We start from the raw sequence: 142,647 nt of genomic DNA, 5'->3' as shown, positions 1-142,647 counted from the left end.
CCAGCCTTATTTTGTATTTTATTTAGAGACAGAATCTAATTGAGTTGCTTAGCGCCTCACTTTTTCTGAGGTTGGCTTTGAACTCCTGATTTTCCTGACTCAGCCTCCTGAGCTGTTGGGATTACAGGCATGTACCACTGCGCCCTGCTAACATCTTTTTTTTTTTTTTAAACAGGAACTCCTTTATTCCTGGGTAATTGCAAATTTAGTTCACTCTTTTTTATTCATTCTTTCTTTATATACTGAAAAAAGAATCTTTAAAAAATAAACATGACATGTAATTTATTAACTGAGAAAACATGGAGATAGCAGAGTTAGAGAACTAAAGTGATTTCTGCCCTGAAAAGACTGCATCTCTTCTCTTCCCACAATGACAGATCAGAACAAAATTGTCCAAGTAAAGGCAAAGTTCGTTGAGTGGTGCGTGTAAGATGAAATTTTTTTTTCTACATCCTAGTAGAAGGGCTAGTTATAAACACATTCATTACAAGGAAATAAGGTAATGTCTTAGTTATACAACAATCCAAATTTCAGCTATCCAGTTACCTAGAGCAGAGCCACAAACCCTCAAAGAAGTGATTCTGGCCTCAGAGGTTCAAGAACAACTTTGATGAAGCTCAACTCTAATTTTTCAGGTGAGAAAATAGGAGCCCAGAAATGTCAGTATGATTGAGCCACACCTTGATTAGCTCCAAGTGGGCATTGCAAAGGCTTCTGGGGGCACCAGAAACCATCCCTGTAGTGATGAAAGCCTTGTGTGAGAGGAGAAGAGAACACAGCTATGGGATTCAGAGAACATCCTGGACAGAGCTCCAAGGTGACTCCTTGATTCCCTCCTCCTTTGTGCTTACACGGTTCAGGCCTTGCCTTTGGGTGCAATGTGGTGATCACAATGGGGTGCCACTTCTGCTGAATGATCATGTGCCACATCTGATGGACTTGGTGTATGATAATGATCTCAAAATTATATTTCCTACTGATGTTGCAAATACCTTAGTTTGGGTAAGCACAGTTTATTATGTTCACCTAACAATAAAATCACCTTACAGCGATCTCTCAGAACATGCCCTACTGCTAAGGGATGACTGACTTGTATTAGGGAACAGCCCTGGGTCTGGGGTAAGGTAGCCTGGGAGCCATTGTTGATGTGGCCACTTGTGAAGTACATTGTCTGGACTGGGTTTCTGATTTCTTTTTATAAAAAAAAGGGGATGATAAGACCTATTTCTTAGGGTTTCTTTGATAGTAAATAAAGTGATGCATATAAAAATCTGTTGTGTACCCTGAGGTATTGTGAGATTTACACAGTTAGGCCATTCAACATCTCCTTGACTATAAAGTTCTTTGTGCACAGTGAACATTCAGTGAAAATCTTAAAAGTCTTTTGATTGAAAATCCTTTCTATTAAAGGACATAAACAAGCCACTAATTTTGATGTATATAGACAACATGAACATGAAGCCAGCATAGTCACAAGGCACATTGAAGGTCACCCCAGAAGCTTTCAGGCAGCACTAGACTTGTTTGTTTAGTTCTGCAAGATTTAGGTTCTTTCAGGTCTTTTCACATTTCTTACTTCGTGAAGCCCTGGGATCACTCCCAAATGCATGTGGTTCTTTTCTCATGTCGATTTGTATTTTTGCCTCTAGAAATTTGTCTGAAGGATTTCAGTGTCAAAGCAAGAAGGAGACCTGCTTACACAGCCTCAGACATGGGAACAAGGACCCAAACAAGCTCACATTGTGGATTCAAAGCTGCCAGGGCCTCAGACTCATGGGGATCTGCTTCTCTTCCTCTGGTGGCTCAGCTCCCCCCTTATGTCTCCCACCCATCTCCAACCATGATCAGTGGCTCAGCTCCCCAAGTCTCTTCTTCTACCTGTAGACTGTCTCTCTGAGCTCTATCTGGAATGCTCCTCAGTGAAGCTCTTGCCCCCATCTGTCATGTTAAATGAATAGGAGTCCTTTTCAGAGACTGTGGTCATGCTTTGAATTCCTGTATAACAAATAGCCACCAAATGTAGTTCAAAAACAAACTGGAAACTAAACTCAGTAGTATAAGGAAGCAGCCAAGTGTCAGCCAATCACACATAGCTGAGCTTCAGCCAATCACAAGCTGCCTATCACCATACCATGCATGACCAGGCAAGGCAAACTCCTGGGTCTCAACAGGGGAGCCCTGTCTGTACTCAACTTCCCAGCCTAATCTGGAAATGCCCACCATCTACAGAGTAGAGCTCTCCAGCCTTCTCCTGGTTCTGAGAACTGCCTGCTTCAGGAATATTCAGGAATATTATTTGTTCAAATAAACTGTTCAATTTAACTTCCACAACTTTCCTGTTAACCTCTTAACACACCTTCCTTTCAATGTGCCCTCTGAAGTCAATGATGACCTCCACATTGCTGTGAAATCCATGGGAAATTTTTGGCCTCATGTGATCAAAACCATGAATGGCATTTATTGGATAGTGTTAAGACCACAAAGGAGGGGTCAAGCCCCTGACCCCCTCTTAGTGAGAAACTAATGTAACTGCATTTTTAAAAATAAATAAATAACAGCAGCTTCTACTTCAAGGCCTGTTCTAAGGAAGAGGGCATGACCCTTGTCTTTGGAAAAACCCACAGAATACTCCTAAGCACATACCCACCCTGCTGAGTTGTTTGTCTGTAAATAACAGGAGAGGTCGGTGGCACCAGGTGTTACTGACTCAGGCTAGGTGAGGACCCATAGCAACCCCCTTAGCAACCTTCAATCAGCATGAGACAGGGAAAATACTTGAAATGCCAGATGACCCCCAAGTAGTTTATGGTGGTTGATAACATGTTGGGAAACCATATAGTATAGCACGTATATCCCTTGTGGCCTAAATTAATAAGTTCAAACAAATCCCCCTTTTGTATTAACCAATCACCCCTACCAACTTGTTCCCACCATTGAATGTGCTAATCAATGTTGAGTTTTTGTTTGACTTTCCCGTGGTATGAATTTTTTTGCTGTGTGATGTTGGGATGCATACAGTATCCCCCCAAAACCTATAAAATCTCACTGAACAAAGGGCCGGGACTCACTCCTGCATTGGGAATGGTTGTGAGTCCAGGCTTGAGCTTGCAATAAAGACTCTTGTGTGATTTTATTGGATTCAGCTCCTGGAGGTCTATTGGGGTTCCATGAATCTGGCATAACATTAGCAGTTTTAAGATCTCTTAGCTCATTCAAGAACTCAGAATGACACTCTTATCCTGCTTCTTTCCAACCCAAATGGCTGTGCAATCTTAGGTAAAAGGCAACTTCTTTGCTGTTTTTCTAACTTCCTAAGTCAGTTTGCCTTGGGGCTCAATTCTTGAGCTCCCTGTGTAGATCTTTCCCTGAGGCATTGTTCAGTCTCCTGACCTTGGATGCCAAGTCTAAAACAATAACTCCACCCCCAGATTCTTTTTCTAGCCCTGTTTTTCCTCTCAGTCTTTCTTTTATGGAGTATTTTACATCCTCCTATCATGACAGAAAATATTCAATAGGAAATATCACAATTGCCTTATTTTGTGGATGAGGAAACTGAGGTACAGAGAGTAAGAAAGCTGGGTGTGAAGTCAAGTGAGAGCCCCAGGTCTGTATTCTTAACTAATGTATCAATCCACCCAATATGGCCAGTGAATGTCTTAGGAGAGGTAGTGATTAATTCGTTTTAGTTGCTGGGAAGTGATTTTTCTCTCCGCTGCACCACCACCCATTTGTTGGCTTTGTCCATTCAGGAAATAATTAATCAATGTTTATGTGTGTTTTGTGGAGCTTGCATTTGGACTGCACTTTTTAGTCTCCAGAATGATCTTTCTTTTTCAGAGAAATTATTATAATTATTTTATTTTATTTTATTATTATTAATCTCTTTTTTTAGCTTCTCATTTTTAAAATTTATTTTTATTGACTTTCAAAAAAAAATAAATGACAGCAAAATGCATTACAATTCTTATTATACAAATACAGCATAATTTTTCATATCTCTGGTTGTATATAAAGCATGTTGACACCAATTCATGTCTTCATACATGTACTTTGGATAATGATGTCCATCACATTTCACCATCCTTGCTAACCCTTGCCCCTTCCCTTTCCCTCCCACCCCTCTGCCCTATCTAGAATTCATCTATTTCTAGGATGCATTTTTCCAACAGATTCTAGGGTAGGTAGGTCAGGAATTGTGAGTTTTTCTGTCATTTCCATTCTAGGAGGTGTCTGAACCAGCTTGGTATTCCTCGACCCTCTCAGGAGCTGCAGGTATCTAAGGAGAGGCCTGGGCACTCTACTTCTCTAGGAAGGCCTAACACTTCTCCGTTTCTCATCATGGTCCACCCCTCTGTCCTGTAAACCTTCACCAAAGACCCTCAGATCACCTCTTGTTTTGCATTCTCCATGCCCATCCCTGGACAACCAGAACTTTGAAAGGTCCTATTCCAGCTCATGGGCAGATCTCTTCCTGAGAAGCTGCCTCCATTAACCTCTCTCACTCTGATATGTGTCCTTTCTGCCTCAAAGAAACAAAATCTAATTTCAAATAATGCGCACACTCCCCCCTGAGAGCCAGAGTTGGGGCTAGAAGCTGGGTCTATTGAGAGTCCTTGGGGGCGTTTCCAGAAAGGTCTCCTGGAGCAGGGTCCCTGATCTGTGACAATGTCAGATGTTGCTTTACCATGCAAGACATGGCTTGCAGCCTTCTCACTTAGGTAGCTGGATTATTATTCCACTTTTATTTTTAGAGCCAGAGTAGACATGATCAATGTAATTTCAATGCTCTGATCATAAACCTCCATGTTAATATTTCCCTTTTAAATTGAGTATTTATGAGTCCTTTAAGAACCACCTGGATATTCTATCTTAAGGTCCCAAAGTCATTTAGCTATAAATTATTGAATATTCTCTTAGACTTTTTTCCTTGGTCTGGACTTGATTATTTCTAATAATCATAAATGCCCCTCTAACATTTCAGACATGCAGTGTTATAGTAATGCCATCAGCCAGAATTGAAGCAGGGTACGGAGTCACCCATGTGTCCCCAGCCCAGTGCTGAGAGGTGCAATGACCTTCACACCTTATATTGTACAGGAGAGAGGGTGAGGAGGATGCTGTGTGAGGGGTCCGAACTTATTGGATATTTCTGTCTTACCTTCTGGAAACGTGTGCTGGCCTCTCACCGAACTCTGTGAGCAGTGCCTGGTGATATCTCTGAAGCCAGTTCCTTATAAACATATTTAAAAGTGGTATGTAGCATGGTCCCCAAAACAATGTGGGCTCATCCTTACCTTCAGAGGTCAGGACAGTTGAACTTTGCCAGGCTGCAATGCAGCCGTCACTACAACCTGGTGTGGCTCAGACTCGCTCCTGTGCTGGAGCCAGGCCCAGGCTCTCATCTCTACTTCTCCTGACACCTCCTGACATGCCTGTCTTCACACAGCTCTTCTGGTAGACTGAGCAGCTGCAGATACTGGTGCTGAGTTTATCAGAAGGTGCAGGCTGTCAAGGCACAGTTACAGGGAGGCGAGAGGCAGGGCAACCTCTGACTGGGCTGTGATCTTTTCTGTTCTGAGCTCTATTCCAGAGCCAGTGACCTGACAGAGCAGTGGCCCAGGGAACCATCTTCTCCTCATGTGATCTCACAAACCAGAGATGCTTTTCCTCTACTCCTAACTCCCTTAAAAAACCCTGACGTATTTCTGAGCTTAATTTTGCAAATATTTGTGCCTGGTGCTTCGGCCGGCCTGGACCCAGCACTTGCAGCCCTTCACCGGGTACCTGTCCATGTGCTGTCTAGTCAAGCTGCAGCTTTTGAAGGTTGTTTCCCATCCCCTGGATTATTCCTGCTCCATCCAAAGAAACTCAAATAAATCATCAGCCAGGAGGAGATGGGAAGTCCATAATAAGAAAGCAGAAAAGAGTGAAAGAAAGTCTTGAAGCCTCACCCTGCCTCCAGAAAGAGGAGAAATTGGAAGATTTGAACTGCAAGTTAGATTTAGAAACTTTTGCCCTTCAGTTTCTTTTCAAACAAAATGTGATAATCTCCAAAAGACCTTTTATTGAAGTCATAATAACTAGGCTTTCTATAACTATGTCATGAATTAACAAAAGATTAAATTATTAATTTGCTTTTAAATCATCATTAGGTTTATTAATACTAAAATTACTCTGCTCATGAATACCTTTTAGATGGTTTGCTGTGACACTGTGAACTAAAGGGAAAAATGTTATTTGCTAATGACTTTAGGTGACAATTCAATAGATACTCACTTTTTGTTTAAAAACAGATAAAATAAAATGAAGAAGATGTTCATGGGACTACACCAGCATTTTGGAAACCTGAAGACAGAGGTGAGTGCAACTGGCCCCATTCAACAACTCATGAGAAGTCTGTGGATTTCATATTAACCATCAATCCTGCTCTCTAGAAAATCTGTGCCACCAACAGACATGGCACAAGGAACCAAAGAATGAGAAGCAAAGTTTCCTGAACAGCCCTCTGGGACAAAATGCACAAATCACTCATTGCTTTTATTAAAAAAAATTATAGTAACTATACCAGGGATTGAACTCTGTGGTCACTCAACTACTGAGCCACATCCCAGCCCTTTTTTGTATTTTATTTAGAGACAGGGTCTCACTCAGTTGCTTAGCATCTCACTTTTGCTGAGGCTGGCTTTGAACTCAGGATCCTTCTGCCTCAACCTCCTGATCTGATGGGATTACAGGAATATGTCACCATGCCCATAATCACTCATTGCTTTTAACCTTCTCTCAAGCCATCCAATGATTAACAAATATTTTTCTGCAGCAATGAGTTCCCAGGCACTGCAAAGCTGGCACATCAAAGGGCCAGGGGTTGCAATCTGCTCACCATCACTACTTATCACAAACTACCTAATCACCAACTTGAAATCCTGAGTCCCACCAGACACCCCTCAGCATCTTTCCCTCTTGGCATCCACACCCCACAGTCAGCACATTTGTTTTCAAAGGCCTCACCTTTCTCCAAAGCCACCAACATGGGCATCCAACTGCCTTGTGACTGCCAGCCTGTCCTCTTGCTCATCTGTCCTCTACCCTCTGCCCTGTACTCTTTGTACAAAGCATATCTGGTTGTGCTCTTCACTTGCTTGAAACTAACTTTAAATCAGGGCTCAGACATCTGCATCCTGAGAGCATCCTGTCTCGCAGGGAGTCCCAGACCTGCAATGAGAACCTCTTGGTGAGCCTTCAGATATGTCCTTTCATAAACTCATTCTAAGGCCAATAAATGTGGATGTCAGGGGGTGAGCTCCAGGCACTAAGAACTTCCCAGGTGACTCCAGGGACAGCCAAGATTCCACAGTTCTGTTCTCTGCTCAGATGACTGAAAAATGAGCATAGGTGTGGGAAAGTGCCTCTCCTCAGCATGGGGCCTTTGTTTTCCTCTTCCACCTCCATCCACTGCCACCAGAAATCCATGCACATCATTGAAACATTGATTACTACTTTTCCTATGTTTCAAAAGATATCTGATGCCAAAGATTCAATTGTCCATAACTCACATTGATAACACACTTACATTGTCCATACTGGCCTGCTTTTATTAAATTTTTAGTTATGTCTCATAAACCTACCTTGAAAATTCAAGTGTAACAACTTTCATGGAAGTATACACTTTCCCCTGCCTCTTTACACCTTTAGGAGTCCTTATTCTCTCAATTTTTTTTGAAGCTGTATTGCAGCTGTTAGTATTTCTAACATTATATGTGTATGTATATGTGTTCATGTGTGTGTACAAATGCATATAAATGTATAACATTTTAGTGATCCTTTAATTTAACAAAAATATTCCATTGAATGTATCTGCATTCTGTGTAGTCTGGGAAGAGATAAGAAGAGAGAGAATTGGAGAGAGATTAGTTTTGATGTGTTGTTTCATATTATGGGAGCAGACAATCTGAAATCCATGGCACTTGTCAGCAGGCTGGAAATTTAGGAAAAAGTAGATGCTGCAGTCTCAAGTCAATTCCATAAGTTAGCAGCTTGGAAACTCAGATGAGTCTTCTATTTTGCAGCCTTGAGAAGAATCCTTTCTGCTTTAGGAACCTCAGTTCTTACTCTTAAGGCTGTCAACTGATTAGATGAAGCCAACCTACACTATAAAGGGTGGCCTATGTTACTCAAAGTCAATGTTAATCACAGCTAAGAAGTATTTTTCCACATCTAGACTGATGCTTAACCAAACAACTGGGGACCATAACCTTGCCAGCTGGACACATAAAAATAGCCATCAAAGAGTGGTGGTCCTTAAACTTACCCACTGTGCTCACTGGTTTTGACTGGAGCCAGCCTGTGGATGTATCTGGTTGCCTTGCTCACTCTCTTGCTTTTGCACTTTTGAGAGGTCTCCAGGTTTTTGCTGCTCTGAACCTCATTTCTATGAGCTTTAGGCACAGGCCTCCCTTGTGTGAGACTGTCCCTGGTATATGTTCTGGGAATGTGGCTGCTGGTCACAGGGCATATGAGAGGTCAGTCCAGGGGTCACACCCAGCTCTCTTCCTAGAAGCAGCATCAGTTGCCACAGTGTCGATCACATGTGAGATGTCCTTGGTCTAGTCTCCTCGAAGGTGTCCAGGCACTTTATCATGGTCTCTTAGTTGTTGGCAATAAAACTTTCAGAAGCTATTTCATTATGAGGTCCGTGTTTATTGCCATTGATAATGTTACATTCCTTTTCTGTGTTTGATAGTCATTTGTATTCCTTTGTAAAATTTCTGGTCATATATTTTGGTCATTTTAAACTAGATTAATTATATTTTCTTACCAATTTGTAGGTTATATTTACATATTTTTAATTTTCAAGTGTGTTAGTTTTACTGAAACTCTATCAGTTATATTGAAAATATATTCTTAAATTTCTAAACATTTTTAGCTTAAGACATCTTTCTTCCCCCAGATAATCAAGCATTGATTACATTATTCTTATATGCATTATTTATACATGTAAATGACAATGTGTCTCTTAGTTGCTTTGGGTATATGGAAAAGTTAATCCTTGTGAAAATATTATTAACAATCACACAAAATTGAGTACTACTTAAGTCAATGAACCATAAGTCAAACTTCAGCAATATGGTAAAAACCACTTATCTTTACATTCAAAGAAAAATGCATGAACTTCATATAACAATATGGGCATATAATTTAAAAAACTCATACTCACTTAATCTTCACCATGTGGGATTAGACCCCAACTTCCTTAATTAGACTCTTACTGTACAAGAATTAAAACTAAGAATCAATAAATGGGATGGAATTAAACTAAAAAGTTTCTTTTCAGAAAAAAAAAAAAACAATCTGTGAAGTGAACAGAGTGCCTACATCCTGGGAGCAAATCTTTACATCTCACATATCAGATAGTGCACTAATCTCTAGGGTACATAAAGAACTCAAAAAGCTAAACACAGAAAAAACAAATAACCCAATCAACAAATGGGCTAAAAACCTGAACAGACACTTCTCAGAAGAGGATATACAGTCAATCAATAAATATAAGAAAAAATGCTCATCATCTCTAGCAATCAGAGAAATGCAAATCAAAACCACTCTAAGATATCATCTCACTCCAGTCAGAATGCCAACTATTATGAAGACAAACAATAATAAGTGTTGGTGAGGATGTGGGGAAAAAGGTACACTCATACATTGCTGGTGGGACTGCAAATTGGTGCAACCAATATAGAAAACAGTATGGAGGTATGGAACCACCATTTGACCCAGCTATTCCCCTCCTCGGACTATATCCAAAGGACTTAAAAACAGCATACCACAGGGACACAGCCACATCAATGTTTATAGCACCACAATTCACAATAGCTAAAGGAGGGGAAGTCAGGGATGTGGGGATAGGAAAGATAGTAGAATGAAATAGAAGTGAGCGAACCTGAAGTCCTTCAGTGGATGAATGGATAAAAAAATGTGGCATATATACACAATGGAATTATACTCAGCATTAAAAAAGAACAATTCTATGGCATTTGCATGTCAATGGATGGCGCTGGAGAAGATAATGCTAAGTGAAGTTAGTCAATACCCCAAAAACAAATACTGAATGTTTTCTCTGATATAAGAAAGTTGACTCATGGTGGGGTTGGGAAAAAGAGAATGGAAGAAATAGGGTAGAGGGGTGGGAGAGAAATGGAGGGGGCAGGGGATTAGCAACGATGGTGAAATGTAATTTATTAAGACTTGAATTGGGTGTCAACATACTTTATATACAAACACAAATACAAAAATTGTGGTATATATGTGTATTAAAAAAATAGCATTACCTTAGGTAGAGGGAAGTGAAAGGAGGGGAAGGCAGTGGATATGAGGATAAGAAAGATAGTAGAATGAAGCAGACATTATTACTTTATATATATGTGACTGTATGACCAATGTGATTCTAAAATATGTACACTCAGAAAAAGAGAAATTATATCCCATCTACGTATGATATATCAAAGTATATAGGTGCATTCTACTGTCATGTATAAGTAATTAAAACAAATTAAAAATTAAGAAAACGAGAGAATTGTGGCTTTGACCAATAGCGTTGCCCGCTGCATCTCCCAAAAGAGCAAGAGTGCATGGCTCTCGGAAAACTCCCTCTGCTTAGAAGCCTTGCTTACATTCAGTCTGGTCCTCACAACTAACCTATTACACTGTTACTAAGAAAGCCTAATGTTTGCATAGGAGTGGGTATGTCATGAGGAATAGAACATTCAGACATTTAGATTGTATATTGCTTCCATTCTGCATTCTTCTTGCACACTACCCTAGTGTGTAATTTTGCAATGAATTTCCTCTTGTATTTTACTGAACATTTTTTGTTGAGGGCCACAGCCCAGTCGGGATGACACATGGCATTTTGCTGGAAGGCAGTCGTTCAGAGGTGAATCCAGCGAGCCATTGAGATGATGATGGTTATGATAAGCTGTGTATTCAATTGTATACAGACCTTAACTGTCCGGCAAGAGGGCTGCTCTTGCTGCCTATGGCACCCTCTACTTTGGAGTTCCCATGGAGTTCTCACCATCTGAAAGAGTGGGGGCAGAGCCAGGTGGAGACCTGAGAGAGTTCCTGGGGAGTGTGCCTGGAGTGCTGGTGGAATTGGGGCAATAAAGTTTCTTGTTTGAAGATACAAGTGCGTTGTGGTGGCTTGGTGATTTGTGCCCAGCCAGACTGTGGCAATTTTTAAATTCTTCAAAAACTCTGTGATTCTAGAATGCTGAGTTGTTTTGTGAGCCTCTGTGTTGTCATGCAAAATGAAATGTCTAATTGATAGAAGGTTGCTGTTACATCAAAGTAATTAGGTACTTAATGTAATTTCTACGTCTGCATCTGCATTATACCATTTTAATCAGAACAACTTTATAATGACATTTGCTTAATTTATAATAATAGTAATAGCTTAATAGTTAATTGATAGGCAAGACCCACTCCAGGTTACTCTTTAGATTTCGTGGTGTTTTAGTCTTCAAAATACTTGGGTGGGGAAAGGATGTACTGGGGATTAAATTTAGGGGCACTCTACCATGGAGCCACATCCCCAGCCCTATTTTGTATTTTATTTCAGAGACACTTGAAATAAAATACAAAATAAAATACAAAATTCAGCTTGCACTGAATTGTTTAGTGCCAGCTTTTGCTGTGGCTAGCTTTCAACTAATGATCCTCCTGTCTCTGCCTCCTGAGCTGCAGGCATTATGTGTGTGCACCACCTCACCTGGCTACCTTAAAAATTCTTTTAAAAATCACCTAGACTAAGAATGAAAGAATTCCCCACACAAAGACACTTCGCCAGGAGAATTCCAATTTTATTGCAAAAAGCTGTGTTCTTATAGAGAACTAAAGGGGCGATGGTAGGGCTTAGATAAATGGCAGGCCACCGGTTTATTGGCAAGTTCTTCCAGATATCAGCTCCAGAGCCCGGGAATTAGTTCTCATTGGGGCTAAGGTTCCCTGCCAGCGAGATTTGAAATTGGCGCCGGCGGGAGAATTCACAAGGGCGGGAACTTTTTGTGGCGCCACTGCAGAGAAGAAGAAGGTAGGAAGAAGAAGTCCTTAGGCGCCATGTTGGGGTTTTTTTCTCTGGGGTACGACTGCCATTTATACTTTTCCCAACATTCCTCCCTTTTTGTTTTCTTAGGAATTGGGGCATTGTTGGTCAGATCCGGCTGCTTCCTGCTGTGTGGGGGCTCCGTGGGGCCTAGAAAGGGAAGTGGAGGAATGTTCGGGGGGCAGGTCTGGGGATATCATGGAAGCCAGAAATAAAACCCAATGGCTATAGACAGTTACTTCTGTAGGGGTGAAGTCTATGAAAGTTCCCTGAAGCCACAAGTCGTCCATGGCATCAAACCAGTCCTGGATGGAGGAGATTGTTGGTATCAGCCATGAGACGGATGGTCTTAAACCTTCAACTTTAGCTCTCATTCTTTTCTGAGTTTGGATTGGGTTTGGGTCAACTATGGTTCAGAAAGATATTAGGTTAGTCTTTTCTGATTGTGTTCCAATCCATATATCAAGAACATACTAAAATTGAGATGGCTCTCCCTGGCTGCCCTCCTAACCCGGTTGACATTTTAAGATTTTTGTTTTTCCAGTTGCAGTTTCCTCTTTGCACTCTGTCTGCACAGTTGATGTTGAAAGTGCTACAAGATCATTTCTCAAAACCTCAAAGCCCTTTACATGCTTCAGATTTCTTTGTTCATTTTTAAACACGTTTATTTCTTTATTTTTTGTAATCCTGGGGATCAATTGCGGGGGTCTCACACATGGTAGGTAAGTGCTCTACCACTGAACTAGGTTCCCAGTCACTCTTCATTTTCCAGCCCAGATAACTAAGTACTCAAAACTTTTGAGGTGGTATGGTAGTTTTGTGCTAGGGAGAACACCATCCTGAGAGTCACCCACTCTTCAGGGCCCTGGATTCCTTGCTTGGAGCTGTGTAACTCTGGGTGGGTTGTTGAACCTCTCTGGTGAAGATAGCATGGCCTACCCCACAGAATATGAGAAGCAAATGATATACAATTTGGAAGGCTAATTTGTAAGTTGTCAGTTAATATGAAAAGGTATTAAATGTATCTTAATTTTGTACTTAGATGGCACCTGAATTTTCATCCCATATTTTCCACTTCCCATTTTCACAGTAAATTTAAAAGATATCTCTTACATACTCAGTATTGGATGGCGAATATGTATATAATCTGAAAACTTTATGTATATTTGGTTTAGTTATTCTCCAGTGTCTTGTTGTATGAAAACACATAAGACGTGATTTCATTAAATTAGTGATTTAAAGTCACCTGGGAGTTTTATACCAGGGCTTCTCATGGTCACTCTATACTTATAGGACGTCACCATCCTAGTGAAACTGGTTTGACCCTGTCATCGGGGAGCATTTCAGGTGTTACTGTGGTCCCCTACAGAAGGGCTTTAAGTCTTCACAGAATAGATCAGTTATATAAGGGTTTGAAGGATAAGACTATGGAGGAAGTCGGTGAGACTTAAATGATTTAACTTTGAAGCACTAAGCATAGGAGGGGATTTAATAACAAAGTTATTAAAAGCAAGAATAACTTTGTGGAAGGAGTGATGGAAATCTGAAATCTGGTTTCTAACCCCTTTTCTGCCATGCCATAGCAGGAGAATTTGGGGTACATTTTTTATTTTTGTCACAGGTTCAGAGTTTTCATCCATTAAAAAAAAAAGATATTTATACTAGAAGATCCATAAGGACCTTCCTAACCCTAACCTCTCAGTTTCTGCCCTTCAGTATATGCTCTCTATTTGTTGGAGATAGAAATAGTAACCTGAAAGGAAAGAAACAGTCTTGATTTCCTATATTCCAACTTCCAGTTAAGGTGATAAGGGAACAGAAAGAAGTGCCCCCTGCAGCATGTTAGAATCGTTCAGAACAAAACCTACAGTGACTAATGCACAAAGCTCACTGTCTTGTCACTCTTTAAAGGTGACTGAAGTTATTGTAAGGGTGTGTGCAGGGCTGGGGCTGCAACCCAGTTGCAGAGTGCTTGCCTAGCATATGTGAGGCACTGGGTTTGATCCTTAGCACTACATTAAAAAAATAAATAAAATAAAATAACAGCATTTTGCTCATCTACAACTACAATTTTTTTTTTTAAAAAAAGGAAAACAAAACAAACAAAAAAAACGAAAGAAAGGGTATGTACGTGTGCATGTTCACATATGTTATACACACAGTTCTGACCCCCCCCTTTCAATTTCCTTTATTGAATGCCACCATAGGGCCAATCTCTTATATTTAAGAAAAAATAATAAATGTCATAAATGACACATTGGACATAATAAAGAGCACTTTTCTCATATCTAATAAGTGTAAGTGGCTGCTGTATTTAAGAAAAAAACCCAAACAAACCAGACAATGAATTTCTACAATTCATTTCAAATTTATTTGTGTCTTTGTCTATAATCTTTTTAATACATATCTAAAATGTACTTTAGGAAATTATAGAATAATGACACTTTGCTTTATATGCTAGAAAAATTTTGGAGCAGGGATCTCCAGACAGAAGAGGTGTTCATGCCTGCAGCTATAACAAAGGGTCTTCAGATTGGTGAGGTTTAGGAGGAGGCCCTCTTGATAGTCAAGACAATGCCACATGATGGTCAAGAACTCAGATACCTCCAGCTCAAATCCTAGTTGTATCCAATACTTGGTAGATGTATGTATGAGAATTCTTAGATGTATCATGAGCTTTAGATTCCTGTTGTCAGTAACAGGTAATAAGACCTAATTTACTTCCTGCTTCGGACTATCCGTTATCACAAAGAGCTTCTAGATACTTTCCCTATGACTTTCTTGAGAGGTAATGAAGTCATTTGGGCTTTTTGCCCAGTACTGTCTATGCTAGGAAAAGCTTGAATCTGACCACAGATTCTAACAGCACTGTTTCTAAGTTATTGGGGGATACTTCTCCCTGGCTCAAGCGTGTTGGTGTAAGTAGTGAAACCACTTCGAGGCAACTGGTATTTTGCAGCTTAAGCATTTCTAAAACAGATCTGTTAGCTCTTTCTAGCTAAATCTTAGGACCTTAAACCTCCAGATAAAAATTTCAAAGGAAGGTAGCTTTTCTCCCCCTACTTGAAAAATAACTGAATCTCAGCTTTCTTTTATTGCAAGTGCTATTTCTGCATTATTCATAGCTACCAAAGGAGAAAAGGAGAGAAATGGGAAGCAGCTGGCAGGTGCTGATCCCATAGTCAGAGTGCTGGGCCTCCTCCTCCCACGCTACACAGCAATCTGCTGGCACCATTCACGTACTATGAATCATGGTTCCCTGTGTGCATGCTTACTTGGGAGCAGGTTTCTTTCCCCTGAAAGAATGGAAGTTCCTTTGAGGCTGGGAGTACATCTGACCATGATACATGACTCTCCTTAGTGTCCTCCCAGAATCCCATATTTGTCTTAAGTTTAAAGGATACATAGCAATCTGGTCTTCATCATTCTCTTCTATTTTTTAGGTCTTTTCTCCTCCTGTGCAGATCCTGAGCAGGCCATTTGCCTGGTTCTCTACAGCACCTCTTTACCTACTCAGCAAAACTTTGATCCTGGATCAATGATGCAACCACTTTTATCCCCAAATGAAGGTTCTAGGCAATAACCTTCATTTTCAGAGAAAATGCCCAAATTGTACAAACTGTACAAACTCTGCCTCAGCAACCCCAATTCTCAAACCTTATGATCTTAGAATTTCTTATAACTAAAAAATTACTGAGGATCAGTTTCATTTTACCCCCCCCCCCGGCTTTTTTAAAAAAGATATCATCTTGCTATGTTGCCCAGTCTGGCTTTAAGCTCTCAGTCGTCCTGCTTCAGCCTCCTGATTAGCTGGGAATTCAGGGGTGCACCACTGCACCTGTCCTCAGAATCAATTTTAAAAGCACTTAACTTAGCTCACAGCTCAAGTAACTATACCAGCACTTTTCCTTGTGAAACCATTCCATATGCAGCACAGAGCTCAGAGAGACGTATTGAGGATGGTGTCTAAAAGAGTGAGCACTCTTTACTGTTTCACATCCTCTGTGCAACTGGTGTTGACTTTAGCTGTGAGATAATTATATGTGTGGAGCCTGAGGCCTACCCTGGTGCCATGGTCTTGCCCTGGGCTGAGTTGCTATAGTCCTGCTCACTGCTGCTTTGGTACCATGAATGTAGATAGCATGGCAGAGCAGCAGTGTAAAGATGGCTTGGTGCAACTGTGAAAACAGTTTTAACTTCATGAACACCCGGAAAGGATCCTGGAGACTTCAGGTCTAAGTGGCAAATATCAAGAACAATTATGTTGTGGGTCTGGGCTGTGGCTCAGGGGTAGAGCACTTGCCTAGCATGTACAAGGCACTGGGTTTGATCCTTAGTACCACATATAAATAAATAAAATAAAGGTATTGTAACCATCTACAATTAAACAAACAAACAAACAATTATGTTATAAAAATTCAAGATTTTCCATTTCACTGAGGCGTTAAGAACTCCAAGAAAGTCCTGATCAACTCCTTCCTCTATTCTAACAGTGGGTTCATCTTGTATGGCTTAAATCATGGCCTTCCTTCCTATCAAGTGATCCTCACTACTCTCAACAGATGTTTCTGAGGAAAAACTGAGAACCCCAGAGGTAATATTCCTGGACTTCTCCTATCCTCACTGACAATGCCAGGAGGAGAATTTTTTCCTATTCCAAACCAATTCTCTCCTATGTGCGGCCTGCCCCAGTCGAACCAAACTCACACAGGGTGAGTGTCTCCCTGATCATCCTCTCCCAGCTATAAGGGTTAAGGAAAACCAGATTAATTTAGGGAAAGTGGTGAAGAGGGACTAGACCTTGCCTAAATAAACCTGTACTCCCCTCCCACTCACACTCCCATTTGGAACAGTAACCTGAACCAGGGCTTTCTGGGAAGCCACTTTATGCAGCAGCAATAAGAAAAGTAGTGGCAGCAAATCTGGCATCATCACCAGGAAGCCTGTGGCTGGCCTTTGGCTGTGGGAGCCTGAGGAGCCTAGAATAGCAAGCCCTTCCGGTCTAACTCCCCTTATCCCAGCTGAGGCCAGGCCAGCTCAGGTATATAGAAAGTCTTGGGGCACAGCCTGTTCCCAAAGAACCAAGGCCCCTCCTCACCTGAACTGGAGGCCTGGGTTCTGGTCTCAGCTCTGCCTCTCCTAAGCTCAGCACGCTGGAGGCTCTGTCCCTCTCTCTAAAATGCATAGATGCCAACTCACAGAGATATTGGCAGGATTTAAGTGGGGTGACATGGAAAGGAAGCTTCTAACATAAACAAAAAAAAAAGAAAAAGAAAAGAAAATCCCAGTTTTCTTCTCTTAGTCTTGCCTCACCCCAGAAGAAGGCAATTCTAGTTCTCCAGGGCTATGGCCCTGTGGAGGAGTGGAGGGCAGCTGAAGATGGGGTGGCCTGTGCAAACCAAAGAAGGGATGAAGAGTTGTGGGCACCCCACTCCCTGGGGGGATGCAGCAAAGCAAGGCAGCTGGGATTGGGTCCAAGAAGTAAGTCAAGTGTGTGCAATCTCCTGATGGAGCGTGCAGGAGAGAGGGTGGGAGTGTGTAATTCCCCAGAGGGCCCTGGAGGGAGTTGGGAGGGAGGTGAGAACAGACTGGGTGGTAAGCTAGTCCTGTTGGGCTCTGCTCAGCCCCTACCCACCACCACCACCACGCGCCCCTTGCAGACACGAGAAGGGGAGACCGGGACTCCTGACACTTACCCTGGCCGCCCGGGAGGAGTAGGGATCCTCAAAGAGTGCCCACATGCGTGGTTGCCAGCTGCGGCAGCCCCCGGAACCGGCGCCAGGACCTCCGCCTCCCTCGTGCGGCCCCAGGCGCTGCAGGGCTAGCTCCCGCTCATCATCGCCGACCTCGTCGCTGGGCCCCGCACCACCGCCACCCCAGTCTGGGCTTTCGAAGATGTCGAGCGCCTCCTCAGCGTCGCGATGCTGGCGGTAGGTCATCCAGCAGCAGGGCTCCACGTCGGTCTCGTCGATGCCCCAAAAGGTGAGCTCCTCCTCAAAGAGCGGCCCGCACACGTCGGCTGGGCAGTGCAGCTTGCCAGTGCGGTAGTAGTTGAGCACGTAGGCGAAAACGCCCGGGTGCAGATCGAAGAAGAATTCACATCCTCCTCCGCCGCCGCTGCTGCCGCTGCTGCCCGCACCGCCGCCATCGGACTCCGGCCGGCCCCCGCCGTCGGGATCAGCCAGCCAGGCGAGGCGGGTGCCCGGCAGAGTGCGCAGGGTGCTGCGGTAGGTCTCATGTCGCGTGCCGCCCACGTTGATGATGATCTTCTCCGACGCCTCGCCCTAGGCCATCTCCTCCTTCAGACATGTTTTGGACGGAGGCTTGTTCCCCGACTTGCGCCCGCGGTAGGAGGAGACACACACCGAGCTGATCATAGGAAGCGCTGCGGGGCTCCGGCTTGGGGCGGCCGCTGCCCTCCAAACACCCTTCCAGAGGAGGCAGCGTCAGACGGGGGAGGGGGAGGAGACGAGGAGGAGGCAGGAGGCGGCGGCGGCCCCCTCTGCGGCTTGGCCCTGCCCCTGTCTTCCCCCCGGGGCGCGTAGCGGGAGGAGTTGGGTTTCTCGGGCGCACAGGTGGTTGGGGTTTGGGTAGGCAACGCTGGGGCGGGAGGCAGGAGGTGCAGAGAGGACTCGGCAAGGGGCCCGGGGAGGTAGCGGCAAGCTGGCGAGGACGGGACACACAGACTCCCGCTCCGGGCCGGGGACACGCCCCCCCTCACCCGACAAAAGACCGAGAAGTGCTCAGTCCCGGCACACTGCGAGGGTCCGGGGCACGCGCGCGCTCACACTCACAAGGGCCACCCTCCGGCTCCCAGGCCGCGCGGAGCCCGGGAGCGGCCGGTTTCTCCGCGGCGCCGGCGGCGGCGGCAGCGCAGCAGCAACAAGTCCTCCGAGCGGCTGCCGGGGCCGGGCCGACGATTTCAGGGCAGCCGGAGCTCGGCGGGCCCGGGCTGCGCGAGGTCAACACGAGGCGGCGGCGGCGGCATGTGGCCTCTTCCCCCCATTCATAAATCCAGCGCTGGGCAAGGATGGCGGGAGGGGCTGAGCGCAGCGGAGCGGACCAGCGGGTGGGGGCTGCGCAGGGCGAGGCGACTGTAAGAAAACAAGCGCGCCCGCAGGAGCGAGCCTCGGGTCCTGCATCCACGGCTGGGAGCTGCGCTGGGCTGGGCGCCGCGCTGCGGGGGCCGCGCCGCGGCGGGGGGGGGGCCTCAGACGGGGCGTCCTGCGCGGCGCCAAGCCTGGAGGGCGGGGCCGCTCCGGGTAGCGGGGTTCTAGGTGCCGGCGAAGGAGTCTCCCCGGCGGCGGCCGAGAGGCCAAGGACACCTGCAGGCTTCTGGGGCCGCGCCGAGCGGGAGCCTCAGCGCAGCGCCCCGGCGCCGGGCTCCTGCGATCTGGCGGCGCCGGGAGCCGCGCCATCTACACGTCTGCCCATCTCCGGGCGGGGCGCTGGCCTTGGCTCGCGGCAGGGGGCGGGCGCTAGGTGGCCTCGGGAAGGGGGCGCCTGAGCACCGGTAGACCAGGACTCAGGGGGCTCTGCGTCTCCCTCCGGCGATGACAGCGGACTCCGCGCTTCAGTGGCGCCTTTTCCTCCGGGTCCCGCCTGGCCTGGGCGCGCCCTCCGCCGGGAGGGGTGGGCGGGGCGGGGAGCAGGGCGGACCCGGCTAGCTGCAGGGCCCCGGCGGCCGAGCTCAGCCTTCCTCCGCGCGGCGGAGCCCAGCCAAGGCGCGTAACCCCCTCGCCGCCTTGCGCGCCGCCCCTGCGCGCCTCCAGTGCCCAGCCTTGCGCGCCGCCCCTGCGCGCCTCCGCCACCATCCCCTCCCTCCGCAGCCCGGGCCCGCTCCCGGCCTCCCCCGAGCTAGCAGCTCCTCCCACTGCAGCCCAGGTGACACCCAAGCGCCCTCCACCCCCTAACCTCTAACCTCTGCCCACCTCTTATTGCAGAGCCTGTCGCCCGCCTCCGCCGCAATGCTGGTGGCAATGATGCCGTTTCACTGCGGCTAACTGAAGACTGGGATGAGAGTGAAGATACGGTGTCTTGAGGAGGAGACTGCTCCAAACACCGTATTTGGGGCCTCCTGACCACCGTGCCCCTATCCTGTGCTTTGTAGGCCTGTAGTCTTGATGCTTGTGGCCACTGTCCCAGTCACCACAGCCTCTGCCATGGAATGGGGAACAGAGCGGCTTGGGTAAAGAAGCAGCGTCTGGTCTGAGAGGAAGGAAATTGTAACCCTGGTATTGCCCATGAAGAAATATGTTGTATGAGTGTGAGGTGGTGGCCCTGACCCATCTTTAGGTTAAATGGTTTACAGTTCCCTAGAGAGCACATAGAAAGTGGCTTGTGACTGTGTCCTGGTCCTATGATTGTTTCACTTCTTGTAGTTTGGCTTGTCCTGTGGTTCTGTCTCCTTGCCCCTCCCTGACCTGAGCTCCTCCAGGCCACACTGTGCTTTTTCATCTTGATAGCACCAACAGTGCCTGCCTTTCAGAACCTGTTTGTTAAGTGATTGAGAAGCTGTCATACCCCAAATATTAGGCACCAACTGGACTTTGCTGGCCCTGTCCCAAAAGCAATTTCCAGATTCATTTGTTTTTATTTGTTTTTAAGCCCAGAACCTCTTCTACATCTTTAAGCTCTCCTTCACAGCTTCAGCCAGCCTCCATGTCTATCTGGGTGATATGCAGAGGATTTTAGAGCAGAAATGGAAACGGATGGATACACCTGCCCTGAACAACTGTGCACCATCCAATTTCCAGATGAGGCAGGACCTAGAATACCAGGAAGAACAAGACAAGGGCTTGTGTGTGTGTTCTCAGGAAAGGTTAGAAGCCCAGAACAAATGTATGGGATTTTCATAAGCAAAAGTCACATCATTAATGAGATTAAAAACCAAAAGGATGGGGATTTTGATGATCTGTTCTAATACGCAGGGGAGGTGGTTACAATCCTTCTGTAGTCAGAAAAAGACATTTGCTGACATCCTTTGGTACCTAGTCCCTCCCCTCCTCAGACCTAATGTCTGCATTTTAGAGTTTAGGTGGCCTTGAGTTTGCTGCAGAGAAAAGAACTATTCCAAGCCTGACTGGGAAGAGAAGACCCAGGACTAGCTGGAGCTAGAGTGCAAAAGGAAAAACTGCTGGGTGGATATCAAAGAGTTAACTGCAATGATGACTGTAAAGTCCCCTCTGGACTATGTCCTGGCAACCCCCTTGTAGTCTCTTCATCGCTTTCCATTCTTCTGTTTGGCTGATGGTCATTCTGAGAAAAGGGACAAGATGACGGGGGTAGAGTGGGGAATGGGGAAGAAAGTCCATCACAGTACCCCACACCTGATTTACTTATTCATCAACAAATATTTATTGAACATCTACTGCCTGCCAAAAGCTGTTCCAGGCACTGGACATATATCCTTGAATTAAACAGCCTCCCCAGGAAACCTCTGCCCAGTCAGCTTCCATTTCCCAGTGCTGTTGGCTGGTGATGAGCACCTGGGGAGAGGGTGGAAGGAGAACACTGCCAGGGAGAAAGGAGGCCAGGAGGGAAGGGAAGGAGATGGGAAAGCTGGTACGGGGGTAGGATAACCAGAGGCAGCCAAGGAAAATAGGCAGTCAGGTACAGGTGCACTAAGAGGAAGACTCCTGGTCAGCTCCTGGAGAAGCTAGCTCAGACGAGAGGCTTCCAGAGAAGGCCTTACCACTTGCTGAAGGTTTTATTCTAGAGCTCTGGACTAATCTGTTCTCTGGGCCCTTGTGGGCTTTTCTAGGAGAGTCTGTATGTTACAGTAGGCATCACGGGGCTTGTCCCCATCTGCTCTGTGTGTGTGTGAGGTCATACTATTCTTTGAAAACACAAACCCCAGGATGGAAAGAGCCCCCCTGCCTGCCTGCTGGATGCCAGCCTATTGTGGGTGGGAGGGTGCTGCCCCCTGGTGGTGCTCTGGTGGCCTGGTCCTAGACCTTACCCTCTGCTGGGACTGTGATGGTTGGGTAGAAAAGGGGACTATTGTGGTATGGAGTGCAGCTAATCCTGGGCATCCTATTGATCCTAGAACCCAACACAAGGCTATCATCCAGGACTCTGTTCTGTCCGTTCCTCCAAGATCTTGATAACTGAGAGGCTTAGGCAAGACACAAGCAGTCACAGTTGGAAAATTGAATTGCTCACCTTTCACCACATTCCTATCCTGGGCACCCTGTTTCTCCTGGCTATAGGGAACAGCATCTGCCTGGAAGTCAGTTCACATTAATGTATCAGCTGCAGTGGGTTTCCCTCCCCAGGATTAGGAATACTGCCAAAGAGAAGGAGAGAGGATAATGTTTGATTCTAGAATGACACTGATGGAAGATGTCAAACCTTTCCAGAACCCTGCAGAGAAGGTCCTTGCTCTCTGAATACTAAAGCTGGACCCTCCCTGCAGGAAACTGAGAATGAAATCAAAGCCATTTACACTTCCTCTTTCTCTACGGTGGGGGGGGGTGTATGTGGGCTCAGCCTCTTTTCGGGGTGACAGGAGCCATCTAAGCTCCTCTCTGTCCTCCTTCTTTGGCCGCATTTGCTTTCAGGGATTCCAGGCCAAGGAGCAGCCCCCACGTCCTCCTGAGTAAGGTAGTAGCCATTGGCACTCACACCTCCCCCTTTTGGCATTGCAGCTCCTGCCAGGGACCAACCCCTCCTCCTTCAGGTCCAGGCCAAGGAGCCAGCACCCTTTCCCAGCATACCCTGCTCCCGCTTCTTCTGGTTAATTGGATTTCTTTATCAAACATCATCACCAGGCCATGACGTTGTCCTCTCATGGAGGGAGAAAGGAAAGGTAGGCAGGAGAAGGCTGGGAGCCTGTGGTCCTCCCACCCCACCTCCAGGCATCCTGCAGAGATCCCCAGGTTCCAAATCAAATGAAAGCTTTCCCATAAGGGCTCCGAGGAGAACCTGACCTTAAAGGGCTGCCCAGAGTCATCCAGGCCTTGTGAAGGTCAGCTAAGATGGCTGTGGCCGAGGACTGAAGGTACAGTTGGGTTACTGTGAAAATCGGATTGAAGTTGTATTAGGGGCTCTGGGTAACTCCAAACACATCCTCTGATGGCCCAGCTCCTAAAGGGAAGAGGCCAGAAGGATACAGACCACAGTTTCAGGCTGGACCAGGACTTAAGGCCTCATAAACCGTGGCCTTAGAGTTATAGGGTTAGAAAGAACCTGGGAGCCAGCTCACAGGCACATGCCCAAGCAGCTGCAGTGAACCTGAAAGGCAAAGCCATGGCTGCAGCTGGGCCAAGGCCAGAGAAAAATGTGGGGACCCATGTGGCCTCTGCATGTAGAACAGAGTTTGTGGAAGTCACAGGACCAGGGCCAGCAGAGTGGACCCAGGTGCCAAGGGGCCTCTTTGCTCAAGGCTGCTGGGCTGGAGACCAGCCTAGGCCCAGAAATCACCTCCACCACCCAACACACATACAGACACACACATAGACATACACACACACACACACACACACATTAACTTAGGTCCCAGCTGGCAAGACTTCTTGGCACTCAGCATTTCTCCATCTAGAAAAGTACAGAGTCCTCCCACCCAGACTAAATTCCAGTAAAACTGGTTCATTCCATTAGAGTAGTTCATTAGTCCTAGTGGGCCCGGTCCCCTCCAACAGTGTCCTGGGGAAATGGGAAGCAGCTGCCTGGAGATGCAAACCAAACTCAGGATCCTCTTGGCTGCTCATGAAACCCAGGAATCCTTCCTTTATGGGTCAGCCCTGGGCAGGAAGGGAGAGACTGGAATCCAGCCAGCTCTGACCCTGGAAGCCTGGGGACAGACCCTCACTCCGTCTTTCTGCTGCACTGCTGACACTCTGCCTGGCACAGAGTAATCCTCATGATGGTTTGCTGGTTTGTTGAATGACAGACATTCTCCCCTTCTCCCAGGTTTCCCTCCAGTGTGTCTGGCACTAAGCCAGTGTGTCTGGCACTGGTGGCTATGCCACGGGAGGGGTACTTCAAGTCAGATGTGACTGCCTCCATGAGACTAAGACCCCTGCCCGGCCTGATCCTTCTTTGTGTATTTCCCATGTGTTTAACACAATCCTAGGCACTCAGACTACTAGATTCATACCTGCACATGGAATTAACAGAGGGAGGACAGGGTGAGAGAGGACTGGCACCCTTCCTGTCAGTACCTGGCAGTGTGGTACACTGGACTGGGAGCCAAGAAACCCAGGCCTTGGGGCTGGGGTTGTGGCTCAGCTGTAGAGAGCTTTCCTCACATGTGTGAGACCCTGGGTTCGATCCTCAGCACCGCATAAAAATAAATAAATAAGTAAAAAGAAACCCAGACCTTGTCCCTAGTTTTCATTTGCTTACTCGTAGGAATAAGTTGTTATATGAGAAGGTTGACCAAATGATCACTCAATTTCACATTCTGGTTACTACTGCTATAAAACAAATTACCCCCAGAATTTAGTGGTGTAAATTTGAGAGCCATTTTCTTTGGCTCATAATTTTATAGGTTGGGAAGTTAGAAAGGGCTCCATAAGACGGTTCTTGTTTAGAATATTCCATGCAGCTGCAGTCACATGTAAACTAGGACCCCAAACTTTTAAAGCCCAGCTGGTCTAAACATTCACCAGGCATGTTCATGTGCCTGGCAGTTGACGCTGGCTGTCGTCTACTGAGTGTTCGGCTGAAGAGGCCAACTTAAGCACCTGTAAACACACAGCCTCTATGTGCAGTCTCGGGGTCTGACGTGGCAGCTGGTCTCCCTCAGAACCAGTATCCCTAGAACACTGCATACAAGTGGCGTGGCTTTTGCTAATCTACCCTTGGAAGTCATAGAGCTTCACTTCCACCATATTCTGTTGGTTAGAAGAGGCATTTGCTTATTCAAATTCAAGAGAGATAGACTCCACTTTTAAATTTTTTTAAAAAAAATTCTAAAACAAAAAATAGAATTTGTTCAAGTAAAAACAAACAAAGAGCTCTCACAGGGCAAAAGGAGATTAATTAGGGATTTTTGACTCTACTCTTGGGGACTTTTCTTCAAAAAACAAACCATTGCATTACTGAAATCTGTGAAATACTTCAACCTTGGCCCAAGTCCCTTATACTTGGAGCTGGATGAGCCTGTGGGTGTGTGGTTATGGCTCTTGGGGGGAATAGGATAGTGTTCAGGATCAGGAAGACTGCCCCCCCACACTCTGAGTACCCCTTTCTTTGGAAAGGGGATCCTCTCACTCCTCCTTCCTTGGTTTCTCGGGTTCAGACTGAAATGTCTTCAAACTGTTCTAGGAGCCTGGCTCATTGCACGGCTGATGGAGCTCCCAGGGTGAAGCAGGCCCCATGAACCTACCCAGGGGTTGCAAGAGAGGAGGGTAATGTTTAACGAGCAGCTCTTGTATTACCATTTGGAAGATTTCTATACGGTGTTCCAGCAGGTACTACAAGAAGGAGTGTGTTTATTCCTCACAGCATCCCCTCCAAGAAGAGATTTTATTGTCAACCTCCTTTTACAGATTAGAAAATTGCAGGTTCGGAGGGTTAGTGGCTTGTCCACAGTTGGCGAGAGACTCATGGTTCAAACTACCTGTGTCATCTAACCCCAGGGCAAAAATGAGGCAGAAGAAGTCTCTCATGTTCTCCTGCATGTCCTTATCACCTGCTTCCTCCACCCAGGACCCACATTTACCCACTGACTTCCACATCAGAACAGACCTCTTGTATGTTCCAGTTCTGTGGGTCCAAGGAGAAGGCTTCCACGCAGATGCCAATGACCAAAGAGGAAGATCCCTAACACCCTAGAACAGCTTCATTACATGGGCAGCCAACGCCCCCCCCCCTTAATTCTGTGTGCCCTCCCCTTAATTCCGGGCAGATGTTATGATCCATAGAATACGGTGGAGGTGACAGTGTGCCATTTTCCAGACCAGACCTTAAGAAATTGGCAGTTTTCATTTTCTGCCTCTTGGAGATTTTGTTTTTTAGAAATGATCTCCCTATATTGCCCAGGCTGGATTTGAACTACTGGACTCCAGTAATCCTCCTGCCTCAGCCTCCTAAGCAGCTGGAATGATAGGAATGCAGTTCCTGCCTCTCGAAATGTTCTCTCTGGGCACTTGGAGTTGAGATAAGAAGTCTGATCACCAGAGTTTAACTCCGCTGGAGGAACCAGTTCACTCTGTTCATTCTGATTGATGTTCCCTGCTGAACCCAGGCTCCCAGTCTTTTCCTCTGAGGGGGCTAGACATTTGAATGAATGTAAGGGAGGCTGCCTTGGACTCTCCAGACCAGCTCTTCTGCAAGCTGAATACCACTGAATGACCTCAGTTGCTACTAGAAGAGTTGCTCAGACAAGCTCTGCCAGAATTGCTTACCCATAAAATTGTGAGATGTAATAAAATCATTGTTTTAATTGTTTGGCTAACTTGGAACACAATATGCAATAATGTGTTGGATTATCTCATTCAATATATTCATTATTTCAACGTTACATACTAGGAAATTTAAGATCAGACGAATTAAATAACTTCCTCAAGGTCTCCCAGGAAATGTGAGATCAAACCAGCCTTTGAACTTGAACTTGAGGAGTCTGACCCTAGAACCCCAGAGCAAAGCGTTACTTTCAGCCAAAAGTATGTATGACTATACAAGTAATAACTTTTCTAGCACTGGGACATTCTCCTGTTTGAGAGACAAGTGGGGAGATTTGGAGTCACAGGGTGGATTCTTCCCTTGGCAAGACTCAGGACAGTGGGGGTTGATTTACGTATCTTTATGTATCCATGGCTGACAGGGAGGCTGCCCATGGTGAGTGCTTAATAAGTGTTTGTTCAATAAATAAACTAACCCACAAAGGAGTAAGTGGTGAGGAGGAGCCAGACACAGGCTGGGATCTGGAAAGAAGGTTCTTCCGCCACCTAGTGGTTATTCCTGGTACAGCTTTCCTGTCTATGGCAGGGGAAGAAAATGGAAGTCTCCTTTAGGGACCTTGGCTGAGTGTGTCTAAAGTCACACAGCAGCATCCTTCTGGACCAGTGGGGCAGGGCAGGGGTGAGGCCCTATCCGAAGCCAGACATCTTGGCTCTTCAAATATCTGTGCATCTTGAAGGAGGCAGGGAGAAGAGTTTCCCCTGCCACCTGCTCATTCTGTTCCTGGTGCTGAGCATTTCAGCGGATGCTTAATAAATAAGTACTTGGGATAGAAATTTGAGACAATAGGTGACGTCACATCCTGTAGTTCATCTTCACCTTCCACAGGAGTTTCCAAAAGAGATAGTCAGCCTGAATCAAGGATGGTTTGGAACTCAGAACTCAGCTCATTCACGGCCAATCCGCCTCTCCAGTACCCCGAGTCCCCTGCCTTTCCAGCCCTTGCTCTGGGACCTCTGGACACTGACGGCTTCCTAGTCCCTAACCCCCACCCCCCAGAAGGCCTTCATGTACCCCACCCTTGATGAGCTGACAGGTATGGCTTTCCCTGGCAGTCAGGACAGGAATGTGCAAGGCCCTGGAAAAGGCCACCAAACACTATCCTCACATCAGATGGAGTCTCATTTTCCTCACCTGGAAACATCTAGATCAAAAGCATCTCCCTCAAAGAAAGGCTGCAAAGCTCACAGGAGTTAGGTGTCTGGAGTAGCCACAGGTGTGTGCACTGATAATACCTTAGAGGAATTCCTAGGAAAATAAATCCATGTGGCTTCCCAAGCTCCTTTGCCAGCCAGCACGCACCCTCAGGAATCCTGTCCACATATTGCACTCTAAGCTTTCACCCCAAAACTTCCCTCAGGATCCTTGGCTTCTCCCATTCCCTTTCCCTGATCCCAAGAGCAGGTAAGAAAAGCAAGAGGGCTTTGGTAAGAACAGACACTTTATTGTACACCAGGGTTGGGGAGAAGAGGAAAGAGGGGCCCTGGGGTGATAATGCCTCATTCCCCACCCTGGCTGAACGGTCCTGGCCCAGGGCTCTGACCAGCCGTGGGACACATGGACTTGAACTGATCCGAACTTGCACCAGGACCCAAAGTGACTGCCTGGTGTGTGTGCTTGGGTCTGTACAAAGCAGGGCTTTCCATGAGAAGGGAGCCTGGACCTTTTTCCCCTAGCCCAGGTCATTGGGCCCCAATGAAGGGACAGTAGCCCCCCATGTTTCAGGGCTAGTGGAAGGACCTGGAGGTACTCAGGGAAGTCAGGTGCTTTATGAACAGTTAAATCTCACTTCTCTTTTTCACAGTGGGGAGTGCTCTGGTGGGGGGGGGCGTGCAACCATGAGGAAGGGCAAAAGGGCATCCACCTGCCTGACAATACTGCAGGCCTGCGTGGGGCCCAGGCCCAGGCCAGCCTCTTGGCTGACACAGGCTGACTTGGGTGGGCTTCTCCTGGCACTAAGAAAGCAGCAGTCCCTGCAGAGTTATTGCTGGAAGGCAGACGCCTACCTCACCTGCATTACCTTGTGTGCCCCACCTGTCCACCTCAATTGGGGCCTTGGGCTCACATCACCTCCGTGGAGAGGGCGAAGGCTCCCTGAGCAAGAAGCAGGTGACTGGGGCTGGGTGCAGTCCTCTCACAGGCATGGCCCTGCTTACCCAGCTCAGCCACTCACAGCCTGGAGCCCCTCTGCCTCCTGGTGGGCACTGTATGGACAGCACCAAAGCCAGCAGGTGGGGATCCTGGGCAGGGACTTGGGGGTCTGCCCCTCTCTAGCCACCTTTTGCTCCTCCAGGGAAGCTGAATCCAGCTCCTCTGGTGACTCCACCTGCCCTGACTCCCCTGCCGAGTGAGCAGAGGTGTCAGAAGCATAGCCAGGCATTGTCCCTTTTTGGGCAGTCAGGATCCTCTCAGAGACAAAGGCAGGGCAGAGGTGCAGTGAGACCCAAGAAACCCAGGACCTTCCCTGCCAAGGAGCTGAGACTCCTGTGAGAACAGCAAGAGGTTTACTGGAAAATAAAGTGGGGGACTTTTTTCCCCCTGCCTCCCACCAGAGATGTGAAGGCAACCATCAAAGCCCAAGCCGAAGCTTTCTGGGGCACTTGTCCTGAGGCCTTGCTGAGAGCTGAGAAGAGGAAGAAGAGGGGGGCAGCGTGGTCTTCAGGAGCGTGGCGAACACTAAGGAGGGGGCGGGGCCGCGAGAGGAGGAGGTGAGAGTGGGGCCGAGGGGTGGGGAGCCCGGGAATTCCCTCCTCCACAAGTAACAAGTCCCGGGCCGGCTCCGCCATCGTCGCTACCGCCTCGCGCCCAGCGCTGAGGAGGTGGAGGAGGGAGAGGGCCCCGCGGACGTTGCCTCCGCTCCGCGGTGGGGGCGGGCACGGGGCGGGGGCTGCGGCTACCTGCGCGCTACCGCCCGCTTACCGGAACTCGCGCCGCGCGGGCCCGACTCTCGCGCCTTCCGGCGCCGGCGCCCCCAGCCCCTCCGCGGGCCCAGAGCCGCTCAGCCGAGGTCCGGGTCGGCGGCGGGGCCGGGTCACTCCTCCTGACCCAACATGGCGGCGGGGTCGTGGGCGGATTCCCGGGGCGGCGCAGGCTGAGGGGGCGTGAGGAGGAGGCGCTTCTCCACCCGCGGAGCAGGCCCGCAGCGCCGCTGCCCACCCTCGGCCCGCGGCTGGCGTGTTTGGCTGCGGCGGCGACGATTGAATGGGGCGCGCCGATTCCGTCCCCCTGCCTTTTCTCCTGCCCCTCTGCTCTGGGGCCGTCGTGCCGAGGGCTTTGGGGCTTTGTTATCGTGGGGGAGAGCAGGGTTGAGTTTTTCTTGGTTGGCTGTTGGCTTCTCGGTACTATGCTTCCGCACTCTTTGTCGTGGATAGTAAAATCTCAGCCCAGCCGTGCGAGCCAGGAAGGCGTTGCTCACACTCTCCTCACCGCCCTGGTCGCCGTCCAAAAACGTTCGTGTCTGGCCTCTTTCCGAGGCCGGGATCCTGTCCCTGCCCCGGGAGCTTCCTGTTGACTGTAGGTCGAACCAGCTTTGCCGGGAGGGGAACCAGGCTGAGTCCTGTTGGCAACCATCCCAAGTTGGTGGCTTTCGCTTATCTTGGGACAGCGTATTCTTATGTGATCCTGGCAATGTCCCAGTGAGGGACAGGTATTATGACCTTACTCGACAGCTGTGGAAACTGAGGCTGGGTCCTCAAAAGCAGAGCAGCCACAACTAGAATTGTGTTTATCTGAACCCATGCACCTTTCCTATTTGCCTTACAGAATGGGAAGGGTCCGGAAGGAACCAGGGTAAAGAACCAGGGTTAAGTCAAGGTGGAGATGGGTTAAACTTTGAGGCTGTTTTGCTGAAGTCACTTCTGTCTTGTCAAGCTCTTAATTTCCGCTTTTTGTTTCCTGTTTGGTGGTACTATTAATGTGGGACTTTTGGTTTCCTTTGTGGTTTTAGTGAAATTCAGAATCATCTTCGATAAACATGAAATAGCACAATCATCTGGGTCAGTATTCCGGTATTCTAGGAACTTAAGGAGGTAAAAAAATAAAATAAAATTCTTCAGCTCACTAAATGAACCAAAAGTAAGCATAGGCATCCACATTAACAAAAAGGCACATGTAATATGACAAGGTGCTTCATTTAATTACTAAAACTATATTTGCCGTTGATGTTTTAGACATTAAAATTTTTGAGTAGACATATTTTTAAAACAAGAAAATAAAGTCCTTGAGTTGTTGTCTTTCTGAACTTATAGCCAGAGTAGAAATATTTTTGTTTTCCTAAACTCTCAGACTCAAAAAATCAAGTTTACAATACTAGTTTATCCAGCTTTGAATTTGTTCTGTATGGAGATTTAAAGGTGGTGTCAAAATCTCACCTACAAGTTATAGTTTAAATTGACTTGAATTTGCTTCACCTCACCCTCATCTTTTTGGTTTTGTTTTGTTTTTGTTTATTACTTCAATTCCTGTTTTCCTTTTTCAAATAATCATTGTCCAGTGCCAAGTTTTAGTCTGTAAAAAACCTGGAAAGTTTAGTATCTTACATTCAATGGCTCACTTATTTCCAGGAATATATAAAACATTTATTTTTTAATGGGACAGAATCGGTAAAGTCTTATTTGAATTTTATATGCTAGATGTTACTTTTAATGAAAAACTTTTTATTTTACTTATGAAATGGACAAGTGAAGATGCTTGACCCTATGTGTTGCTCTCCTGCATGACATAGAGGTCTGGTATTGTATGTGTGTGAAGGAGTGAGAAGGGACCTGTCTAGAAATGCCTGGGGAAAAGTTTGACTGGTAAGAAAACCAGGGGAAAGCTTTAAACAAATAGCTCCCTAGAAAAGTAAAATGTTTTATTTAAGTTTATTAATGTTTAAAATAATTTGGCTGGAAGTTTAAAAGATTAGAAGTTGAACTGATGCCCATATTCACCCTGGAACCTGTGATTCTGCCAGGAAAAAAAAATGTTTTTTAAGATAAACTTCTTTCTATCAGTGAGTGATCTGCTGCTGCTTCCATTACTGAGGCCATGATAATGATTTTCTTTTCCTAGTAACAGTGGAAAGAAAGCCTGTGGCCCTGCACAAGGTGCATGCAATATGCATGCCTCTGCCCTCAAACACCCATCCCCACTACCACCCCTTCTACCATTCAAAGACTAGATCTCCTCAAGTCTACTTGGTGCCTGAAGTTATCTGTAGCACCATGGCCTTGCCAAGATTGTTCATAAGCCCAATTAGGAGGAATATGAGGACCCCTCTATAAGCAAAGATTTGGAGGATCAGGCAAAAGTAAGGTATTTTTCCTTGAGTGTTAGACTCATGGTGCCAAGCTTAGTGAAACAATACGGTAACCCACCCATTTCTCAACACTTGGTATCTTTTTTCCCTCAAGGACTGTGGCTCATGGATCATAGTTTTAACTTTCCCTCAACTGGGCAAAAGCTATCTAAGAGAATCATCAATGGAAATATATATATATATATTCACACACACACACATATACATGTCTGACAATGAACGGATGTTGATAAACATTTTTACAATTAATAAATGTCACAGCCAGCAATCTTAAATGAATATCATCAAATGTACCCCATCATCTTGCTTCTTTTGTTGTTTTTCTAGCTTTTAACTTTGTGGCTGCTACCTGGGTCACAGTCAAAGAATTTCATCCTGTGCCTGCCATGCCTCTCAGCTCCATGACTGTTTTCTAGTAGTCTAGACTTTGCTCTTGGCATTTACTTTGAGATCATATCTTGGTTTATTCTCTGCTTCAGTTCTTTCTGGTTCTCTTGCTCTTTGGCCTCAGTCATGTTAAATCCCCTAATTTTAACTGTGCTTCCGGGTATCCACTGACTATTTCTAGGCTTACCTACAGCTTCAAACTTTCATACTCTGAATTGGTTCCTCACTCTACTTTCTGACTGCAGTTTCTAAGCTAGATGGTCCTGTTACATGATCTCTGTCAAGCAAAATACAGCAAGGAGTAGAAGTCTTTTGAGATTATCTGATTAACTTTCTTTTCTGAGAATTTGTCCTCTATAAATAGGGAGAGTATAGACCTGGGGTCTTAGTACCTTACTACTAATCCCAGGCTTCAATCTGGAGTTTGAATTTTGAGGGAGTGACACAGAGGTGACTCAGATTATTCATGGTGGCCATGGTAGAGTTGAGAGTTCCATGGCAGAAAGTGAGGGTTGAGGGATAGAGAGTTCAGTTGCAGGAGGCAAGAAGTGTCCAGAGCTGATGATCCCAAACAACTTCCTTTAAATAAATGTCTTTTCTGTTTAAATTAAGGGGCTCTTTCTGTTCTTTGCAAATAAGAACCATAACTTAGTCTCTCCTACTGATTGTACCGCTGACAGTCAACTCAGGAGCTGAAAGGGCAACATTTCCTGCCACATTAACAGAGTAGGGTTGGGTGCACGTGATGGGGGAACTAGTTTTCACAGAGAGAGAAGGATGAATCAGATGTATAGCCAGAGTGAAGATAAGAGATTGCAGGCCCCTGATGCCGAGACTCATGTGCCTTGTACCACATGTAATATACCAAACTTAGACAGTTGACAAGTCAGTCCCTCTTTCTGTCTACCCATGTCAGCCATGGCTTTAAAATCAATACATAGCAACACTTTTCTCATAGAACACTAACTTCGTCTTCAGAATCCTCAACAAAATTTAGACAGGAGCCACCCTAAAATTGGAATTAAAATGTGTTGAAAATCATTTGATTTGATCTGTCCTATAGACTGGTAATTTCGTGCTCTGATCTATATTCCCAGTCCTTATAGCCATTACCAAGGGTTTGGCCTGTACTTTTCTGCTCCATTAAGTTGATGTATAGTCAAAATGCGTCAGAGTCTCTGACACTAAGTTAAACACCACTAAAATTGCTACCAGATTGCTACATTCTGGAAATCTTTACAAATGGGTTATGAAAAGTAGAACACAATTTTGCTTGAAGGCAAAAAGTTAAAGTTAGAATGTTTGCCTGCATTGATGATTTAGAAAATAAATTATGTATCAGGGTCTTTAAAGTTAACTTGTATTGCTGGGTGGGTAGCATTGGCCTGCAATTCCAGCTATTGAGGCAAGGGGATTACAAATTTGAGGCTAGGCCAGGCCACTTAGTGAGATTCTGTTTATAAACAAACAAATAGTCTGGGAATGTAGCCCAGGGGGAGAACTCCCCTGGGTTAGACCTGGGCACTGCAAAAAGAAATTTTAAAAACGTTACTTCATATTATGAACCATAAACGGGTACTTGCTATTAAGTAACTTTTTATAATAGGCTTCTTAAAGTGACACTATGGGTTTTTAAAAATGTGTTTAGAATAAATCCATGCTTTTAAAACGTTTTAATCTCTTAAAGCTAAACCTGCTTTTTGTACTTTTTGACCTTATACATTATTTTTCATCTATGTGTCTGACCAAATTTTAAAATCTGATTCACCAGATCTTAATATTTGATGTAAATCACACTGCATTAAATACTTTACCTAATGTATTCACTCTCCTTTGATTTGTATATAAATGGGGCTTTGTGTTTTTCTTTCTTTCTTTCTTTCTTTTTTTTTTTTTTGTGGTACTGGGGATTGAACCCAGGGGTGCTCTAACACTGAGCTAAATCCCCAGCTTCCCTTTCTGTCTTTTAAATTTTGAGACAGGGTCTTACTAAGTTGCCCACATGGCCTTGAATTTAGAATCCTCCTGCTTCAGCCTCCCAAGTAACTGAGTTTCCAAGTATGTACCACGATGCCTTCAGCTGAATAGGGCTTTTGATTACTTGAAATTACCACTTAATTTTCCTCCTTTTTGAAGTAATCACATATGCAAGAAATATTTAATATGAGACCCATATTGTGATGATATGTGTTTTTGGTCATGTGAGTGAGTTAACCATATAAGCATTGCAAATAATAGAATTGATAAAATACCAGCAGCAACTACAAGAAAAGCAATGGCTACTAATGGCCCTTACTGTCTGCTGTGCCTTTATGTGTATAATTTCCTAAATCCTCATAATAACCCTGGTTGCTAGTTCTGTTCTCATTCACAGATTAATGAGCCTTTAGACTTAGAGGAGTTTAACCCAATAAAAGGAGATGCTCCAAAACCTGTTCTACTGAAAGTTATTATGATTACAGAAAATAATTTTTTTTTTATTACAATGCTAGGGATCAATCCCAGGACCCGGTACATGCTGAGCTTCATCCCCAGCCCCCAGAATTATTCTTAAGTGTTATACCAATGACCACATAAAGCAGCACTTACTTCTCCAAATTCTGGAATAATAAAATGGGTAAATTTGGGGCTGGGTTTGTGACTCAGCGGTAAAGTGCTCACCTCCCATGTGCAAGACCTTGGGTTTGATCCTCAGCACCACATACAAAAATAAACAAGTGAAATAAAGGTGTTGTGTCCAACTACAACTAAAAAATAAATATTAAAAAAATAAAATGGGTAAATTGTATTTTTAATTAGAAATACATACCTAAGAAATGTGAGATTCTATAAACTCATAGAAAAGTCTCTTAATATTTATTTTTTAGTTGTAGTTGGATGCAATACCTTTATTTTATTTATGTTTATGTGGTGCTGAGTATCGAACCCAGGGCCTCACACGTGCTAGGCGAGTGCTCTACCACAGAGCCACAACCCCAGCCTGAAAAATTATTTTTTTATATTATTATATTCCTAAGAAAGGATTAGGGTAAACTTTATAAGACTAGCTTAAAAGGGTAAACTTTATAAGACTAGCTTAAAAAGAATAAATTTAATTCAGAAGAAAAGTATTAAATCTAGTTTTTTTGTGGCCAAATTTTACTTTTATATTGTGTGTGTGTAGAAATATGTAAAAAGTCCCATCATTATGTGCAACTGTAATGCACCAATAAAAAAATGGGGAAAAAGTCAAGCTTTCCGGAGATGATTATTTTGCAGCTATCCACTCAACCTTTCATTGACACCCCCTAAAACCATGGTCTTGAAACAAAGAACCAAATATCTAGGAAATGACTATGTATACAGCATAAATGATTACCTTACCAAATGCAAAATATCTGTGCTATCTAAGATTTGCATTTTAATCTACCAAGTCTAGGTAAGTATAGTGAAGCCTTGCATGATAACCATAACTCTGTGGTAAGAGCTACTATAATAGTTAATAATAGCCCAACAGAAGGTAATATTTTAAAATATTTTTAAAAATCAGCTTATTCATTCATTTATTTAAAAAAAAATGTATGGGCTGGGATGAGTTCAGCGGTAGAGCGCTTGCCTAGCATGGGCAAGACCTATATTCCATCCCCAGCACCACATAAAAATAAAGCCATTGTGTTGTGTCCATCTACACCTAAAAAATAAAAATAAATAAAAAATAAAAAAATATAGTGTCTTACAATAAATTTTGTACATTTTGGTCTATATTAAAAGCAATCCTATGATTATTAACTTGGAGAAACTGGGGGTGAATAGAACATATTAAAATCCAGGGAGTACAAAGAGTCATAGATTTTCAAAGACTTTATTAGGGCCTTTTCCTAGGGAAAATATAATTATACCAAATTTTATGTTAAAATAGTTTTATTTTGGAGATTTTCATTAGAGATTAATAAAATTAAGTTTTTACAGCAAATACCTAGTTCGGTTAAAATTTTTTTGGTTTTAACTAAAAGAAGTAGTCACTTAAAAAAAGGCTATCTTCTAGTTTTATCACTATTTTTAATTTCTTTGTAGTGAACAAACCTATAACCATTTCAAATTATTTGAACTGTGTATTCTGAAGATCAATTTACATGAGTACTTTTGCTTATGAATACTCAAACCTATTTTTACTAAAGAATAAGTAATCGTGAACAGAAGATTCAAAGTATATATAATGACTCTTAAGTTTAGAAGATGCAGGCTCAGTGGTAGAGCGCTCACCTGGTGAGGTGAGGCAGTGGGTTTGATCCTCAGCACCACATAAGTATAAATAAATAAAGTCAATATTAGAGGATGCTATTTAAAAAATCCAAACATGACTAAAATAGAGTTTTCCTCTTGGAGACCAGATAATGTTGGCATAAAATAGAAAATAGGCATTTTTGCTCGTTTTAGGTAAAATTAGTTCCAACAAATTAAAATAGAAGCAAAGCAAGAGACTAAGGAATAGATGTTTTAAAAACCACAGACTGGAAAATTTGTTTCCTGCTTTGGTGAGTGACTTTAAAAATTCTATATGAACTGTTTATATGAAAATATTTAGGTTCTTTTTAAACCTGTTAGGAACCTGTTGTATAGTTGTAGATTTTATTTAACCTTGAAGTAGAAAAAAAATCCCCCCTTTTATAAAAGGTTCCAAAATAAACAACTTTTTAAAGCTTTTAGCTGAAGGTTTTACATATGCTCTGTAAAAATTACCAGTCTCATTTCCTTTGAGATGATGTGACATACATCAAAAGAACAAAGCATTTCCTGAGTCTGTTTAGAGTACCTAGGACCCATTCTTAAGTGTTTACCATTTGCCCTGAAGAATCTGGAAGATATTTGAAGGAAGGAAAGAAAAAAAAATAAATACAGAATACAGAATATCAAATCTTGAGATGGTTAATAGCACAGAACTATGCAAAGTCCAAGTGAGTATTTGATAAATTTGAATATTTAAAAGGCTATGATAATGCAATGATCTTTGGACTCTGAGTAAAACAAATTATTTTGGGGGTGATGGATGTATTCTGGAATTTATGGTGATGGTTGCAAAGCTTTGTGCAACTCAGTTATACACTTTGAAAGGTTGCCACAGTCTGGCTGGGCACAAATCACGAGCCACTCAAGCAGGAACAAACTTTATTTCCGAACTCACACACATGCCACCCACTTGGCCCTTCCAGCGACACCACACACCCACCAGAACTCCCTCTACAGGAACTTCACCAACCAACTGGAACTCTCCAGGAATTCCCCCAAGAGCTCAACCAGAGGGGCAACCGAGGCAGCAGGAGCCGCTCTATTGCGGGACAGCAGGGGTCTATTTACAACTGAATACACAGCCTGTTTCAATCCAGCATCATCCAGACACAGCAATTATACACAGCTTAACTTAATTAGCACCTCACTTTTGCTGAGGATGGCATTAAACTTGTGATCCTCCTCCCAAGTCACTGGGATTACAGGTGTGCACCACTAAGCCACTCTTAGGGATTCATTCTAAAGTCAGTACTTACCACCTGACATTGTCATTCAGAGATAGAAATATTTATCAGCCATTAGATAGAAATTTCTTTTAGGCGGGAGCAGATACCCAGTACCAAAAATAAATAAATAAATAAAATTCTAATTTATTGCTGGCAAGTATGTGGGGAAAAAGGTACACTTATATATTGTGTATATATAAAAGGTACACTTATATTTTGTTGGTATGACCACTTTGGAAAGCAATAGAGAGATTTCTTGAAAAGTTAGGAATGAAACCAACACAACAAATGACCCAGCTATCACATTTCTTGGTATTTGTCCAAAAGAATTAAAATTAGAATTACTATACTGATACATGCATACCAATATTTATAGCAGCATAATCCATAATAGCCAAGTTATGGAACCAATCTAGGTGCCCATAAATGATGAATGGATAAAGAGAATGTGATACACACACACACACACACACACACACACACACACACACACACAATGCAGTTCTACTGGATCAGAAAGAATGAAAAAATGTCACTTGCTGATAAATGAATGAAACTGGAGAACATCATGCTAAACGAAATAAGCCAGACTTAGAAAGTGAAGGGTCAAATGTCTTCTCTCATATGCAGAAGCTGAAGAGGAAACAATAAAAAAATGGGATCTCATGGGGCTAGAGTTGTAACTCATTGGTAGAGCTGCTTGCCTAGCATGTGTGAGGCACTGGGTTTGATTCTCAGCTCCACATAAAAATAAAGTAAAGCCATTTTGTCCATGTACAACAACAACAACAAAAAAATTAAAAATGGGATCTCATGAAAATATAAGGGAGATCAGTAGAGTAGAAGCAGAGGACCAAGAGAGAGGGAGGAGAGGAGAGAAAGGAAGAAGAACTGGGGAATGGAATTGGCCAAATTATTCCAGGTGCATGTATGAATATAACTCAATGTATTGCAATTTTATGTATAACTATAATTCATCAATTAAAAAATAAATAACAAATAGAAGAAAGATTAGAGAAAGAGGATCAGGGGAAAGAAAGGGGCAGGACTGGGCACTGAAATGGGCAAAACTATGTTATTGTCATTTATGAATATGTCAAAATGAATATGTCAGCACACTGTGTATGACTATAATGCACTAATAATAGATTCTTCTATGTGAAAAAAATTTCTAATTTATGTATTTTCAAGAAAAGGAAACTGAGCCTTAGGAATGCTAACCAAGTTTGTGGTTATAAGGAGCCTGATTCATAATCACATTTCTCCATTGCCTCTACAAATTAGAAAGTTGTTTTTAATTTGCATTTTTTCCTAGTGCGCATTTCTTTAACCACATATCATCAATATATTTCAACTGCAAGTAGTAAATGGTTTAAGCATTTTTCAAAGATTTATTTAGTTCTTGACTATAGATTAGAATTGTTACATAAAGGAGTACTTTTAGATATTTGTCAGAAATAGGAGATTTTTATTCTCATTAATATATGTTGATTCATTTCCTTATTATAATTATGTTTTTAAAATTTTCTACTTAGAAACCAAAAATATTATACATAACCTTTCCATTATAAAGTATTTTCTTCATCGTGCAGCTTGTGAAAAATCAGAAATGAAATGAAGCGATTTTCCAGTTTCTCATGCTTGAGTCAACAACAGAAAATCATTACTGTTACTCAAGAAATGGGCAAGAATATGCAGAACCTAGTGGCACACACCTGTAATCCCAGCTATGCGATAGGCTGAGGCAGGAGGATTGCAAATTCAAGGCCAGCATTGGCAATTTAGTGAAACCCTGCCTTAAAACAAACAGGTTTGGGCATGTAGCACAGTGATAGAGCACTTGCCTAGCATGCATGAGGTCTTGGGTTCAATTCCTAGTTCCATACAAGTACATGGGGGGGGGGAGGGGGAAAGGTGGTTATTGTATTGCATAAAACAAAGAAATAAAAGAACATACCCTGCCTTTTGAAGCTTAGCAGAATATTATATACACAGATGAGTAATAGTTCATTTCTAAAAAATGCTAATGAAGAACATTAAAAATAAAATCTTCAGTAATTTAGAGTAGGAGTAGATTGAGAGGCTGAGGTAGCTAACAAGAGCTTTGAAAAGGCACTGGGACATAATGCAGGGAGACAGTTACAGAAAGCCATTCCCAAGAGGGAAGATGAGGGCATAGTACACTTTGGATATAATCTGTGCATGAAATAGTCTTCTAAGCATGCCAGAAGTACATGATTTGTGTAGGGTAGAGTAGGAGGTGCAGATGCTTAATGAATCACATTTACAACTCCTCCACTTTGAATGTGGATTTTTCTATCAATTGCCCTCAACTCTCACTACATCAAACTTTTAAAGGCTGAGGACTTTATCTTATCTACTCTGATACTTTCAGTACCTCGCCCAGTATTTCCAGTGACTAAACCAGTCTTTTCAGTGCCTGGCACAGAAAAGGCATTCTGCCTGTATTTGTTGAATTAAAGGAGCAAATGAATGAATGAGTCTCTGATAGATTAAGTGAATTACTCAAGTTCAAATGACTAGTAGGTGATAAGAGTCATGATTGGAACAAACCATATGTTTTTACACGATTCAGACAGGAACTGGGAAATGTTAAGAGTCATTATTTTTCTATTCTCCCTGGCTGTTAGGAAAATTTCTTGGGTGAACCTTAAGAATTCTGTGTTAGGGTTCCCCAGAGAAACAGAGCCAACATGATGTGCATATATACATAGCCATATAGGGAACTGGCTTATACGATTATAGTAGCTGAGAAATCCCCTCTGCTGGGTTAGTAACCAAGCTGTAGACTTGGGAGAGCAGATGGTGTAGTTCCAGTTGGAAGCCGAAAGCCTTCCTACTGGTGAAGTAGGAAGACCCGATGTTTCAGTGCAAAACTCAAAGTTGGAAAAAGCCATGTTCAAACTGTAAAGTAGTCATGCATGGTTAATTCTTTCTTATTCAGGGCTCTATTCAGGCCTTCAAAGAATTGGATAAGTAGGGTGCGGTTGGAGCATGCTGGTAATCCCAGTGACTTGGAGGCTCAGGTAGGAGAATGGCAAATATGAAGACTTGGCAACTCGGTGAGACCCTGTCTCAAATGAATGAATGAATGAATGAATGAATGGAATGAATAAATAAATAGAAAAAATGAAAATCAGGGGCATGTGTGCATGTGGCTCCGTGGTAGTGCACTCCTGGATTCAGTCCCTAGTACCTGGGGTGGGGAGGAAGAATGGGATGATGTCCACTCACACTGATGGAAGGCAGTCTGCTCTATTCAATTTACTGCTTCATATATTATCTCACCCAGAACACCCTCATACACATATCCAGAATAACATTAGACCAAATGCTGAGCATGAAATTAACTACCATAAAGTTTTATCCTTGACATATATAATGTAGTAAGTTAATTATCCCTAATTGGTTCCACCAAAACCTCATAGTGGAACATATTGAATTAATTAATTAAATAAATTTTTATAGTGCTAGAGATCAAACCCAGAGCCTAGCCCAAGGGCTCTACCACTGAGCTACAGCCCCAGTCCCATGGTCAATGTATTTTGTTCTGAACATGTATGTACACACATTTAATTTTCTGAGATTGTATAGCATGATGCTGAAGAGCGCCTTGCTGTGTTTGAATTTCAGCTATAATGGGTGACTTTGAGCAGGTTACTTCTCACTGTTTCTTTTTCCATAAATTGGAAATAATTATTGTTTCTTGATCATCAGTTTGCTGTTTGAGAATGAAATTATAAAAAAGCATAAAGCATTTTATGTAGTACGTGGTACAGAGTAAGTACTTAATAAGTGATGGTTACTGTTTAATGAGAAATATTAAAGCAAACTTAATGAATGTGGCATATCACGACTATTTCTTTGATTCTATCAAATAAACATTCTTTAAAAATGTTGACTTATATATTTTTTAAAATTTTAAGCATGTAAATATTTTATGCCTAGCATTCATGAACCCAGGGGAGAAAAAGTGACTTCCTTTCAAGACATGTGATTTTTTGTGTAGGATTAACCCTGTGTTAAAATTTCAAAATTTTATATCAATGCAAAGTGGATCTTCTATATAACACATTGTTATCAGGAGATTATGACCAAGATATCCTTTTTGGGGGGCGGTGACTGGAGATTGAATTTACGGACACTCAACCAGTGAACCCGGCCCTATTTTTTTTTTAAAGAGAGAGTGAGAGAGGAGAGAGAGAGAGAGAGAGAATTTTTAATATTTATTTTCTAGTTCTCGGCGGACACAACATCTTTGTTTGTATGTGGTCCTGAGGATCGAACCCGGGCCGCACTCATGCCAGGCGAGCGCGCTACTGCTTGAGCCACATCCCCAGCCCCAAACCCAGCCCTATTTTGCATTTTATTTAGAGACAGGGTCTCATTGAGTCGCTTAGCACCTCACTTTTGCTGAGGCTGGTTTTGAACTCGTGATCCTTCTGCCTGAGTCCCCAGAACTGCTGGGATTACAAGCGTGCACCACCCCATCTGGCTCATAACCACAGTATCTAATTTTATAATCCTTTCTAGTATCTGGGTAGTTTGCTTCATTGAATGATATTGTTTACTTCAGATTGTAGCTTACCTCATATTAAAGTCTTGGGTTTGACCCAAATCCCTTTTTCTATTATTATATTTTCTTCTGTTGATATGACACTATATACTGTATTATCTTAAGCTTGCTTAAAAATTGTTTTTCCTTTTTGAATAGGATCATGGCATGCAGTGGAAGGAGAAAATGTTGTGATTCAGTGTGGAATTTGTATCCTTAACACCTATTTAAGACTCGATTTTTTTTTTAACCAGATTCTTGCTAAATTGCCCAGGTTGGCCTTGAATTCACAATCCTTCTGCTTCAGCCTCCTGAGTAGCTGCAGGTCAAGAAATTTTTAATTGAAGTTATAATCTTGACAAAATAAAATAATTAGAATGACTGCAAATCTCCCGTGGGATAGTGTAGTTATTTTATATTATTACATAATTTCCCCTGCTGTTCATCCCCTTAGTTTTTAAAGGAGAATAAATTTTAGTTGTTTCCTAAAATTCCCAGCTTGAATGGTTTCTTGGTAATTTTGAGTTCAAGGATCACATATATTTTTTTTACTTCTTTCCCACCTCCTCTTTAGGTGCTAGAACAATGCTATATCTGTAGAAGATGCCAAATATATTCTTAAGCAATGAATACACAATTGAAATGAGTTTGGAATAGTCCTAGGAAAGTCTTGAACAGTGCAGTGAGAATACTGTCTCTGTTAGAAGTAAAGATGAACAGATCCTTCAGTAATAGCACATCAAAAAAAAAAAAAGACAATTCTGACTGGCTGTGGTGGTGCATACCTATAATCCCAGCGACTTTGGAGGCTGAAGCAGGAGAAACTCAAGTTCGAGGCTAGCCTCAGGATCTTAGCCAGATCTTAGCAACTTCGTGAGCTCTTGCCTCAAAATAAAAAATAAAAATGGCTGGGGATTTAGATAGGTGGTAAAGCACCCCTTTGTTCAACCCCAGTACTGTAAGGGGTATGTGGATATAGAGGATATAGGAGGACATAGTCCTTTGTAGTAATTGGTGAGAAACAAAAAATAAGGAAAAAGTGAGGCAGGGGCAGGCACAGAGGCAGTCCATATATGTGAAGACAAACTTTGACCAGGAGACCAAAGACAGGGGTCAGTTAGGTAAAGAGGGAATGATGTCATCAGAGCAACAATAGAGGAAGATGGTTTGGGCAGCAGCTTTTGAATAGACTTTGAAGAAAAAAATTAGAAAGAGGGGGAAAAGGAAACAGGAAAGGGAAGTCTGTTGGGAACTCAGCATGACATTTGGAGTGGGTGGGGAGCTTCCTGTCACAGCTTGATGTTTGGAACATCTGGTCACCTCTTATCCTAAGGAGACCTTAGAAACTTAAGCTTCTTCAGCTGATGGGGGTAGAAAGCCCAGGGATTCCATGACGACTCAGTCCCTGCCAGTAGACAGGAAGATCTAAGGAAGGCAAAAGTACTGATGTGAAACAAAGTCTTTCTTCCACTGAGAACTCTGCCACGAGTTTTCTCATGTAAGCATTCATATTTGTAAATATATTTAGGCTTTGTATTTTTGGAATATTAATTTTTATATTCAAATCAAAGTGTAAAATCTATTTTAAAATTATCCCAAAGGGAGAAAGGTAGCCAACCATTTTTTTTTATATATAGAAGAAACAATTGCTTTCAAAACTAATGATTTTCACTACCCAGCTTTCTGTTGCATTGTTCAATTTTCACAAGGTGCCATTTTCCAGCATTGACTGAAGTTTTCCACAACCCAATTGTGCCCTCTAGTGTTTTCAGTATTTAATGCAGGCCACAGCTAGAACTGGACTCTGAACAAATGGGGGAAACTAATCATGACCCGCACATCATCATTTACAGTTAATCTCGGCATTAGTCAGTATAGGTGTGAATATGCTATGGTAATAAATAAATCCACAAATATCAGTGGTTTAAAAAAAAACAAAAGTTTGTTTCTCACAGAAATAATGCAGAATGAGCCTTTCTACAAGAAGCACTGTCTTGAAGTTTCCTGCATCCTGTGGTGTCTACCAACTTCTTACCTGACAAAGGCACCAAAATATGAAAAAGAGAGGGAGGAGACACACTTTCTTTTACCTGCTTCAGCCTGGAAGTAACACATCACTCAGCTACTTTCTTTTTTTTTCTTTTTTAAATGAGTTCTTACTATCTTACCCAGGCTGGTCTCAAACTCCTGGGCTCTAAAGATCTTCCTGCCTCAGCCTTCTGAGGAACTTAGACTATAGGAGACTTCAGGACTTAGTCTATAGGCGTGTGCTGCCATGAATGGTCTTAGAATTTTTTTTTTTTGGTTGTAGTAAAATATACATGACATAAAATTTACCATTTTACATTTTTTTTGCAGTACTGCTGCTTGAACCTCTCTACTGAGTCACATTTAAATTTTTATATTTTATTTTTTTCTATTTTGAGACATAGTCTCTTTTAAAAGTTGCTGAGGCTGGCCTCAAGCTTGGGATTCTCCTGCCTCAGCCTTTCAAATTGTTGGGATTATAGGTGTGCGTACTGTAGTGCTTGGCTTCGATTTACTTATTTTAAAGTGCTTTTAAGTTTAATGACATTAAGAACTTTCACACTGTTATGCAGTCATCGCCGTCATCAGTCTCCACAACTATTCTCTTCACTTTTCTGCATCAATACATTTTGGGCTGGGTGTAGTTCAGTGTTGAATGCTTGTCTCACATGTGCAAAGCCCTGGGTTTGGTCCCCACCATACTCTCTGCCACTAAACAAGCCCATTTCTATTAATTAATAGTTCTCAATTCTTATCTCCTCCCAGCCCCTGACAACTATCCCTCTACTATCTGTATGAGTTTGATTACTCCAAGTACCTCAAATAAGTCGAATTGTACAATACTTATCATTTTGGGTCTTGCTTATTTCATCTAGCTCGGTGTCTTCAAGGTTTATTCATGTTGTAATATATGTCAGAATTTCCTTCTTTTTAAAGGCTGGATAATATTCCACTGTATGTGTATACCATATTTTATTTCTCCACTCATAGGGACTCATCTTTGATAATATCATACCCGTTTTGTTTAGTCAATCATTAATACATAGTTTGAATGCTTTGTATAAATCTATAATACCTCTTGATTAGAGGGATAGAAAGTTGTTCAACATGTGATCATCTGTGTCCTTGTAGTGCATATATAGATATGTATATATATATATCTCACATATCTTGTCATTTCTACCCTTCATGAGGCCTTTTTGCAAAGCTCCACTTTCAAAGGAAGCTGTCTTCTCTGTACCTAATAGTGCTCTGGAGAAAATAAACTACAATGCTTGGCTTCCAGTTCAAGCTAGTTCTATCATTAACAGTTTCCTTTACTATCTGGATATATGAAGAGTCTGGCTTTTAAGTTAATATAAATGTGGAGGTGCAGCTGCAGAATGGTGGCCTTTCACCACCAGCCTCACCACATTTCCTGAAAGTCACTATTACTCTATTATAATAATTCTATCGATAACAATATTACTAACCCTCATATGATAGTTAACGGCTACCAGTCATTATGAAGCATTGTTCTCATGACCTGACATACACAGTACATGATGATGCTAGGTTTTGAGATAGAAAACCCAGGAGAAAAAGCAGGGTGGGAAAGGCGAAAATGACAACTTGAGTTTTGGACACTTTGGGTTGGAGATGCCTGAGGGAAAGCAGGTGTCTAGTGGAAGAGAGCTGTGGGAAGTGTGAGTTGGAGCCAGAACTTGGGAGCACTGCCAGGGCTAGAGATGGACTTGGGAATTAATAACACAATTCCCAAGTCCATCTCTAGTGCATCCAATGATATTTTTAAGCAAGGGAGAGAGAGAGAGAAAGAGAGAGAAAACGCAGAATGGCCATTTCTCCCAGCCCCAAGCCTGAGCAGAGCCTCAGAACAGTAGGAATGAGCCAGACAAGAAAGCAGTGGAAGTCCATTCAGGCAGAGGGGGGGAATAATAATGGTGGCACAGAGGCTTGAAGAGGCCTTGGTAACACTTGTGTTACTTCCTGTCTCTATGAATTTGACTCTTCTAGGTACTTCACAAACGGAATCATCCAATGTTTATCTTTTGTGCTTGTATCATTAAGATGAGTTGCTCTTAACCCTGAGCTCTGCAGCAAAACTACCTACAGAGATTTGAAAACTACAAATACTTGGACTCTATAGTTAGAGATTTTGATTCCTGTGGTCTGAAATTGGTGTCTGTGTTAATCAGCTTTTATGTTCCTCTGACCAAAACACCCAACAAGAACAACTTAGAGGAGGGAGAGTTTATTTGGGGTTCATGGTTTCAGAGGTCTCAGTCCATGGACGACTGACTCCCTGGCTCTAGGCTGGAGATGAGGCAGCGCAATATGGGGGAAGGACCCAGTGGAGGAAAGCTACTGAGCTCATGGCAGTGTCAGGAAGCAGAGAGAGAGAGAGAGAGGAAGAGGAAGGGCCACAGGAAGAACAATGCTTTTAGGGCATGTCCCTAGTGACCCACCTCCTTTAGCCCGGCTCCTCCTGCCTACAGACACCATCCAGTTATCAAGTTCAAACAAGGCTGGACTGATTAGGTTTCTGCTCCCATAATCCAATCATTGCTCCTCGTAACACTCCTGCATTAACAGGAGCTTTTGGGAGGGAGGGACACTTTATATCCAAACCATAAAATCGTCAAAAATCTGCATTGGGGGCTGGGGATGTGGCTCAAGCGGTAGCGCGCTCGCCTGGCATGCGTGCGGCCCGGGTTCGATCCTCAGCACCACATACCAACAAAGATGTTGTGTCCGCCGAGAACTAAAAAATAATAAATATTAAAATAATTTAAAAAAAATCTGCATTGGAAAAAAAGCATGGGAGCTGTGGTTGTAGCTCAGCGGTAAGAGCTGTTGCCTCGCACGTGCGAGACCCTGGGTTCGATCCTCAGCACCACATAGGAACAGATAAATAAAATAAAGGTATTGTTTCCAACTACAACTAAAAAATAAATATCAAAAAAAGCATGTGGAGGGAAGGGGGAAATTGGTTAATGGGTATAAACTCACAGTTAGATAGGGGGAATAAATTTTGATTATAGTTAATGATATATATATATTTTTTTTAAATCAAACTGATCAATAGGGAGGATTTTGGAAATTCTCATCACAAAGAAAGGAATGATGAATGTTTGAGATGACGCATAACCTACATATCCTGAGTTGATCATTACACAATTTACAATGCTTTGAAATAACCTCACTGTATCCCATGAATTTGTACAATCATCTGTCAATTAAAAATTCATTTAAAAAACAAACAAAAGCAAACGAGAGCATCCATTGTAGAAGAGGGGAAGACAGAGGAGAATTGCATCCCATGTGTTGAAGGAGGGAAGACTGTGGGCAAGGGTCACCAGGGGAAAAAGGTGCCTCTGGGGTTTAGAAAAAGGGTGAGGATCCAGGGGCAGCCTCTGGGTCTGGCAAACCAGGGTTTTATCACAACGGTTGACAGAGCAGTTCCATAGGGGAACATGCGAAGAATCGTTAGTGGAGTAAGACCTCTGGGATGCTGGGGAAATTGGGATCAAAATTACTGGTGGACAAGCTGGTATGTAATTCGGTGGTAGAGCCCTTATCTAGGATGTGTAAGGTCCTGGGTTTGAAACCCTACAGGGCAAAGAAAAAAATCTTGGTGGAAAGGAAAGGCCTGAAGGATGGGTAGAGATATAGATACATCATTAGGCAGAGAGAGATGGAAGTAGAGGGAGTTGATGCCCATTAGCTTTTTGTGAGGGTTACCATCAGCACATAGCATGGTTTTAGAACAATACCTGGCACACAGTGGAAACTGTTTTGTGGTAGCAGTGAGGGAGACAAGGATCTGCCTGATGACTATGCCCCTCTGTGGGGCATGAGCATGAAGTTCACCAGCACTACAAAGGAGCAGGGCAAATGGCCCAGCTAAAACTGGAAACCATGAATTTTGTAGTAGAACTAAGCACTTATGTTTGGTTTTCTTGCTAGAATATAGCAGCAGGAGGAACCAAAGCTAACCCATTAGCTGAGGAGATGGGGCAAAGAGCAAGGGACAGAGTAGTCCAAGTGTTCCCAGGACTTTGGTTAAGAGGTTCAAGTTTACTCCAGGTAGGGGATGCAGGGAGGTCTCCCAATATCTAACCATTGGTGGAGCTCCAAGGGAGTAGGGTTAGTGGCTGTGAAGGAGGTGGACATGCAGCAGGGGCAAGAGTTATGGCTAGGGAGAGAATATCAATATGAAAAGCACATTTTAGAACTCTTAGTTAGGGCTGCCTGGTGGCACATGCCTGTAATTCCAGCAACTGGAGAGGTTGAGGCAGGAGGATTGCAAGTTAGAGGCCAGCTTGGGCTACTTAGCTAGATCCTATCTCAAAATGAAAACTAAAAAGGACTGGGGATGTACCTCAGCTGTAGAATGCAGAGAGGGAAAAAGAAAAAAGGACTCTTGTTCAGAGTTTATTTCACCCTATCAATCATTTTCAAATACATCTGAGGAAACTGGTGTCATTAATGCCTCCGTGACAATTTTTTTTTTTTCAATCAGAATGACTCCATTTTCATTTGTCTAGACATGGGAGTAGGAAGAGAGATAGTGGAAGAAGATTTCATTTGTGACATTTCCTTAGGGAAAAGGGTGTTTTGTTTGTTATTTCATTTTGTTTTGAAAACCACTGATGTTTGGTGGAATAAACTTGGGTTTGACAGTGAGAAGACTTAAACTTTGATCCTACCTTCTCCATACTAACAGTGGGGTTTGGGCTGGGTCATTTATCTTTTTGGGGGGTCTTGGTTTTCTCATTTGTAAAATGTTTGGGGTGGACTAGATGATATTTTGCCAACACCCCTTCCTCCCGGCTAGAGGGAGAGTTGGAGTTCAAAAGCACAGCTGTGCAGATCCCAGGAGGTTTGAGAGTGCCACCTTGTGGTCGAAAGGAATAGTGCTGTCAAGAGGTTCACCTAGATTTTGGAAGTACAGAGCCAGGCGGTAGCGGTGCTTTTATTCACACCAAAGAAAAATCTCTCCAAAGACATGAGGCCCTGTCCAGGTTCTCTTGATAGCATAGAGTTAGACTCTCATCATGACAACCAGAGTAACTCATCGATGTACGTGAATAACTTACGGTATGCTCAGTCGTTGGAGAGAGGAAGCTTAGATAGCAGTAGCCAAAACTTGCTTGGAATCAGCTTACTGCAATTGGACTTTTTCTTTATTGAAACAATGATCTTAAAAATGACTCCATCTTCATATCCAGACCTGGCTCATGCGTTTCCCAGTCTGGATATAAAACTGATCTGACTCTTGTGCTGTTTATGTGACAGTTCTTGTTGAGCCCAGATGAGGTCAGTGTCACTCTACAATGAGCCACGACAGCCTCATTTGTCACTAAAGGACTTTAAAAATGGCTTATTAGTAATACTGGAGAGCCAGATGTATGATTCAGAAGGGTTCTTGGAACAAAAGTTTCTGGAAAACTGCCTTGGGTTATAAATTTCCTTCTCAAGGGCATAGAGGGTGTCTTCAACCAAGGCTGTCACAAAACAAATGGAATAAATTGATAACAGTGGAAGCCAGAGGGAGTGTTTCTGTCATGATGTTAATCCTTGAGCCCTCAAAGAAAACTGTGCAAGGCCTCTGGCCTTGGATTGCACATATCCAATTCAACCCTCAATGTTTTGTTTTTTTTTTCTTCCAGAAAAATTTCAGACTAAAACTTTAGCTAGCTTCAAAAATCACTTGAGAAGTTGGGGGTGTAGTTCAGTGATAAAGCACTTGCTTAGAGCACTAGAGGCCCTAGGTTTGATTCCCAGCACTGAAAAAAACATAATAAAACACTGCTTGGAAGATCTCTGACTCCTTTGTATTTCATGCTATTTTCTTTCTTTTGCTTGCTGGGGATTGAATCCAGGGCCTAAGCAAGTACTCTGCCACTGAGCTACATCCCCAGGCCCTATTTTACTCTCTTTTTAAAGAAACTTGTGAATTAGAAGTTAGAGCATCCAAAACTTATTATGGACTGATGTCAAACCATCACCCTTGTTTAAAATTCTACATGTCAATCCAGTAATCCTACCCTTCAACTCCTTGCCCCTCTTAAAGCTAAATTCTCAGAGCAAATGTAATACACCATGACAAAATTAAACTCTCCGAGCAGTCTCAAAAGTTTATCACATTCATCCTTATTTCTATTGTTTTGTTATTTTGTAACAAAAAAGTTTGCTCCCCGATTGTGTCCTATTATCTCTTACCTCCTACCTTCTAAAGCAACTCTCATCTCTCTTTCATTTTTCGAGCTTCTCCTCTTGGGCATATAATTATGCTTAAGTGATTTGACCTTTAAACAAAGAAGGTGGCAGGATCCTATTCTCTAGTTACTATCTTTGGTCTCGCCTTCCTGTCTGAACTCAGCCTCCTAGCAGAGGAGGGTAAGTTCTTTTACTACTCCTGCATCTCATAAAAACTGCTCAAAAGAGACCAATAACACTTTCAACCCCAAAAGACTACGGAAACTACTTTTGCTGGGGTTACCATTGCCAAATCCACAGGAGGCTTTTCTTGGATCTTCTTACTTCAGCTCTCTGGGGCATATCACAGAGCAGCTTTATCTTTTGATTCTCTCTTCCATTGGTTTTCGGTCTATTGCTCTTCAGATTCTTATCCTTCTTTTTTGAGAAATTCTTTACAGCTTCCTTTCCAGGAAAATGGGAGCATGAGACAGATACTTTTCACTTTACTTGAGGAACCCGAGACTCAGAGATGTTAAGGAAAAAACTTGCCCAAGTTGCACAGCAAGTAACAGATTGCACCCTCAGAGATAGTGGTGTTTGGAGGTGCAGCTTTCACTCTCTGATGTCATCCTGCCCCTCTTTCTTTTATGGTGCATCTTAGAGCTGAGTCTGCCTGAAGGCACTGTGCATGTCCTCTTCTCCCTTTCCCTAGGGAGTCCTTTGCTCACTGGAGACTGGTTGACTATCTTTATGCTTTTACTTGTGAAGTCACTCTGTGAACTGTCAGTCCCTACAAATAACTGCCCAAAGGGCATCTCCAAATGCATGCCCCACGGACCCTGCAAACTCAGTCTGTTCAATTTTTACAGAGTTTATGGGGTCCTGCAGGAGAGGAATCATGTTTACTTCCAACTCCACCTCCCTTTCTTTTTCTTGCTCCTCCTTTCTGTTCTTCAGACAGGCCAAAGTTGCTCTTGCTCCAAGGCCACTGGATGTGCTATTCTTTTTTGCTGGAATATTCTTACCAAGGTCATGGCATGTTCTTATTATGGCTTATTTCACAGAAAGCTTGTTCTGTGCTTTTTTTTTCTCAGCTTCATTGCTGTCTCCTCAGAGGAACTTTCCTGACCATCTTATCCATAAATGTTTTCTTCTTCAGTTTTTCCTGATTCTTTTTTTTTAAAAAAAAATTTTATTAGTTGCTCAAAACATTACAATGATCTTGACATATCATACATTTGATTCAAATGTTGATATGTAATCTTATTTTTCCACATGTACAGATTGCAGGATCACATTGGTTATACAGCCACGTTTATACATAGGGCCATACTAGTGTCTATTGTATTGTGCGGACTTCCTATCCCCCCTCCCCTCCCCTCCCCTCCCATCACCTCTTTCTACCCAATCTATTGTGACTCTCCTGATTCTTCATGCAGTCTTCCTTCAGTGCCTAGAGGTTCCACATCTGTGATTCAAAATATTTGGAAAACAATTGCATCTGTACTAAACACGTGCAGGTTTTTTCTTGCATTATGCCCTAATCAATAGATCACAAGTGTTTATATGCCATCTACATAGTATTAGGGATTTTAAGTAACCTAGAGGTGATTTAAAGTATACGGGGTGTGTGTGTGTGTATGTGTGTGTGTGTGTGTGTGTGTGTGTGTGTGTATGTGTGTGTGTATGGCATATGAATACACCATCATTTTATCAAAGGAATTATTTGAGAATCTATGGATTTTGGTACCTGCATAGTTCCTATAACCAATGTTCCAAGTATACCAAGGTAAGATTTTAATTATCTTGTGTTTTGTTTGTTTATCATCTTTCTGCTGTCACTAAAACATAAGTCCCTAGAAGGCTACGATGGTTTTGCACTGAATATGGTTACACAACTGAGGTGGGTAAGCAAGTGGAAATCTAGTCTGTCTCTCCTTACCGACCAGAAGATATCATTTGACTGGCAGTAGACATTGACATTGACCTTATCTGTCCTGTCCAATAGTTTGTTTCCAAATCCCAGAACAGTGAATGATACATAGTAGACTCTCATAAAATATTTATTAAATGAATAAAAGGGAATAATGCAACTGCAGGATAGGTTTATACTAGAAATAATGAAGGGGTCCTTAATACTTAAAAATCCTCTGTGGATGGGGTGCAGCTAGGGTGGTAGAGTATTTGCTTAGCATGTGTGAGAACCTAGATTTAATCCCCAGCTCCCACGTGCACGTGCATGTTCACACACACTTACACAAATATTTCAATGGTTTCCATTGCACATATCATAAAATCAAATTTCTAGTATAGCCCATTGGGTTGGGCATGGCCACCCTCCAGTCCATATCTGCCACCTCATTTGGCACCATGCTCCCTCTTGGTTGTATAAATTGCTGTCCTTCTGACCCACTTCAACGACAAAACCCCCAGATATCGTTTGATAACCCAAACCCATTGCAAATCCAGAATCTACAAAACAGAGGGAATGTGGTTTCTTGCTGTTTTAACTTGTAGGAAGGGACTGTTTGAACCTTGAGACTCAATTGAAGATGGCTTGAATACCATCATCCCTTCATCAAAGAAAGGCTTCTGTTGGATTCTTTTCCAGAAAACTGCCTAGCAATATTAGTTCCCACAGGTCATGTGATCCTAACCAAATTCTCCACTGTATATTTTCTGGTCCATTTTTTATTTGAGTACCCCACTTTAGTGGGAATTCTGTGTGATTTCTGGAATTTATTCCACATGCTCTTAGACAGCTATCTCTAACCACTTGGTCCCTTTAAGGAATCCTCCCTAGATTTCCATTTGTGCATGATCCAGCCCTTTCCATAGATTCTAGTCCACACATTTTTCTGTTTCACTAGTCACACTACCACCTGCTTCTGGCTGACTGCCAGAAGACTGAGTGAGTCTCTTCTCTCCATTTTCTTTTTTTTTTAATATATATTACAGGTGAGACCAAGACCTCCAATCCTGTTGTAATGATACTGAAGCCTCTGTGAAGTCACTTCCCTTCAAGTTCCTTGGGTACGTGGCGAGATTTTCCTTTTTTTCCCCCTTGGTCCCGAGAGTGATGGAAAATTCATTTCCTAAGGATCAAACTCCCTCTTCTGGAATGTGATAGGAATGGAAGCAAATGCAAAAATCTCAACCTTCCAAACCTCCTTGTTGGGCCTCCACATCTGTTTACAAAGGAACAATTTTAGAAAACCAAGCCCAACCAAACCACATGGCAGGGCTGAAGTTCTAGATGCTTCTTTATTCACTCTTCTGGCAAGGTTAGTAGTGCTGGTAGGCTGACCTCACCTGACATCCAGAGGTGTTTTGTAGTCCATATTTTCTGGTCAGTCTGATTTATCCTGCTTTTACATAGGCATGCACATCTAGAACCCTGAGATCCCTGGAGCAAACTTAACAATCTTTTAAGCCCTCATTATCTTGCTTAATCATTTTGGGAAACTTGAGTACCAGGGATTGGCATTGGAGCTCTGAGCTGTAACCTTAGGGAGGCTGGTATAAAGACACTGATTTCCTGTGGCCTACATTTTTTGGAACTACTTGCCTGAACCAAATGAAAACCCTCTGGCAAGTGAACCTACTGTCAGAAGCTAATAACACTGTATATTAACATGTAGACTTAAAGAGCTTAGCTTTTTGAAAGAAACTGACAACTTAACAATGTCATTTCTTACTTATTTCATTTTGAGGTAGATATTTTAAACCAAATCAAAAGAATTTTTTTTCCTTTTAAATATATCCTGCCCTTCATTATAGTTGCTTTTCAATAGTGTATCTGACCATCCTTAACTCAAATAGGAACCCTACTAATGATAACAAAAATGTTATGATTCCATGAGTAACTTTACACTCAAAGAGAAACAGAATTTTATTAGCTTGAGAAATCTTTTTGACACTGTTCATGTTTTCTTCAGAGGCAAGAAAGCTGAACAGATTAACTGATACCGAGTAGCTACAATATGTCATCTACTTTATATGTGCCATATTACATAATTATCATACTGATTAGAAAGGTCTATTTTGTTATTACCATTTTACAGATGCAAAAATTGAATCTCCAAGAAATTTGTCAAGTTAAGTATCTGTTAAACATATGCAAACCCTGATTTGTCAGACTCTCAAGTCTCTTTCTGGGAACTCAATAGAAATGCAGGATTTCAGTTCTGACCCTACTGGATCTGAATCAGCATCTTAATAAGTTTCCTGGGTGATTAGTATTTAAGCTAATGTTTGAGGTGCTTGGAACCAGATTGCATAGAAATTTCTGAAACTATTGGACATTTAAAAAAATCCCACTTTAATGCTGTATTTTCCCCCCTCAAAGCTATTAAAACAACCTAGGAAAAAACAACTATTTAGATGCTATCATTTATTGATCCTTCACAAACACAGTCTCAGCTAAGCTTCATAACAACCCCACACTGCCAATACTGACAACCTATTTATTATTATTATTATTATTATTATTATTATTATTATTTTTGTGGTACTGGGGATTGAACACAGGGCCTTACACATGCTAGGAAAGCACTCTACTACTTGGTTCTATCTCCAAATCTTTCTTTTTATTTTATTTTTGAGACAGGTTCTCACTAACTTTCTGGAGCTGGACTTGAACTTGCAATACTCATGACTCAGGCTCCCAAGTAGCTGGGATTATACTATAGGCATGTGTCACTGCCCTAGCTCTAACATCTCACTTTATAGGTAAGGAAATTGTCTTGGAAGAACCAAGTGCTAATAAAGGAATTGGAAAAGATAAAAATAATCTCTTCCAAGTGAAATTTAAATTTGAAATGGTATATAATAGTGCTGCTTTTGGCTTTCCTTTTAAGTAATATTTAATAATGAAACATAGCTAACAATGGCACATATAAAGGAAGGAAGTTGTGGCTGTTTGTTGAGTGCTGAGCACTGAACTAAGTGTTTTACATGTTATCTTGTTAAATATACAAAAGTGTCACAGAAATGGATTTATTTCTCTGATAATAAGCAGAAAATAAATAACATGAAATAATTCAGTGTATTTATCACAAACCAGTGGCTAAAAAAAAGGATCTAAACCTATAGATAGTTAATCTATGATCAGCGAGGACATCTGCGCATCAGCCAGTGATCCTCAATAAGTTATGGCAGCCATCCTCCAAGGGATATCTGAACCATATGGAGACCTTTTGGGTTGTCATAATGAATGGGAAGCTATGGTTGGCCTTTAGTATCTTGGGGCCACAGATGCTAAATATTCTGATAAGTGTGAAAAGTCTGGAAGCAACCAAATCTTATCTCTCTCCAAATGCCATTGTCACTCTCCTTGAGGAACAGAGAACTTTGTCACAACATTTACGTTTTAGAATTCGTTTCAACTTTTAAAACAACAATCCTGATTATTCCCATCCCAAAGAATTAGCACTTTGGGTTACTAAATCATTCTGATAAACCCACTAGGACACAGATGTCTGACAATCCAGGGGTTTTGGGACAATCAGGAATCCTATAATCAAGAGACTTCCAGGGGAAAGACCTTTCACCTAAAATTTCCACTGCAGCTCTCAGATGAGCTCGCTCCTGCTTCCTTTCCTTCCCCTTCTGTGTTGGAAGAAACAGGTGAAGTCTCTTTCTGTTTTTCCCAGAGGAGTGACTAGTCTGTAAGCTCTGAATATTGATTGAGGCAGGTTTTCCTGGTGGTGGGACTACTGCACCTAAAGCTTCAATCTTTCCTCTTCACTTCCTACTTGGAGGCAGCTTGGCCAGTGTTCCTGCTCAATCCACTGGCTACATGGCCAAAGTCTCCTAGATGCTGGGATCTGGGCCAGCAGAAGGTGAGTGAATGTTGCATGATATTTTGAACCCTTACTCTAGTACTAGAGGTGTGCTTCGGGTTGGCTTATCCTTCATTAACACTGTAGCTTGGGATTCAAGATGGTAGATTAGAGGAAGCCACATTTCCAGTTGCTCTGTGGCTTGGGATTCAAGCAGTGGGTATACATCTGATCAGTGAGTGGGAGTGGAAATTCAATATGGGATGGTCAGAGTGTCTAGAGATTCAGAAATTTGGGTGTATTGATCAAAGAACAAGAAAGAGTTCATAGGAGCCAAGTTGGTTGGGACAGTGGCAGCGCTGCTGGTTAACTACAGAGGGGAGGGGTGACAGAGAGAGAGAAACTCAATAGACAGATTTGGCATAGAAAAAAACTATAGATCAGAAAAGCAGCCTGAACTTAGGTGATCCAGAGGCTGCACAGCAAAATGGCATTTAAAAAGTTCTTTGTATTTCTCAACTGGCAAATCAAAAGCTAAGATAGGAGCCACCTAGAGGAAGCCACACTGGGGTGTTGTTGCTGTGGGAGCCCGGGGTGGGGTGTTCAGAATAAACGTTGGCCATACTGTCCGGGCAAGTACCTAAAGTGTGACTGAGGGTGTAACTAGAAGAATGTGAGGGAAATAGTCACAAATAAGATTGTACTCAGAGGGATTCAAACCAGAAAAATTAAGGGGGGTTGAACTTGCTTTCCCTTTGTGTCTAGGCTCACATGATCAGCTGAAGAGGATCAGGAATTGGAACAGGCTGGTGTAAATACACTCAGGGACTAAGGCAGGGAAGCCCTGTTCATGGGCAGTGAAGTGTGTGGAGGATGGGTTCCTCTGCCCCAGGAGTAGAGTTCTTGGGGGTCTCCAGACTCCCAGCAGAGATCAGCACATGCCTGGCCCTGGACCCTAGGCATGTGCTGATCTAATCTCCCCAGAGCAGATACCACCCAACAAAGCCCCTAAGACCTGAGGAAACCCAAGCTGCAGCTGTGGAACTCCACCCTTAGAACTCTGCAGGAGCCCCATGCTGGGAGTGCATTGCTCTGGTCTGGGCAGACCAAACTCCAACGTTCAGTACTTTCCATTCCATCCTTCCTTATACTGGTAAGAAGGGAAGATCAGAGCTATTTCAACCAGCTTCAATCTTAGGCCATTCCAACTGGCAACCCAAAAAGAGGAAGGGGCCAACAACTCCCATTCCTTGTGCACTCTCTCTCTCTTGTGTACAGCCCAAGAAGAAACATAAAGGACAGTGGGCAGTGATCATCCATTTTTGTTGACTGTTTTGGCCACTTCAGTGGAGATGATTCTTCCATTTTTACATTTAGAATCTTCTTTCTTTCTCTTTTTGGGTGTGCATGTTCTTACTGGGCTGACTGGTTCATGGCATATATATACATATTTGTTTCTTTTTTTTTTCCTCATTTTTTCCCCACATAGTTCTTTTGCCTGACCTTGTCTTTTGAGGGTTAGGGTTTTTGGTTTATTTTGTTTTTGCTTGTTGTTTTTCTTATTTCTGTTTCCCTCCTTCCTTCTCTTGCCAACAGCCAAATTCCTTTGTTCTCTTTTTCTCCCTTTATTTTGTTTTTCTTATTCTAGTTTTTTTTTTTTTTTTTTTTTTTTTTTTGGTATCACTTGCTACATCCCTTCTGCTTTCACTCTGCTCACGTTTTGAACACTCTAAACTTTCTTCTGCCTTCCTATCACATTTTCTTTTCTCTTAATGAAATATATTTTTACCATCTTGTAGAATTGTTTGGTTTATATAATTCCTTCCCCCACCTTTCATGGTGCAATTATTACTGCTATGAATGATATCTTTGATCTGTGTTGTTTACTTTAATGCCAGGTCTAGTTCATGGTTGTTTATCATTTTGGCAGTTGGCAATTGCTTACCCCACCATTCCTGTTTTTGTGAAAATTAGTTAGTAGACACTGGGTGTTTATTTTAATGTTGTGTACTATTTGCATTTGATGTTATTATTTGTTTCTCCATTTTCTGTGAGGTGCTATGAATCTACAGGGACACTACAAGTTCACAGGGTAGAGACTCTTCTGCTGAAAAGCCAAAAGACAGAAAACACCTTGCTCCACACACAAATTAATAACACTCAAACTTCAGATATATATGCATATATATTTATATTATATAAATATAACATATTTATAATATATAGATATATATGCATGTATATAATATATGCCCAAGGGTAATTAACCACTGAGCCACATTCCCAGTCTCTGTTTTTGTATTTTGTTTTGAGACACTAAGTTGTGAAAGGCCTTGCTAAGTTGCTAAGGCTGGCTTTGAACTCATGGTCCTCCTGCCTCAACCTCTCAAGCTGTTGGGATTACAGGTGTGCACCACCACACCTGGCTCAGCTATATTTTACTGCAAAGAATAGACAAAAACACAAATCTTGAGAATGAGATGAACATCCAGATACAGGAGACATTCAGAACCCAAACAGACAAGATCATAAAAGAAACTCTCCACAATTAAAATGCCTAACCTGCAGAACAAGGATAGAATTTTAAAAGACTCAAGAGAAAAACATGAGGTCATATTTTGAAGTAAGCCAATCAGAATTACTTCCAATTTCTCAACAAAAATGAAAAAAGCCAGAAAGATTTGACATGATGTTCCAAGTACTAAAAGAAAATAACTGTCAACCAAGTTTGCTATATCCACCAAAGCTATCCTTCAAAATTTAAGAAGAAATCGTATCTCTAAGATAAACAAATGAATAAATAAATAAATAAAATAAAGGTACTGTGTCCATCTAAATAACTAAAAATATTTTAAAAAATCAATGCTGGAGGCATCATAATAGCTGACTTCAAAAGCTATAGTAACAAAAACTACATAGTGCTGGTATAAAAATACACATTTAGATCAATGGTACAGAAGAGAAGACACAGAGACAAACCTTCACAGATAGTCATGTGGTCCTTAACAAAGGTGCCAAAAACATGCCCTGGAGAAGATGGCATTTTTAACAAATGGTGTTGGAAAAACTGGATATCCATATGTAGAAGAATGAGACTAGATCCTCATCTGTCCTAGGGTATATTTGCATAAAACTATCTCTGCTCTGTCAATGGTTTAAGTTTGCTCCGTGGGACATTATTCCCAGGGCACTTCTGGCCTGCAACAGGGCAGAGTGGATGCTAGCCAGCGCTGGAAGTCAGACTAGCATGCACTGTAGTATCAAGAGACAGGAGGCTTGGTGCTGCAGACAGGGCATGGGTGTCATCTGACCATCTGGAGCCACTTATGCCCAATAATTAGCTTTGTGGCATCCTGTCATGAATTCTTCCAGGATGGCCAACTAAAAGTTCTAAAATATAGACTTACAACAGCATGGAGGGAAGCTCATGCAACAACTCTTTCTGCTGCAGTTGTTACTCAAATTGCAACTGATATTCACTTTTTCCTCTTCATCTACTCTGGATTGCTCTCAACCTTGGCTCACCATTCTGCGGGCTAAGGTTGCTTTCCTAATGGAAACTCTGACGTTTTCCTGTGAGGAGTCTGAATCCTTAATTACTGTGTACTTGCCATGTGTGGTTGCTATGTATGGACATGTGAATTCTTGAGTGCCAGACATATTCTTCTTGCCCTGATTATGTAGCAGCAATCTTATTCTCTCATGATCATGAGGGTCCATTACTTCTATTGTACAGCAACTTCACTCTGCCTTCTGATGCAGATGGGAAGTCTCAGATGGCAACGGAAGCTCTTGGTTCACTTACTCAGTTCCTTTGTAGAGTGGCCTCCCAAGGAATCAGGACCCGTGGTCCAGCAGAGTCTAAAATTTCAGGTAAAGGAACTATTTCCACTCTTTGCTTCCAAGATCCCTGTATGCTACTGAACAGTGACAAAGCACTACTTCATGACCATCAGTTCAAAGCAATTTTACCCTTTCAACACAGATGTAAAAGAAATTCTGCAAGGGCACATGCAGGTAGAAACAGGTTGCCTAAAAGGAACAAAACAGACTTAAACCTCTGTGAATGGCTGAAAAAATTGGATCAATGTCAACAATGCTTGTAGACAAGACTGTGAAACTAGAGAATTTTATGCTGGGTCAAATTGTCATTTGTTGGGAAGATTAAAGGAAGAGGTTATCCTAAGTGCAAAAGCTATGATAAAATACTTATACTGAGGAGATATTACCTAGATAATCCTTTTGATAATCCAGTTCAGCAAGAGATAAACAACACAAAGTTTAGAATTTAAGAACACATCCAGAGCACTTCGCCCTACAACAATCTGTTGTCAAGGTCACCTGTCTGGAGGGAATTGTTCCTCCCAGCAAGGAGTTGTTAATGAATGGCCCTTGTGTGGCTCCCCTCCTGCCTTTCTGGGCAGATATGGAAAATAGGGAGAAGTACCCCTGGATGGCTCCTTTCCTGCCTTTGGCCAGGTAAGTAAGATAAGTGGAGGAAGGGACATGAAAAGAAAGGAAACCTAAAATCTTTAAAAGAGGCAAAACACCTCCACACCAGCTCTGGACCCCCTCCTCTCCTTAGGAATCTCTCTTTCTGTCCTTTATACTAAAGTTTTTGCTCTTGAAAAAAAAAGAATTAAGAGATTATGGCATAAAACTAGTTAACTTAGGCTAATAATACCAAGGGCAAACTTTATTGTAAACCCTGAAGAAGCCTACATAAATGGAGAGATATATCATATTTGGAGATGGAGAAACAGTTTCCATGGGTGAGGAGTTCAAGTAAGATTTTGCTAGGTTCTAGCCTCAAGGTGTCCCAAGGCTGAAATCAAGGTTTCAGCCAAGAGCGTGGTCATACCTGGTCCTTGGAGTCTTTACCTAAAGGTCACTGGTTGTTGACAGAATTCAGTTCATTATGGTCACAGGTTGGAGGTCTCTGCTTTCTTGGTAAACTGGGATTCCTTCATATATTGGAGGCTGCCACATGACCCTTTCCCCAATATGGTGATTTGTCCTGTGAGGCCAGCAGGAGAATCTTCCACTCTGAATCTCTCTTTCAGGAAGGGCCCAGTGACTTTGAAGTGCTCATCCAATGAGGCCAGGCCCACCCAGAATAATTTTCCTTTTGATGAATCCAAAGTCAGCTGATGAGGATCCTTAATTACATCTGCAAAATCATATCAGCCACAGGCTATAATATAATCATGGGAACAACTTATCTGTCATAGTTGCCGGTTGAACACTCAAGGGGAGGCAGTCTACAAAGTCTGTACAATAACAGACAGGAATCTCGGGGGCCATCTTAGAATTCTAACTATAATAGATTCCATTATATTCAAGGGATATGTTCCCAAACCCACTGTTTGGATGCCTGAAACCGTGGATTGTACTGAACCTTATAATTTAATGCATTTTCCCAACACACACACACACACACACACACACACACAACTTTTGCACTATGAGACTACTAGTAAGTAAAATAAAAGCTAGGTAGAGCTACTGTGATAGCTTACAGTCAGCTCTGATAACAGATGCTAATCAAGTAACTACCAGGCAGGGAGTATATAACATGTATATATACATGTATATAACATGAATAGACTAGTTCAAGGGATGCTTCAAAACCTCTGGTGGGACAGAGTGGGATGGTATGAAGTTTCCTCATGATACTCAGAAGGCATGCAATTTAGAACTTATTAATTGTTTATTTCTGGAAATTTTCATTGGACTAGGCTTTGGACTAGGTTTTTGGGTAACCAACCACTAAAATGTGAAACCATAGGTAAGATGTCTACTTATGGTACCACTGCACAATCAACCTGTCTTTTCACTAGCTAACTACATTGTATTTTTTCAGTCAATTCCATCTATACATATATAGTCAAAACTTGAGGAAATTCATTCACAACTTTCTTGTCATTTTTCCCTCTAGGCCCTTTGGAGAAGTATAGCCCTTGAACAGAATAAAGGGCAAGACTAACAGTATTCAGGAAGGAATGGCCTCATGAAGCCACAGATCAGCATAAAGCAAGGAGCTCTGAGCCTTCTTTCCAAGTGGGGGCTAATGGCTGACGCCCAGCACCCAGCTGGAGTCAGAACTTCAGCTTCCCCAGAAGAATAACATTTCATTAGACTTCCTTTTTCAACGATGAATATGTCTTCATTCTCTTGGGGATTTCAGCAATTAGATTTCTGAAGTATTTCATACAAATTCAAATGGCCTTTTAAAATGACTGGAAGGAGGAAGATAAATCGTTCACAGAATTTTTAATGGGAAAAGTCATTTCAGTATTCTTTTGGAGATGTACTTCTGGGCAAAAGTTATTCATTGAAAAACCTTGATGCTATTCAAATATGAACCTGGGGTAAAAGAAGAAAGATTTTTCTGCTTTTGTGTGAGATTGGTATATTCAAGTCACAGCGAGTGATCCATTTATTGTTATACCACAAATGATAGATTATATTAGCTGTTTTTGGTGATTCGTTTTATCATTTATTAACTTAATGAATATGATTTTTAGAAAAGAGGTTTGATGTTGTAAGTAATATAGTGGTGGTAAGGATGAGGCAGGCCTGTTCATCCTGGGTTAAATGAGAACACCTTAATTTTTATAACTTAAAATATTATCCCTTTATACAAGGATTAGGCTCAATGTCAGGATTCCCATGTTTGCCCAGGATGGTTTGTTAAAGAGGAAGTATTTTTCATTTGGCTGAAAGTAGCAATTTAGAGGAAAAAAAAAGCCTCATGAAATTTTTAGTGACTGAGGAAATGAGTTGGTGGTTTCATGCTTCTAAGAATGTATAAATGAACTAATTGGAAATGAAAGAAATAGCCATAAAATTATTTCTCAATAAAAGAGCATACGAACTGGAGTTGTCAAGAATTTAGAACCTGGTCGAGATGATATATGCGTATTTATTGTATGTATGAAATAATCAATATGCTCCATCTTTTATTCTAATGAATATCAATAAAGATAGAACTGTCAATAACATACCTAACTCCTAGGGAAGCCATGAATTGCTGACTTTTTATGAAAAATAAAAGTCATCAATCAACTACAAAGAAAAGGAAAACATGTTCAACATTAGATTTTATGATATCATATTCAGAAATGCACATGTCAAAAATGCAGTTTCTTACAGACAGTCTATCTTAAAAACAAATCAAAGAGAGATCCTCTCTGGAGAGATTAAACCTAATTTGAATAGGGTTCACTCAGTAAAGAAATCATATGTGGACACTTCCAGGAATAATGATTTCTTTGATAATTTTTTTTCCCCCAGAACTGGGAATTGAACTCAGGGGCACGTGACCACTGAGCCACATACCCAGCCCTACTTTGTATTTTATTTAGAGACAGGGTCTCACTGAGTTGCTTAGGGCCTCACTTTTGCTGAGGCTGGCTTTGAACTTGAGATCTTCCTGTCTCAGTCTCCCAAACCATTGGGATTATAGGCGTGACCCGCCGCACCAGATGATTTCTTTGATAATTACTGAAAACAAAGTTATTTTGTTCTGCTTTTGTGGTGCCTGTATCTCTCTCAGTGCTACTAATTCACTACTACCAGATTTCTTTTCTTTTCTTTTTTTTTTTTTTTTGGTTGGTGTTGGGGTTTGGGATCAGGGCATCTCTGTCACAGACCTATCAGTGCTATCACTGAGCCACATCCTCAGCCCCAGGTTTCTTTCTTTTTTGGGGGGGAGGGGTCCCTGGAGATTATAGGGGATTGAACCCAAGGACACTTACCCATGGAGCCACATCCCCAGCCCTTTTTATTTTTTATTTTAAAACAGGTCTCACTAAATTGATCAGGGCCTCATTAAAGTGTTGAGGCTGACCTTGAACTTGTTATTCTCCTGCCTCAGCCTCTGGAGCTGTTGGAATTACAGGCAAGCACCATTGCATCCGGCTCGTTTTTTAATAGAAGCAGGAAATCCAGGTTTTGTATTTTATATGAGATCTTCTGATTATTAAATGTGACTCAGGTTTTACAAGAGTGCTTGGGGAATCTGGCCATTGTCAGAATGTGATTATAACCACAGACACTTTGGAGACTGAGACAGGAGAATCACCTGAGACCAGGAGTTTATTACCCAATGTGTTAATCACACATTGGGTAATAAAGAGAAGCTTTATAAACTTTATAAACCTTTGTAAATTCAAATAAAACCTCTTCTAATGGTGATGTGACGAAATTTGAAGTCACAAACAAAACTAGAAAAAGAAAAGGCTCCTATTGCTTGGAAATTCAAAAACAAAACAAAGACAAACAGAACAAAACATTCTGTCTTAATTCTTGGTTCAAAGAAGAAATGCAATTCAAAAGTGCGTAAAATCTAGAAAACAATTGTATTGAAAGCAGTCCTCATCAGAGCCAGTGGAAACATCTAAATTCATGGTTTAAATATTTATACCATGGGACAAGAAATCATGAATATACATGGACTAACCTCCAGCTGCAGAAGTCAGAGATGCAGTAAAAGAAAACCCCAGTAAGACAAAAGTTAGGAATCTAATGGTCAAAGCAGTGGTTAACAGCAGAGCAAGAAGTAGTAGAAATAATAAGAGTCCAGGTGCCTGTTACTTGAAATGAAGCCAATAAAATAGATGAATTATTCACAACTTGAGTAAAATGTAATAGCATCACCACCCAAAATAAGAAGCAGGACTAATTATGTTCAAGCTTCTGGCTGGGGAAGGCTTAGAAAGCTTCCGGTGCTGAGGACTCTATGTGGCCAGGTGGGGCCCCCACACCCTACACAGAATATTCCCAGCTTGCACCCATGGCTTAGACCTCTCTGCATATGTCAAACCTCTATAGTAAGGTAAGTGACAAGTAAAAAATAACCCTAAAAAGAATATGGTTTCTACATGACTTCTGTGGAATTATGAACCATATTGCAAGTCCTTTTAAATAAACACAAACATCTGGAATAGATAATATTTTCCTAGAAAGTTTCTCATCAATTCTGAACCCAGAAAAGAAAATTCTAAACAGGCCACTTATTAAAGAGCAAAGTTGGCATGAAATAGCTCCGGTTGTCTTGCTGCCCTCTCCCAACAAAGAGAAATGGAAGATGCATCAGGCGGAGCCAGTTTCAGGGAAACTTCTACCAGATTCTCAGGATAGGCACCTGCAAGGTATATGGACGGCCCGAGTATAGAGGAAGGGGGAGGGCTCTTTGGTAGTGAGCAACTGTGTCGGTAACAACTGTGGTTTGCACAAGGCCTTGCACAAGTGCACACCTCACAGAGGAGACATGTTAGTGCATATTAGTGTCAGCATGCTAGGAGTGAATGTCATTGGCAAGTTGAAATACATTGTCTTGGTCCATCAGTAGCTGCTATCACAGAACACCAGAGGACAATAATTTATAATAAACAGTTATTTCTGCCACCTATGTTTCTGGAGGCTGAGAAGTCCAAGGTCAAGGGACCACATCTGGCAAGGATGAGAAGGGTAAGGGCACCTGAGAGCTGCACTGAGGAGTGGCCAGACTTTGTTAGCAGACAGCCTCTGAGCTGCAGCTGCGGCACAGTTTCGGGCTCCTTCTAGGCTGCTCCTTGGAATCCTGGGGCCTCCTTAGCTAGCCCATGTCTGGGTGGAGAGAGGAGGTTAGCTCTGAGTGCATGTCCTCTGGCTCCTGAGGTCCCTGGCCAGTGGCTGGCCATTGACAGTACCCATTCTCAAGCCTGAAATTACTGGGACTCCTCATATCCACTACTCCCTAACCCTCCCACCCTGATGTGTCCAAGTGTTATTACAGTTCACTTTCCTCCTGGAGGAGGCCTTCAGCTTCTGTATTCTATAGAGGAATCTGAAGTAGCAAAAGAAAGAAAATACTGTGACTGTTCATTCAAAGCAGTGGCAAATTTAGAATATGTTCTTTCCAGTTACTGTGTCCCTTTTTGCCCCAGAGATTTTGGTGTCTCTCCACATTATTCCCAGAATGACTGTGACTCCATGACTAATCTGCAGACAGAAGTGTTAAGGAAGGTAAAGGGTGATTTTTGCAAGAGGTAGCATGCTGGTGGCCTTGCAGATTCAGGCTGCTGGGATTCCCAGGAAAACAGCCCCCCGTCCTATGTTCCCTAGCAGGAGGAGGGGATTGGGTCTGGGGAACCTTTGAATGGTGCTTTTGGGACCTCTGGGGCCAGGCAAGGTTCTAGGCTCTGTGCTGTCTGTAGGCCTGCAGAGCCCCCTGCACCTGCTGACCCTTGGCCCTGTGTTTTCTCGCAGCTGGAGATGGAGCTGAAGATGCTGAAGTCCCAGCCGGGCTCTGCTGAGTCGAGCTTCCCGTTCTGCAGAGAGGAGGTGGACACACTCAGGTACGCTGTGCTGGGGCTGGGGCTGCTGGCAGTGGGAGTCTACTAGAACCCCTTCCTCCACTGCCTCCTGGATGGCATTTTGTTCCTCAATCACATTCCATCCGCTTGGGTTCCTCTGCAGGGACACTCATCTCCACTGGGCTGGACCTTTTCCAGTATCCTTTTCTTGGCCAGCACTGGCAGACAGCTGGGCCTTGCAGCCTTCCCCATGTTCAGGAGCTCGCAGACACTCTTGTCGGGCATCTGGTAGGACCTGCCTTTGCTGCCAGCAAGGTAAAGCAACAGGCCCATCTTCTTGGCTTGTGAAACTCTAGATGCAGCAAGGAATTTATGAGCAGTGGAATACTGGGAGGTGCAGATGAGGAGAACTGCTTACAGAAGCAGTAGCCCGACCAGATGTGCTTTCTGTTGTCAGCTGGGCACCTTTGTCTATTATTCAGGACGCGCTCACTCGCCCTGAGCTACCGTTTTTCTAGATGCGCTTCCTGCACCTCCGCCATCCAGCACCCCTCACTTCTCTGTAAGCAGAGACCGCGGGCTGAGATTGTTCCCAGATCTTATTTCCTTTCTCCCCAAGACATGTCAGGGTCCTAAAGGAGATCCAGATGTGTGGGTGGGGTGCTGAGCAGCCCCTCCTGACTGTCCCCTGATGCACACTTCAGCCCTACCATTCAGTTTCTAGTCGAAGTGGCAAGTTTCCAGTTCTGGCATCTCTCATGGGAGACAGCAACTGTGGATGCAGAGTGAGTGTGGCTGAGTGGCCGTGCCTGGGGAGCCTCCCTTCTGCCCTAAGTGTATGCCATGGACCAAGTGTCTGGCATCCAGGGCTTCTCACCCAGGGAGCTGTTTCTGGTGAGTGAAATGAGAACAGACCTGGGAACCAGGACAGCCCCAGTGAATACCAGGTGGCCCTTGGTGAGGCCACTGGTGCTGGAGTTTTAATGGCCCTCCCTGGGTTGTGCAGCCAAGGCCCAGCAGACTGGGACAAACCCTGGTACCCAGGGCTAAAGTGGCCTCAGCTGTTTCTCCCCTGTGGGTTCCGTTTTCTCGTGGGTAGTGTATGGATGACCCCAGCTTTGCAGGGTTGTTGAGTAAAAGCAAGAAAATATGTGCGCTGCCTCTGGTCCAACCAGGCCCAGAAGTGTTGAGCCAAAAACAGTTATGGTCCCTTCCAGGTTTGAGGTTTCCTCCCTCATTTCTGAAGCATTTCTAATATATGGACGGAGGCCTTATAAATAGCACTTTGGAGACCTGCCAGATCCCAGGCTGTTTGTTTTGCGCTCGTTCCGTCATTCACTCGGTAGACACCGCGTGTGCGCCGTGGGCACCGCCAGGGCTCAGCACTGAGGATGATGGAGTGGTGAGCAAGACGCACACTCTCCGTCTTCATCAGTTTTGTGGTTTAATGGGGACTTGGGGGGACATTATTCACAGGCAATCCTGGCTCTGTAATTATGGATGGAGAGGAATGTGGTGGTGCTGTGAGAGCAGGTGTCTGGGGGCAGGGGGCTCCCCTGGGAAATACGTTTGTGTGTGGCCATGGGTTAACCATAGGATGGCAGGGGAGCTGGAGGCCAGGCCTGGGCCCCAGTGAGGGTTTGGTCTTTATTCTCTGAACAATGGGAAGCCATTATGTGTTTGAAAGTAGAAGAGCAACATGATTGAATTTGCAGCAGCCAGCACCACTGGCCTCCAGGGTGGGCAGCTCTCCCCAGCTGAGTGCCAGGCAGCATCTGCTGTGGGACACCCTTCCAAGCTGAAGTGACTGTTCCCAGCCAGAGGAGGGCCGAGCATATCTCCTATACATATACCCCTCAGCTCATGGAGCAGCCCTATCTGTGGTGAAGAGCTCATAACACAGAGGTGTGAGTGGTGGTGGTGGTGTGTGTGTGTGTGGGGGGGTGTTCAATGCAAGAGGCATTTGAATGAGACTGGGAGGCCCCAAAAGATGGCTAGCAGCTTAGGAGTGCATGCCGCCAAGGGCCACAAAGGCAGGAGAGCTCAGCTGGTGTCTGCCATGAGAGGAACAAGGGCCAGGAGCTGGCCGTGGAGGAGGCATCCAGAGAGTGCTGGGCTGATGGAGGCCCCAGGTCAGCTCTCATGGAGGAGGCACCAAGTGCTCAGGAATCAGCATAGTTGGCCCCTCACCTGACAGAGTCCTTAATGCCATGCAAGACAGGTATGTCCTGTGGTTGCCCCCCCCCTTCCACCCCGTGTCCCTGGGAATCCTGTTATCAGGTGATGCAGTGAAGGGATTGGATTTGGGTGTTGGCAGGTGCGCCTCAGGGTGTTAGCCAAGGGGGCAGAGGACAGTCTGCCCCAAGGGCCTGAGGCTGTCAACATGGGCCAGCACTGTGTTACTCAGCTCTCCTGTCACAGACTGGCATCCTGTCTTCTGCCAGGACTCTGGCTGCCCACAGCTCTCATGCTGCGGCTGACAGGAGCATGGCCAGGCGTGGGTGGGGCTTGTGTGGGCTGGAACGCTTTGGGTTTATTTTTTAAACTTCAAGAAAGAGCTTTATTGTTGACATCTTTTGCTCAACGATCAAAGCTTCTTGTCCCCATTGTCTCACTTGGAAAACGCAGCTGTGGAAAGAAGCAGCTTCGTGGCTGGCCGCTGGGAGCTGGTCGGCATGTGTCGAGAGGCTTTGGTGGAGTTTTGCACCACAGTTCTGCAGCAGCACTTCTGACTTCCAGCCAAGGAGCAGCTGAGGGTGGAGATGGCTGTCACACAGGTACCTGCATCTGGGTGGCTGCTCCACACTTGGGTCATATGTGACAGGCAACCCCAGGTGAGCAGGGGCTCTGCGTAGTGCACTCAGCCAGGGAGACAGTGTAAAACCAGGACTCACAGAGCCCAGGTGGCTCCTCTGGCTTCTCAGGGACAGATTCCTGTGCAGGTGGGGGAGTCCTGCTTGGCCAGGGTGCTGACCCGCCTCTCCTTCCACAGACCTGTCTCTCTCTTAAGGTCTGTTTCTTCTACTGGGTGGGCTAGCATCTCTGGCGCTCCCTGCCTCTGCCCAACCCTGCAATGGCACCCCCTGTACCTTCTCACTTTCCTCCCATGACCCCAGCCATCCAGGCTCAGGGCAGGCACATGGGTTGTGCCTCAAGTGTCCCATAGCATCACAGGTAGGCTTGGTGTTCTTGAGATAGCCATATTTGTAGCTCACTTTTGTCCTGAACGAGGAGCATATTGTTGTAGTGAGTTTTCTTCAGACAACATCAGGCAGCCCTCTGGCTGGGAAGTAGTGACAGAGGGGCTGGGGCCAGCTGAACGAGCAGTGTCTCTAGACACCAGAAGCATCTGCCCCAGCTCCCCTGGGGGAGACACCAGTGCTGTCAAGGCCAGAGGGCTCGTCATTGTTTCCCTGCAGCCGCAGAAGAGAGGGGAGACTTAGATGACCCCCTTTGAACAAGGGTCTGTTTCTCCTTTTGATTCTCACTTCTGAGGTTGAAGTGCTTTTCCTTCAGTCCTCTGAAAGTTTCTGAGGAGTGGTTTTTGAAGTGGTTGGTTCAGAGAAAGACAATGGACACGAGGGCCCTGCTGCTGTCAGCCAGCCTTTCCCCGTGACCACAGTCGGCCAGCTGGTCACAGGAGAGCTGGTGGGGGAACGAGGGGGACAGCACTGCCAACCTGGGTACTGGGAGTTCATATGTGTGTGCATTCACCTAGGTTACATTTGCTACACACAAGAGAGTAGACATACTTACTTGTTTTGTGTAAGTGACACACATCCCTCACACCACATCATCTCAGCACAGAAAACGGAAGTGTCAGTACAGATTTAAGTAGCAACAGCTGAGGCCCTTTCAAGTGGAACAAATCTGGATTCGTTATTTTCTGCTGTCAAATAGCAGCTCTGGCAAATCCTAAATGTTGTCTGTGGATTTAGCAACTGGGTAGACTTTCAGTGATTCCAGAGGCTCGTGTGTCTGTGCCAATGCCTGTTAGTCACACTCCGGAGCCTCTCCGTCACGGCCACGCTTACTGCCTGCCAGGTCCCACGGATGTGCTGGCTAGGCCCCAGTCCACGTGGGCAACCCCAGGCTTTGGGGGCTGAGGGAGCCCTGCCTGCTGGTGCTGGAGATGTCGGAGGATAGTGTGGTACTCTGCAGTACCCACTGGTACCCTGGAGCCCTGGCTGCACATTTAGGAGTGAGGTTGCAAGCACCTGGCTAGAAACCTGGGATTTGTCCCCGTGGCTTTGCTAGGAGATCCCAGCTGGGGTCTTTCACTTGGTGCCCTCAGAATTATTATTCTTTGGTTTCTTCTCAGCCTGGCATATCTTTGGAGACTTGGGCCTGGCAGATATCAGCCTGTTACCAGCTCCTGGGAGCTGGGTGGGGGATGGTGCTGGAAGCTCAGCATCATGGTGGAACTTTAATGTCCCATTGACCTGGGGGATGGGGTCATCCTGCTGTACCTTAGCAGAGGACTTATCCCCAAGCCCAGAATCACTGTTCTTTGAAGAGGAGGGGCCTGTGGTACTCGGCAAAGATGTGGCATCACTGGCGTGAGGTGAAGCTAGGATGAGGGGTGCCAGTTTTCAAGAATCTTCAACATCCAGTTCAGTTCCTCGGCAGTCCCCTTTCTTCCCAGGTCCAACTCACACCTGCAGACCTAGACACACACAGCCAGCTGGTGGAGGATGCCTTGCAAGATGGAGGAAGGCAGTCCAGTGGGGACCTCAGGACTGGGGACAGTGAGGTGGTAGTCCCCTGAGTTCCCAGAATACCAGCTGTATGTCCTGGACATGGAACCCTCAAAAGGTTGAATGCACAACCAGCCATAGACATAGACCAAAGTCTCCAAAGACGTTCACTCCTCCAGCCACAGGGGTGCCACCTGATAGCGGGTAACCTTGAATATGCCTTTCTGACTTTGGCTGATGCCAGGGAAAGAATTGTTCTCCACCCCACTGCCCCACAGAGCCCCTGCCCAGTGAGTCTACTTCCTACCCCAGCCTTCACAAGTGCCCCTGCCTGGCAGTGTAGCAGGGCTGAGTAGGTGGGCAGGCTGTGTCCCTGACTAGGATTGTCCTACCTTGGTTGAGTCAGGCTGACCAGGTAGCTGAGCTTCTATCCCCATCTGGCACTGGAGAGACAAAGGTGAAGGGGCTCCTTACTGCCCTCATGAACCATGTCTGATGCTAGCAGGCATCTCTGCCATTAGGATGGGAGGCCTTTTTTCTGCAGGCATCCCACTTTGTCAGGTTGGTATCAGCAGGGCCCATGGCAGCCCTGCACCTGCCCTGTCGCGTGTATACACGCCATTCAACAGAACTTCAAAACACAGGAAGCAGAAGCAGATAGAACTGAGGAGAGAAACAGACACTCAAGCATTTACAGAGGACACCCATGAACTGCTGTCCACAGTTGGTGGGGGGCCAACAGAAAAGCAGCAAAGATCTGGAACTGAATGTCACTGTCAGCTAACAGGTATGGTCAGTGTTTGCAGAGCACTATCCATTCTCTCTTAAAGTCCACTTGGCACATTTACCACAGTGGATTTTATCTTGGGTCACAGAACAAACCTTAGCAAAATTAAAGGAATCATATTCATGTACAGTATGTTCTCTGGCTACATTGAGCTCAAAGTAGAGGTCAATAACAGAAAAACAACAGAAAAATCTCCAAACGATCAGAAATGACACAAAATCTCCAAATGTGCTTCTGAATCCTCCACATGTCAAAGAGGAATTCTCAAGAGAAATATACACAACTGAGTGATAATGAAAATACAAAACTTTGTCAGATACAGTGAAACCAGCACTGAGAAGGAAACTTTCAGAGACATTCACATTAGAGAAGAAAAGAAGACTCTTATTTATGTGCTAATTGTGAGAACCTGAGGGAAGAGCAGAAGCAGCTTAGAATAGGCAGAAAGAAATAATGAAGAGCAGAAAGAAATGAAATTGATAAAAAAATAGAACGGAGAAAAAATCACTGAACAAAATGCCATTTAAAAAAAAATCCATAAAATTGATAAACTGCTAGCAAAACTGACAAGTATTAAGAAGCCACAAGACACACATCATCGGTATCAGGGCTGAAGCAGGGGCTGCCGCTGTGGATCCTGTAGTGTCACAGGGCACGGCAGACGGCTTCATGCTCAGAGACTCATTCACTTGGAAGCAAGAGATCAGTTCTTCAAAAACCTTCAACTACCAAATATGAAGTATGCCAAATATATATACCAAAATATGAAATACATACCAAAAGATATGTACCAAATATATACCAAAAGATGAATAGATTATCTGAATAGTTCTAGGACATTAAAAACCTGAAGCCATTATTAAAATGCTCCCAAGAAAGGTCTCTGCAGGCCCCAGTGGTTTCCCTGGGGAATTCCACTGAACAGCTAGAGAGCTTTTGGTGGCAGGTCACTCAGCCTCGTCCAGGAGACAGAAGAGGAGATGGCCAGGGTGGGGAGGAGTGCCCATGTCTACCAGAGACAGCCGGGTGAGCCTGTTGGCATCTTGCTGGGGGGCAGGAGCCTGAGAGCCCGTGACCTGCAAAAGTCAGGAAAGCAGTGGCAGCTCTGCTAGCTAGCTCTGATGCCCCACTGAGGTGGACACCATCCAGGGAACTGAGTGAAGAGGGCAGCAACCTCCTTGTATTAATCTGCAAGTGCCTATGAATCATAAATATTCCTAAAATGCTGCCTTAAATGAAGGCCTTCACCCCTTCTCCAGCTCCAACCCCCTTCTTCCTGCTTTTAGACATCACCCCCCACCCCAGGGGACACTTCCTAAGGCTTGGTGGCATAAAGCCTCTGAGTTCATCCTCTCCTGGTCAGGGACTCAGCTTTTTGGGGTCACTGCCACTCACTGTCTGCTGTCTGACTTCTAAGGCTTTGTGATGTTGTCTCTGTTATTTTCTTGTCTTCAGCAGTAGGCCTGAGGAAAATGAGAAAGCCTTTACTTTTGATTTTGCAGCATTTTGAGGGAGTGCGCATTAATGAACCCGTTCAAGTCACTGTCGTAAAGCTCAAGGCTTTGTTTTTCCATTTCTGTATATATTTGAAAAGTGAAGCAGATGATTGAAGGCTGTTTCTCCTCCTTATGTTACAAATTAGCACCTTCTCTGCTTTCTCAGACCTTTTGTGTTGCCATATAGTTTGCTCCACTGTGTGGTCCATTAACCCCTTCTGAGCTTCAGTGACTTCGTGCTCTCAGCTATTCAGGAACCATGGCATCTTCATGGGCAAACTGCTGGCATGTTGGACTTAGGTGCTCTGTCCCTAGAGCCTATCTTTATTTGACTACGGGAGTCTGGTTGCTTCCAGGATTCTGATCATTCTGTTTCTGAAAATGGTGACAACTACTCACTTTAGTAGTAGCTGTCAGTAGCAAAATTGTAATAAGTTGCCTGCTGCCGCTTATTTGGTGCACACCGTGGGCCACATCCCACATGTGCATTCTTGCCTTCTTACACCATCCCAGGACAGTTTCTAAGAAAGATGCTCACTTCATGGAGGCCTGGGTTCCATACAGTGGAGTACATCCATTTTCAAGCGTGGTTTAACCAGCAGTATTGAGAGTTGGGTGGTGGCAATTGTCTGTGAAAGAGCAGGTCTTAAGACACATATCATCTTCTGAACTCTAAAACAATGAGAAAAGCAGCTGGGTGTGATGGTGCACACCTGTAATCCCAGTGACTCAGGAGGCCGAGGCAGGAGGATTGCAAGTTTGAGGCCCTGTCTTAAAAAGAGCTAGGGATGTAGCTCAGTAGTAAAGCACCCCAGGGTTCATCACCAGTACCAAATAAAGAAAGAATGAAAAAAGCCAAATTCAGTCTACCTTTTCCTATCACTACATGCATCCATTTCTGCAGAACATCAGTGATCACTCTCCTCCCAACTCCACCCACACCATGGTCACGCTCTGAGAGGTGTGTACAAGATTATGTGATCACTACACAGTAGGTTTTAGGACATGTCCTAGGATCATCTTAATTTTTTTCAATCGTTATTTAGTAAAGTTACTGTTTTTTAATGGTGAATTTTAATCACCCCATAATCAGAGAACAAAATAATTTTGTCACCTCCCAAGCCCTTGCTCTCCCTTTTGCTCATTCCTTGTGCCTCTTGCTCCGCCCACCACTGCTCTGCTCCCCAGCCCTGCTGTCCTGGGAGACAAATCCTCTGCTGTCACCTCTTGAGGCTTGCGACGTCCACACAGCATCACAGCATCATGTACTTGAGCGTCCTGATTGCCAGTGTGCACAAGTCCACCCTTCTTGATCACTGTGACTTTGCAGGAAGCTTTGGGATCAGATGGCACACATCTTCAGATTTACTGCTCTTTTCTGGATTGTTTTGCTGCTTCTGACATCTCAATAAGTTTTCCTATCCCTGAACACTAGTGTCTTAAATTTATTTGGGTTTTCTTTTAGCAGTGTTTGTAGTTTTTAGGGTCTGATCTAATATCACATTGGATAACTTAATTCCTGAGTATTTTGTTCTTTTTGATGCCATTGTAAATGGAATTTTCTTAATTTCCTTTTCAGATTGTTCATGGCTAGTGTATGGAAATACAAGTGATTTTTTTTTTTTATTTTACATGTTGACTTTGGATCTTGCAGCTTTGCCAAATTCTTTGATTAACCGGGTTTTCTTCTTTCTTTCTTTCTTTTTTTTTTTTTTTTTTTTTGCAGATTATGTGTGGTGTTTGTATGGCATCTGTGAATACAACAGTTTACATTCTCTTGTGTGCTGGATGCCTTTTATTTCTTCGTCTTGCCTAATTGCTCCGGCTGTGTTGAATAGAAGTAATAGAAATGGGCCGTTTTGCCTTATTCCTGATCTTAGGGGAAAGCTTGCAGTCTTTCGATGTTGGGATTGATGTCAGCTATGAGGTTTTGGAAAAAAATGCCCTTTATCATGTTGAGGAAGCCCCTCTGTTCCTGTTTGTTTTGTGTGTTTCTTGTGAAGGGGAGATGGATTTAGTCAAGTGCTTTTTCTGCCTCCACTTAGAGGAGACTTTTATTCTATTAATGTTGGGTGTTACACTGGCTGGTTTCCAGATATTGAGACAGCTGTGCACACCTGGTAGCACCCCTTCCAGTTTGCTGAGTTGGGGTTAAGGATTTCATGCCTGTATTCATCAAGGTTGTTGATCTCAGTTTTCTTTAGCTAATCTTTGACTTCAGTGTGAGCATAATGCTGTTCTCAGACCAAATCAGGCAGGGTTCCCTCCTCATGAGCTTTCTGGAAGAGTTTGGGAAGTATGAGTGTTAATTCTTTGGATGTTTGGTAGAACTCAACAGTGAGGCAATCTGGTCCTCTTTTGATTACTGATATAATCTCTGTATTTTTTATGGATTTGTTGATATTTTCTATTTCTTCTTGTGTCAGTTTTGGTAGTTTGTATTTCTTGGACTTCATTTGTGTCTCAGTTATCACATTTGTTTTTATATGTGTTTATGTATTCTCTTATAATCCTTTTGATTTCAGTGAAACCAGTAGTAATGTCCCCTCCCTCATTTCTGAATTTCATAATTTGAATCTTCTCTCTTTTTTATTAGTCAATCTGGGAAAGATTTGCCAATTTATTGACCTTTTCAAATCATCAGCTATTGGGTCTATGTATTTCTCTATTGCATTTCTGTCCTCGGTCTTGCTCATCTCCGCTCTGATCATTATTGTTTTTTTCTTTCTGCTCGATTTGAGCTAATTTGCTCTTCTTTTTTCTAGTTTCTTAAAGCCATACTGTTAGATTATTGACTTGAGAGCTTCCTTTTTTAATTTAGGATTTATAGCTGTAAGTTTCCTTCTTGGTTTTGGTCTCCAGGTATTTTCTAATTTCCCTTGTGAGTTCATCTTCAACCCATTGTTGTTTAAGAGTGTTGTTTAATATCCACCTATTTATGAGCTTTTTATTTTCCTTCTGTGATTGATTTCTAATTTCATTGCAGTAATTCCATTACATTAACAAGTTTAACTTAAGACTTGTTTCAAGGTTTTATATGTGATCTATTCTGTAGAATATTCCACATGCTCTTAAGAAGAATGGCTATTCTGTTGTTAGGTGTATGTCTTTATGATCTAAGTGATTTATAGTGTTGTTCGTCTCCTTTTCCCCACCTTTTTTTTTCATTAAAGATTGGAACCAGAGGTCCTTTACCACCTGAGCCACATGCTCAGTCCTGATTGTTTATTTATTTAGTGGAACTGGGGATTGAACCCAGGGCCTCTTGTATGTGAAGCACTTGCTCTACCACTGAACTACATCCTTGGACTTACTTTTCATTTTTTATTTAGAGACAGGGTCTCACTAAATTGCCCAGGTTGGCCTTAAACTTGTGATCCTCCTGCCTCAGTCTCCCAAGTTGCTGGGATTGCAGTCATGTACCACTGGACCAGGCTAGTTCCTTTTCTTTCTTACTGATCTTTCTGACTGATCTGGATATCTTTCATTCCTTTTTATTCCTAAACAATATTGCAGGATTTTTTTTCTTTTTTTTTTGTGTGTGTATATGTGTGTGGTAAGAACAATTAAAATTTGTCCTTTCAGCAGTCTTTACGTGTGTTTGATACATTTGTTGTTCTTGGCTGTGGTCACCATGGTGTAGAGTAGGTCCCTGAGCTTCCCACGCCTGTGTATCCTTTGATCAGCACCTCCCGTTCATCCCCCAGCCCCTGGTAACCACAGTTCTACTTCCAGGGCCTGCTGCCCTGGGTTCAGATTTTTTTTTTTTTGTACCAGATTGAACCAATTCATCTGTTGAAGGACACGTGGGTTGGTTCCATAGTTTAGTTATTGTGAACTGAGCTGCTATAAACATTGACGTGGCTGTGTCACTGTAGTATGTTGATTTTACATCCTTTAGATATATACCAAGGAGTGGGAGAGCTGGGTCAAATAGTGGTTCCATTTCTGGTTTTTTGAGGAATCTCTATACTGCTTTCCAGTGCGGTTGCCCCAATTTAGTTCTTTCCATTTCTCAACATGAATAGTCCTGTAGTAAATACGGTTGTGCAGATATCTCTATGGCATACTCATGTCCTTTATTTTGTGCATGGATCCAGTAGTGGGATTTCTGGATCATATGGTAATTCTATTTTTAATTTTTTGAGGAATTTCCATACCTTTGTTCATAATGGCTATACTCGTTTATATTCCCACCAACAGTGAATACGGGTTCCCTTTCCTCCTCATCTTTACCAGCAGTTGTTATCTTTTGTCCTTTTGAAAATAGCCATTCCAGCAGGTGTGAGATGATGCTTCTATGAGGTTTTGATTTGCATTTCTCTGATGATTGCTGACAATTGATAATGAGCATTTTCTCATAAACCTGTTGGGCATTCATATGTCTTATTTTGCAGTCTGCAATAGAAACCTTTTTCATTTCTGATATCATGACTTTGTGTCTTTTTTCTTTTTCAGCCTTGTTGGGACTTTACAATTGGATTGGTCTATTTAAAGTACTAGTTTTCAGATTCTTTAATATTTTTTCCTCTATTGTTTTTCCATTTTCAATTTCATTGATATTTGTTTTATAGTATAGTTTTCCTTCAGCTTGCTTTAGGTTTATTTTTCCCCCCTTTAACTTCCTAAGGTAGGTGCTTGTTTTCTTCCTCCTTTTTGTTTTTGACAGTACTAGGGGTTGTACCCAAATCTTCGCACATGCTGGACAAGTGCTCTACCATTGAGCTACTTCCCAAGCCCTTTTTATTATTTCTTATTTTGAGATAGGGTCTTCCTAAGTTGCTGATGCTGGCCTCAAATTTGCCATCCTCCTGCCTTGGTCTCCAATCCCCCTGGAAATCAGGGTACCTGGTGCAGGTGGTACTTGTGGTCTCCTGTGCAGGGTGCCAAGGCTTTGGGGCCGTGGGGCAGGGAGCATGTTGTTTGGAATCCTTATGTACAGCAGCCGTGTCTCCTGCATGGGTGGATACAGATTTCCTATGTCACAGTCCAGTATGTCACAGTCTACTCTGTAGTTTGCTGCTCTTATCCCCCTCTTTTGTCTCCTGAGCTGTTCTTCCTTACATTGATACCTTGAGGGACCCAGGCTCCTAATGCCCAGCTGCAGGAGCTGCCCCTTCCTTGCAGGCCTGGGTCTTCTTATTGCAGAGGGTGCTTGGAAAGCACAGTGGGGTACCAGGTGTGGGTGCATACAGGCCTTCTCAGCCTGCCCACACCGCTGGTGTCCACACAACATAGACAGTTCTGTCCTTGTGCTGGGTCAGTTTCTCTTTGCTTGGATCTGCGTGTACCGCATGCAGCTGGCCATCTCAGAATCCCATCTTGGCACTCGTGCTCAGTGTATATTATTTGTTTCCTCTGTGTTGCCTGAGTCTGCTCACACCTCCTGCTTTCTGCTCGGTTATTTGGGCCACTTTTGGCGTTCCATCTAAATTTCACTGCGATGCCCTGGACTCTTTTCTCTGTTTAACTTTTGTGCTTACTCTGGGGCTCCAGGGAATGCACTGTGCCTCCTGGGTAAACTCTTTCCCATTGCAGTAAACCACAGAAGCTGCACCTCCTCATCAGTACTTCACCCTCATCCTTCAGCGCTCCACACTTAAGCCTGCATTGAAAAACCTCAGCTCTTGATGGCATCTGTCTTGTTTCTAGTCTTAACTCAGTAGGAGACAGCTTATTATATGTAACAGGTGGCCAGGGTCCACAAGGAGGAGGCCAGCTGGGCAGCACAATGAGCTTTTGAACAAATGTGCATAAGCGTGCAGTTCTGTATCGCTTAGTGACTGAATGTGTTCTGAAAACTGTGTCGTTAGCTCTCTTATCAAGAAGTGAACATCAGGCTGCGTTTATATGAACTGGAAGGCTGTGACATCACAAGGCAATGTGATCTTACAGGACCATCCCAGTGGCTCTATGGCACGTGACTATACTTGTTATGCGTTATTGCTTTTTTGCTCCCTCTCTCTCTGCGAGGTAATAGTTTGCCTGAAAAGGTAGGTTGCAACAGAAAGCACACCCTTTTCAAATGAGCAAACAAATTTGTCTTATGTGGGTCTGCCCTCTGACAGCTCGCTGGGATGGAGTGTGGCCAGCCATTCTATTCAGATATGTCTGTAGCTTCCAGTGTGGCTTAATGACATTTAGCCCTCAAGGCCTTCTGCCTATGCAGCTTCAGAATGCACACTATCCAATTTTAGCATGTCATCCTGAGGGGTCCTTCTCAGCTTCTCCTAAAGTGAGAAGTGCCTCCCTGCAGAAGATCCTTCTTGGAATGGCCCCAGAGGCTGTTTGTGCCACATGCCCATAGAGTCATCATGGAAAACCCTGCGGTACAGCAGCCAGAGTGTCAACCTGAGGCCATCTGCCAGGCCTTCTTCACCAGCCTAGTGATCAGGCCTGCCACATAACCTCACAAGTCTCAGTTTCCCTTTTTAAGCTGGGGAGTGACAGCAATGACCAAATAATGTATGTACTTCACATACATGAATCTGTAGGTAACTGTCACCTGTGGCACATAGCACATCTCACCCTGCATGTTGTTTCCAGCAAGTCAGGGCTGCCTTGGGCTGCAGCCAGAGTCATCTGTGCTTAGGGCACTAGAGTGAGCAAGGATACCCCCTGACTCCTCGGAAGGGCATTTGGTGGGGTCCATCAGATGAGAGAGGTGCACACCCTCTGACTAATGGCTCTGCTTCTAAAAGCACATCCTGTGTTGGATGCTGTGCTGAGTTTTCACACACATGCACACCATGTGGGCCATCACCACACCTGGGACAGGGAACCCCCAAACATTTCCTCTTGCTGGGTTGTAATCCCTCCCCTCCTCTTTCTCTTTCATACTCCCTGACACCTACTGATCAGTTTTCGGTCTCTGTAGATTGATTGACATTGTATAAGGTTCTAGCGGAATGAAACCACATGACGTGTTCTTTTCTGTCTGGCTTCTTTCACTCAGCATGTTTACTTTGCATTAGGACCACATGCACAGACAGTGATTGTTTTTGCTGCTGAGTAGTCTTCTGTTGCGTAGATATACAATTTGTTTATACATTCCTCTGTTGATGGACATTAGATTTCTCCCAGTTTTTGCCTACGCCTCTAAAACAGCTTTATATTACAAATAAAGTCCTTGTACAGAAATACTTTCTTTTCTCTAGTGCAAATATCTAATTGTGCAATGACTATGATTATGTGTTTGACCTGGGAAACTGCCTGCCTCTCGTCCACAGCGGTGTAACCTGTCTCCTTCACACTGGCACTGGGTGGTCCAGTTGCTCCTCACAAGCATCTGGTGTGGTAGGTCTTACTTTCAGTCCTTCCGACAGGTGTGTAGCAGTGTCTCATTGTGGCTTTAACGTCCATTTCCCTAATGACTAATGATGTTGGACACCTTTTCATGGTTTATCTATACATCTTCTTGGTAAAGTGTGTGTGTTCAAATCTTCTATTTCATTCTTGATTACTTGTTTTCTTATTGAGTTAGAGTTCTTTATATATTTTGGGTAGAAGTTCTTTGTAAGATACTTATTTTGCTTTTCAAAGAGTTTTTGTTTTTGATGAGGTCCAGTTTTTTCGGTTGTTTTTGCATTTGTTTGTTTTCGTGCTTTGTTTTGTTTTTGGTACTGGGGATTGAACCCAGGATTGCTTTACCACTGAGGTGCATCCCCAGCCCTTTTTATTTTTTGAGATAAGGTCTTGCTAAGTTGCAGAGGGTCTCACTAGGTTGCTGAGGCTGGCCTCAAACTTGAGATCCTCCTGCCTCAGCTTCCCCAGTCACTGGGATTACAGGTGTGTGTCACCATGCATCACTCAGTTTTGTCTTGTTTTGATTTGTATTTTATTTATAAAAATCTACAGAATTTTTCTTCTGTATTAGCAATTTTCAAATTGTTGGTTTTACATATAGGTTTGTTTACATAAAAAATTTTTTAATATTGTACATGATATGTATGGATTTCAGTTTTTATTTTTCCCTTTAGGAAAACACATTTGTTTCAAATGAAAAGACCATTTTTTTCTACATTGGATTGCCTTCATCTATTTATCAAAAATAGGTTTTGGTGGCTCTGTGGTACAGCATATGCCTAGCATACATGAGGCCATGGGTTTAATTCCTAGTGCTGAAAAACAAAACACAAAAAAAAATAGATTGTGTGTGTGTGTGTGTGTGTGTGTGTGTGTGTGTGTGTGCATGTATTTGTCTCAGGTCAGTGCCACACTATTTTGATGACTTAACTTTAATGTAACTCATTGAAATTAGATAGTCCTCTGCTTTCATTTTCTTTTTGTTTGATTAATCTAAGTTCATTACATTTCTATAGGAATTTTAGAATCAGCTTGTTGATTTGTACAAAGAAACCTGTGAGATTTTGATTGGCATTGATGTGATTCTGTAGATGAATGTCAGAAGAAGTATACTACTAACCACGATGGTTTTCCCAATTGTAAGCAGGGTCTTTCTCTCCAATTCATAGGTGATCGTAGACTCTTGGTAGCACTTGCAGGTGTCAGTGTACATCTTCCATGGCCTGGTCATATTCTCTCTTAGTTTTCATGGATTTGGATGCTGTGTAAGTCATATTTTTCAGATAGCTCTCTGGTACTAGTTTCTGGGGAATTTGAATACAGTCAGAACATACTAGAGCTACTCAATTCCTCCTAAACATATTGAGCCTTTTTTTTATGGTTTAGTATGTAATCTAACTTGGAAAATTTTTAGAGAACATTTGATAAGAATGTGTATTCTGCTGTTACAGATGAGTAGGTGTAAATTTTATGAAAGTCAGACTGTTGATAATGTTTTCAAGTGTCTGTTCCCTGATTTGGCTAGTTATGTAGTGACCCTGACTAAGGACGTGTTGATTTCTCCCACTGCCCTGTTGGTTTTGCTCATTTCTTGTGAAGTTGTTTTGTTTGTACTTATGTGCTCCAGATCATATACCCTCTCCTCTCCTTCAGGGATCTTTTCACTTCTGGGAAGCAGCCTACTTGGCAGTAGGTTATACTCTGAAGTGCATTGTCTGCTTGAAGCAGCCTGTTCACTTTCACTTCTTGGTTTCCTAGTGACAGCATTATTTCTTTTTGTGTTTCATATTTTAAGTGTGTTGTAGTCAAAAGTCTATAACTGGTGATACCTTTTAATCCAATTTCATGGTCTCTGCCTTTTAGTTGGGGTGGTAGGCGCATTTACATTTAGTACAATTACTGAAATGAGTAGGTTCCATCTTGCCATCTTTTCTTTTTCTTTCTCACTCTTTGTCCCATCTCTTCTTTGTTCCTGTTTTTCTTCCCTTAAAAAAAAATTCAGTGATTCAAAAAAATTTTTTTCACTGTTACTTCAGAGTTATTTCAGAGTTTTAGTGTACATCTCTGACATGGTGCTGTCCAGGTATACAGCATCCAAGTGATGCTGTATACCTTCACATATTGCATAACCACCACACTGCTGTCATCTTCTCCTTGATGTATGCTACTGTTGTACATTTTACTTCTATTGTCTTAAACTCAGTATGTTTTTGTTAATGATTTAATTTTTTTAAAGCTATTAAAACCCCCAATATCTGCCCTGTATCCACTGCTCCTCACTCCTGTGCTTGGATCCTTGTTTTCGTCCACTACCTCCTCCTGCCTGCCCAAGGGCTGCCCTTATCATTTCTTGGAGAGCAGTTTTGCTAGCAAAGAATTCCTCTGTCTTTATATGTTTGAAAATCAACAGTCCTTCTGCATCCCAGTTTCCAACCTCTGCGATCTGTAACAGTTTTTCTATACCACAGTCTCCAAACTCTGGTCTCTGTCACGTTTCTTCTGCACCCCAATTTCCAACCTCTAGTTTCTGTAACAGTGTTTCTGCACCTCAGTCTCCAAACTCTGCTCTCTGTAGCAGGCCTTCTGCACGCCAGTCTTCAAAATCTGCTCTTTCCAAGGATCCTTCTGCACCCCAGTCTCCAATCTCTGATCTCTGCAATAGTCTTTATGCACCACAGTCTCCAACCTCTGCTCTCTCTAACAGTTTTTTTGCACCCCAGTCTCCAAACTCTGCTCTCTGTGAGCGGTGAGGGGAGCGGGGGCAGGGAAAGGAGCCGTCACCATCTGCCACCTGCTGAACCAGGGACACTGGCTGCCCAGGAGACCAAGTGGACCCGCCGTCTCCAGTGAGCAGAACACCCGGGGGATGGGCATCCCCACGTGGCACAGGAGTCCCACAGAGGGAGCGGCTGTGCTCCCGTGTGCCACTCACTGTGAAGCCTGTCACCTTTGTGGCTGAGGGCTCCCTGGGAGGCAGCGAGCTCGCAGCAGGTGGCGTGGCTGCTGCAGGGTAGGTTCCCTGAGCGTGTGGCTATGTGCTTGCTGCCCAGGCTCCCAGGGTGGCCATCATGATGCCATTTTGGAAGCGAGGAGGAGGAAAGGGCTGGGGAGGCCGAGGGCAAGCTCCAGGTGGCTAAGGGCTGTGCCTAGAGATGCTCCACAGGCCTCTTGGGTGACTCTGGGCAGGGAGAACCCAGGTGGGGCCGCTGAGAAGGGTCAGCGCTTCTTGCTAGCACTGCACCAGCTCCCCGGGGTGCTGGGGTTTAGAATCCACCAGACAGACTCGCTGGAAGGGAGGAGATGACAAACCCACCAGGAATCAGACCAGAGGCGGTGTGCGGAGAGCTTCCCGTGCCCTCTGCTCACGGCCCGTACATCCCGCAGTGTCACTCAGTGCGGGGCTCCTGACTTCTCCAGACCAACGACACTCCAGGTCTTCCGATCTTCCCGTAGGCCAAGCTCTCCTCAAGCGAGCGCACTCGACCCTGACGGCAACCTGGGGGGCTCTTGGGCTGTCCCCAGAGCAGGCCCTGAGTGGCCTATCCCAGAGCACTTGCTTATTTGAGAGGGTAGGAGGAAGGCAGAGGGGAACAGAGCATTTGGAAGGGACATAGCAAGCCAGTCCCCACTGTGGTGTCCAGAGCTTAACCCCACAGGGGGCCCGTGGGAAATGGAGCCAAATGCTGATAAGGTGGTGTACTATGATGGCCAAGAAGACGTGGTGGTGGTGAAGGTGGTGGTGGTGGGAGTGATGGTAGTAATGATGGTGGTAATGGTGATAGTGGTGATTATGGTGGTGATGGTGATGGTAGTGGTGGTGGTGGTGATGATGGTGATGGTGATGATGCTGATGAATGTGGTGGAGATGATGATGGGGTTGTGGTGAACATGGTGATGGTGATGGTGATGACGGTGATGGTGGTGGTGGTGGTGGTGGTGTTGATGGTGGTGGTGGTGGTAATGTTGGTGGTGATGGTGGTGGTGGTGATGGTGGTGGTGATGGTGGTGGTGGTGGTGGTGGTGATGGTGGTGATGGTGATGACGGTGATGGTAATGGTGATGGTGGTGGTGATGGTGATGACGGTGATGGTGATGGTGATGATGGTGGTGGTGGTGGTGGTGAATGTGGTGGTGATGATGGTGATGAATGTGGTGGAGATGATGATGGGGTTGTGGTGAACATGGTGATGGTGGTGATGGTGATGGTGATGATGATGGTGGTGGTGGTGATGGTGGTGGTGATGATGGTGATGGTGATGGTGGTGATGATGGTGATGGTGATGACGGTGATGGTGATGGTGATGATGGTGGTGGTGGTGGTGAATGTGGTGGTGATGATGGTGATGAATGTGGTGGAGATGATGATGGGGTTGTGGTGAACATGGTGATGGTGATGATGGTGGTGGTGGTGGTGTTGATGATGGTGGTGGTGGTGGAGGTGGTGGTGGTGGTAATGTTGGTGGTGGTGGTGGTGGTGGAGGTGGTGGTGGTGGTAATGTTGGTGGTGGTGGTGGTGGTGGAGGTGGTGGTGGTGGAGGTGGTGGTGGTGGTGCAGGTGGTGGTGGTGGTAATGTTGGTGGTGGTGGTGGTGGTGCAGGTGGTGGTGGTGGTAATGTTGGTGGTGGTGGTGGTGGTGCAGGTGGTGGTGGTGGTAATGTTGGTGGTGGTGGTGGTGGTGCAGGTGGTGGTGGTGGTAATGTTGTTGTTGGTGGTGGTGGTGGTGGAGGTGGTGGTGGTGGTAATGTTGGTGGTGGTGGTAATGTTGTTGTTGGTGGTGGTGGTGGAGGTGGTGGTGGTGGTAGTGGTGGTGGTGGAGGTGGTGGTGGTGGTGGTGATGATGGTGGTGGTGGTGGTGTTGATGATGGTGGTGTTGGTGGAGGTGGTGGTGGTGGTAATGGTGGTGGTGGTGATGATGGTGGTGGTGATGATGGTGATGGTGATGATGGTGATAGTGATGGTGATGTTGATGATGGTGGTGGTGGTGGTGGTGGTAATGTTGGTGTTGGTGGTGGTGGTAATGGTGATGATGGTGATGGTGATAGTGATGATGCTGATGGTGGTGGTGATGGAGGTGGTGGTAATGGTGGTGGTAGTGGTACTAAAAATCTCTCTTGTACGAGTTAAAACATGTGGGTTTAGGTGGGACTGCTGACTCCACAGACTCAATGCTTGGCTATTGAAAGCCCAAACAAGAGACTCTGTGAAACTCTTAAAGAACTGCCAATATGAGAAGACACAAATACATCCAAAGATCGGAGCAAATGTTGGTCTTGTGGATGTCCAGCCTCCCTTGATCTACCTGTGTGGGCTCTGGGCATGTCTGAAATGTGCTGGTTTTCCCAGAGGCCAGGGTCAGAGTGAGAGATGACGTGGTACCCCCAGGGGACAGGGCTTCCTGGACACAGGCCCTCTGCTCACCAGCACCTTGTGACCCTGAAACCCCTCTCCAGGGCCTTGGGGTGCCCTTTGAAGGGCCCCTGATGGAAATCTCTGCTGACACCCTATTTGCCATCTGCCTGAGGTTTCAAAGTGCCTGGGAGGGCAGTCCTCCCAGGCAGGCGTCTGTCTCCCTGGGTCTGAGTCAGTGGTCGCAGGACAGGCCAGCCAGCACTTGCTCACTGGTGGGAGCTGGGTCATGACCTGGGGCGTGAGCGAGTGTGCTGAGGACCAGGTCAATCCTGTGCTGCTCACCAGCCATGCAGCAACAAGGCCTGGCCACCTGGAGGCCAGGCCAGGCGGGGCCCAGTGTCCCCAGCCAGCCTCCGCTGCCAATGTGGAGCTACCAGTGTGCAGCCACCAGCCCTGGTCAGGGCCAAGCTCCCTGACCTGGGAGTCAAAGGGAAAAGCCTTCAGGGTCTCAGAGGAGATCAGCAGCAATTGTTTCAGGGAGTGCAGAGAAAAACGTCTGCGACTAATAAAGAGAAAACCAGCTGTGAGAGCCCCAGAGAGCGTTCAAGCTGCCCCCGTCTGTCTCCTGGGACCCGGGACAGTGCTGAGTCCAGGCCCATCAGCCAGGATGGTACTCCGAGGAGCAGAGGGACTTGAGACACTGGCCTGGGGGAGGGAAGTGAGGCTGAGGGAAGTGAGCTCTGGGTTTCTTGCAGGACAGGGGCATAGGCTTCCTGGACACAGGCCCTCTGCTCACCTGCACCTTGTGACCCGAAGCCCTTCTCCAGGAAGGCCTGCAGCAGAGTGACCGGCATTCTAGTGTGCCCAGTCCTCAGGGGACTTTAGGCTGTGGGACTTTCAGTTTCAAAGCTGGGGCAGTCACAGGGAAGCCCCAGGCTGCAGGACTTGGGCTAAAGCCTGGAGTCCTGGAGCTCAGACAGGCTGGTGGCTGGCAGCTGGCTTTCCCCCACTGTGGCCAAGACTCCTGACGGGAGCAGCTCACAGGAGACAGGCTGACTTGGGGCTCCTGGTTTCTGAGGTCTCCCACCATGCAGGGCCACTCCACGCCGCTGGCCTGAGAGCATGGCAGAGGAAGGCCACCAGCCCCTGGTGGCAGGGAGGCGAGAGCAGGTGCCAGGGACAGGTGCCAACGCCAAAGGCCTCCAGTGACCCTCCTCCTGGGGGCACCTCTCACTCTAACTGAGGACAGAGACTGAGCTCTCCCTCTGCGGGAACCCCATGTCCCCAAGTGGCTCGCCCAGCCCTGCCCATGTCACGTCCACTCGGAGTGTTTGGTTCTGCATGAGCCTGGTGAGCCCTTCGCCTGGGGCTCCGTGTTTGAATCAGCCTCCTACAGGGGGAAGGAAAAAGGCCAGGTGGACCTGCCAGAGGGTGTAAAGCAGCCCTTGCCAGGTCGCTGTGGTCCAGCGGGAGAGTGCCACGTTCCCTGGAGGAGGACCAGGGAAGGGTGCCTCTTCTGTCCCTGCCCCTCGGCCTCCCAGGAGGAAGCTTGTGCAGAGCCGTGCCCTTTGCAGGTCTTCCTGCCGGCATCTGCCTGTGGACGTGTGGGAGGGAGGGCAGCTGCTGGGCAGGCCTTGGTCTGGTTTACTCAGATGTGAGACTGACAAGGAGAAGACTGAGGAGAGAACCCGTCATTCACAGAGACGCAGGCAGGGCACCTCTCATAGGGACATGCCGGGAGGGACGAGGACAGAGCCACCTGTGCTGTGGTTAAGGATCCTGTGTGGGACAGGGTGGTTTCTGTATCTGGCCTGGTACGCCCAGGAGAGGTGGACCTTGGCTGTAAGTCAGCAGAGCAGGTGGGGGTGGGCTCTTGGGAAAGGCCTCCAGGGGCTCCTGGTTTCTGAGGTCTCCCATCATGCAGGGCCACTCCACTCTGCTGGCCTCAGGGCATGGCAGAGGAAGGCCACCAGCCCCTGGCGGCAGGGAGGAGAGAACAGGTGCCTGGGACAGGTGCCATCGCCAAAGGCCTTCGCTGTCTCTAGGTATTGGCTGCCTGTAGGGCACGTCACATCAGAGAAATAGAAACCTACGATGGAGAAGAGGAAACCTGACTTGCAGACTGATGCTCACTTCCCAGTCCTGGGGCCGCACATGGCTAAGATGGCGCCTGGCGATCAGCCAGAAGGCGTTATCGTGGGTTATGACGAAAAATCGGACCACCTCTAGGATAGGCTCAGAACCCTTCCGCCCTCGTGGGCAGCTCCGTCTCCTTCACTGCCTGTAGGATGGGTGTACACGTGAGCTCTCCCCACCCTGCTGACCTTTATCCTGATTGGCTCCTGGGCCTCATATTAGCTGTGTGTGCTTCCTCAATAAACGAGCTCCAGCCTTGACTGGTCTCCCTGATGCGTCTGATTGTCCTCTGGCGAGGGAGGGCTGAGTGCGGGCGGTCAGTCGGCCCTCTCCTTTCTTGGCTCATCCTGGCCAGGGCGTGTTCTTCCCATCTCTCCCGCAGGTCGGGAGGGAACAAGGGCTAAAACCCCCGACATCTGGTGCCCGAACAGGGACATGGAGAAGTCGGTTCACCAAAGCGAAAGTATCGGGGAGCCAAGCCAAGCAAGTTCCGAGGTCAGGGTCTCCCTGAAGAGATGGGGAAATCTCACACTAAGCATGGTGCTCCGGCTCTTAAAGTGCTGAGATTCAGGCTCAAAAGGCGAGGTTTAGAGATCTCAGATGCCCAGGCCGAAAGGACTGGGAAACCTTGGCACACACTGCACCCAGGTTGGTGGATGCCAGTCTTTTGGATTGGCCACCTGGGACCGAGCAGAACAACTGGTGAGGAAGAGGGAGATTACCTTAAAGGACCAACTAATAAAACAAAAAGGCGGAAGCAACCCCCATGAGCGATTAAGGTCAGCCATGCTTACATTATTTCAAATTTTTCCCAAGAGCAACCTCTGACTGCTTTCCAGAGACATTGGTCTAATCAGACACCTTATTTAAAGGTAGAGGTCCGATGGAGGGACCCCTTACTGGATCATAGCACGGTGCTGATCCCCTCATTAGTGTAGGGAGGGGATTTGGATGTGATTCCCGATTGGGGAGCCAAGTCCAATTTGGGTCCCCGCTAGAGATCTAAAATACTGTTTGCCAGAACAAAAGTGATTTCCCAAGAGCACCCCCTCTTGAGGTATGATTCTTTATTTTCTCATTTGAAATGAAAAGACCATTCTGGACGCTTTGCCTGGTTGTGACTGGACTCCTCATTGTCTCCCTCGTGGCATTCATGTTTGTTGGGGGATACATGCTGTGGGAAGGCACACTTTGATGCTGTAAGTGGTGGTAAGCCAATTTGTTGGTCCTTATATGCCCCTGCCCCCAGGAAAGAATGGACCCTTAAAGGCTACTGCCATTCCTGTTTGGTGGAATATAACCTCACCTCTCCCTAGTAGATGCCCTATACTCCCACCCCACTCAGAAGTCCTTTTGCCCTTGGTGACCATGCCTAATGTCATCTGTCTCACTAGAGACAGCACTCTAGATGTGGGGACGTTGAATCCCCTCTGGTGGGGAGGCAATAGGTTTTTTGACGGATCAGTAGGTGGTATGCTCTGTCCTCCTAAGGGTACTGCCTTTCTCTGTGGGGATATGGCGCACAGTGTCCTACTGGGTAATTGGAGGGGGTCTGCACTGTGGTCCTCCTCCTCCTGACACTGGGATCCTCCTTAATGACCAGTCCCTGCCTATACTGCTGGTGATGATTCCCTTTCCAGGCCCCAAAGAGCCATTCATGCTGTTCCTTTGCTGTTGGGCCTGCGGGTGGCCACGGGGATGGGTACTTGACCTCTGGCCTCGGTACTTCTTCGCAGATGTACAATAAGCTTTCTCAGCGGATGATAGGTGACATGCACCATGTTGCAGCCCTATCTTGGACCTGCAATCTCAACTCGACTCCTTGGCTGCAGGAGTCCTCCAAAGCCATCATGGCCTGGACCTGCTTATGGCCATAGAGGGAGGACTGTGCCTGTTCCTTCAGGAGAAGTGCTGCTTCTATGCCAGTCACTCTAGTATTGTTCAAGATAAGATTAAAAGGTTAAAAAGACCTTGAAAACTGTCGGAATGAGCTGCAATAAAGCTTTCTGTGGACTGGGCTAAATGGGTGGCCCCTTTACCTTCTCCCCTTGGTAGGCCCCTTGGTCACTATAATGCTTGTGTTGACATTTGGACCTTGTGTAATCAACAGGCTCCTCCAGTTGCTCAAGGATCGAGCCAAAGCTGTTCAATTGATGGTGGTCCAGCAGCGATAGGCCGTCTTACGAGATACTGACTGGGAGCCCTGTGAGGTTGGCCATGGGCCCTACCAGGATGTGCAGGTGTAAGTCAGAGGCAAGAGGGTCTTCTTCATAGGCCTAAGTCACCTCCCCTCCTTGAGGTTTCCCACTGGGTCTGCCGATCCTGCAGGTGAACTGCCTGAAGAGCCAGAGTGGTAGTCAGTGACAGGTAAGAGCCCCAGAGGGGGACAACCTAAGACAGGCACACTCTCCAGTGAAAGGTAGACACTGGCCAATAAAACAAAACGGGGGAGATGTAGGGCACGTCACATCAGAGATGGAGAAGAGGAAACCTGACTTGCAGACTGATGCTCACTTCCCGGTTCTGAGGCCACACATGGCTAAGATGGCGCCTGGCGATCAGCCAGAAGGCGTCATCGTGAGTTGTGACGAAAAATCGGACCACCTCCAGGATAGGCTCAGAACCCTTCTGCCCTCGTGGGCAGCTCCGTTTTCCTCACTGCCTGTAGGATGGGTGCACACGTGAGGGAACTAGGACTAAAACCCTGGCAGCCACCCTGGCAGGGGCAGCTCCCCAGGCCCCCTCCCTTCCTGGGCACAAGCTGCACTGGGGTCTGCACACGGTGGCTCATGGGGTGTGGGTAGCATTGTGCCCTGTGCCGAGGAAGACGCTGTCAGTGGGCTGTCCACAGTCATATTGCTACAAGTGGCCCCTCAGGTCTATTGTTGGTCCCTATCCCCTGCCTGGAGTCCCCACCAGTGACCTTCACCAAGGTCCTGGACGGGGAGTCCACCTCCCCCCTTGTTCCACCCCTTCCCATCCCACCAGAGTCGGGGTTGTGCTAAGCTGATTGACAGCTTGGTCCCCTCTGCAGAAGGGCTCCGAGTGGCCCCCAGGTTCAGGCGCTGGGAAGCAGAGCCGCTGCTTGTCGAGTAGGATCTGGGGCTGCCAGTGCCAGCAGGGACCTGGGCTGGGAGAAGCACGAAGCGCGTCCCACAGAAACCAATACCTTGCTGTTAGATAGATGTGGCCTTTTAAGTGCAAGGGAGTGGGACTCGTTGCTCCCGGGGATCCTGGTGTGGATGAGATGCTAATTTTTCCCAGGCTCGCTCAGTTCCTGTGCCTGGAATTGCACAGATGAATGGGCTGCGTCTGGACAAAGGCACAGCAGGGCCTCCAGGGCATGGAGCACCTGAGCCACCACCTGAACTTCATTTCCAGGCTCCTCCATTCACCACCTCCGCAAAAGCGCAGCCTCCTGTGTGGCTGGTGCTCGCTGGTTTCTCCATAGGCGCCCCCCACCCTCCGGGAGCAGCAGGGCAGCAGCTGACACTTGTCCAGGAAGCCCAGGGACGTAGGACATGGGGCCGCTTCCCCTCCTGGCCGCATATAGAGCCCTAGCCCTGGCCCCCCACTCCCCGCACTGCAGCCCCACCCTGGAGGAAGGAGGGGTGACCCAGGGACCCGGGGGCCATGAGTCTGCCACCTCCCTGTCCAAGGAGGCAGCTGGAGACTGGCCCCTCTCCTCTGACCACATCTTTGCTGCTTGGGCTTCGCTCTAGGGCCCCAGCCACACAGGACAGGCAGGGTGCCCTCGTGGGATCCCTCTCCACACGAGGCATTTGAAATGACTCCTGTTTCTCTCTAAGCAAAGGCCAGAATCCCCACGTGGCCAGCAGGGCCCCATAGCATGTGCCACAGCTGCTGTCACAAGCTGCCACAGGCTGAGGGACTTGAAGTCACGGGGGCTTACTTTACAGTTCTGGAGGGCGGAAGTCCCAGGACCAAAGCGTTGGCAGGGCCAGTGCCTTCTTGAGGTCCAAAGGGGACGCGCCTCCCGCCTGATCTGCAGCCCCCAAGGACACCAGCGCGTCCTCAAGGCCAGCAGTGGCGTGCCCGCGTCTCCCAGGCTGGCTCGGCTCCCATCGAGAGACCAGGAAACAGTCTCTGTCCTCAGGTGTGGTTTCTCTCTTCCTCTGCTGTGCCGGGAGGCCATCACACACACTGTCCCCTCCACAGCTAAACCTCCCCGCCTGGGGCCAGCCATCAGCATCGATGTCCACCTGGGAGTGAGGGTCCCCCTGTGGCCATGCTGGCTTACTCCTGAGTGATGGGCACTAGGTTCTCCTAGACCATCATGGTCCAGGGCAGGGCATGGCCCACAGGCACATGGGGGACAGGGGATTTGCTCTATAGAGTCCACGAGCTGCCAGAGCCGGGGGACATCCGAAGTCCCCCAGGTGGGAGCGCCCAGAGAGAGCTCCAGGGGGTGGGGTGCTATAGCAAGGACAGAGGCAGCCTGCTCGGGGAGGCCAGCTCCAGCAGGTGGACCCAGGCTCAGGCCAACCTCCAGGGACGGATCAGCTCCCCAGGTCTCATGGGCTGAGGGCCTGAGGGTGGTGGGCTACTTCCCCCAGGGTGCCCCCCGAGGTCTGTCTGGAGGTGAGAGCATCTCTCCCACACTGCCTGGACGTTGTCACTGGGTTGGCAGATTACAGGGCATAGTGGATTCTCTGCGCCCACCAAGGTGCCCCCTCTCAGGAGGGGGCCCTGGTCCCGGAGCCTGCTGTATGCTGGACCCTCATGGGCTGTTACTTCCTATGTATAGCAAATCCCATGTTCCTGCAGGCATGAGTGTGTGTGTGTGTGTGTGTGTGTGTGTGTGTGTGTGTGTGTGTGTGTGCATGTGCGTGTGTGTGTGCACACATGTGCATGTAGCTCAGTCTGGAATCAGGACATGGGCAGGGCAGTCACAGACTAGAACGGTGACTACCTACATGTCACATGGCTCTGGCTGCGCAACACAAGGGTGACTTTCCCCACAAGATGGGGGTCTGCTGCTCCCTGAGCATGGCCCCACAGTGTCCCGGGCTCTGATCAAAGCCAGGCGTGGAGGACACAGTGGAGCTGGTGAGCTAGGTCTCTCCCTCCCTGACCCCGCAGAAGTGCAGTCTCTCCTGGTGGTCATCCTGGCCAGCCCGGCCTGTGGCCTCCATCTCTGGCTCCGGCTTGGAGGGAAGAAGGGGGCTGGATGCATGTCACTCATCATGGTGCCCATGAGTGGTGGCCTGGGCTTCAGTCTGAGCAGGAAAGATAGGCAAGGAAGAGGAGGCGTGGGGGCCTGCTGTGTGTGGACCCAGGGCCAGGCAGGGGCCACAGTTGGCCAAGTGAGTGCTGCCCTGGGGTGCCGCTGGGCTGACCGACAGTAACCCCAACTCTCATTTTGCTAAGGGGTAGAGGCCAGCTGCAGAGAAGGGTCCCTTGACCCAACCAGGGTCAAACAACTTCCAGGATCGCAGGAAGGCTGGCTCCAGGGGGAGCTTCCAGGCCCGTCTGCACAGTCGTACTGCAGAGGGACGGCCAAGCCCACTGCTGTCCAGCATGGTCAGAGTGGGTCCACACCTCCGCTCCCCGGTGTCCCTCTCTGCTGCTGTCTGCAGCAGCCCCTGGCCCTCGGCACTGACTGCAGACCACAGGAGGCCCACCTGAGCTCTCACCTGCAAGGGGTGCTGCATCGCACTAGCCTTCCTGGCTTGTAGGCACACTGGACTCTGCAGCAGCCAGTAGGCCATGTCCACACAGCAAAGTCTCAGCTCTCAGCACCTGGAACACCCGATGGCATGTGGCCCTTGGGCACACAGGAGGGCAGAGCAGGCAGCCCTGGTGTCCCTGGACTGGAGTGAGCAACTGAGGCCCAGACAGGCCCCTGAGCCTGCAGCGCCGGGAGGTCTCAGCTGGCCTCCAAGCCACATGCAGAATGCAACCTTCAGGCTCCCTCCTACGGCGGGGAGGGCGAGAGGGACAGAGAATCAAGTGCCATCGGGCGCTCCTGGCCCCCGGGGTGAGCTCTGGAACACAGCACAGACAGCCATCATTACTGTGGCAGAATCCCGCCGCTGGGAGTCTGGGGCAGAGAACGGAGACAGCGCTGGACAGAGCAGACCCAGAATGGGAGTGGACACGGGCGCTCTGCTTCTGCTGGCTCAGGAGCTGCTGCGGGGCTCCGTGCAGCCCGCACCCTCCCAGAGCCGCAGGCCTCCGCGCAGGGCTGCCGGGGGAAGGACCCGGTGCTGGGAGGACAGCGTGGGCCTCAGGTCCTCCAGTGGCGTGGCTGGCTTCTCCAGCTCCCTCCTCGTGCCCTTTCAGGGCTTCCGCCAGCCTTTCTCCAAGTGACGTGCTTCTCTTAAATCTGGTCCTGTTCCTCCATGACCCCTGGTGGCTGTGCCAAGACCCTTGGGCATCGCTTGTCTGGGGGGTGGTTTAAAGGAGGGCCTTTCTCTGTAGTCTCTTCAAGAGCTGCGAGACCTTGGTAGAACCTACCAGAACCCACTGGAACCTGCGTCTCTCTCACCTTCCCTCCAAGTCCTCTCAGCAACTATCTGGACCTTTCTGTAGAATGTGGACACTGGGCCCCTCTGATGTGGGAGCCAAGGAAGAGCCTCCCTGGCCCTTACAGATGCGGCCCAGGCTGCTTCCTGTCCCCATGGAGGAGGTGACAGGCCTTTGGTGATGGCAGCACGTGGCCTGGGGGTTGAGGGGTGTTCATCTGGTAAAAGGGACCCCAAGTTGCAAGTTGCCCGCTCGGAAGCCAAGTGCCAGCGTCAACCCGGGCCGTGACTGGAGGAGGCAGGGGCCGGTGGGAGCCAGCTGCTCTCCCAGCAGCGTGGGGACCCTTCAGTGGCCCACAGGAGAAAGGTTCCTCCTGCTGCAGCTGCTACAGCGTCTTTAGGGTGGAGGGACAGGGCGACGTGTCCCCAGCCCCTGCTGTCCCCTCTCCTTTGGTGGGGGTGCAGCTTTAGATGGGAGCATCCTGTGTCTCAGGGCAGGTGCGCCTCCGGGAGAGGCTGGGGGGCCTCCCTGGGGAACAACTCCACTTTCTGTGACTTTCCTGGACCTGAGAGACCGTCCTGTGCCTCCCATTGACAGGGTCAGTGCCGGGGAGGGACACAGCAGAGACCACGCCTTTCCCTTCCTGAGTGGAGCCTGCTGCGGGGAGCCGGTGGCAGAGGGGACATGAGCCAGCTGGAGGCCTTTGAAACATGGGCTGGAAAGGCCCCAGCAGACAGGGCCTAGCCAGGCTGTCACCGCCTGGGCAGGTGTCCTCGGGGACAGAGACGCAGCCCTTCCTCAGAGCTCACACCACAAGGGGGCTCGACAGGGAGGGACGGGAAGTGTGTGTCTGACCTTGTCTCTCGCGGTTCAGTACAGAACTAGGGATACAGGTCCCTCTGGGCTTTCTGGACAGGGCTCCAGGGCCCTGCCGTCCAATATGGTGGCCACTAGCACAAGAATTTAGATGAATGAATTAAGTCAAAATTAAACTCCTCAGCCACTCTGGTGATGCTCGGGGCTCAGTGGCCGGGTCGTCTGGCAACAGCGCTGCGTCCTAACCTTCCTCCCCACCTGCTTTACAGTCCCTGACCCCCCCGCACTGCCCAGCCAGTGTTCAGAAGATTCTCTGATTTCTAAATTCAGGCCTCTGCTCACACACTGATCTGGTTCTAGTTCCGTCTCTCTTTGCACAGTTCTGTGGATTCCAGTGATGAGCCCTACACACCTTTTGCTACGTCTAGTGTTATTATAAATGGTTCATTTTAGTTCATTTCCAGTAACTGCTGTAAGTTATAGAAATGGCAGTTTTTGTATATTAGTCTTATATCTTGCAACTTTACTGAATTTACACCTTGATTTTAGCAAATTCTCTGGGTTCTGCGTATTCCATCAATCATCTGGGCAGGAGGGCAGTTTAGCAAGACATTGCCAGTCCTCGTGCCTGGGCTTTGTGGGATGCTGTTGGCAAACCTTCACCCCTCCTCCAGGCACTGAGAGAGAAGAGGACCTTCCTGCCCAGCTGGACTTGGGCTTGGCCACGGGACCTATTCTGGCTGACAGAATAGAGTGGACCTGAGGCAAGCTGAGGCCAGAAATTCACTTGTGCAGTTAGGCCTCTGTGGTCTAGGATCTCAGGAGAAGAGCTTTGAACTTGCACCTGACCCGCAGTCTCCAGCTGCATGAAGCAGGGAAGTGGAGTCATCTCCTGGTTCCTGGCTGGGTCAGCCAGACCAGTCACCCTGTGAGGTCATGAGCTCAGGGTATGTGCTAAGCTGAGAACCCAGGGGGGTTTGTTACACAGCATTTATGTGGCTGTTGCTGACTGATACAGCAAAGCTAGACTTGAGTCTTTAACCTATTATGTGTTTAAATGGGATCACCTGGTGGGAGGGCGCTGTGTGAATAAGGAGCTCAGGGGAAGAGGAGGAGGATTTAGCCCCAGGAGACCTAGAAGGGGCAGCAGGTGAGTTATGGGGCCCACAGGCTGTGGTGCTTTCTAGTCTTAAAGAAGAAATTACTTCCTAAAGAAAAGGCACCAACTTAGGAAAGCAGAAGATCAACCTCTGCCACAGGCCTGAGCTGTGGGATGAGGCCCCAGGCTGCCGCTTGGCTCTCTGCCTCCCCCTGCCCGCGCCCCCTTGAGGCGACTGGTTCCTCTCAGCAGTGTCAAGCTCCATGCCCTGCGCTGGAGCTAAGGACTGGGGCCTTCCGGAGCTGGTGCAGGCAAGCCAGGGTGCCGCTTGGCAGCTGGCAAGGGACACGAAATGTGGGGTTGCATCCTGTCCTGTGTCCAGCCCTCAGTGCTGCCCTGGGCAAAGCCGGGGCCTGGTCTTTGGAGGCACTCAGGCCCACCCCTGCTACCCAGAGACACCGTCACTGATGTGCCCCACCTGTGCAGCCTTCTGCTTCCAGGGGCCAAGTGCACCCTCCCCTGGGCACACAGGAGAAAGAAGTCCTCCAGCAGGACACCAAGGTCCCTCTGAGTGAGGCGGCTTGTGCCCACCCACCTCTGCTTGGCTCCCTCGGTGTTTGGAACGGCCCAGCTCTGCAGTCCCGGCTGACGAGACTGTCCATCTCTATGCCCTGAGACCTGCCCCCTATCTTTCATGGTCCACTCCCAGAGGGGACGTGGAGGGGTCACCCACATGTTGATGGGGATCACAACAGCGTAACGAAGTGGAGGCTGGCGTGTGAGATGCCACCTGGAGACGTGGCTCCCGGGGAGTGGGAGAGCATATGGAACCAACCTCCAGGACAGGCCAGTGTGGTGGGTGGGCGGCCCTGGTGACCACGGGGGGCCTAAACTGAGCACTTCCACCTCAGGAAGGAAAGCGGGTGCTGTGGGACCCTCTGTTTCCAGCCAGAGTTGTCCTACTCAGCGGGAGATAAATACCAGCCTTCACACTCCAAAGTACTAGTCCTGCTCATAACTTTTCAAACAAGGAATAAAGACGAGGAGACACATAAAAATGGTTCTGTCAATTTGGCCCAATTTCAAATTATCTAATTAGAGGAGAGCCAGAGCTTCCTATTTCTAGAAGCGTTTACTGAGGTTGTTTCCCAGCGAGAGGGTGAGATGAACAGAGTGAGGGCCGGTGGCACAGGGTGGGGACAGTCAGGACCAAGGGCCTGGGCAGCCATGGCCCAGCACGTGGAACCACCAAGGCTTGTGACGCCAGTCAGGGGTGATCTGTCCCTCTGCCAGTGAACAGCAGATGGTTGGCTGGGACGATAACGCCCTGCTGGTCTGTTGCACTTAGACAGAACATTCTGGATACCCGGTATTCTGCAGCCTTCTTACTCTTCTACGACACCTGGGCCACTCCCTCTCCAACTGTGCCCTTCTTGGGACAAGGTGACACATGCAGTGAGTAGGAGAGCATTCATCATGCGCAGGTGAAGGGCCTCACCCCCATTCCCGATAGGACCCCCTCCAGGCACCAACCTGCGCCCCATTCCCTCCCGCCATCTTCCAGGCTCTGATTCACCACAGCAGTTGGGGTGTTGAGGGGCGTGGGGTGACAATGTGTCGGGAAGTGACAGCATCGGTCCGAAGAAGCCCCTTGTCTCAGGAGGCTGTTGGCCATGGCCTGACCACACCGGGCGGCAGGATACTGCCACGTTCCTTCTCCGGAGTCCGTCCAGGCCCACGGGGTGGTGCAGACCCAGGTGGACAAGAGCACCCCTCAGGACCTCTTCCACGGTCCGACAGCAGCTTCCACATGGCACAACTTCAGCCGCCAAGGGGGTCTGTGCTTGTGGTCACCCTCCAGCTCAGGCAGAGCCCCAGCTGCCAGTCCAAGCCACAGTGTGTGCGGTGCCCACCTGTGTGCCCTCTTCCTGGCAGATAGTCCCTCTGGCCTTGGAAGAGGGACCTGAGGCTCCCGGTTGAGCCTGTACTGCTGTCTGGGGGCCCTGCTGGGGGGTGGGGGCACACTCAGAAGGCTGCCCACCCAGACCAGGTCACGTTCATGTGCTGGGACAGGTGCTGAGGCAGAAGCACTGGACACAACGGTTCCAAGGACAGGCTGCTCCAGCTGGAGCAGGAGACAGGTCAGCGGTTTCCAGGGTGGGTTCCATGTGCGGGAAGCCCTGGGCGTGTGGGAAGGCCTGGTCCCTAACAGAGCAGGTGTGGGGCTGTGCCGAGGGACAGCGGTGGCTCAGGTGGGCGGAGCAGAGGCTCCGAGAGCAAGGCAGGCCACAGCTGTTTCCCAGAGGTTGTGGGAGGGGACCCCTGGTGGCGGCCCCCGCCCTCACCTGCCTGTCTCATCTGTGCCTAGCAGCTCGCTGCACACCTGGGGGTGTCCTGATGTGAATGTCACCTGTCACACTCCCAGTGGGGTGGAAGCCTGGGATGTTGTTTGGTTAGATAGCTCTGGGCTGCAGGGGTGAGATCAGAGGAGGGGGCAGGAGATAGCGGCCAGGGCTTTGGGCAGCCCCAGGTGAGCAGGGCGGGGGACATGGAGGTGGGGAAGGACCTGGGAACGTCTAAGAGGGAAGACTGGCCTCCTGTGACCAGGGTCCGGGAAGGAGTACTCAGGAAAGCTGAGGAATTAGAAGCCACATCTCTGGTCTGGGGCTGGCCTGAAGCAGGGAGGGAGCCCAGTTGCTGGCCGAGGCCCAGGGTGCCTCTCTGAGGGCCCTGCGGAACCACGGCTCTGGCTCCTGGGGGCCCACGGCTGCCTCTTGTTTCTGACCCTGAGGAGAGCTCCTTCCAGAGAACTGAACCCCACTTTTAGCCTCTGCAGGGATCGTACAGCCCACCCCCAAAGTCCCTTCAGTGGGAAAGACCCTGAGGCCCTCCTGGGCCTGTCCAAGTGACGTGCTTTCTGGGGCTGGAGGGACATTCTGCTCCGTGGGGCGGGTGGTGACTCGGGACTGAGCGCGCTCTGCCGGCTGCAGGAGCAGGGTCCTGTCATTTCCCTCTGGAGTCTGCGTGTCCACTGTGGGCAGGGCTTAGAGGGGCCCTGCCGCTGTGCTGGGCGGCGGGAGGGCAGTGCCGTCCTTTTCCTTCAACAGGGCTGCTCCACGGCGTTTCTGAGGATCAGTTTTGAAATGTGCAGTGATTAAGGACTGTCCTGGCCACGCGGCTCTTCTGCCAGCAAGACACAGGCTGATAAGGGCCATCTGTGGAGGTGATTCCAGTGGGCCCCACGTTGGCCACCGCAGGGCCAGCCTGGCCTCATCCAGTCTCCAGCCCACTCCTGTGGTCAGCCGAGCCAGCCTGTCCCTGTGGTCTGAAGGCACGTCAGCAGAAGTCACCCAGGGGCACGCAGGGAGACTCCTTGTCCCCCTAATGGGGATTTTAATCCTGCAAAGCCAACAGCCCAGGGAGGGGCGGCCACGCAGAGCAGGGGCCTCGCAGCCAGGGCTGAGGCACATTGTGCAGAGCCTGCCTCTGAGGAGAGAAAACGGGCAGGAAGAGAAGGGGACGAGGATGAGGGGGACAGCAGAGAAACAGGAAGGGGACCGGCTGAGTGGCAGGGTCTGCAAGACCAGCTGAGGAAACAGTGATGCGAAGAGCACCTTATTCCAGATGGGACATGAGAGAGGTGACAAGGAGGGCACACGGGGTGGGAGTGGGGGTTCACTCTTGCGTGTCCCTGGGGGTGCCATGCATTTGGTAGCACATGGCTTTGGGTGTCTGTGAGGTCTTATTTCAGGGGATCAGCTCTTGAACTCTCTCTTGGTGGGCCTCACCCAATCAGTTGAAAGCCTGAAGAAACCTAAAGGGTGAACCTCCCCTAAATAAGAGGGGATTCTCCTATGCCTAAGAGCCTCCAGACAAGGTCATCAGATGTTTTCCTGCCTCAGACTCGAAATGAACAATAGCTCTTACAGGTTCCGAAGACGCTGGCTGAAAAACACTCACACTATCACTGTCCCTCCTGGTTCAGTGATGGCCGAGTCCCTCTCCAGATCCCGGGTGTGCCTGCCTCTGTAACATGGAGCCCGAGGCTCCCGTAGCTCTTTCTGTGAATACAGTGTATAGGGGAAAGCATTTTAACAACGCGTCTCAACTGAACGCGTGGACATCTTCCGGCCACTGTTTCCCAGACTGCGCAGCACCTCAGCTCTTCACGACCCCCGCTGCGTGGGGTGGTGCAAGTCATCAGAGATGGCCTACTCTTGCGGAGCTTCTAAGCCAGCGCTGTGCCTCTTTACATGACGGGCCTGCGCCTCGTGGACTTTGGCGTCCGCAGGGGTCCTGGGACCAGCCCTGCAGCCCACCAAGGGATGGCTGTGCCCGCTCTGCTGTGGGCTCGGTGTCTCTGGGCCACGGCTGCTGAGGGGGGCGGGGGAGCAGGTCCACCCTCAGGCCATGGGGAAGGCCGGACAGGACGGGGAAGCTGCTCTTCTTGGGGAGGAGCCGGCCCCCCAGCACCATTGGAGAAGGAGGGTGAAGCAGGAGAGCAGAACACGGAGCTCCGGAGGAGACAACAAGGACAAGAGCCGTTGTCCCCCCGGCAGCGCAGCGGCCAGCCTGCGGGCAGGGCGGAAACTGGTTTGGGGAGGGTTCTGTTTCTTTGCCTTCCCAGAGAGGAGCCAGCCAGTGAGTAATGGCCACAGGATACAGAGCGCATCCTCCCGTTCCACGAGGGCCTCATAGCTGAGGCTCCCTTCAGTGTGTCTAGTCTCAGTCATCCTTCTGTCAGGAGGAGGGACAGCGCTGGTCGGCAGGTGACGGCCCTGCAGAGGAGCCGGGAGCAGGGCCTCCCGTGCCTTCCGGCCTCCTCCACAGCACACGGCCCCCAGGACCCCCCTCTCTGCACCACTCCTCAAGGGCCCAGGTGGCCTTTGGGACTGGGGGGCAGGGGACTTTCCCAGGAGCAGCTGGAGGCCTGGCATGGTGCACCTCCTGCCCAGTCCACATGTCACAGCTGCGGGACCGGCCCAGGCATTGGTGACGACCCCCACAGCAGACCCCCGGCACACGCCTGGAAGAGCCCTGCTGTCTGAGTGGTGGCAGGCTCTGTGGCCAGAGGGACAGGAGCAGCCTGGGGTGCTATCCACAGTGACCAGCCCAGGAGGCCATCTGCCTATGATGACCAGCTCTGAAGGCCAGCCTATCCACAGTGACCAGCCCTGGAGGCCAGCCCATCTGCAGTGACCATCCCAGGAGGCCAGACATGCCCAGTGATCATCCCAGGAGGCCAGTCATCCATAGTGACCACCCCAGAAGGCTGATCTGTGACTAGTCCAGTGGCCACTCCAGGAGTGGCTCTGGCAGAGGAAGGAGGGAGGTGGGCCCAGGTGCAGCAGGGGGCAAAGGGTGGGGGAGGTGGACGGAAGCTGTGGGCTTAGGTGCGTGACGGGGTGGCCAACAGGTGGGCCTGGGGCAGCAGCGAGAGTCTGGGATTCCCGGGTCCCTGGTGAGGACCTTTGCCAAACTGAGGCCTGTGGGAGCCAGGCTGCTCCAGGCAGGTGGCTTCAAGAGGTCTGAGCTCTCCTGGTGGGGATGGCCTGTCCCTGTCACCCTCGAGGGGTCTGGCATGTACTGGACAACAGTGCTGCAGGAAGCCAACAGTCCTGTGCTGTGGGGGACAAAGCTCCCCGGAGCCGGGCGATGGCTAGCAAACCCGTGTGTAAAGGAGACCGCATCCACCCAGTGGGCTGGAGAGGCGTGACACCAAGCAGCCAAAATCGAGCCTGGGGCAGGCTGTAGGCAGCAGGGGCCAGCGCTGCGTCCACTTCTCAGGCGGTCAGGCCTGCTCCAGCCACACAAGGAGCCCAGTTGATTGGACAAGCTCCCAAGAGCGCTAAAGGAGAGGCAGGCCTGGCTGCCCTGCCAACTGCCGCCCTGCGCACAGCCAGGCCTGGGTGCTTCTGCCCGGGCACAGCGGCAGTCCTGTAGGGCCGAGGTCATTTTAGATTAGGAAATTGAGGCTCAAGGGTCCAGACTGTGCCTGAGATTCACTTCCATGGCTTCCCGCAGAAGATCCATGCCTTCAGGGAGGGGGTGCACTCAGCTGGGGACTTGTCACCGGCCTCCCTGGACTCCTGGTTTCCCTGCAGGAAGAGGGAAAGGGCTTTGAGGGGGCGGGGGAGGGCAGACGGGCTGCAGTGTGACCATCCCCAGGAATCTCTGACCACGGCATAAGTCATCCCACCAAGGCCAAAGGCCTCTCCTCCCCAAGAGCCCCACTTCCTGCTGGCTTCATATGGAGCTCACCCCGATGTGCCTCCCAGGTCTGTCCCCCACGCAGCCTGGCAGTGAGGGGCCGTGGTCTTCTGCCTCGCTGGCACAGAGGGTCCACTGAGCTGTGGGTGAGTTTTGATCTTGGACAGACGACGTCCACTTCCTAGGAGCAGAATCATCTAACGGCTCTAATCTCCAGTCTGTTGGTTTCATTATTTAAACCAAAATGAAATGTGACCCAGAGTGAGAAACAAGACCAAATGTGCGGCCGAGAGCCGCGACAAGGCAATTACAGCCCAGCCGGCGAAGCAGGGCCCCCTCCAGGGACAGGATCAGGAGTCCCCCAGGTGGGAAGGAGACATAAATGGCTATTGCCAAAGCGAGCCTGTGGGAAATCTCACCATAATCGCTCATTTGGGGAGAACAAATCAACTCCCAGGCTGTTCCGACTGCGGCCGTCCAAAGCTGGCGGCCTGGCAGATGCGCCCTGCCAGCTCATTATCACACGACTCTCATTTCCAGCCCTGGAGGGCTTTGTCGTCACTCTCCAGAAGCCCAGGATGACTCTCTGCCAAGCCAGAGGGTGAGGCCGGAAGTCCTTGGGGGGCATGTGCCTCTGAAAGGGAGGGTCATTGGGGTGCCCGGTGCAGAGGTTGGGACCTCTGCTGTGGTGTCCCACACGTCATTTCCAGGTGGTGGTGGGGGGGGCCCTGGAGGTAGAGGGTGGCATGGCGGGAGTGTGGGGTCTGAGGAAGAGCAGGGTGGAGGCAGGGAGCCTGGGCGGGGAGGAGGGGCCTCTGTTCTCCTCTAAGGGCAAGTCGACTTCAGCTCACCTTGACCCCAGGGTCTTTATCCAGTTGGTCCCCAGAGTCCTCTGACTGCTACTGTTCTCCACGTCTCTCTCCACCTGCCTCATGGGCCTCCCCATCCCTCTCTCCAATCCCAGTGTAGCCCGTCTCCCAGAGACTAGCTCAATTTCTATCTTCCAGGATACAGCAATTATGATAATGCTGAAGATGATAGTGATGGAGGTGATGATGTCAATCAAAGTGGTGGTCATGAAGATGATGGTGGTGGTGATGGTGGTGGTGGTGGTGATGGTGATGATGAAGATGATGGTGGTGATGATGTCGATCAAAGTGGTGGTCATGAAGATGATGGTGGTGATGATGGTGGTGGTGGTGATGCTGATGATAAAGATGATGGTGGTGATGATGGTGGTGGTGGTGATGAAGATGATGGTGGTGATGGTGGTGATGATGGTGATGGTGATGATGAAGATGATGGTGGTGATAATGGTGGTGGTGGTGGTGATGAAGATTATGGTGGTGGTGGTGGTGGTGGTGATGAAGATGATGGTGGTGATGATGATGGTGGTGGTGGTGATGCTGATGAAGATGATGGTGGTGATGATGGTGCTGGTAATGATGGTGGTGGTGGTGGTGGTGGTGATGAAGGAGGTGGTGGTGGTGGTGATGATGATGGTGGTGATGATGGTGCTGGTAATGATGATGGTGGTGGTGGTGGTGGTGATGAAGGAGGTGGTGATGATGGTGCTGGTAATGATGGTGGTGGTGGTGGTGGTGGTGATGAAGGAGGTGATGCTGATGATGAAGATGATGGTGGTGATGATGGTGCTGGTAATGATGATGGTGGTGGTGGTGGTGGTGATGAAGGAGGTGATGATGGTGCTGGTAATGATGATGGTGGTGGTGGTGGTGGTGGTGATGAAGGAGGTGGTGATGGTGGTGGTGGTGATGAAGATGATGATGGTGGTGATGGTGAAGAAGATGATAATAATTACACTACTAAATCCCTGACACTGTGCTTACCAGGCGTTCTGTGTAAGACCTCACTTAATCCTCATATTATTCCTGTTTTACAGGTGAGGACACAGAGACCTGTAGAGGTGACTGCCCATATTCATCTGACTCCCTGCTCTGATGGCCTGTCACCACGGGCACTTACTCAGGCTGACCCTGTCCACCTTCTGACACCGGGAAGCATGATGTGTATCTTTGGTGGCCAGATCTTCTTTCTGCTCATCTGGGCTGCCAGTGTCCCGCCCACTCTTGCACCCCGCCAGGCTGTGGGGGTGCCTTCCTGCGTATGTGTCACAGGAACAGGGGCCATCTTGACCAGAGGGGTGGAGCAGAAAGGGGGCGTTGGGGAGCAGAAGATGGTGGCTTGTGCCTGTACAAGAGGGCAGACCGCGAGGCTGGGGCAGTGGGAAGGGCAAGTGCACACGCGGGAACCCAGGGAGGGGAGGGCTCCCTGGGTGGCACGGCGGCAGCAGTAGTGAACTTCACCAGGGGCACCTTTATCCCAGTAGGCCCGGCCCACCCTGCCAGCCTTCCTGGGGCTCCCAGACGCGGGCCTCTGGTTTGTATTTATCTTCCTGTGTCCTGGTGAGGTGACTGAGGGACGCTTTAGCCTCTCCGTCCCTGGGGACAGGAGGACTTCTGAGTCGGACAGGAGGAACCATTTAGTTTGCTTTGCTAAATGCCATGGGCACCTTCCCGTGCCCACGTTGACAAGCATGTGTCAAGGTAAGCATCACAACAGTGCTGGGCAGGGAGGGGGGAGGGGAGGGGCTGCCCCCGGACACTAGAAGCCTCACCGATTTCGGGAAAAACTCACTTGAAACTGTCACCACCAGAAAAGCACTCGTTTTAATTTATTCCTCACCTGAGTTCACTGGCTTGGAGAGCCCTGCTGCGTCAGACTACTCCTGGTGCCTCAGAGCAATCCTGTGAGGGACATGAGCGTCACGTCCGCCCTACAGAAGAGGACGCTGGGCCCAGAGAGCTTCAGCAGCTTCCCAGGGCCACAGAGCTGTCGGGGCGGGCTCCTCTGAAGATGTGCCCCCCACCATTCCTCTCCGAGGTGCCTGAATCCAGGCACAGGGACTCCTACCTCTAACTGGAGGGACCACACCTTAAAACACAAGGGGAGTCCTGAAGGACAAGCTACGGGGGATGGTTGGTGCCAGCCGGCTGTCCAGGTCAGGAAAGCAGAGCCACCAGCTGGTCCTGCAGGAGCCGAAACCAGGCAGCCCTGCAGAGAGAAGCCTGGGCCTGGGGTCTCCTCCTGGGAATGGAGACAGGAAGCTCAGAGCGTGTGCTCAGGGAGGGCAGGGCAGAGACTGGCCACTCCTGACCTCCAGACACTCCTGCTGTTCCTCTGAGGCCACATGCCAGGGGCCGTCTCCTGGGTGAGGTCAGTAGGATGGGTCTCCAGAGACTCTGGGCTGGGGGCCACAGGGCCTTGGAGCTTGACATCCTTGTCTCCCCCCAACTGTGGTCAGGCACTGGCAGGCAGAACTGTGATTCTCCTGAGCCACGTTGCCCCCTCCTCTCTCCATCTCTTCTCTGCCCTCACCCTGAAGGTTCTCCCGAGGCTTCTACCTCTGCCTGCAGGGGGAGTGCTTGTTGGGGCTGGTGGCAAGGGTAAGGAGACTCTGGGCAGATGGGCAGTGGGACGGGTAGGTAGCTGTCCAGGGGGCTCCCTTAGTAGGGACCTGGGGCTGGCAGCGGATGAGAGGGTGCCTGTTGAGAGAGGTATGGGGGGACAGAATTTGGGAGAGCAGGTAAGAGAGGAGGAGCCCGTGCCAGTGACTGTGGAGGAAACTGTGCCACGGGAGCCGGAGGGGAGGGGAAGGGATTGAGTGCCGCTAACCGTCTCCAGAGCCAGAGGCTTTGCTCTTAGCACGTGCTGGGGTTTGAATGTTTCTCTCTCCAAGCTCATGCAGAGCCTAATGCCCACTGAGCTGGTGTTAAGAGGTGGGTCCTGCCTTTGTGAAGGGGATTTATGCCCTCACTGAAGCGGCTCAGAGAGGCACTTGGCCCTTCTAACTCTCCATGTGAGGAACAGCGTTTGCGCCTCCTGCCACGTGAGCACGCAGCAGAGGGGCCACCGTGAAGGAGAGCAGCCCTCAGCAGACGTAGGAATCATGTCTTGATCTTGGGCTTTTAAATTCCAGAACTCTGAGAAATAACTACCTAGATTACAGGATTTTGTTAGGGCAGAAGAAAAAGGGTTTGTATTAGACTGAAGGGTGTCCCCCTAGACACTGGAACCTCAGAATGCAGTTTTATTTGGAAAGAAGGTCTTTGCGGAGGCAATTACGGCAAGGCTTGAGATGACATCATGCCAGATTAAGTGGTCCTTAAATCCAATAACTAGTGTCCCCATAAAAGCTAGAGAAGAGACCACAGCGGAAGGCATGAGAGATGAAAGCAGAGATGGAGGTGCTGTGCCTATAGCACAGGGTGCCGAGGATGGCCAGCACCTACTTGGGGTACACTGCGTATGAGCTGTGCTTCTCTCCAGAAGGATACCCAACCCTAACTCTGTGTCTCACTTCCTGCCTGTGAGATGCAGGATCCATATCACTGAGTCATTTTGAGGGTTAAACAGATTTTTTTAAATGTATGTACAATGCTCAGTGGGCTATCTCAGACTTAGCAAGAGACCCCCCCCCATTGTTCCACCTTGTGCCTCAGGAATTATTCATCCTGTTTCACTTTTGATAAATCTGGGACTCGGGCAGGGTACCTGAAAACCCCCACAAGATCCCTTGTTCTTCTCGAGTCTTCTCCTTGGAGTAGAAAACACCTCATGGGTTGACTCTGACAGGAATCCTTTTGATAAATTTTGAATGCAAAGAAAAACCAACACATTGTCTTCAGTAAGTAGCCAGGTTGAAAGTAGAGACGTGTGAAGCCAGAAAATGCTCAGGGGCCTTTATTGAAATATATGACTGTTGGGGTTTGCATCTCACATGTATCCCAAAGTGCATGTGTAGAAGGCTTGGTCCTCAACAGAAGGTGCTGTTCACATGTTGGAAACTTGAGGAAATTAGGCCATTGGGAGAGTGTACTTGAAGGGGATATTGTGTGCCAGTCCCTCTTCCTCTCCTGCCCTCTTTTCTTCCTGCCCGCCATGAGATGAGAAGCCTTTCCCCACCACATGCTCCCCACAATGATGTCCTGATTCTCTAGAGACCCAAGGCAATGGGGCCAAGTAACCCACTGGACTAAAACTTTGGAAATCATGAGCCAAAATAAACATTTCCTCTTTGTAAGTTAATTTTCTCTGATATTTTATCCGAGTGTTGGAAGCCGACTAACAGAAAATCAGTGCCAGGAGTGGGTCTGTGGCCTGATCATGCGTTTCAGAAAGCGTTGGAAGTGGTTCTCAGGAGGAATTAGGAAATATTGGAAAGTGTCCTAGGAAAAGTCTTAGATGCTGGAAGCAGAGCTTAATGGTCATATCTGTGGGAGCTCAGAAGACCAGGATGCTGACCAAAATGTGGACAGTAAAGACTGTGCTCATGAGGTCTCCTATGGAAAGGCAGAATCTACTAAGAATTATATTAGAGGCCATCTTCATTACCTTCTGGCAAAGAACTTGTCTACATGTCGTCCAAACCCTGAGACTTTGGGTGAAGCTAAATTTAAAGGTGATGGACTAGTTTATTTGCTGGATGAAATTTCAAGGCAGCCCGGCATTCAGGCAGTGACATGGATATTGATGATATCATTTGGCCATATTTACAATGAGAATCAGGAACAAAAAGAAAAGCAGAAAGATTTGAAAAACTTTCATTTTTGCACACGTGTGCACACACACACACACAAAGTGTATATATAGTTGCAGATAAGGAGAATGTGGTACTAAGTATATTAGCACCATTAAAAGGAAAGTGATTAATTTACATCAGGACAATAGGAAAGAAGCTTGGAGGGTGTCTCAGGAATCAGCGAGACAAACAGTAGGCTCAAAAACTTGTTTGAACAGAGAGCTCTGGGGCACCCTGCGTGCATGGGGTTACTAGGAAGCCCTTGTGACTCTGGTGTGCTTGGCTTTGCTCAGCCACCTGGGCATTCAGAGTTTGCTGCACCTGTGATCCACAGAGACCTGGCTACTGCTCCCACTGGTGCTGGACATTCGTGTCATCTATTTGATAATTGTTTTGCATGAATGAGGAATGCAGGAGTTGTAGGGTCATGGAGATTTCCACCGAGATTTCAAAGGCAATTCTGGAAAACCAGGCAGTATGTGATGGGGTTGGAGTGCCTGTGGGCAGTTCCAGGCAGGGACATGCATGCAGCCATGGGAGTGAGGCCGAAGCAGGGACCACGAGAAGTTAGAGATGCAGGAACATGTGACATCTGCCAAGGGAGACAGTGGGCACGAGCAGAGCAACCTGAGAAAGAGCCAGCAGGTTGTGGTGGGGGTCTCTAAGCCCCTTGGTGCTCACATGACACCACTGTGTGCCATGGGTGACAGATGTGGAGCGACAGGATTCAACATTCGCCCGCTGGGTTTCAGTCCCACCCTTTCTCTCTATGCCCCATTCCTCTCTTTGGAATGGGAATGTTCACTTTGTCCCATTGGGCATGTAACTTGTTTTTTTTTTTTAATATTTATTGAGGCTTGTCGCTCAGAGTTTTCCTTGAGTCTCAGAAGAGAAATTGAGTTTGAACTTCAGAGAATGCTGGAACAGTTAATAACGTGGGAACTCTTGGAGGTGGACGGAATGCCTTTTGCATTTTGAAATAGACATGAGTCTTTGGGGGACCAGGGCTGGGAAGTTATGGGTTGGATTTTAAATGTCACCCAAAGGCTCATGAATTAGACTTGGCCTCCAGCCAATGATGTTCTTGGGACGTGCTGGTAATTTCAGGAGGGGAACTTAGTGGCAGAAGTCGTCACTGGAGGTGTGCCCTTGAAGGGACCCTGGATCCTTCTTTTCATTCTCTTTGCTTCCTGGTCACCACGAGGTGACTTTGCTCTACCACTTGCTCCCTGCCATGCTCTTCTGGTTCACCCGAGGCCCAGGGTGACAGACAAGCCACCGGGGTGTGAACCTCAGGGACCAGGGGCCAGAATGACTCTTTCTTCCTTTAAGTGGATTATCTCAGACATCCTGTGATAGAAAGATGACTGACAGGGACCCTCAAGTCAAAGGTGGGCCCTGATATGCCCACCTCCTGCCCCTCCAGGCCTGGGGTAAACTGAGGGGGTAGATCCAGGAAACCCACCCCAGAGGAGACTCCAGCGAATGAGGATGAAATTCTGGCCTCAGTCCTGAACTCACTGGTGGTGAGTGTGGGTCTGCTCGTGTGGTCAGCTGGCTATTGTTTCTCTCCCCCAAGCTTGGGACTTGTGTGACCACGTGCAGGAGTTTGGGGAAGCTGAAAAGACCCAAGAAGATGGAGGCTGAGTAGCGGAGGCTCCCAGGGGCAGCCATGGAGCACGTGGAGACGAGGGTCTTGTCTGGGGCGGGGGAGGGGTTAAGGAAGCCAGGAAACTGCTCTCTCCTGGGGCAAAGGGTGAGCCATGCAGCTGAGCACAGGAGCTGGGGTTTCTCTTCCTCTAGAAGCACCTCTGTGAGCAAGGAAGGGTGTGATGGGGGAGAGGCGTGTCTTTCTCTCCCTGACCCCCCCCTCCCTGCCCCATGGACCCAGTCTTGCAAATTTTGCCTTCCCACTTGCTGTCAGCCCTGAGCTGCTGCTGAGAGACCTGGCATATGCAGAACTGGGTTCTGGGACCAAAATTTGTGGTGCCAGTGTCATCGTACCAAGCTGAGAGGGAGCTGTGGCTTGATCTATTTCTTTCTGGCTTCTTGTTAGGGCCAATGTGTCCACCAGAGTTCACATGCTGAGTCTTAACCCTGGAGCTCAGACTGGACTGCAGAAGGACCCAACCTCGGAAGGTGCAATTTACACGTTAAACTCCGTCATGCTGCAGAGTTGGAATCATTCGGTAGAAGCTGCACTTGGAACGTTGAATCTTATCCTTCCTGGGTTGGTGGCATGGGTGAGGTCCTGTTTTGCACAGCTGGGCAGTTTTCTCAGCCCTGCCACCACCAGGGGAGCAAGTGACCCTCTCCAGCGTGCCGTGCTGCTGAGCGGGCTCTTGGGTGGATCCGGGGCATTTGATGCATTTCGACTCAGTGTATTTTCAACTTACAATGGACTTATTGGGGGTGACCCCTTCATACGTCAAAGGGCTTCTGTATTTGGTGTCTTTCCAGAAATGATTAAGTGGTCACCAGGTGGCCTCACCCTACAAGACTGGTGTCCTAAGAGGGACAGCCATGTGAGGGCTCAGGAGGGGATGTCCACGGAGGGGCCTCAGAGGAAACCAGCCAAACCTTGATCTCAGATTCCCAGCCTCCAGGACTGGGTTGTTGAAGTCACCCAGACGAGGGCACTTGGTCATGTGGCCCAAGCAGATGGGCTTTCCACCCCCCCCACCCCCACAGGTTGAGGCCATTAGCTCTCAATCTCTGGTCGACACCATAATCACCTGGAGGCTTACTTAAAGGGCAGATGCAGGGGCCCGGGGCATGGCCGAAACCTGCATGCTCACTGGTGCATGCTACTGATGCTGACACTGGACCTCGGGTGGGATACCCTGACATGGGACAACAGGGACTTGCCGGGCCACCCTCATGTCCCTGGTCCCCACAGTCCTGCCGGCTCCTGCCATCTCAACTTCAAAACGGTGAGGCTGAGTGTCTTTAGACTCTGTTGGTTTTGCCTGCAGGGCCCCGGGCAGGGTCAGGGGATGCTGTGGCCAGCAAGCCACGGGCTGAGGATGCGGTGGAGGGAGCAGCTTTCTCTCTCCTTCAGGACACTTTGTAAAGTCAGAAAGCAGGAAGGGGGTGAGAGAGCCACGCTAGGCGCAATCCCACACGGAGACCCTTGTTTGTTGATGGAGGGGTCAGACAGGGGACAGGGGGCTGTTATCTCTGGAGACCTTTGACAAAGCACACGTTTTCCTTTGAGGAAGCGCTCGGGGGCCGGGCCTGGGTTTAATAATGGAGCCTTCACACAGGAGAGGTGAGGTCTGGACAGCTCTGTCTGCTGAGAGCTGTCTAATCCTGATAATCGGAGCCCCGTCCTTCCCAGTGTGAACAGTCCTGGCGTTAGATTAAACATATCAATCCTGTTTGTTACCTTCTCTGATCCGCCAGCTGGCACCTGGCTGGCCCCTGGGGATCTGTCTTCGATGGCCCTACACAGGAAGTGACAGGGTTCAGCAGCAGAGACCGGGATAATTGCTTGTGGTGCAGCCCCAGGGGGAGGTGGCCACAGAGGGTGGATGCTGTCACAGAGATGAGGTCGGGGAGCTGCAGCTCACTGGGGATCCTGTGATGCTTTGGCAGAAAAATGTTTCTGAAATAGATGCTGCTCCTGCCCCTTCAGGCTGGCAGCTGTCTCCAGGCTGAGCTGTGCGGGCCTGGAGCACTGCTCCTGGGGTGGGAGCTGCCTGGCTGCAGCCCCCCTGCAGGGTACATCCCCGTTGACCGGTGGCTGACTCTGTGGCCTGTGTCAAAGGGCCAGCACTGCACCTCGGGGTGTGGCCAGTGTGGGCAGCTCCCACTCCAGCCTCCAGTCACGGCCTCTTCCTGCTCAGGCCCCTTGCAGCGCCCCTTCCCCTGAGAGAGGGACTTGGTCACAGGCACCCAGATTTCTCTCCTCCCCATGGCAACGGCCCCTCCCTCTTGCATGGCCCCTCCCATGGCAACGGCCCCTCCCACTGCAAAGTTGTCCCTTTCTCTCTTACAATCGTCCTCTGAAGCGAGTTTCTCCTTCCAGGCAAAGATGGTTTCCCTGGGCAGGTGTGTCACGGCAGGTGTGTCCTAGGCTGCTGGCCCCGCCTGGTCGCTGTTTATGCTGTACCTCCAGGTGTGCCCTCCCTCAGCCAGGCCCGGCCCCCTGGGAGGTCCACACTGGGACAGCAGCTGGCCGGATGGAGGGGTTGGGCCAGGGGCTCTCCCCATCCAACTGGAACCTGTCAAACTGGGAACGGCACCTGCTGTCCGAGTCTTGATCTCAAATGTGAACACAGAAGCTTGTCCCCAGGGCCTGGCCCCTGGAGGGACTTGGTCATCACAAGAACTTTTAGGTCCTGATCAAAGACACTGAGGGCAGCATGTCCTTGAATTAGCCACCCAATGTGTGCACGGTCCTGGGCGGTTCGTCCTGCAGGCCTTGGCCTGGCTTCCTAAGCTGCCCTGTCCCCAGCCCCCTGTTTCCTCCTGACCCACTGACTCCAGCCCAAATCCAGTCTGTGTGGATTCCATCAAGGTCTCCACTGTGACGGGGGCTGGCCTGGGACAGGGGATGGCCTCCGCTCTGACGGGGGCTGGCCTGGGACAGGGGATGGCCTCTGCTGTGACGGGGACTGGCCTGGGACAGGGGATGGCCTCCGCTGTGATGGGGGCTGGCCTGGGACAGGGGCTGGCCTCTGAAGCCTCAGGGGCTGGCAGGAGGTGCTTCCTGAGATGAGGGACAGCTGAGGGACACTGCCCTGACCCCAACAGTGGAGCGCTGCAGAGGCCACCTGCTGCTTCTCAGAAGGGCAGTCTGTGCAGGTCTCCTCTGAAACCCATATGGAGACTTGCGCATCCTGTGAGGGGTCCCCAGGGGGGTGGGGGGACAGGGCTTCTGTCACCCAACAGCAGTGGGTGAGGCTCCCTGTTGACACTGTTCATTTTGACTCTCTCATAGCATGGAGGCAGTGAAGATGGCGGTGGACTGGTCATCCAGGAGTGACGTGCACTTGTGATTTCCCTGTGCCTGCCTTGGGGGATGCAGTCACCCTACCCCTTCCCTGGCTCCAGGACCCCACGTAGAAGTCGTGAGTATCTGGCCCCGAGCCCTGGTCTTACTTGAGGCAGACACAGGTCTGGGTTCAACTCCTTCTGGGTCTGCCTGACCCATCTGGGCTTGTCACGGGCACTGACCGATGGCCAATGGATGGCCACCTTCTCCTGCCTCCCTGGAACGGCTAGAGGTCAGCATCAGCCAACAACTTCCAGGGGCTCTTAGGGCTGAGAACAGGAGCCTGGGGTCTTTAGTGACCTGCTGGTCCTGTCCCGGCACTACCCGGGCATTGGGGCCCTTCTTCCTTCCTGGATGCTTGGTTCCCTGCGGGTCGTGGCCATCAGAGGGGAGCAATTCCTATTTTTTATTATTATCATTTGCTGCAGATGGACCAGTCACTTCATAAACGTTAACAATGACAGATCACCAGTGCCAGCAACACCACAGTCACATGATTACGGTCATTACCCAAGGGTGGCTCCATGGGCCAAGCAGCAGGAGCCGCCACCTAGCCAAGGCAGGATGGGTGCCTGAGCAAGAGCCCGGGGATGAGGGGGCTTGGCCATGCCAGGGAGGGTCCCTGTCCTCCACCCTCGGGGACAGACGGGGAGTAGGCAGGGGAACGGCCACCAAGGTCCCTATGCAGGTTTCCTGAGCTGCCATGTCAAGTCCCCGTGCACTGGGCAGCTCACACCAGCAGAACCCATTCTCAGGACCTGAAGCCCCGGTGTGGGCTGGGGTGGTGCTGCCGAGGCTGGGAGGGAGGATCGAGCCCTTTCCCAGCCTCTCTCCGGGTTTCAGGTGGCTGCTGACATCTTGGAGACCTGGGCTTGAAGAGTGTCACTCCTCCTCTGCTTCTGTCCTCGTGTGGCCTGCTTTCCTGGGTCTCTGTGTCCTTTCTTCTTCTGAGGATGCCAGTCATTGGGCCAAGGGCCACGAAATCCTTTATGGACTCAGCTTGATGACATCCACAAAGACCCTGTTTTCAAATAAAGCCACATCCTGGGATCTGGGTGGACATGATTTTGTGGGACACTGCGCTGCCCACTACCATCACTGAGTTAAAAGACGTCCACCTGTCCACGTGGGCACCATTGCCGGCCACATGAGCTGGTGGTTTGCTCTGTTTGTCACACGGGGTGGACATAGTGGAGGGAGGCCCTCCCAGTGTCCGTCCCTCTTGCCTGAGTCCAGGTCCTCTGGATTTTGAGGAGGCTGGGAACCTCCTCCCTTGAGGATTTCTGGGAAGACCAGACACACAGGCTGGGGAGGGGAGAGGCTGGCCAGCCACCCCTGGGACCACAGTGTCTACCCCGCGGGGGGACACGCAGGCTGGTGGGGGGAAGGCTGGCCAGCCACCCCTGGGACCACAGGGTCGCTGAGCAAGGATCCAAGTCAGAAGCCTGTTTAGTGGGTGGGGGACCCTCCAGAGACCCCAGTGACTACAGCAGCAGGGTCTATGGGAGGGAGGGGCCTCGGAGTTCTCCTGCTCTAATGCGTAAACGGTCACTCCATGACCACTTTGAACACAGGTCACAGAAGGACCAGTTGCCCCAGCCTGACCAGTAGGAGTGACAGCACATTCTTCACCAATCAAAGCTCCACCCTCACCCACTGTCCCAACCTTCTACATTCAAACAATGAAGACAGCAGACACCGAATTACCCCCACTCTCCAGCAGCACCCAATCCAGAGCAAAGCCCTGCGTCCCCCAAACCCTCAGATCTCCTAATGTGACCTTAAATCTAGAAGGCGCTCTCTTGACTCTCAGGGATGTGCCCCAGGGCTCCCCACGGTGTGTGATCCTTCTGTTGCCAGGAGCCATAAGCCCACGCTGACAACGGTGAGTTCCTGCTGGTCTGTGCTGGCAGGACCTAGACCTGGGGAGACGGCCATGTGGGCCCTGCACTGCCTCGACGCTGACCCGTGCCCTGCATCACCATCTTGTGGGATCCTCCTCCTCGGGCTTCTGGTGGGTGCTGTAGGTGGGAACCCGAGGCACAGGGGCCACTCACACAGGGCCTGTGTGTGCTCAAGGCCACCTGGGCCACGCGTGCCCACATCTACATGGCTGTCTGTATCTGTGCTGGGTCACCTGTGTCTGCACCTGTGTTCGCACCTTCCTTGGGTTATGTGTCTGTTCCAGTGTCCACGTCTGTGTTCGTACCTGTGCAGGTGTACGCACACCTGTGCAGGTATCTCTACTTACATGTGTGTTTTAGAATTTATCAAATACCTTAGATGGGGACACTGAGGCACAGAGCTGTGCCTGGCTCTCCCCAGGGCAAACTGGTCAGCTGTGGGCCTGTGGTCCAGGAGGACAGCCCGGTGTCCACTCTGCCTGTCCTGTGCTGGGCTGCTCAGCACCTGCGGGTCATCTCCTGCTGGTAGGAGTTAAGTAAGCACTTGCTGGATGAGCGGAGGCAGAAAGGCGGGTGGACTCTCCACTGTGGGGCGTGGAGTTGATGTAGCCCCCAGGAGAGTAACTGGATTATGGGCAGTAAAACTGAAACCGCTCACTTACTGCCACCCTTGGCCTCTCTCCTGGGACGGTGACCAGAGGCACATCCACACGCCTGCTTAGAGACCCGCAAAGAGCAGCCTGGCAGCCCCGTCTAGGGAGAGCCGGGGTGCCAGGCCGGGCTTCACCTCTGCAGGCGGGGAGTGGAGACGGTGGGGGCTGGGGGCTGGGTGAGGAGAGGGAGGGGGACGAGAGACAGGAGAGAGAGTGCCCGCCCGGGAAAACACAGGGACCCATGGACATTTATCAACGTGGATGGGCCACAGTCAGACCCTGACAACAAAGCAGCTTGCTGAGTAGTCGCAGGATAGGGTGCTGTTTGTGAAACTTGCTGAGTACTCCTGACACCCCACGGGGCAGAGGGAAGAGGCAGGCGGAGAGTGAGAGGTGGAAACAGGGGCAGGAAGGAGGCAGAGGGGGCAGAGGCTGGCCGTAGGGCCTCGGGGTTCCTTGTGCTGCACTGTGGTCCCGGGCGGGGTCTGTGGCAGGGGGTTCTCTTTCATGTGTTTAAGTCTTTCCAAGCTGAAACCCTGTTAGAGAGAAAGGGACAGAGTTGAAGGGGAGTTTGTGGGCAGCGAGGAGGGGAGAGCCATCCAGCAGAGGGGCCGAGTCAGCACTGCCTCCATGGCTGGGGCCAGCGGGAGAGGGACCGGGCTGTGGATGGCGGCCACGCAGGGCCCTGGAGACTCAGCGCCTTGAGGATTTGATCTTTATTTTGTGTGTGATGAAAACGGGAGGAGCCTGAGCACAAGGGCCAGGGGGAGATTGGCATTTTAGGGTTTATTCTGCTCGTGTCCTGCAGCTGCTGGAACCAACATCCACACCAGGGGACTCTGAACCACAGAAGGCTCTTCTTTCAGAGGCCCAGAAGTCCGGAGTCCAGGTGTGCAGGGCCAGCTCCCGCTGCAGGCACTGGAGGGTCCTCCTGCCCTGCCCAGCTTCAGTGGCCAGTCCCTGCTGCTCTTGGTGAGGAGCTGCGCCGCTCTGCTCTCTGCCTCCTCTGTCCTGTGCAGGGCCTCTTCCCTGGGCCTCTTCCCTGTGGGTCTGAGTCTTGTGGATCCTTCATCTGCCCAGAAATGACCCAAGTGTGCAGAGCAGGGAGGGGCTCACGGAACCCGGAGGTGACTTAGCTGTCCTTCGGGTCCTCTTGGCTAGCTCTTGAAAAGGACAAGGGGTGTGGAGATCAGAGAGCAGCTAGAGAGCAAGGAGATGAGGAGGGAGGGAGGGAGGGAGGGGGAGGGAGGGAGGGAGGGAGGGAAGGGGAGGGAGGGAGGGAGGGAGAGAATGGGAGGGAGAGAATGGGAGGGAAGGGGAGGGACGGCTCAGCGCTGGCCGAGGGGCCAGGTTGGGAGCTCCACACAGGAGCCCCCTGCAGCAGGTCGGGTCAGGCTCGGGAGGAGCCGACCGGCCAGCCCCTTGCCTCTCCCACAGGAGGCTCCTCTCAGTCTGTCGCACCCTCCCTCTCCGTGTCCATGACATTTTTGGGTCCTGTTCCTTTCTCCAGGGCCCCCTGAGCTGGGGTACAGTCTGGGCCAGCCACCAAGTACTCCCTTGGACGCGTTGATCAACTTCCTCCAGTCTCAGGAGAGTTTAAGCACCTGGGGTCAGAGGTGAGCAGGACCAAGGCCCTGGCTGGAACTGGGGTCCAGGTGTGTGTGGGCGCTGGACAGATTAGGGGAGGTGGGCCTCAGCAGGGCAGCCAGTGTGGGCCAGGGCCTTGGGGCCGATGCTGAGAGCGGTGGGTCTGGAGGGGTGGGTGGTTCCCCAGAACTCCACAAGGACAGGGAGGCAGGGATGGTTTACTGGCTACTCTGAGTCCAGCACCTAGAACAGCACCTGGGACACGCGTGGTGAATCATCCTAAATGTCAGCTGACCAAGCCAACGAATGGGTGGAGAAGGGGAGTGACAAGCCGCCCCCACAGGCCAAGCTGGGCTGCTACAGGTGTGCTTGGACCTGGTGGGAGTGGACAGTGTCCAGAGAAGCAGGGAGAGCTAATGCTAGTGGCTGGTACAGGCAGTAGGGAGCTGTGGGAAGTGATGGAGCAGGGGAAGAGCAGAGCTATGCTTTTAGGTGACAAAGGAGTCAGAAACCTGGCCATGAGCTGTTGAGATGGCCTGGATAGAGGCTCTCAAACCTGCGCCCAGGTGACACCGGGAGGCTGGCAAGTAACAGAAAGCCCCATTCCACGCACCATGGCAGCCACCACCTCTGCCTGCCCAGCATCGCTGCCGGGACCTGGAGGAGGACTCTGGAGGCGTTTCTTGGACACCTGAGTTTGCTGGCTACTCTGTGTCTTTGCAAACGTCCTTAGGAAGGGGGGTCACACTGGATGAGAGGGGCCCTAATCCAGCGACTGGTGCCCCTTTAAGAGAGAGGAAGGGGCGCAGAGGGAGAAGGCGGTATAGAGACGAGGGCAGGGGCTGCAGTGAGGCCCATGGACAGGGCGGGAAGGGTCCTGCCCAGAGCTGTCAGGGGAGCCGGCCCTGCTGGCCCTGGACGTCAGAGGCCCCCCAGGATGCAGGGCGGAGCTTCGCTGTTTTCAGACCCCCCACCCGCCCAGTGCAGGCACTGACAGGGCCACCTGGCTGGTCACAGCCACCGGAGGACCCTGCCCTGTGCTTTGGGTACTGCTGTCGGGCTCTTCGTCTCCCGGGACCTCGCTGGGTCCTGCGCGCAGTCTGCAGGCTGTTTTCTCATCTGCTTTGTGGCTGAGGAGACACAGGGAGGTGCAGGCAGGCCCCGGCCATCCACCCTGGCCACCAGCTTGGCTTGGCACACAGGCTGCGGGGAGCTGTTGGATCGTCGGCTGCGAGTCCCCCACTGCCACGGGTCACAGGCAGGGCTGTGAGTCGACTGTCCGTGAGGATGGGGTGGGCCTACAGAGTCACAGTCTGTTTTGCAGGGATGCCCTGTGAGGTGCCCCAAGGTGGGGGGCCGCGTCCTCCCCTGCCAGGTGGCCCAGGCACCCGCTGATAGTGGAGCTTGCGCAGGCTCGGGAGCCTGTGATTATCATTGAAATAGCACTGTGTACTTGGTGGTTGGACACGGCCCCACTGTAAAGAAAACACATGGGGCCGTCAGTCAGCACGTGGGGCGGGAGGTGCCTGCCCAGGACAACCGCGGGGCTTGGAGGAGGTTCCTGCACCCCTGCTCCAGTCTGAGGGTCTTCCTGGCAACCTGGAGGGACGACTCCATATGGGTTGGAGGACCGACAGGGCAAGGTCCACCCAGGAGACTCAGGCCCGGGGCCTCTGGTGGGCGCTGGACAAGGGTGGGCGGTGGAGGGCCCTGGAACCCGGCTGCCCTCTGACCCTGCGGCCCAGGGCCGGGGCCAGAGGGCGAGCCCAGCACCTTCCCAGCAGGCTCCGCGTGCTCACTGCCCTCCGCAGTCCTCTCCTGGTGTCGTTCTGGGGCCCAGCGGCTTGGTTCTCTCAGGGACGGGGGAGCAATGCAGGCTCCCAGGCCTGCCCTGTCCAAGCCCTGGGTCGGAGCGCTCCTGCAGGGATCGAGTGGCGGGACTCTCCTCACCTGTTCTAGACACACCTGGACCAGGTGTGCGGGCTCTTCCTACCAACGCCACAAGGTCATGGGGACACATCAGAGTCAGGGCCCTGGACATGACCTGGGCTGGTAGCCATGGCTGAGAAGGGCTCTGGGCAGTGCCTTGATGGGCTGTGGCTCCTCCCGGTGCCCCTCAGAGACAAGCTGACCCCTCCTGCTTAATCCCAGTTTGGGCTCATCTAGAACTTTCTCTTAACTGTGTTCGTCAGGGCCTTAGCCGGCCCCCGGCTGGCCTCGTCAGAGCTGTGTCCCAGCTCCTGCGAGCTCTCCATTGCTCTCGGCTCAGACCACCATGTGCCCTGCTGTGGGGGGTCCCTCCGGCTCCCCCGAGTCTCCACCCCTGCTTCCCCTGCAGAACCGAGTCTGGGTGGAAGTGAGCAGAGGGCACAGTGGATGGCGGGTGTCCTTAAAGAGACAGAAGGGACACAGACACAGAGGAGAGGCCAAGAAGATGGAGGCGGAGACAGAGTGAGGTGGCCACAGGCAACGCCAGGCCTGGACCCTCAGGAGCTGGAAGAGGCAGGGGACGCGTTCCTGGAGTGTCTGGAGGGAGCATGGCCCTGTGACACCTTGATTTCAGACTTCCGGCCTCCAGGCACCAGAGGAGGGCTCTGTGCCGTCCAAAGGCGACAGGTTGGTGTGATGTGGTGCAGCAGCCCCAGGACGCTGACGGGGCTCTGTGCTGCTTTGGCCAAGACAAGCCCTGAGTGACGCTGGGAGGGGTAGGTTTCAGAGGAGGCTCTGGAGAGGGCCTGGAGAGGCATTTCAGCTGCCCCTAACATCACAGGACGGGACAGGAGAGAGGTCTGAAGGGAGGTGACCGCCTGTCCCGCCTTTCTCGTCATGGGGAGGTGACACTGTGAGCTCTGGACTTGGACCCTGCCATGCTTCGGAACAAGCATGGGTGGGGGCTTGTGAGCCTGGGTGTCTCTCAGGCTATGGAGAGCTGCCCTCTGGCCATGTGAGCTGGCCCTGCTCCCGTGGGGTTTTGCTTAGTTAGGGGGTGACTTGGGTGCCAGCTCCCCTTGCAGCTGATGTGGCCCCAGGGCTGTTAGAGCCTGTGGAACATTAGTGCCTGTGGGTGGAACCTCCCGGGAAGTGACTCTAAGGGAGAGGCACACATTCTTTCTTTGTGCCTTCTTCATGCTGGCTTAGATGCAGCTGAAATGGCTCGAGCTAGAGCAGCCATCTTGAACCACAGGGCTCTCTTGGGAGACAAGACTGTGGCGAGCAGAGCAGCAGCAGGCAAGGAGCGTCACCCCTGGGACTTAATGCAGCAAGGCTGCCAAACAACCTGGGCAGCAGAAGTAAAGCTGTCCCTGTGCAGCCTCTGCTGTTTGTGCTGGACATCGGGGGCTCCCAGGACCTAAAATCATGAGCGTCCTCAGCCCTCAGAGCTAGGCTGCACGCAGTAGGGTCTCAGAATACTTCTTGGATCAGTGAAGAAGGAGTGCACAGCGTCAGGTGCTGCCGTCTAACCACCGGGGATCTTTCCGCTGAGCTCATTTTGCATCTGTGTGTGACAGACAAACACCAGGTCACGGAAGCTGGATCCCCGTGAGCATCGTGAGGGTGGCTTGTGGCCCTGAGAGGGGAACTGACCTCACAGGTCCGTCCATGGCGGCTCTGGTCAGGACGCATTCTGGACTCTGGGATGCAGCTCCCTGGCCACTGGGGAATGGGGGTATCTCCTGGCCCCTCCCGCCAGCCCATCAGCTGGCCTGTCCCGATCTCCAGGTCCTGGGATAGCTCCCTCCTCTGAGCTGCTCTGGGGGCATCCGCTGGGCATCCCACGGGCTGTGCTGTGGCTGGACGGTGTTAGCCAAGGCTGGGGCCCCATGACCCCTGTGACCTTCTTCCTCCCACCAGGTCCCCCCTGAAGGTTCTGGCCTCCAGCAGCACCACACTGGGGACCAAGCGGTTCCAGATCAGACCCTAAGAGACAGTGTCCCCCGGGGATTCCGCATCTGGAAGTCCCTGTGACTCTGACCTACTGGGGACACCATACAGAGGTCAGCCAGTCCCCTCTGTGGGAAACTCATCAGGCCCGTGAGGGTGGCCCTCCTCCCACATGAACAAGTGCCAATACAAAGGGACATTTGGACACAGACGACTGGGGAAGAAGGACTTCAGCCATGGCCACTGTCAGGGCCCAGGCCACTACGGCCCCAGATGGACCTCCCCCTGCATCTTGGCCTTGGACCTCTGCCCTCCAGGCTAGGACAGGAGAAGTTCCTGAGGTCAAGCCCCTGGTCTGTGGCACTGGTTTCTGTGGCCCTGGAAACTCACAGGGACACCTGGGAGGTTCCATCCTCAGCCAGCCGGGAGCCCGCAGGACGTCAGGAAATGCAGGACGGGCGGCTCTGGGCTTCCCCCGTCACGGCCTTTAGTTCAAGGTGAATGACAGGACACAGCGGAAGCTGCCCTTGGTGAGGAAGAGAGGCTCCATGGCCCACGTGTCCCTGTCCCCACCTCCAGTGGCTGCTGAGGCCATCTGCGGTCTCTGGGCTACTGGCCAGCGTGGACAGCTGTGTCTGGGACACTCTGGGAGCCCTGCTCATCTTTTCCAAGCACAGGAGTCACCTGGAGCACCACTGGCAGAAGGAGCGTCCCCTCCCCCCGCCATATGGCACCGTCAGGTGACAGGTCTGGAAGATGACGCCAGTTCTCCACGGGACATGGCTTCCCCTCAGCTAGGGACGCCTCTTGCCACACGCCCTGTTGACAGAGGCCCTGGGCAGGGCAGGCATTGCTGTCCAGCTCTGGGTTCCGCTCCATGCTGATGCTGCGCTGGACGTAGCTGGGGTCTTCAGGGTCTGGTTTCTGCAAATTGAGTTCTGGAACCATCTGCGCCTGCCCAGGCCAGGAGGGCCGCTTGGCCAGTGCGGCTCAGGCTGAGGACTTTGTAAAGTGAGGTTCTAGCAGCTTTCTCCTTGGGACGTGTGGCCAGGTGCTGGCCAGGGGCTGGCACACAGACAGATAAGAGGAGGGCCCAGCGGGTTCCGTCCCCTCCCAGGTACAAGTGGCCAGCAGTTCTCAACTCAGGGCCTGCTGGGATGGCCCACAGGGTGACCCACAGTACGAGGCCCTGCCCAGCTGGTGCCAGGTTCAGGGTCAGTTTTGGCAAACGTGTCTGTCTTTGCCCTGTGGAAGAATTTAAGAATAAACCAGGGACCATTCCAAGAATCCAGGTGGGAGCGGCCATCACCCCACGCCGGGCGAGGAGGACCCAAAGCAGGAGAGAAGGAGGAGAGCTGGGTGGTGGGCAGGACCCACCCATCTGTCCCTGAGATTCTGGTACATCACATTCCTCCTCCTGCTTAGTCCCCGAGGATGGCTGTGTCCCTGGGGCTTCTCCAAAGGGCCAGGGAGTGCTCTGGCCTCCCCACCTCTGGGCTTGAAGGCACCGAGGACTCAGCTGTTCTCCTGGGGTTCTTTGGGGTGTTCCAGGGACCCCAGATGCCCAGAGCTGTGTCCAGGACACAGGCATGGCATGCCCCAGGGAACCAGCAGGGTGATCCCCGGGAGGATGTGAGTGGACACAAAGGCCCATATAGAGGTGGCCGCTTGGCTGCCCCGTCCAGGGAAGGGTTCCTGAGGGGGCGGCTCTGCCACAGCTGAGGGCCACAGGCGTGTGGGGGAGGAGGGAAGAGCGGTCCAGGGCCAGCGTGGTGAGACGGCCCATGCTGGGCTCTGGGGGGTGGGAGGGCCGTGGGAGGCGGGAGTCTGTCTCCCTGCAGCCGGTTCCCAGGGCTCTGTGCCGGAGGTTTCTGAGCACCTCCGAGGCCAGCCCCTGCCTCCAGGGTGGAGGACAGACTTTGGGCTCCCTCCCTCCTCAGGGCCGGGGATCCCCTCGATGGGGGATAATGGCTTTCTCTCTCTCCGTCTCCCTCGGCCGCCCAGGCCCTGGCTGCACTGCCTCTCCACTGTAATCAGAACTTTAATCTGAACTACTTCAGAGCACTTCCCAGCCTGCAGACAGGCTGATTTACAGAGGAGCAAATGCCACCAGAGCCTCGGTGGCTGCTCTTGGAAGGCTGGTCTCGTAGACCACGTAGACCACACTCGCTGGGCAAGCAGCAAGCTGGCCGGGGGGCGGTGATTAGGGTACTGGCCGGGAGGCGGGCGGGGAGGGGTGGCGAGAAGTCTCACATTTCCTGGACATGGCCTCGGCAGGCTGGAGAGGAGGATGGGGTTCCCGAAAGGTCAAGCCGTGGGGATCACAGGAGCCTCGCGTAGGGCGTCTGCCGCTTCTAGAGCATGGACAGAAACCAGAAGGACATCCTCCTCTCTGAGGTCGCCTGGAACAAGAGCCGGGAGCCAGGTCTTGGTCGTTCGGAAGACGAGCGTCTCCTGTCCTGAGGGCAACCGTGCCTCGTGCAGTGGTGGGCGGGGGCCGAGCCCTTCCCAGAGGACCCAGAGGGAGGTGCTCGCCCCCGAAGGCCTCAGTGTCCTCGTTAAAACCATCCCAGGGCCTGGCTGACCCGTGTCCAGGACTCACTCTGCTGGGTTCTACTCCAGTTGCTTCATGGGCCCACTAATGGGGTCCTTCCGAATCAGCGAAGCTGGTGCCATTATGTCCCCACGTACAGGGGGGGAAGCTGGGGGACAGGGAGGCCAGTGACTCACCCTCAGGTCCCACGGGTCCTCTGACGGCCATTATGTCCCCACGTACAGGGAGGCAAGCTGGGGGACAGGAGGCCAGTGACTCACCCTCAGGTCCCACAGGTCCTCTGACGGCCAGGAAGCCTATTGCAGAGTTTAGGCAGGTTCACTCGGAGCTGGTGGGACGTGGGTTGTGCAGTCAGGGCAGCAATGTCCTCCTCACAGAGGGGTGCGTGTGTGTGCGTGTGCGCGTGTGCGTGTGCATGTGCACGTGTGCGTGTGTGTGTGCGTGTGTGTGCGTGTGTGCGTGTGCATGTGTGTGTGCACGTGTGTGTGCGCATGTGCGTGTGTGTATGTGTGTGTGTGTGTGTGTGGCCGGGAGTGGGGGAGTTACATGCGATGGGGAGATGTGTGGAAAGCACCTGTTATGGTTTGGATCTGAGGTGTCCTCCCAAGCTCACGGGTGACACAACCCAAGAAGGTTCAGGAGACATCACTGGGCTGTGGGAGCCTTGCCCCAGTCGGTGACCTCATCCCCGACAGGGATGAGCTGAGTGGTCGCCGAAGGCTGGCGGGTGTGGCTGGAGGAGGCGGGCACTGGGCTGCGGCTGGGGGGTGTCTGACTTTTATCTGGTGAGTGGGTCCCCTCTCTGCTTGTGTCCTGGTCACCATGGGAGCCACTCCTCTCCACCACACTCTACTGCCATGATGTGCAGCCTCACCTGGAGCCCCGAGGAATGGAGCCTGCTATCCGTGGATTGAGGTCGCGGAAACCATGAGCCCTCAAATGAACTGTTCCTCCTCTGCAGCTGGGCTGGTCGGGTCTCCTAGTCCCAGCAGCAAAAAAGCTGACTCAAGCAGTACCCAGCCCAGAGTCTGGGGCAGGGTCACCCCTTGAGACATGGTGGTGATGGTGGGATGTTTATGGTGATGCTGGTGGTGACAGTGATGATGCTGGTGGTGATGGTAATGATGATGGTGGTGATGGTGACAGTGATGATGGCGGTGATGTTTATGGTGATAAGGTGATGATGGTGATGCTGGTGGTGACAGTGATGATGCTGGTGATGGTGGTGATGATGATGGTGGTGATGGTGGTGATGGTGACAGTGATGATGGTGGTGATGTTTATGGTGGTAAGGTGATGATGGTAATGCTGGTAGTGACAGTGATGATGCTGGTGGTGACAGTGATGATGATGGTGGTGATGGTGATGATGACGGTGGTGACACTGATGATGGCGGTGATGTTTATGGTGATAATGGTGATGATGGTGATGCTGGTGGTGACAGTAATGATGATGGTGGTAGTGGTAATGATGGTTGTGGTGATGGTGGTGATGATGATGGTGGTGACAGTGATGATGGTGGTGACATTGATGGCAATGATGGTGATGATAGTGATGGTGATGCTGGTGGTGACAGTGATGATGCTGGTGGTGATGGTAATGATGATGGTGGTGATGGTGACAGTGATGATGGCGGTGATGTTTATGGTGATAAGGTGATGATGGTGATGCTGGTGGTGACAGTGATGATGCTGGTGGTGATGGTAATGATGATGGTGGTGATGGTGACAGTGATGATGGCGGTGATGTTTATGGTGATAAGATGATGATGGTGATGCTGGTGGTGACAGTGATGATGATGGTGGTGGTGGTAATGATGATGGTGGTGACAGTGATGTTGGTGATGATGACAATGGTGATAGTGATGGTGGTGACAGTAATGATGGTGGTGACTATGGTTTGGGGATGAGTTGTGGGGCTGGGGTACATGCTGGAGGTGACCTGTGGTTGTGTTGATGGTCTGGAGTAGGCAGGGCTCTCAGCCTCGGCACTGTCCACACTCGGGGCTGGATCTCTGTCGTGGGGGTCTGTCCTGTGCCCTGTGTGCTGTTTAGAAACCCTGGCATCTACCCTTTCCCAACCAGTAGCATCCTTTCCTCCCCAGTTATGACAACAAAAATTGTCTGCAGGTCTTACCTAATGTTCCCCAAATGACTAGTCAGCCCTGGTGCCAGGATGAAGGGACAGCAGATGATCCTCAGGCCTTTGACCTGAGGAATGATGGGTGCTGCTGACCACTGCTGGAGGGATGTTGGTCTCTTATTCACTGCAGTGACCACAGCACCTAGAACAGGGCCCAGTCCAGAGGAGGTCCCCAGTGGGTGAGGTCCTCAGTGAGTGGGATCTGGTGGACCAAGGGCTGTGTGTGGCGGGGCTACTGGAGACATCTGTGGGCTATGCGTCTCATTTGTCCCTCAACCTGATGGGAAGCTGTGAGTTCATATGCTCAAGGACACCGTGAGGTCACACTGCAGCACGTGGCAGGGCTGGAACATAAATCCAAGTCACACAAGGCCCAGGTCTGTCTCAGACACTGTGTTTTATCCTGGCCCAAAATCATGGGCATGAGAAGTCGTGTGGACATAGTGGTGTCCCTGAAGGCTGCCCCAGGAGACCACTGAGCTGGCCGTGCCCCTGGCTATATGAATGACACCTGCCCATCTTTCCTTCTAATGGACGGTGGCCTCCTGGAGGAAAACCTGCTCCTTTGAAAGCACCTGGAGCTCTGGCCAGGCTGACCGTCCCCTGTGCCCAGCCTCTTTTGAGTCTCACAACCAGGGTTGGTTCCTGGAAGCTCAGCAGAAACCTGCTGTTGGACAAAGAGCAGAGAGACTCGATCCCCACCATGTGTGACCAAGGACGTGGAGCCAGGCAAGAGGCCGCAACGGCAGTGAATGGGGCCATTGTCGGGGGTGCCCACATGCCTGGAAACACCTGGAATCTCCCGTCTTTACTCAGGAGCCAAATGCATTTGCCTGCGGAGAGCAAAGTCTGTCTCCTGGCAAAGAGGAGAGGAGCCAGTGGAGAGAGGAAACGCGTTTCTGTTCGCCCGGATCGCGCTTACACACAGCTCTGGACAGCACGGGGGCCGAGGGGTCTCTTCCCAGGGCTGGGTCCAGGTGGGCACTGACCAGGCTGCAGCTGAAGGGCCAGCACAGGCCAGTGAATGGGCTGTCAAGTGCACAGACCCTTCAGATGACCTCCAGAGGTGCAGACGAGGACTGGAGGCGTCCTGAGCCGATCCCCAGCTCCAGCCCTTGGCAGCCGCCCAGGTGTGACTACTTTCAGAGACGAGTGGGAAACTCTCCGGTCTACTGTTACCTTGCTCTAGCCTGGGTCAGTGGGGGGCCCTCCTGGGCACTGCTGCTCTCCAGGAGCAGGGCAGTCTTCCCGCTGAGCGACTGGCCTGAGATTGGTGACTACCCTTCTGGGGATCTCTCCCGCTGACATGAACCTAGAGGCGAACCAAGCTTTGGATGGGAACAGGGTCAGAGCAGCGTCCCTTAAACCAAGGGCAGAAGTGAGAAGCTGATTCCATCAACCGGCTCCTTCCTCCTCTTCCTGGCAGAGAGACCTCCCTCCCCACAGCACGTCTAGCTCACCGTCCTGCACTAGTGCCCTAAGCTCATCTCTGTGAGGGTGGATGGACTTCCCAGCACCCGCCCGTCTCCTGTGAGCCTGCGCGCTGCTTCTGTAGTCAGAGACACTGTGGGGTGGCACCCATCAGGCCGGGCTGCCCGGTCTCCCTGCTGGCCTCTCCGGCCTCCCCGTTTGAGGGCTGGAAACACACGGTCAGTTGAAACAATGATCCTTGAAATGGACGCGATCGCCTCGGTGCCTGATTCTCCAAGTGACGGATGGTCAATTCCTCTCTTTTCCCACTTTTCAGAACCCTCTTCTCTGAGTGGTCCCTGGGCTGGGTGTAGTGATTTCATCATGGCCTCCAGGACTTGGGGTGGGGTGGGCTGCCCAGGTACACCCCGGAGTTGGCATTGGTCAAAATGCCAAGATGAGGCTGCGGGCAGAACTCGGGTGAGTGATGCCCCACCTCCTAAATCAACAGGTGGAGCATAGAGGGTCGGGCCAGGGCCTCTGGGGGCTCACCCTGGATGGGGGCTCAGTGATCTTTCTGCCAATCTCTCTGGGAGAAGCCAGGTTCGTGCCAACAGGGCACGGTGTGTTTGTGGGACGTGTTTTCCCTCCACCCGAGGCCAGTGCCCCTGACCCCGCTGCCCTGGCACACTGGGGGGCGGCCTGGGCAGTACCGTTTGCTTCCTACCACCTGGAGGCCAAGTCCAGGATGTGGGGGGTGCTTCATCCCTGGGCCTCTCTCCTCAGCCACAGACAGGGGCTCACCCTGAACCCCAGGGCCGTCCCTCCGTGAGCCTGGGTCCTGGTCTCCTCTTCTGATAAGGGCTCCAGGCGGACTGGTGGGGGCCACCCTAGTCCACATGACCTTGCCTAAACTAATCTCCTCTACACGACCCTACACCCAGCAGGGCCTGGGGGTCGGGAACTCAGCCTAAGAATTGGGGGGGGGGCACAATTCAACCTGTAACCCCCACTGAGCGTGTTTTGATTGTTCAGCAACGGCTCCTGGCGCTTCAGCCCATCTACTTAGGTAGATAACAGCGCCTTTTGAATATTTAAAAATGGATTTGCGAGTCTTCAGGTTCCTGCACAAGGCTGGGGAGGAGGAGCTCTCATCGGGAGCAATGTTTGATAACCGACCCTGGATTCTGAAGGGAAGGGGTTGTCATGAGGCTCGCCCCTCCCTGCAGCCTGCGGCTGCCACTCACCGGGACTGAGAGGCCCTACGCTGCGGGGGTAGCTCTCTGTCGAAGGAGACTGTTGGAGACAGAATGTCTCGGGCAGCCGTGTGTGGTCACCCATGTCCACACCTCCATGATGTCCAATAACTCTGCCACAAATTCTCCCACGCGTCTCCTTAGGTGTCCAGAACACACGCACCCTTCACACGGGAAACGCAAGCTGAGGTCACAGTGTCGTGAAGACTGCGACCCACCTGAACACAGGTCTGCCCGTTGTCCTAGTCCTGGGAAGTGGCCTCGGCCCCTTGTCATGTCCTGTGCTGACAGCCTGACCTGTGGCAGGCCCCTGGCTACTCCATACTGATGACAAGACTCAGGAAGGCCGCTGGTCAGGCCAGAAAGACCAGGATGGAGGCTGGGGGTGGGGGACAGGGGCTTCAGCTGACTTCCTGGAGGGGAACGGCAGGAGTCAGAGTGGCCACGTGGCTGGTGACCAGCCCATTGAGTGCTCAGGATCTCTGTGATGCTCAGGCAGGCTTCCCCGATGGGTGGCACTGGTGTGGAGGGTCACACCTTGGTACTGGGGCGAGAAGGCCAGGGGACACAGGGCTTCGCACTGGGCACTCTCCCACCCTCCCTCTCCACCACCTCTCCCCCAAGTGCTTCTAGACGGTATTTCTTGCTGTCACAAAACCCTAAATGCAGGCGTTGCTGTCCTGTGCTTTGAGTGTTCTGGGGAGTTACATGATAGTACTTTTGGGGACACTTTCACATCTTCAGCCAGGGGTCTGCAGTGAGGGTGCCCAGGGACCCCTGCTTTGTAGCTGGCCTGTGAAGCGAGGTGGCCACGGAGGACTCTTCCCTCAGACTGCGCAGCTGGCCTCAGTCCCTTGAGATGCCTCTTCACAGAATTCATTTTAAAAAATTTATTCACACACTTGTTACCATTCATACTCAGGTTCATAAAACCAAAAACGTTTTAATTATGAAACATAAGAAAAGAATGTTTAATTTCAAGGCCAGACTGGCCTCTGATCCGCCTGTGTCGTCCAACAGTATTCAGCAGGTGCCTACTCAGGCACGCTGGTCGGTAGGTGGGGGTCAAGGCCAGTGGGCAGGAGGCAGGGCCCCGTGGGGGACTTGAGAGCACGTTTCTGTCACTCAGTCTCTGAACAGACATTATGGTGTCATTTATTTTGAGCTGCACGGCTTTACCCATCTGTCATGGGCTCCCAATTTATGGTGCTGTGCTCAGATGTGTGGGGGGCGGGGGGACCAGGCTCCTCTCCGAGCTGAGGCGCGCCTCCCTGTCCCGGCCTTGCTGGGCGGCTGGGGGCTGGGGGGGAGGAGCGAATGGAGGAGGGGCAGGTGGGTCTTGAGGGCTGCCAGCAGGAGCCCCAGGGTCAGGGATTCTCCGAGGGCCGTGTGGCTGCTGTCCCTGCACCTGCCTGACCACCAGTGAGGCCATCAGGCTGTGGGTTACCCGGGGGCCTGGGGGCTTGTTCAACTCGGGCCCCACCTTGGCTGTGGCTCTAAGTCAGGATCCTGGTGGACCCCCCCAGCTGCCAGGGCTCCCGTTCTGTTCTTTCTGACTCGTATTTTCCTGCCAAACCATCCACTTGTTCCTAAGTTGGGGGTGGGTGGGAGGGTGTCCCCAGTCAGACAGGTTGTTCCTGACCCCCCATAACCTTCCCTGGAGAGGAAGTCAAGCTGAATTGAAGTCATCAGGGTGGGCCTTCATCCCATGTGACTGTCCTTATGAAAAGGGGAATTTGGACCCAGACCCACGCAGGGACCAGGCTGTGTGAAGCCAAGGGCAGAGGTGGGGGTGAGGGTTCTGCTACCAAATCACCAGTCACCACCAGGAGATGGGGAGGGGCCTGGGTCAGACGATCCCTAGCGCTGTTGCCTGCTGGCCCTTTGTCTTGGACTCCTTGTGTCCAGAGCCGTGGGACAATACCTTCTGTCACCTAAGCCACCCACTCTGCCATGTTTGCCGGGGCATCCCTACAGGGGTGAAGGAGTGGGCGTGTGTCTTCTGAAAACCTCCCACCCTTCAGGTGACTCCCAGGTCCTGCTGGCACCAAGAGCTGGACCCCTGAGGTGTCCCTGCTGGGCAGCATTGTGGTCCATCTCCCCACCATGGAAGACCAGGAGCCTCCCCAGCCAGAGGGGGAAGCCATGGCTCAGGCTGTTCCTAGGTGACCAAGAAAGATGACGTAGCAGGCACGGTCACCACCTCAGTGTCACTTCTGCGTGGCTGAGAGTTCTAACATACTCACTCCAGGGCTGCGAGGTGGAGTGGTGGGCTCTGCACCCCGGGGGCCAGGTTCCCCAGAACTGCTGGGCCAGGCTTGGGGTGGGGAGCTGCAGAACAGGACTCGGGGTGACGAGGGAGGTGACTTCCTGTTTTCCTCCTGCCCCTCCTTAGGGTCTGCTGTGGGCTCTCCCTTGCCCGTAGGTCAGGACCATGGAGAGCGTCCCAGCAGCTCCCTCAGGGCAGGCCTGTCCCCTTTGTGCACCTGGAGGCTGGAGGCTCTCACTCCTCATGGAGACCCACTGGGGGAGCACCCAGGACAGGCGCGTCACGTCCCAGGAGCCAGCAGTCAAGGCCGGGTCCAGGGTCTGCCGTTTCAGCATCACCATCGTGTGGTCTAAGGCCCACAGGCTTCCATTTTCCTTCTTCCACCAACTGCACAGCAGGAATGTCACCATCCAGGGACAGAGGCCACCTGTGGTGTTCCCAGGCAGACCAGGGTCCACGTCCATTCCACCGGGGTGCAGTCCTGTGCCCTAGCTGCAGAGCTTCTGCCCAGGAGGAAACGGGAGTGGCCTGGGGACAGGACACGGCAGTGTGTCTGCCCTGGTGGACGTCTCGGGGGCTGCCTGGGGCCAGAAACCCCGGGAAAGTGCTCAGCTCTGGGAGCCTGCCCTGGCCTTCAGGAGTCCACCGCTGAAGACGAGCCTCATCAAAACGCTCCCACAGTGAGCTCCTGCTGTCCCCTGCCACTTCCACCCTCAGAGGGTGCCTATGCCCAGCAGATGGAGAAGGGAGCTGGCCGGACATGAGGGAGTCCAGGGGAGGGCAGGGCTGGTCCCTGGAGCTGTGGGGAAGGGGACAGGATTTGGGGGCCACCAGGGTGCCTGGGCTCCCCCTCAGCACAGCTGGCTGCTCAGTGCTCCAGCTTGAGCTGCACAACTGTCCCTGGCGGCCCCCGGGCCCTGGAGCTTTGGCTCTGCCTGAGCTGCAGGAAGCTGTGCCTGCTCCATGCCAGATGGTGGCTCACAGGCAGCGTCTGCTCTCACCGTCTGGAGGGCAGAGGTGTGAGCGGAGGTGTCAGCAGGGCGCGTTCCCTTGGTGGGAGGAGAGCGCGTCCCGGCTTCTCTCCCAGCTTCTCTCCCAGCTTCTCTCCCAGCTTCTGGCGGTTGGCTGCAGTCCCCAGGATGCCTGGCTGGAGGGACAAGCAGCCTGGCCTCGCCTTGGTCTTCCCCTGGCTTCTCCTGGGTGACAGGCTGTGTTCCGTGAGCCTTTGAGGAAGGAAGTCTGCATCACTTCTCTGTGACCTTGTCCTGGTCAGTGACATCTGTGAGGACCCTATTTCCAAACAGAGGAACATTCGGAGGCGGCAAGGGCGGGCGAGGACGTCAATGGTGGACTTTGGGGGAATGCAGCTCAGTCCCTACCACAGGCCAGATCCCAGGAAGAACTCCAACTGACGTGATGGCTCGCCCTGGTCACCAGGCCCCAGGACTTGAACACGCAGTGGGAAGGGACAGCAGGCACTTTGCCCCACGCCCCTGTAGGGAGAACCCCCTTCCACTCGGAGAAGCCAGGACTCCCGTGGACAGTCCCCTGGGCCTTCTGGTTGGCAGGCAGGGCTCTCCTGGATGCGTTTTGGCTTTGTCCCCTGAGAGCACTGGGGTTCTGGCCTGGAGGGGGGTCCCCCCTCCCTCATGGCTCCTGGATTTTCTTCTCTGAACAAGGATGTCACCTGGGGTCCAGATGAAGTTGGTGAACACCCACTGACTCAGCTGATGACCTCAAACAGGAGGCTGGAAGCCCCGTGCCCAGCCCCTTGGCCTCCACCCTGCCCTTGGGGAGAGAGGAGGGACAGCCCCCTCTGGGTCAAGGCCCTTGGGCAGCGGATCTTCCCTGCTGTGCTGTGGAGCAGCCGCCTGAGCGCCTGTGCTTAGACTGACCTGGGAAGGCTGGTCCGGCCCAGGAGGGCCATCCCCAGGGTCTGACGAGGCCCAGGCTTGAGCAATTTACAGCCGTGGAAACTGAGGCACGGTGAGGTTAGGGACTCGCCTGGGTCACTGGCTGTGTGGGCTGGAGCCTGGTCGGAGCCTGGATCCTCTGTCCCAGGAGTGAGGCTGTGAGCCCCACCTTCCCTTGAGCCTCCTGGGCCTTGGTGTCCTTGTCCCCGTGGGCTTGCTGTGTTGACCATGCGAGTCAAGCTGCCCACAAGCCACCTGCTCCAGGCTGCGGTGCTCCCCTTCACTGGGGCTGGGGGCCGCTCCTGGCCTCTCCAAGTGGACCTGCCTCTGAGAAGGCTGGGGTTGGCTTTGGCTTCCTCGCTCCCCCAGCTAGAAGCCCCTCCTGCCCAGCCACCAGCAGGCCACCTGGAGCCACCAGCTGGTCATGGCTTTGCACCTGGGCTGGGAAGGTCACCGGTACAGCCTGGAACTCAGTGCCAACAGCAAGGCTGGGCAGTCGACTGGCTTCAGAAGAGGCCATCCCCTGCCGACGCTGGAAAGGCCACGTGATCTGGTGGCTCTGGGGCTGCAGGTGGGTGCCTGGGAGGAGGAGGAGAGGGTGGTGGCCTTCCCCATCACCTCCCAGTGCCAGCTGCCCCGGCCTGGGACCCGCCCTGACTGCTTTCTCCTTCTGGCCTCCTTCTCCCCATGACCAAAGCTCATCCAGAACATTCCATGCTACACCTGCTGCCCCCAAGCCCACCCCTCTCCAGCTGTGTGGTCAGCTAGAGCCGAGGGCTCCCCGTGGGCCCATGAGGGCCACTCCTCTCTCACCACCCCCTTCCCGAAGTGTGCCTTCAGGGGGCTCAGCACCTCACTCCAGGCAGGTGACAGACTGTGGAAAGAGGAGAGTCACCAGCGCTCCTGCTGGGGCCTGTGCTTGGCCCTCTCTGGGGGGTGGTTGTCTAACAAATCCTCACAAGAGGGTGTGTCCTGCACCCGGGAGCCACAAGGCTCCGTGATACTGTGGTCCTAACAGATGTGCTGTGACTCCCCAAGTGGACTTCTCGGGGTGCCTTTGGTCACCTGCACTGGCTGTACTTCAAGTGTTCACAACCATGTGTGGCTGGTGCCGCCATGTTGGACAGTGGCCACCTAGGTGGTTCCACACCACAGGAAGTTCCACTGGGCAGCCCAGCCCTGGATGGCCCAACGGTGCCACTGACTTAGCTGCAGAATTCTGTGAGTGTGCATGGGGTAGCCCTCCTGGGTAGCCATCCAGGGAGTCCACGGTCATCTCCAGCTACCCAAGGGCATCCCCAGGTGGAAGATCCAGCACCATCAGAGCTGGCCCCATGCTGTGTGACCCGGAGGCAGGCCGGGAAGGACTCTCCTGGGGACACCTGGGTGTCAGCACCAAGCTACTGGGCCATCTCTGACTCTCACCATGGAGAACGAGAGCAAGGCTTTGGAAGAGTCCTGACTCCTGACAAAGAGGTCAGACTCCTGATGGAAGGCCAGGGGAGCCTGGAGGGGAGTCCCCTATGTCCCTTGGTGATCAAGGGTCTTTCTTGCCAACTCTTGGTGGACTTGAAGGGGTGTCTTCTGGTCCCACAGCCCTCCTGGGAGAAATACAGCCCAGGTGTTGGGGAGCAGAGGCCCCTGTGTGGGGTAAGCCTCTCTCTTCCCTCTCCACCAGAAGAGAGCTCCGGAAGTCCAATAATGGAGAGCTTATCAAGCTCTTGAGGTCAGGCTGGGTGAAGGTCTGCCTGGAGCACAGGCTGCTGCTAAGCTGGATGCGAGGTCAGGAGATGCCACAGATGGAGCTGAGACCTCACATGCTCAGCCAAGAGGCGGTGGGGCAGGAGGCACAGTGGGCGGCCCCATCAGCGCTCACAAACGCTGTCCAGGGCTTTCCTCTCGGGGTGCAAACCACCCAGGGGGTCCATGCGGGGCCCCTCTCAGCAGCCTCTCTGTGTGAACAGGCCTTCCTCGACCCCTGAGGCTGTGGGTCCCCAGAGCACACGTACACACACGGATGCACACGCCCATATGCACACACACAGAGGGGTGGAATCCCAACTCACAGAGGTGGAAAGGCTCCGATTCCTTCTTCCGGTCCCCATAGCACATGGCTGGCGTCCCACTTTGATTTGGTAATCATCTTTTCTCCTTTCAATAGCTGTCAACTGCCAGCTGGTCCTTTGAAAATAATACTGAAAAAAAAAATGAAAAAAAAGCACATGAGACTTTTCAGAAAGTTTTCCCTGGACAGCCCAAGCCGATCAGTGGCCCATGAGGGGCCACTCCTCTCTCACCACGCCCTGCCCAAAGTGCACCTTCAGGGCTCATCACCTTACTCCAGGCAGGTGACAGAAGGTGGAGGTTGGACTGTGGTAAAAGGAGAGTCCTACGCGCTCCTGCTGGGGCCTGTGCTTGGCCGGCTGGGGGGAGGGGGGTCCTCTAACACCCTCCTCCTCACCTGCTGCCCCACCTGCCCTGCAGCTGCCCCCCTGAGCCGCCTCCTCCCTGTCTGCACCCCCTGGCACCCTCCGCTCCACCCTCACTTCCTGGATTCCTTTCCCGGGTCCAGTCCACTCCGGACACAGCCCACAGCTGAGAAGCCCCAGTCCTCCCAGTCCTTCCGGGTGAAGTCCAGGAAGGAGCTGGCCTGGTCCCAGAAAAACAACTGCACACCTCACACCTCACACAGCGGCTTACCCGATTCTGACTGAGATGTTAATGGGATCACGGGGGTTTATTTAAATTGTAAATGACAAATAATTGACCGCATTGACTTCGCTGCTCTTCCTGGAGGCCTCCCTGCCGACTATTTTGGGGTCCCCAGGCCTCAGAGGTTAATTATCCAGGATGCTCCTCCTCAATATGCAAGCCCCAACCTCAGTGCCCGGTCAGTGCTGAGTGTCCTTCATAAACACCGCCGCCCATTCAGGTTTCTCAATCAATGTCACTTAGAAGACCAGGGACTGCGGCATGAGGAACGCTTAGCTCACAAAGTCAGTGTGTGGGGAGCCCGTGTTGGAGGAGGGCTGGAGGGAAGCCGGGACGCCCCGACCCTGCAGGGGGCCCCCAGACCCTGCCTCAGGCTCCTCTGTGACCCCCTTTCCGAAGTTCAGCTGCCTCCCCTCCGGGCCTCCTGCTGGTTTTAGGGGAGGAGAAAGAGAACATTTAGAAACAGCACAGTTCTGACCCACACCAAAAATACCCACATCAGAGCCTTACCCGTGACTCGGCTAGTGTGAAAGACGGCCTCCTTGTCACGGCTCAGTCACATGAGCTCAGAGACCAAAATAGAATGTTTGGCAACTAGTCAAGTATCATCCGCCGCTGCACAGGGAAGGAGGGAGCGCCAGGAGCCCGGGTGCAGGGGTGGGGGCTGCGGGCTGCCTGCCACCTGCCCTGCGCTGGCCCCGGGGCCTGGGGCAAGGCAAGCCCTGCTTTCGTCAGGACAACGGAGACCGAGGGTGGGTGCCCTCCACGGACCCGCAAAGGAGGCTCACGGTGGGGGATGGCCCACTGCCTCAGAACGTCTCGGGCCGGCATCTTCTACTCCCGTGAAAGAGTCGAGAACCCAGGTCCCACGGAGACAGGGAGCCACCTCAGCTCCCGAGAGCCAGGCCTCTCCTTGCCAACCGTGCACAGCCGTCGTCAGTCCATCAGCCGAGAGGGTTGAAGACCCAAAGCACAATGAGGTGGTCCTGCTTTCCAGAGGGCAGCTCAGCAGCAGGGTGACCACTTCCCCCAGTCCAGCTGCCTTGGCTCCCCTGCCCTGGCACCCAGTCTTGCCTCTGGACACTGTGTGGCCTGTGCAGGGGCCCTGCACCCCAGGGCTCCCTCTTTCCCCTCCGGCACCTCCTGGCTTTCCCCATGGGGCCCTCTGCGTCCACCCCACATGCAAGCGGCCCCCTTTCTTCTTTCTCCGGCTCCCGCTGCCTCCTCACATGGTGCAAAGATGAGGGTCTCTCGGGCCTCTTTTATCAGGGTGCTGAGCCCTCCTGTGAGACTCGTGAGCCACCCCCAGAGCCCCACCTGCTTCACCCCTGCGTGGGGTCAGGGCTGCACATGCTGAGGGGCCGTAGCGGCCCTCACACCCGCCCACTGCTGTTCTCCTGGTCTGCTCTTCCCGTATCGTCACCTGTGAAACCTGCCTGCTGGGGTTGGATGAGGTGGCCCCCCGGGTGGATGTGGAACTGGTGGGGGGTCCTCAGGTCGCTGTGGTGTGCCCGACCCTTGCGAGACCAGGTTACTGGTAGAAGCCTGTGCCTGGCCCTACCCAGCCTCTCAGGCCTCCCATTTCCAGATGTGATGGCTCCGCCATTGCCATTGCCGAGAGGTGGCACAGCCAAGAAGGCCCTCCCAGAGCTGGGCCCACGCAGGAACCCCATTTGAACGTCCCAAACTGTGAGCTGAACAATCTCCTTTTATCAGCAGCCTGCCTCAAGTATTTAGTTATAGCAACAAACGCTGATGATACGCTGCCCAACGTCTAGACCCAGTGACGGTCTTTAGCGGTGCTACCGACGGGAGCTCCCTGGTGAGACGTCCAGCCACCATCTCCACACCCCAAGCACAGAGGCTGAAAGGGGCTCCCGGGTACAGATCACTGCTGCAGCTGTTCACTCACAGACCACGTACGCCCTTGGGAGGGTTCTCATCCCTCAGTGGGTTCTCATTCCCCTCCCGCAGGCCTGGGCACAGGGTCTGCGTAGCTGGGCTCAGCCATGACCCAGGAACCCAGGTCCACTGGCCCAGCCTGAGATGAGCAGAGGGTGAGCCTCCCAGGCCCTGCTCCTGGCCTTGTGATTGGTACCTGCTGACGCAAGGGTCCGCCCCTTTCCCGCTCTCTCCTGCAGTGCGTGAGGGTCCTGCCACTCCACATCCTCGCTGGCCCTGGAGCGGCGGTGTCTTGGATCTGGTCGCCCTGATGGGGCTGTGCTGGCATCGCATCGGCACTTCCCTGGTGCCCTGCATGTCTGGCGAGGCGTTGTGAGGTTTTCTTGTTCTCTCCTCATTTTCTTACTGCTGAATTAGAGTCCTGGGCACGACATGGGTAACGGTCTTTTATCAGATGCATTTTTTTGCAAACTTTTTCTCCCGGTCTATAGATGGTTTTCTCGTTTTTTGACATGTTTTTAATCTTGCACAGGTTTTTAATCTTGATGAAGTCAGCTTATCGGTTCTCTCTTCCATGGATCGTACCTTCGATATTGCTGTTTAAAAAGTTACCACCAGACCCAAGTCACCTGGGTCTCCTCCTGTTATCTGCGGGGAATTCTGTAGTTTTACATTGCACACCTCGACCCCTGATCCATTTGGGGTTGATTTCTGTGGGGGGACGGTCTGTGTTCACATCCAGCTGTGCCAGCACCATTTTGAAAAGACAATCTTTGCTCCTATTTCAACTCTACCCTTTTGTCAAAGATGAGCTAACTGTATCTATGGGGGATCCACTGTGGACTCTCTATTCTGTTCCATTTATCATTTGTCTTTTGTTTTTCCAATCCCACACCATCTTGTAGCTTTATGGTCAACCTTGGAGCTAGGTATGGACAGTCCTCAGACTGTGTCCCTTTTGCCTCTCCAGCTAAACTCTAGGATCAGTGTGTTGATGACTACAAAATAACTTGCTGAGTGTGCCATCACATTTCCATGACTGTGACAAAAATACGGGAGAAAACCAACTTAAAGGAGAAAGTTTGTTGGCTCACAGCTCCAGAGGTCTCAGCCCACACTTAGCTTCATGCTGCGGGCCTTTGGGGAAGCGGCACTTCATGGCAGGGAGTGTGCAGCAGAAGAGATGAGCTCACCTCCCGGCAGCTAGGAAACAGAGAGGAAAAGAAGGAGAGATTAAGGGAGTGTCCAGGGACAAAGTGTGGTTCCCAAGGGCACAGTCCCCAGGACTCTCTCCCCTCCACTGAGCCCCACCTCCTGTAGCTTCCGTCACCTCCCTGTATCCCATCAGGTTATAGGTCCATCAATGGGTCGATTCATTGATGATGTTAGAACCCTCATGATGTCATCATTCCCCAAAGCCCCTCTTCTGAACTCTGCTGCACTGGGGACCAAGCCTTTGGGAGTCATTAGAGATTCAAGCCACAACACTGAGATTTGAATTGTGATTGTTCAAATCCGTAGATCAAGTTGGGAAGAACTGATGTCTTGGCCACATCGAATCTTCCTATCCATGAACATGGGATGTCCACTGATTTAGTTCTCAGGAGATGTCCTTCTCTAGAGTCACATAGCGTTCCTCATACGGCTCATGTAAAAATGGGCTTAGCTTTATCACAAAATGTTTCCCTTTGCGAGTGCTCATATACATGGTAATGTGTTTTTAATTTTAAAATCCATTTGTTCTTTGCTGGAATATAGAAAACCAATTGGCTTTTGCAAATTAACTTTGTGTTGTGCAATGTCTCTATATAATCAGGTATTCACTCCAGGAACTTTTGGCAATTCTTTGGGGTTTTCTACATAAATGATCATATCTTCCGTACACAAGGACAGTTTTATTTCTCCCTTTCCAAACTGTGTACCTTTAATCCCTTTCTAGTTTCCTTGCAGTGAGTAGGCCTCCCATGTGATGTTACAGAAGACGTGAGAAGGGGAATTCCCCCCCCCCCTCTTGTGTCTGATCTCAAAACCATTCTAGAGTCAAGGCTTCCTGCGGAATGCTGGTTCTTGGAGTCTCAGCAGAGCAGAGGCGAAGAACTGGCTACTGCTGCTTAGTAGGTGAGGTGAGGCACGGCTTGGCTCACCAGTAGCCAGGCTCATGGACAGGGCATGCTGGGCAGCACAGTTAATTAGCCATCCACTTTGCCATAGCCAACTGGAAGCTTAGAAGTGTGAACTGTGTGGACTCAGGGGGAAAACCCAGCTCTTGCTCATGGGAGGGCTAAGCAGGGAGAAGGCGGGCAGGATTGACAAGCTCTTGAGAGGTTGGTGTGACTTCCCGTCCCTGGTTGAATCCGGGAGCTCAGCCCCAAAAGAGATGCTGGCCCCTCTGAGGTGAATGTAGGAATGGTCAATGGGAGGGAGGGGACCCTGGTGGCTCAGGGCACCTTCTCGAGAAGAGATGTGGAGGGGAAGATGTCCAGTCACAGCACCCTCGAGGGCAGCCAGAGGGAAGAACCCAGTAGCTGGGATGCTGAAAGGGTGGACACATGGGGCAGTCCTCAGGCCTGCTCCTTGTGTCCACTCACTGCTACTCTGGGGAACCCTGGACATGTGCTTGAGATTGGGGGTTCTGTAAATGTGGGGGGCGAGGGACAAGGTGTCAACAGAGCCAACAATTGGAAGGAATAAAATGAGATTCTTTTTTTGAGGTGGGAAAATCAGTGCCCGGCAAGGACCTGACCAGCCCTCCTCAACATTGTCAAGGTCACAAGAGACAAGGAAACTCTGAGAAACTGTCCCAGCCTCAAGAATCCTAAGGAGGTCTGAGAGCCGAAGGTCACGTGGGACCTGGGAGGATCAGGTGAGGCCTGAGGAGGTCCCGGTTCAGCCTGGGCCTCAGTGGATGGTATCCCATCTGAAGGGCCCCTTCTGTATCGCAGATCGCAGCCGACTCCTGATGCTAACAGCAGGGGACACAGGCTGTGAGGTGCAGGGGAACCGCTGGTCACTGTGCAGATTTTCTGTAAGTTCATGACTGCTCCGAAATAAAGCGTTTCTTACAAATCTCCCTCCGTTTATCTAGAGTGTTCAAATTCATAGACGCAGACATAGGGCAGTGGCTGCCAGGGGCTGGGGAAGGGGCACCGGGAGCTCGTGTCTGATGGGGACGGAGGAGTGCTGTGGGTGGAGTGTGGGGACGGGGCGCAGCAGCTGGGCCTGCTGGATGCCGCTGAGCTGTGCAGGCAGCCTTGGCCGAGGTGGCCTGCTGTACTCGTGTGTGTGTGTGTGTGTGTGTGTGTGTGTGTGTGTGTGTGTGTGCCGTGATTGATGGTTTTTAATTCCCTCCTTCCTCCCGCTGTTGCAGCCCCACCCTGTGTTATGGGCTATTCTGGAAACCCGCTGGCTGGCATCTGTCCTCCAAGCCCTGGGGTCCTTGGGGTGCCCAGCTCAGGAACGAGCGTCTACACCCAGTGCTGTCTTGTGCTGGGAAGGCACGTGCCGGCCAGGCGTCTGCACCCCTGTCTGCAGGTCAGCACTCCGTGGACCCAGCCAGGTGCTGCACTGCTGCTGGCCACAGCTTCACAGCCTCCCAGTGTCCTGCGGAGCATCCAATAGGTAGGTATATGGCCGCCTGTGGTTGATGGTGGCTTCTTCAGGAACTTCATGGGGGGACTCTGCTGGGGGACTCTGCTCTGGGCCTCTCCGTCCCTGCCACAGAGTGCGGAGACCGTTTTCCTCACAGTTTCCCTTTCCTGCTTTCACGATGTCTTTCCCACCCAACGTCCCCTCCCCTCTGGTGACAGCCGTTCACTGCTGGTGGCAGGCTTCCTCCGGGCGTGATAAGTCGTCCTCATTGTCTTTCCAACAGCACCACAGCCAATAAAAACCAGCCAAACAGTGAAAGGACACTCAGACTGGTCCCCAGAGGGCCATGCAGACCTGAGATGTTGCTGGTGGTGATCAGGGGTTCTGTGCCTTTAAACAAACAGCCCAGTGACAAGGAGCCTTCAGTGAGCAGGGGCAGCACCTGGGGGCAGGCGGGGCTGGGGCTGGGTGCACTGGGAGGGGTGGGAGCTGCCTCGGGGGTGGCCTAGGACACAGGGCTCACCCAGCCACTGAGGGGCAAGGACTGCTCTTTCTGTCCCTGACTGTGTACCTGTGGTGACTGGGCGTGGCACCCCTAAGTTCCCAGGGAATGTTCACAAAACCCACGTCCAGGTCTTGGTCTCCTCTGCTCTGGGGCAGGTGCTTGGGGTGGGGGGCGGGACTGCCAGGATCTGTGGCTTGAAAGGCAGGGTCACCAAGGGCAGCCAGGTGAGGTCACAGGGCAGCGACCTGGGGCGGTCAAGCTCATCTCCCTTCTCAGGCGCCTGGCTGTCAGCTGCTCCCCATCTTGTCCCCCTCAGCAAGGGACAACAAGCCCTTTCCTGTCTCACCAGACGTGGGAGGGGAAGGAGAAAGTGCAAGCTCTGCCCGATCCCTGTGCCCGTCCAACTCCTCTCCCCTCCCAGTCCTCCCTGGGCCTGGATACAGAGAGGACCTGGCAGGGCAGCACACCCAGGTCCCTCCTGGCCCTGCAGCCCACACCTGTCCACGCTGGGGTCCAGGATGAGCCCTGCCGGGGTGGGGCCAGCAGAGGCTGCAGCAGTCCGCCAGCCGGGCCTTCCCGGGGTGAGCGGCAGAGAGGGCTGCCGGGGGCAGGCTTGGGGTGGGACCTGAGGTCCTCAGAGCGTCCAGAGAGGGCAGGGTGGGGGAAGGGGCTGGGGTGGGTGTGGGGGGAAGAGGAGGGGAGCTTCAGCGGGCTGTAGGGGTTGACGGCAGGCCATCTCGGGGCACGAGGACACCCAGAGAGCTGGTGGAACACTGCTTCCAGGAGCCTCAGTGAGGGCGCGTCCCCAGGAG

At 49.6% G+C, this 142,647-nt stretch overlaps 4 long non-coding RNA genes and 1 pseudogene across 9 annotated transcripts; 1 reads left to right on the top strand and 4 right to left on the bottom strand.

Annotated features, from left to right (window-relative positions):
- Window positions 1-11,831: 11,831 nt before the first annotated feature.
- Window positions 11,832-19,738, bottom strand: LOC144369079 (voltage-gated potassium channel KCNC4-like; annotated as a pseudogene). Its single transcript, XR_013428539.1, has 2 exons — window positions 17,791-19,738; window positions 11,832-12,244 (listed from the first exon to the last, which is right to left on the bottom strand). The product of XR_013428539.1 is annotated as a voltage-gated potassium channel KCNC4-like (transcript).
- An 8,188-nt stretch (window positions 19,739-27,926) lies between these two features.
- LOC144369078 (uncharacterized) lies at window positions 27,927-59,379 on the bottom strand. The gene is made up of 2 exons (XR_013428538.1): window positions 59,252-59,379; window positions 27,927-30,522 (listed from the first exon to the last, which is right to left on the bottom strand). It is a non-coding gene; the product is annotated as an uncharacterized LOC144369078 (long non-coding RNA).
- On the top strand, window positions 29,091-129,945 carry LOC144369075 (uncharacterized). Its single transcript, XR_013428531.1, has 19 exons — window positions 29,091-29,211; window positions 53,448-53,522; window positions 56,256-56,332; window positions 66,527-66,615; window positions 66,737-66,888; window positions 69,202-69,350; window positions 90,454-90,585; window positions 104,861-105,082; window positions 105,305-106,194; window positions 109,986-110,085; window positions 110,616-111,492; window positions 113,505-113,634; window positions 113,987-115,572; window positions 116,924-117,087; window positions 117,626-117,731; window positions 118,195-118,968; window positions 120,041-120,318; window positions 121,555-122,081; window positions 122,262-129,945. It is a non-coding gene; the product is annotated as an uncharacterized LOC144369075 (long non-coding RNA).
- Window positions 60,948-64,309, bottom strand: LOC144369077 (uncharacterized). Its single transcript, XR_013428537.1, has 2 exons — window positions 63,280-64,309; window positions 60,948-61,442 (listed from the first exon to the last, which is right to left on the bottom strand). It is a non-coding gene; the product is annotated as an uncharacterized LOC144369077 (long non-coding RNA).
- LOC144369076 (uncharacterized) lies at window positions 129,865-136,357 on the bottom strand. 5 transcript variants are annotated; one of them, XR_013428533.1, is made up of 4 exons: window positions 135,447-136,357; window positions 135,195-135,323; window positions 133,111-133,707; window positions 129,865-132,505 (listed from the first exon to the last, which is right to left on the bottom strand). It is a non-coding gene; the product is annotated as an uncharacterized LOC144369076 (long non-coding RNA). The 5 variants fall into 5 exon arrangements; XR_013428532.1 differs by having other exon boundaries at window positions 135,463-136,357; XR_013428535.1 differs by having other exon boundaries at window positions 129,865-132,438; window positions 135,463-136,357.
- Between the last annotated feature and the right edge of the window lie 6,290 nt (window positions 136,358-142,647).

This window comes from Ictidomys tridecemlineatus, chromosome 12 (genome assembly GCF_052094955.1).
Source record: "Ictidomys tridecemlineatus isolate mIctTri1 chromosome 12, mIctTri1.hap1, whole genome shotgun sequence".
NCBI classification, from domain to species: Eukaryota; Metazoa; Chordata; class Mammalia; order Rodentia; family Sciuridae; genus Ictidomys; species Ictidomys tridecemlineatus.
This window is presented reverse-complemented; position numbering and strand designations above follow the sequence as displayed.